This window comes from Oncorhynchus clarkii, chromosome 19 (assembly GCF_045791955.1).
Source record: "Oncorhynchus clarkii lewisi isolate Uvic-CL-2024 chromosome 19, UVic_Ocla_1.0, whole genome shotgun sequence".
In the NCBI taxonomy this organism is placed as follows: Eukaryota; Metazoa; Chordata; class Actinopteri; order Salmoniformes; family Salmonidae; genus Oncorhynchus; species Oncorhynchus clarkii.
In genome coordinates this window covers 35,338,766-35,464,542 of record NC_092165.1, presented here as the reverse complement: position 1 = coordinate 35,464,542, position 125,777 = coordinate 35,338,766, and the positions used below count along the sequence as shown (strand labels likewise).

General features: G+C 43.0%; 2 protein-coding genes across 2 annotated transcripts; both read left to right on the top strand.

Moving 5' to 3' along the window:
• Positions 1-9,961: 9,961 nt before the first annotated feature.
• LOC139375092 (protein Daple-like) lies at positions 9,962-94,507 on the top strand. Its single transcript, XM_071116532.1, has 32 exons — positions 9,962-10,542; positions 11,798-11,898; positions 18,684-18,792; positions 40,677-40,746; positions 49,804-49,862; positions 52,577-52,660; positions 53,168-53,308; positions 53,453-53,649; positions 53,871-53,952; positions 55,329-55,487; positions 58,491-58,637; positions 60,116-60,260; positions 62,744-62,925; positions 64,509-64,646; positions 64,759-65,043; positions 65,211-65,756; positions 65,833-66,072; positions 68,569-68,696; positions 70,401-70,542; positions 70,745-70,942; positions 71,169-71,330; positions 74,827-75,104; positions 81,531-81,674; positions 82,067-82,253; positions 82,362-82,507; positions 82,631-82,720; positions 82,993-83,270; positions 85,440-85,646; positions 87,515-87,589; positions 87,719-87,787; positions 88,042-88,289; positions 91,092-94,507. The coding sequence occupies exons 1-32, from the start codon at positions 10,483-10,485 to the stop codon at positions 92,097-92,099; spliced, it is 6,105 nt and encodes a 2,034-aa protein (XP_070972633.1). The 5' UTR covers positions 9,962-10,482; the 3' UTR covers positions 92,100-94,507.
• A 2,542-nt stretch (positions 94,508-97,049) lies between these two features.
• Positions 97,050-108,087, top strand: LOC139375093 (ovarian cancer G-protein coupled receptor 1-like). The gene is made up of 2 exons (XM_071116533.1): positions 97,050-97,210; positions 104,857-108,087. The coding sequence occupies exon 2, from the start codon at positions 104,963-104,965 to the stop codon at positions 106,052-106,054; it is 1,092 nt and encodes a 363-aa protein (XP_070972634.1). The 5' UTR covers positions 97,050-97,210; positions 104,857-104,962; the 3' UTR covers positions 106,055-108,087.
• Positions 108,088-125,777: the final 17,690 nt, after the last annotated feature.

Below are 125,777 nucleotides of genomic sequence, written 5' to 3'. Positions count from 1 at the left end.
CCATCATTCATTCATATATCTGTATGTACATATTCTTTATCCCTTTACACTTGTGTGTATAAGGTAGTAGTTGTGGAATTGTTAGGTTAGATTACTCGTTGGTTATTACTGCATTGTCGGAACTAGAAGCACAAGCATTTCGCTACACTCGCATTAACATCTGCTAACCATGTGTATGTGACAAATAAAATGTGATTTGTGTTTCCTGTCTCTCTGTGCCAGTTCGTCTTGTATGTTTAGTCAAGTCAACCAGCGTGGTTTTCCCGTACTCCTTTTGCTATTCTTTTTTCTAGTCCTCCTGGTTTGGATCCTTTCCTGTTTCTGGACTCTGTACCTGCCTGCCTGGCCATTCTGCCTGCCTTGACCATGAGCCTGTCTGCCACTCTGTACCTCCTGGACTCTGATCTGGTTTTGACCTTTTTGCCTATCCACGACCATTCTCTTGCCTACCCCGTTGGATTATTAAACATTGTAAGACTCCAACCATCTGCCTCCTGTGTCAGCATATGGGTCTCGCCTTGTGCATTGATAAAGTGCCTGGATGGGCTGATGAGACAGTGAATTGCGCAATCAGATGGAACAGAGTAAATAGGCATTTTAAAATCCTAGATTTAGCCAGTGGTAACTTGTTGGATAGACACCGGCTGGAATGCGTTTTTTAACCAATCAACATTCAGGATTAGACCCACCCATTGTATAATGGCTGACAACATTGTTATCCCTTGCTTGCTAGCTAGCTAGCCAACTATGGCTAATTTACAGTCACATCGAAAAGTACAGCCAGAATAACAGGAAAGTAGCTGCATTTGTTTAGGCGGTTTTCTAGTGACATTTATTTGGATACATCCATAACAATGAGCTAATGAGGTGTGATTTCACCTGGCATAGAAAATGTTCTCACTCATCAGGACACTATTGTCCAGAGGAGCTAAACAATCACTTCAATCTGGACCTGGAAAGACTGCAAACTAGATGCACTTTGTTACGTTTGACCTTTTTTCAATGTACATTTATTTTTATATATCCATAAAAATTATGCCAGCTGATTCAATATTTCGACTGGCTGAGAAAAGCTGCCTGTCCATCTGTCTCGTCCAGACTCCCGACACGTTCATTACTATTGGACAGCTGGAGATTGAATTTGAATATAGAAACAATGTTGCAAATGTTGGAGAGACAGACAATTAGGTTTATACAAATCTCCGCTGTCGAAAATGAAATGTTAGTCTAAAATAAATGTGAGATAATGTCTAGATGCTTTTTATAGTGGAGATCAAGTTTATAAATTGCATGGCCAGGCTGATGACAGTGGATTTCGCAGTCAGATGGAACAGAGTAAATAGGCATTTAACGTCATAGAGTTAGCATGTGGTAGCTTGTGGAATAGATACCGGCTGGAATGTGCTTTTAACCAATCAGCATTAAGGATTAGACCCGCCCGTCATACAGTGGGGCAAAAAAGTATTTAGTCAGCCACCAATTGTGCAAGTTCTCCCACTTAAAAATATGAGAGAGGCCTGTAATTTTCATCATAGGTACACTTCAACTATGACAGACAAAATGAGAAAAAAAATCCAGAAAATCACTTTGTAGGATTTTTAATGAATTTATTTGCAAATGATGGTGGACAATAAGTATTTGGTCACCTACAAACAAGCAATATTTCTGGCTCTCACAGACCTGTAGCTTCTTCTTTAAGAGGCTCCTCTGTCCTCCACTCATTACCTGTATTAATGGCACCTGTTTGAACTTGTTATCAGTATAAAAGACACCTGTCCACATCCTCAAACAGTCACACTCCAAACTCCACTATGGCCAAGACCAAAGAGCTTTCAGAACACCAGCTATCTGGATTTGGGAGAAGGAGAAATGGGGAAGGCTTGGGCAAGTTGCTGTGGGGGGTGCAGAGCTGTTGACCGGGGTAGGGGTAGCCAGGTGGAAAGCAAGGCCAGCCGTAGAAAAATGCTTACTGAAATTCTCGATAATCGTAGATTTATCGGTGGTGACAGTGTTTCCTAGTCTCAGTGCAGTGGACAGCTGGGAGGAGGTGCTCTTATTCTCCATGGACTTTACAGTGTCCCAGAACTTTTTGGAGTTTGTGCTACAGGATGCAAATTTCTGTTTGAAAAGCTAGCCTTTGCTTTCCTAACTGCCTGAGTATATTGGTTCCTAACTTCCCTGAAATGTGCATATCACAGGGGCTATTCGATGCTAATGCAGAATGCCACAGGATGTTTTTGTGCTGGTCAAGAGCAGTCAGGTCTGGAGTGAACCAAAGGCTATATCTGTTCCTGGTTCCACATTTTTTGAATGGGGCATGCTTATTTAAAATGGTGAGGAAAGCACTTTCAAAGAATAACCAGGCATCCTCTACTGACGGAATGAGGTCGATATCCTTCCAGGATACCTGGGCCAGGTCGATTAGAAAGGCCTGCTCGCTGAAGTGTTTTAGGGAGCATTTGACTTTTCTGAGGGGTAGTCGTTTGACCGCAGACCCATTACGGACGCATGCAAGGAGGCAGTACAGGTTGGTCAGGATGTTGTCTATGAGGGTGCCCGAGTTTACGGATTTGGGGTTGTACCTGGTAGGTTCCATGATAATTTGGGTGAGATTGAGGGCATATATCTTAGATTGTAGAATGGCCCGGGTGCTATGCATATCCCAGTTTAGGTCACCTAACCGTACAATCTCTGAAGATAAATGGGGGGCAATTAATTCACATATGGTGTCCAGGGCGCAGCTGGGGGCTGAGGGGGGTCTGTAACAAGCGGCAATAGTGAGAGACTTATTTCTGGAAAGGTGAATTTAAAAAAAAGTAGAAGCTCGAACTGTTTGGGCACAGACCTGGATAGTATAACAGAACTCTACAGGCTGTCTCTGGAGTAGAAATTTTAAATCTTGAAAAATGTATGTAAAAATGTGTGAGATGAAAATTAACAAACTAAATGGTATGTAATATAGAAGGGTAGCCAGTGGACATTCTGAACCTTGTTTGAAGTCACTAGGTCACATGATCAAGGAGCTATTGACATTTTGAAAAATTAATGTAAAAATGTGTGAGATGAAAATTGACAAACTAAAGGGTGTACAATGTGTAGGCCCACCGAGTGAACATTCTGAACCTTTTTTGAAGTCACTAGGTCACATGACCAAGGAGCTATTGAAATTCTAAATTTTGAAAAATGCATGTAAAATCATGTGTGATGAAAGTCGACAAAAAAAGTGTGTTGAATGTGTGTCTATGCCATCGGGTTAGCTACAACCAGTTTGGAAAGTTTCATGAGTAATGGTTAAAGAGCTATTGAAATTTGAACAATTTGATTTGTCACTATGTTGACGGTCCCTAACTGCTGTTGGTGGACTTAAGGAAAACTACAGGCGAATATCCGTTGAATATCCAACCTGAAACTGTCTTTATCTTGGTGAAACACATTGACACAGATTTCCACGAAGTTCCCACTTCAGAATTCCCACTTCAAGCCCAAAATATACTTTGAATTAAATGACAACTTATTGACTTAAATTGTTGTGCAACATCATGGGTAAGCTCTGGGCATCATCTTTCAGCTGAAAAAAGTGGATTTTCACTTTTGTGTTACTTTAACGATGCTCCTACGAAGATTCTAACGATGAACTTACCCTTTAAGATGCTTTTGAGTTTTGCCAATTGATTATACACTACCAGGGCCAACGTTATGAGCTGGCCTTAGGGGGCCTGGCCCACCCTACCGTCGCTCCTTTCCACTGTCCAAATAAAATATTGAAATATTGATAATTTATTTGACCGAGATGCGCGCCTACAGAAAGATGCACTAACCTCAGATAAAGCATCCGAGCGAGCGAAACAGTGTCCCTCTATCTGCATATGTGTAGACCATGCATCTGATTCTGTCTGGACAAAAGGAGTATGGCATGTCAAGCTTTCTCTGTCCAGAAAGCATCAGATACATGGGCTACATATAGTAAAACAGAGCGGCGCTGTTTCACACGCTAGTTTCAGCAGAGATGAAGAGGCGAAGCGAGAGGGCTCACTCTAGCTAAAATATGTCCTTAATAAGCCCAATGCATTTCGATTGGCATTATATGCATACCTAAGCTTGGTCGCCTGCATTCACGCTTTTGGTTCCCCTACATGCATTTCAGCCTGCCTCAGCCTCAACACTGAGCACCACATCACTGTCTGGCTCAGTAGTCTACTCTTTGTAAAGCAAAGTTATTATGAGAACTTAGTCGCACATTTTATTTGCTCTTGCTGAGGTAGGCTCCGTTTAACGTTAGCTTGTTACTTCATTCATCCTTCTAGCTGGCTATGTAATGCTAGCTCTTCAACATTACTGCAATAGAAGTCTCTGCTGGCAGCTAGCCATGGTACCTGACTGACATATCTATAAGCAACTATTTACCAATTGAGCAATAATTTTCTCCGAGCAGGGGTGGATTGGCCATCTGGCAGTTCTGGAAAATCCCAGATGGGTTGCAAATGGCTTGCATACAGACCAATTCTTTAATTTCTTCTTTAAGTAGCACTTTATGTATCTAGTCCCCCCATTTGAAGGTGTCATAAGTATTTGGACAAATTCCCTTACAGTGTATATATTTTTTATTTAACTTCTTTTTAACTAGGCAAGTCAGTTAAGAACAAATTCTTATTTACAATGACGGCCTACCCCGGCCAAACCGTAACGACGCTGAGGCAATTGTGTGCCGCCCTGTGGGACTCCCAATCACAGCAGGTTGTGATACAGCCTGGAATCGAACCAGGGTTTGTAGTGACACCTCTAGCACTGAGATGCAGTGCCTTAGACCGCTGCGCCACTCGGGAGCCCAAAGTCAACAAAAGTTTAGTATTTGGTCCCATATACCTAGCACGCCATGACTACATCAAGCGTGTGACTACAAACTTGTTGGATGCATTTTGACTTCAAAACATGCTAACCTCTCACCATTACCAATAAGGGGAGGTGATCATTTTCTGGGGGGAGGGTGATATTTATGCTTCTGTAACCTTCTCACTCATCATTGTTCAAGATTCATTCATGATTATCCATAATCATGGTAGCATCCACATTAATGTAGAGGTGTTCAAAAACATTATATTCTGATTTACAATAAACGTAACTCCAAAATGACACAATACAATATTTTCCGTTCACTTCTATTGGGCACAACATAATCCGAAGACCAAAACACAACCATAGCAAACTGCAAATGCATCCAACAAGTTGGTAGAGTCACAAGCTTGATGTAGTTACTGCATGCTAGGAATATGGGACCAAATACAACACTTCTGACTACTTTACTACACTATAAGTGAATTTGTCCAAATACTTATGACACCTTCAAATGGGGGGACTAAATACACAGTGCTTTCATTTCTAAACGGTAAAACAGATATGTATGAAAATACCCTCAAGTAAAACGTGACATTCTGTACTGCCAACTCATATCAAACATTTGATCTCAAATCCAAAATGCTGGAGTATAGAACCAAATTAAAAGTTTGCGGGTCACTGTCCAAATAAATATGCCTGACGACTCCAGCTGAATTCTTCCGCTACTCTATGTGCGCTACTTACTTCAGTCTGAGATTGTCATCACTGAAGTGGTTTGTGGTGATGTCAAAATTAGGGTTTTTGTATTGAACAAAGTCATCAGCGATTGGCTCATCTCTAAACAATCAGTGTCATTGTGAATTTCCAAAACGGCGCTTTACCCATTTGTGTTCTGGCTTTGGCCCAACCCATGGTTTCTGGGACTACTTAGATTGGTTAGAATGTGTTTATGTTCTAGATATCGTAGGGGAGGTAACCAGACTTACTGCGGAGAATAAACTAATGTCCGTTGGCGTGGCGTAGCATTTGGTTGGAGCAAGGAGTTTGGTTAGCCAGGCAAGAAATACAGTGCCTTTGGAAAGTATTCAGACCCCTTCACTTTTTCCACATTTTGTTATGTTACAGCCTTATTCTAAAATGGATTACAACATTTTTACTCATAAATCTACACACAATACACACAATGACAAAGCGAAAAACAGGGTTCTAGAAATGTCTGCTAATTTATTTAAAATAAAAATAGAAATACCTATTTACATAAGTATTCAGACCCTTTGCTATGAGACTCAAAATTCAGCTCAGGTGCATCCTGTTTCCATTGATCACCCTTGACATCTTTCTCAAATTTGATTGGAGTCCACCTCTGGTAAATTCAATTGATTGGACATGATTTGAAAAGCACACACCTGTCTATATAAGGTCCCACAGTTGACAGTGCATGTCAGAGCAAATACCAAGCCATGAGGTTGAAGGAATCGTCCGTAGAGCTCCAAGACAGGATTGTGTCCAGGCACAGATCTGGGGAAGAGTACCAAAAAATGTCTGCAGCATTGAAGATCCCCAAGAACACAGTGGCCTCCATCATTCTTAAATGGAAGACCTTTGGAACCACCAAGACTCTTACTAGAGCTGGCCGCCCGGCCAGAAGGAGCAATCGGGGGAGAAGGACCTCAGTAAGGAAGGTGACCAAGAACCATATGGTCACTCTGACAGAGCTCCAGAGTTCCTCTTTAGGGATGGGAGAACCTTCCAGAAGGATAACCATCTCTGCAGCACTCCACCAATCAGGCCTTTACGGTAGGGTGGCCAGACGGAAGCCAGTCCTCAGTAAAAGGCACATGACAGCCCGCTTAGTTTGCCAAAAGGCACATAAAGACTCTCAGACCATGAGAAACAAGATTCTCTGGTCTGATGAAGCCAAGACTGAACTCTTTGACCTGAATGCCAAGTGTCACGTCTGTAGGAAACCTGGCACCATCCCCACTGTTTACCAAGTGGCATACTTTTTGCTGTCGGGTTGTTTTATATGATTTGAATCACTTTCTGACAGCAGCCCTTTTGATTTGAACAAAACCTTCCATACATGTTTGTCCAACGTAGAAGTGGTCAGAAAGTGACTTTTCGGACTTGAATTTCATTCAGGAGATAGAGGTGCTCAAAGTTCTGCATTCCCATACTGCCCTGAGAATTCCATGTCTTCATCACTGACAAATATGAACTATTGAGTTTTATATCATGTGAAGCTTGCAAACAGGTTTGTCAAACTGTTTATGATTTATTGAGAAAACAAAAAATGTATGTCATTTTTTAAGCTTGAAGGTCAATTATCTAAAACATATCTGTATGTTGTACCTTAGACATTATTCTACATCATCTGAATTGTTTGTGTTGTGCCTGCCATGGATTGAGACACAGCTTACTCTTGAATGCAGGGTGGATATTAGAATAGCCATTCCAATTAAAGTTGGCATTCGACAGTGGGTGGACTGGCGGCCATCTTACTGGTAGTAATTGGAAGTTAAAGTTTCAATTCAATTGAAATGTCTATTGTGTACGAGATAAATTGCAGAGGTCTGAAGGGATAGGTCCATTCTATGAATTATATTTCTATGGTTGAAATGACACCCACTCTGTATTCAAGAGTATGCTGTGTCAATTGATGATGCGCACAACGCAAATTATTCAGATCATGAAAAATAGGTTCTAAGATACAACAGTTGTGAAAATGAAACAAATCTGAGTTTACCCGTTTTTAGATATTTTATTTCAATAAATCATACAACAGTTTGACAACCCTGCTTGTAAGCTTTCAAATGATATCAAACTCAACTGTTATCTTTTTTCAGTGATGAAAACATGGACGTCTTGGGTCAACTTTGGTCACCTCTATATCCTGAATGTTTTGCCATTCAGGTCCAAAAAGTCACTTTCTGACCACTTCCACAATGTGCAAGCGAGCATGTATGAACGGTTTCGTTCAAATCATAAGGGGTGTAGTCAGAAAGGGATTGAAATATTATGGAACGACCCTGTGTTCAAACTAGGTGACATTTTAACCTCTGGGCAGTAGGTGGTACAGTGAGCTGCATATTAGCACCACAGACAGTTTTGGACACCACAATAAAAGTACAGCAACGCTTCCTATTGGACTATAGTAGGGAGACTGTACTGAACTATGGTTTTATAGACACAATATATATTTATTTTTCTCCTAAAATATTATCTATTTGGAAAAGATTGAAAGATTTCAAAATGTGTTTTTTTGGAGACTGTTATGTAACTAAAATAATTGTGTCTCCTTAATTTGTGATCAGTGGTAAAAATATTTTAAAGTATTATATACTATTATATATCGTTTTGGGGGGTATCTGTACTTTATATTTTTGACATATTTTACTTTTACTCCACTACATTGAAAATAAAATACTCCCATACATTTTCCCTGACACCTAAAAGTACTGGTAATGTTTTGACTGCTTAGCAGGACAGGAAAATGATCTAATTCACACACCTATCAAGAGAACATGTTTGCCATCCCTACTGCTTCTGATCTGGTGGACTCACTAAACCCAAATGCTTCTTCTGAACATGATATCTGAATGTTTCAGTATAACCATGGCAACCCATTAATACATTATTTTTATGGTGTTGTCTTGTTTGCTTAAAGAATATGAAATTATTTACATATTTTACTTTTGATGCTTAAGTACACTACATGACCAAAAGTATGTGGACACCTGCTCGAACATCTCATTCCAGAAGCATGGGCATTAATGTGGAGTTGGTCCCACCTTTGCTGCTCTGCTATAACAGCCTCCACTCTTCCACTAGATGTTGGAACATTGCTGCGGGAACTTGCTTCCATTCAGCCACAAGATCTTTAGTGAGGTCAGGCACTGATGTTGGGCGATAAGTCTTGGCTCACAGTCGGTGTTCCAATTCATCCCAAAGGTATTTGATGGGGTTGAGTTAAGGGCTCTGTGCAGACCAGTCAAGTTCTTCCACACCGATCTCAACAAATAATTTCTCTATGGACCTCGCTTTGTGCACGGGGGCATTGTCATGCTGGAACAGGAAAGGGCCTTCCCCTTGCCACAAATTTGGAAGCACAGAATAATCTAGAATGACATTGTATGCTGTAGCGTTAAGATTTACCTTCAATGGAACTAAGGGGCCTAGTCCGAACCATGAAAAACAGCCCCAGACCATCATTGCTCCTCTCCCAAACTTTACAGTTGGCACTATGCATTCAGGCAGATAGCGTTCTCCTGGCATCATCCAAACACAGATTTGTCCGTCGGACTGCCAGATGGTGAGGAGTGATTCATCACTCCAGGGAACGTGTTTCCAATTCTCCGGAGTCCAATGGTGGTGAGCTTTACACCAATCCAGCCAGCGCTTGACATTACGCATGGTGGTCTTAGGCTTGTCTGCGGCTGCTCAGCCATGGAAACTCATTTCATGAAGCTCCCTATGAACAGACTGGGCAGATCTAGCAGGTAAGACATTTAACAAACTGACTTGTGGCACCGTCATAGGTGGTATCCTATGACGGTGCCACGTTGAAAGTCATTCTACTGCCAATGTTTGTCTATGGAGGTTGCATGGCTGTGTGTTGATTGTATACACCTGTCAGCAATGGGTATGGCTGAAATAGCCAAATCCAGTAATTTGAAGGGGTGTCCACATACTTTTATATATAGTGTATATTTAATAAAACCAGATACTTTTAGACTTTTACTCAAGTGGTATTTTACTGGGTGTTTTTCACTTTGACATTAGTCATTTTCTCTTAAAGTATGACAATTGGGTACTTTCCACCACTACTTGTGATGGTTGATGACACACCTACATTTTGGGTAAATGTGTGACCAATTCCCATAGGCAACAACTGCAGCTATTGGTTCTAGACAGTGGATGGTGTGTAATTTAAAATATTTAATTTGTATTTCATATTTTTTCCCCAATTACGTAAACTTGATTTAAACTCAGTTTTCTGGGGTCGTGCATTGGCTGTTCTTTGTTAGGTTTGAGGTCTGATATCAGATTTGATAGGCTATCCACACTGTCACTCAAGCGCGCTATTCAGGAGGTTACAGGTTGTATGATGCTGTGTGTGAAATAAATAATGTGCGGCAGAGGCAGGCCATGGAGGTGTACAGAACTTGTCGTCGCCGGAAGCATCTGTAACTTTTCTCTTCATGGCCGCGGCAACAATGTTTCTTTTTTGATTACTCTTCTTTTTCGATGTTCTTCCAGTCAGTTTACATGGGCAATGTAGCTTGAACATGTGAACGCGTTTACTTTGTTCTGCTCTTATGGAAGTTTTAGATTAATTTAGTCTAAAACTGGAGTCTGAACGCTATAATTACCCCCAAAAATTGAATTCCTGTGACCTGCACTGGATTTAAATTTTGTAAAATATAAAAGCCACTTTTTTTGCGTCTTCGGAATCTATATCGACGTGAAGATTTGTTTTCGCTAGATCCCCAACAACGTGCGGTTTATGTTCGATGCCTCACGGCATTGTTCTGTCTCGACCAGGCATGTAAGGTCCCTCGAGCTGAGGAATGAGTGGCCGCGAGCAATCGGGCGGTGAACACTATTTTCGGATTTAAGAACTGGGTGGAATATCTGAAGTTTCTGAACATGGATATTACAGTATCGGAGTTGATGGGAAACTTCATGGATACGCCGCTGGTGGTGTGGGTAAGTGAATGTGCACTCAGCAAGTGCCATGGCGGATAATAATGTAACTCGGTGTCCTGCTAACCTGCTCTTGGCCACTTTCATTTTTTTTTTTTTAAATATCCTTGTCCATCTCCTACTCCTAATGACATATTTAAAAAAACAACGTTTTTTTCTTTCAAACATGCTGTAGCAGACTGGTAGACCTGTTCGTTTACATTATTTATTTACTGTTTGGTGTTAATCTTTGCTGTAAAGCCATGATGTCTGACATTTTCCCAACAAGCCAACATCTTATTGTGTTTTATTCCTATGGTCTATGGGTTTTATTGGCGTGACCTACTATTATTCCCTAAAACTTGGAACTGACCTTTCATGAAACTGAGCAAGAGCCATGCCAGCTGTTAACACAACCTCTAGCCTGAATTTTGTATCTAGTCCATGAGGGTCAATATTGGTCAATATTGGTCTATCACAGAGCCATGCCTAGGTCATTGTACTTTGGCTCCATTTTTATCATCACACAAGTCAAGGGAACTCGATGTCGCTAGAGTAGAAAGATGAGGACTGTATGTAAGCTATGCCACAGGGGTTCAGAAGACTGTAGCCTGATGGTATAACTTTTGACAACAACTCTCTGTATGTTTATTGCCATACTATGAATGCAATGCATGGCTACATGGATATATGGCATGACAATGGTAAAAGTTGGCTACAGCACATAGCCTGGTGACACTGTATGAAGGCCTATGACTAAAGCACATACAGTATGGCATGAGGCAATGGCTAGAACATTGCACAGTGTGTCACCAGTCTATGGATACACTACACACCATGGTACCAGGCTATGCCTTAAGCACATACAGTATGGCACCAGGCTATGGTGGGGGGGGCTGATCCCCTCATCCTGCCCTGATGTCCTGTTTGGCCAGTCGGCTGGACCTCAGCCGCTGGCTGCTTGTTCCGCTCTAACAACTCTCTACCCTCCGGTCTTTGTTTCGCTCACTGGGATTCGTCCTCTCTACTCGCCCTGACTCACCTCTAGGAGGACCTCAGATATCTTGACATGCTCACAAAGTCATAGACAGTATTAATTGAGAGTGTAAAACTTGCATTGACATCTGTCAGAGCAGGAAACGTCTGTGTATTCTTGGAAACCGAAAGCACTAACACCCAGGTGTGGCCAATCTCTTCATAGGTGAGCTGAGCTCTTTAGAGTAATCCAATCCTGTCTGTCCATTTCTCCTCCCTTTTCTCCCTCTCCCCCTCTCTTCAGGTGAAGACCTTTGGACCCCTGGGCTCTGGCTCAGAGGACAAACTCTCCATGTTCATGGATCTGGTGGATGGTGTCTTCCTGCACAAGATCATGACACACATGTGAGTGGACATAAACGTGTGTGTGTGTGTGTGTGCGTGCGTGCATGTTAATCTGGCAGCTGTTTTGTGGCCTCAATCTATCTCCTTTCGTAACCACATCCTGGCATGGTTTCCCCTACTGGTATCCAACTGTGTTCAGACATCCTCCCCATGCCTTCGTGGCTCACTGATTGGACTCTCACTCACTCTTTCAGCTCATTTTCTGGCCCTCATGAGTCAATGTGATCTGACACAGAAAGTCTCTCTTGCTCCTTCCCTCTCACTCGCTTTTTCTCGCGCTCTCGCCTGCCTTTCATGAGTCAATGTGATCCTAAGGCTGCGATTATATCTGCACAATGTGGCTGTCTGTTTGGTTAGTACTGGGAGGCCTCTCAGAGCTCTTGAGCTCAGAGATGCATTCAGTCTGTCTACTGAAAACAGTGAACACAGCCATTATCTCACTGCTGAAAATTATGTATGTGAAAATATTAAAGAAGTGTGTATATATATATATTTTTTTCATAATGATTGTGATAGTTTGCTCTGACACAGAAAGGGCTGCTCGTCTCACAAAATTACTGCTCAGAAATCTGACATGGCTCAGGCTAGGTCTTTCTCTAAACCGTCTCAAGTTTCTGAACCATTTCCTGTGCTCTGTCACTTCAAAGGAAAATGATGTGCCCTGAATGGCAGGCAATGCAGTCGCAGTCAGTGACTTAGTTTAAGAAACTCCCTGTAATGCTGTGACTTGTTTCTGAAATCAGCTACCAGTTTTCTCTCTCATCTCTTGCACTCCTTCAATTACACTCTTCTCTCCCTCACTCTCTAACTGTGCCTAGCGTCTGTCCCTTTGTGTTGCCCCCAGCTGTGCTAACCATACAGTCCCCTCCCGCTCCCTCCTCCTTCCCCCTCCCTCTCCCAACCCCCTCCTAAGTCCTGTATTTTAACCTACTTCCCCCTGACTAGCTGCTCCTGCTTCCCCTGGCCTATCTGTCTTAATGAGGGGTTTAAATGCTGTATGCTCCTCCTCAAACAAAGACAATATTATTATGCACAGGACAAGGGGACAGAAAACAACCCCCACCAGGACAATGAGGGGTGTAACTCTGCCATGCAGGATTGAGCCATGTAAATAAGTCCATGTGACATCACTGGTATGTCTAGTAATTCTCATACGCAATATATAATAAAGTATGTAGACACCTCTTCACATTAGTGGATTTGGCTATTTCTGCCACACCCCTTTGCTGACAGGTGTATAAAATAGAGCACGCAGCCATGCAATCTCAACAGACAAACATTGGCATTAGAATGGCCTTACTGAAGAGCTCAGGTACTTTCAATGTCTCACCGTCATAGAATGCGGCGTTTAAAAATAAGTCAGTTCGTCAAATTTCTGCCCTGCTAGAGCTTCCCCGGTCAAGTGCTGTTATTATGAAGTGGAAAGGAGCAACAACGGAAGTGGTAGGTCACACAAGCTCACAGAACTGGACTGCCGTGTGCTGAAGCGTGTAAAGAATCTTCTGTCCTCGGTTGCAACGTCAGCACAAGAACTGTTCGTCGGGAGCTTCGTGAAATGGTTTTCCATGACTGAGCAGCCGCACACAAGCCTAAGATCACCATGCGCAATGTCAAGCGTCGGCTGACGAGGTGTAAAGCTCGCCGCCATTGGACTCTGGAGCAGTGGAAACACGTTCTCTGGAATGATGATTCCCACTTTACCATCTGGCAGTACGACGGAAGAATCTGGGTTTGGTGAGTGCCAGGAGAACGCTACCTGCCCGACTGCTTAGTGCCAAATGTGAAGTTAGGGAGAGGAGGAATAATGGCCTGGGGCTGTTTTTCATGGTATGGACCAGGCCCCTTAGTTCCATTGAAGGGAAATCGTAACGCTACAGCATACAATGGCATTCTAGACGATTCTGTGCTTCCAACTTTGTGACAGTTTGGGGAATGCCCTTTCCTGTTTCTGCATGATGACAATGCCCCCGTGCCCATGCAACGTCCATACAGAAATGGTTTGTTCCGACATCCAATGGAAAGCCTTCCCAGAAGAGTGGAGGCTATTATAGCTGCAAAGGTGGGACCAACTCCATGTTAATCTCCATGATTTTTGGAATGAAATGTTCGAACAGTTGTCCACATACTTTTGGTCATGTAGTGACACTGACATGGCATACATGTAGACTGGTGTCATTGTTTTGGCCTTCTTTCATGTAGCATAGTTTAAAGGTTATTCACTTTGTATTTTTCTTGTTGAGAAAATACACGGGTGGAAATCTTTTTGGTTACAATCATATAGCCTAGGTCCTCTATGGTCAACTTCTGGCACCCTTAGATACGCACACATGCACACGCACAGGTGTCTGAGCTGTTTATGTTAAACCTCTACCACAGATGAGTGGATGGCTGAAATCCTCCAGGCCATTAGTACCAGCAGCAGAAGTCTTTCTCTCTCTCTGTGTGTTTCTCTCTTTGCGGGTACACACTGTGGTTAGAGACCCCCCCCCCCCCCCCCTGCTGTTCTAGATACCCTTTATTATTTTCATGGAAATGTTTCTCTAATACTCTAGCCTGGGCCTGCTTTAGGCATGTATTCTAGTAGTTCTGATATAGGGTCAGGCTTTACCTTTTTAGATACAGTACATTTGGAAAGTACTCAAACTCCTTGACTTTTTCCCCATTTTGTTACGTTACAGCTAGAGGTCGACCGATTAATAGGAATGGACGATTAATTAGGGCCGATTTCGGAATTTTTGGTCACCAATTTGGCCTATTTATTTATGAAAAAAAAGAAGAAAAAAAAAAAGAATTTCACACCTTTATTTATCCTTTATTTAACTAGGCAAGTCAGTTAAGAACACATTCTTATTTTCAATGACGGCCTAGGAATGGTGGGTTAACTGCCTCATTCAGGGGCAGAACGACAGATTTTTACCTTGTCAGCTCGGGGGGATTCAATCTTGCAACCTTACTGTTAACTAGTCCAACGCTCTAACCACCTGATTACATTGCACTCCAGTCTGGAGACTGCCTGTTTTACCCGAATGCTAGCATTAAACTTATCTTATAAAAAACAATCAATCATAATCACTAGTTAACTACACATGGTTGATGATATTACTAGTTTATCTAGCGTGTCCTGCGTTGCATATAATCGATGCGGTGTGTATCGTTGCTCCAATGTGTACCTAACCACAAACATCAATGCCTTTTCTTAAAATCAATACACAGAAGTATATATTTTTAAACCTGCATATTTAGCTAAAATAAATCCAGGTTATCAGGCAATATTAACCATGTGACATTGTGTCACTTCTCTTGCGTTCATTGCACGCAGAGTCAGTGTATATGCAACAGTTTGGGCTGCCTAATTTGCCAGAATTTTAAGTAATTATGACAACATTGAAGGTTATGCAGTGTAACAGTAATATTTAGACTTAGGGATGCCACCCGTTAGATAAAATACGGAACGGTTCCGTATTTCACTGAAAGAATAAACATCTTGTTTTTGAGATGATAGTTTCCGGATTCGGCCATATTAATGACCCAAGGCTCGTATTTCTGTGTGTTATCATGTAATAACTAAGTATGATTCGATAGAGCAGTCTGACTGAGCGACGGTAGGCAGCAGCAGGCTCATAAGCATTCATTCAAATAGCACTTTCGTGCATTTGCCAGCAGCTGTTTATGACTTCAACCCTGTCAACTCCCGAGATTAGGCTGGTGTAACCCATGTAAAATGGCTAGCTAGTTAGCGCTTCAAATGTCACTCGCTCTGAGACTTGGAGTGGTTGTTTCCCTTGCTCTGCAAGGGCTGCGGCTTTTGTGGAGCGATGGGTAACGCTGCTTCGAGGGTGGCTGTTGTCGTTGTGTTCCTGGTTCGAGCTCAGGTAGGAGCGAGGAGAGGGACGGAAGCTATACTGTTACATTGGCAATACTAAAGTGCCTATAAGAACATCCAATAGTCAAAGGTTAATGAAATACAAATGGTATAGAGAGAAATAGTCCTATAATAACTACAACTTTAAAACTTATTGAAGATTCGTGTTTAAAGGAACCACCAGCTTTCATATGTTCTCATGTTCTGAGCAAGGAACTTAAACGTTAGCTTTCTTACATGGCACATATTGCACTTTTACTTTCTTCTCCAACACTTTGTTTTTGCATTATTTAAACCAAATTGAACATTTTTCATGATTTATTTGAGGCTAAATTGATTTTATTGATGTATTATATTAAGTTAAAATAAGTGTTCATTCAGTATTGTTGTAATTGTCATTATTACAAAAACAAAAAAATGCCCGATTTGAATCGGAATCTGCTTTTTTTGGTCCTACAATAATCGGTATCGGCGTTGAAAAATCATAATAGGTCAACCTCTAGTTACAGCCTTATTCTAAAATGGATTAAATAAATAATGTTCCTCATCAATCTACACACAATACCCCATAATGACAAAGTCGAGGTACAGATCTGGGGAAGGGTACCAAAAAAATGTCTGCAGCATTGAAGGTCCCCAAGAACAGTGGCCTTCATCATTCTTAAATGGAAGATGTTTTGGAACCATCAAGACTCTTCCTAAAGCTGGCTGCCCGGCCAAACTGAGCAATTGGGGGAGAAGGGCCTTGGTCAGGGAGATGACCAACAACCCGGTGGTCACTCTGACAGAGCTCCAGAGTTCCTCTAGAGATGGGAGAAACTTCTAGAATGGCAACCATCTCTGCAGCACTCCACCAATAAGGCCTTTATGTTAGTGGCCAGACTGAAGCCACTCCTTTGTAAAAGGCACATGACAGCCCGCTTGGAGTTTGCCAAAAGGCACTTAAAGGACTCTCAGACCATGAGAAACAAGATTCTCTAGTCTGAATAAACCAAGATTGAACTCTTTGGCCTGAATGCCAAGTGTCACATCTGGAGGAAACTAGGCACCATCCCTAAGTTAAAGCATGGTGGTGGCATCATCATGCTGTGGGGATGTTTTTCAGCGGGAGGGACTGGGAGACTAGTCAGGATCAAAGGAAAAATGAACGGAGCAAAGTACAGAGATAGGTACTTGATGAAAACCTGGTCCGTAGACTTGAACCCGATCAAACATTTCTGTAGAGATCTGACATTAGATGTGCAGCGACTCTCCCCATCCAACCTGACAGAGCTTGAGAGGATCTACATAGAAGAATGGGAGAAATGCCCCAAATACAGGTGTGCCAAGCTTGTGTCATACTCAAGAAGACTCAATGCTGTTATCGCTGCCAAAGGTGCTTCAACAAAGTACTGAGTGAAGGGTCTGAATACTGGAGTATTGTGTCTAGAGTGAATAAGGCTGTAATGTAACAAAATGTGATAAAGTCAAGGGGTCTGAATACATTCCGAATGCACTGTAATAATGTACACGGTTATATGGACAGGGCGAGCGGTGAACCTAGATCAGCCCTCCTACTCTGAAAGGCTTTTTGGATGCACTCTGCTTTATCAGCCAGCCAGTGAGAACTGGGAATGGCCATGTCAGAAAGCTGTACATTTAGAACTAAAGGCAGCTAGTACACAAGTTTACCTGAATAAAAAAAACTTTCCTTGTTTCTAAACTAAAGCCCTTTCACAGACTTACTGAAATACTGGCCCACGCTTGGCAGCATTTGCATGGTGTGCCCACAAAACATATGTAAATGAGGTTAGCACAAACAACACTTATCCAGACCAGGCCCTCAAAACAGCCAAGGTCTATTTTGAATTCTGGCTGTAACACAACAAAATGTGGACTAAGTCCGAGTATGGATACTTTCAGAAGGCAAATAGGGTGTCATTTCAGACGAAATTCCGGTCTCAATGCTAACACTCTGGACTCAAGTCAGACTATTGCTAGTCCAATGTCCACTGACTGTTTACCTAAGAAGTACAGCAGTTCTGTGACCAGCATATTTAAATGTCGTCCTGTTGATCAGCTCTATGTATTTCAAGCGTGTTTTCACATTTCTGGTTGGCTTTGTAGATTGAACCCTCTCCTGTGGAGACCTGTGTGTGTGTGTGTGTGTGTGCTTCCAGCTTGTGTAGGGGGACAATGCTGTTCCTGAAAGCCATGCGCATCCATAATAATACATCTGTCAACCAAACAATTGGGTTCTTGGCCTACTTGTTTCGAGGAAAGAAGGACATCACGTCTGTGTGTTCTGAATAAGCACCATATTATATATGCCGTTCCCCTCTAAAGTTTAGGCTAATCCCCAACAGTAATCCGTTTTTCCTTTTTTTGTGTGTGGATATTTGGTAAAAGCAACTCTTTCACTAGAGTTGGTGTACAGTACATCCAAATGTAGCCTAAAATAGGAATTTACAGGATTATGTACATTATAGTTGTACGTCTTGCATGCTGGAATAAACGCTTCCTAACTGAAACAGTTCCTTAGAGTTCATGCATATATTAGGTTATCATTTTGTGGTGTTTTGGACTTCGTTTAGTTTTTTTTTGTTGTTGTCTGTATTAGATTTAATTATTAGATGAATTCTGACTTATGAGGAATAGGCTACAAAGTCTCAGAATGGACAAACAGTACTATTGCTCCTTTTTTCCTCATTTTTCAAGCGACGGTCTTGTAAGGGAGTATGCAAGCACGCTCCTTCGGTCCGGCTAGCAGAGACTGGCTAGGCGCCAGCCGAACGGAAGCATGCTGACACCTTAAGCAGCTGTTCAAAGAAAATATAGTCAATATAATACTCAGTAAAGGAAAAGGCTGCTGTTTCTTCTTTTTTTGTAGTTTAGTACTTTACTACAAAAATATTTTTTTCATGTTATGTCTTTTCTTATCCAGAGACCCCAGCCCCACAAATCAGAGAGTGAATAAGAATGTGAACAATGATGTGAACCTACGAATCCAGAACCTCAACATTGTGATCAGGCACATCAAGAACTACTACCAGGTGAGCTCAGTTCTGTCTATCCACTTCCTGCTCACTCACCTCACGCACTTTTTATTTTTTAAATTTCCTAACCACTTTTAATGCTGCTCACCATATCAAATTATAGCTACTTACTAATGCACACCTCATACTCATTTATACCTCCTTCACTTGTAGAGCCAGGAGATGTGTGTAGTCTCTGATCTTGGTGATCAGACAGCAGCTGTTGTGTGTGAGCATCCAGAGCATCCTGGGGATTAGACCTGGCTGCTTGGGTGTGGTGGTTATCCCTGGAGGAATGTCTCATTGTTTTGTCTGCTGTCCTTACACTGACATCTCGATTATCAAACAATTACTAATACATGATGTCCTCTGTTTTAATGAGAAATGTTGTGGTGATAATTCTGTCACGATATTTTTGGTAGAGGTAGGTCAGTCATGAATGACAATTAGCCTATATCAGAAACCAACAGTAGTCTTATCTTTTCTAGGTTGCTGTAGGTTTCATCTCACAACCTGTAATTATAGTAATCTGGGAAAATGAATGCTTCCCCACAAAAACACTATCTTTAGATGGAGTAGGCTAGTAGTCTTTCATTATGAATCATGATCGCTAGTCCTCACGTGGAAAGCTTTAGGAGAAACTATGCCGACCTTGTTATTCCACTGTAATTGAGTTGGTGAAATCCACTACACACACGGTGAGACAGTGGAGAGCGACCCAACTGTTCTGGCTGACCTCTCTCAACACATTCCTTCTCTGTTTCCTCGGTTTCCCAACTACAGACGTCACACACTCCATTCAAATACCGCCCTTGGCTGTAACACACACACACACACACACACTCCATTCAAACACTTCCCGACCCTGCCACTGGCTGCCCCGCCAGGTCCAAAGTTTTAAATCTGTGCCCGCTTTGTATGTTTATGGTGTCGCCCGCTTCAGTTGATCACACCGAACTAAGCAGTGTTATCACCCCAAATACTGTATGGAAGTTAGCCTAGTCTCCCTCTTTCAGTTTTACTTTCACACTCTGAATGTAAGAGGCTTTTCCCATTGAAGAGCGTTCAATTCACATTAGCAATGGGAATGTCACGAGCTGAGAGACGGTCTGGGACGTTCTTGCTTCGCTGTTAAAATGTACTGTAAATGTCACACTAGCCACTAGCCAGTAGGCTAGCTAAGCATGCAAACTATTAAACTAGCTAATGTTATGCAAGCAACCTTTCATGCATCTACCGTATTCAACTCTTGATTAATGGGACAAAACCATATTACACTCTTCAATAATGCAACAATTCACAGGCATGTGCCAACATTTCAATGGATTATTTTCTCATCCATGCACATTTAATTTAGCTGCAAGGCAAATAGCCAATGGCACAACTGCTAGCTAGCTAACATCAAGTAGGCCTAACTTCAGCATAGCAAAAATGTACGTTTACATCTCTGATACGAATATAAAAGTACAGTAACTGTATCGGTGTCATTCATATTATACAGAGCTAGGTAGCAAGATTAACAAAATGTCTACATTCTCCTCACACACAGCTGTACTGTGTTATGCAAGACAGTTTATGTTTCCATACTCAATGTTACAGGGTAGCTTATACAAAACGCTACCATAGTTGAAAAATCCAACCTGCTCTTGGCTATCCTTTTTTTGTTCTCGATTTGTGTAAAAAGGTTAAATGTATGTGTTCAGTTGCAAGTGATGCAACAAATTTGAGGTGGGGTTTAAGATGTGAGAACTTTGCAAGTTTTAAACTAAGTTGATTTGAAAAGAGCCTCATTCTCTAATTCTTCTGTTTGAAAGTAGATTTTGTTAGCTTAGTGGTTGGTTATAGTTGATAAAGCAATGGGGAAACATAGATGATGCCTCCTGATGCAGTGTTTTTAATTAGTGTGTGTGTGTGTGTTGTGTGACTGAAGAAATTCTAGCCCTCGTGAAGTGCACACAGCCATGGCACTGGCAGGGAGGCCCCTTTCATTAGGTAGATAGGCTAGGTCTGAGCCTTGGATACACACAGGGCCGGGAGACGATGCCAATATCGCATTATTCATTAGTACCGTGGCAAGGAAACAAAACAAGAAGCGGATTTAACTTCTTTAGGGAAACGACCTTGATGTTGGAAACAAACATGTTTCCATCCAGAGTCTTATTTATTTTCCAAGCGAAAGCATGCACTATTTGACATACAGCAGGTTTGTAAATAACCAAAGAGTTTGGTCTGCTTCGTGTTTACATTTTTACACACACACTAGGCTAATGAGTAACAGATCTGTGTCTGTTCAGACCAGGGACTCCCCTTCAATGTGAGTAGACTCACCAAGCCACATGGCAACTCAAAGGTTTCCTGTGTAAAGTTTTGCCATTTTCAGTTAACTTTTTTTGCTTTGTATTGAACGTTTAGAGCCAAATCCACGTGGTTGAGTCAAAACTATAGGGCTTGATGGAGTAGGGTTCATATCTCTCTCCCCTGCTTTCTAGAGGTTTCTATCTGATCTAATAAATGATGGCCAGTGGAGGGGTAAAGAGATGTCTTCCCAGGTCCTGCTCCAACCCTGCTGTGGGAGTCGACAGAGATGGGAGAAAGAGGGAGGCGGGTGGGGAGTTTCACTCTTCACCCCTCCTCTCTCTCCCTTTCCTCCTGATCAAGAACAGATGTGTTGTCTTTGCCTGGCCTGCCCTGTGGTCATCTGCCTCCCCTGTAGCCTACATATGTATAGTGGGGGAGGGGAGGTGTTGGTGGTGTTTCATACTATAAAGCCCCTCCAGGCGCCTGCTCCCTGAAGGCCTGTTTTAAGATTTCCGGCCCGTGCTAACAGAAACGGATAGCTTTGGTAATGCATTAGGCCTCTCACTTTAGATTAGCCTCGTCTGGTGTTTTGTTTTCTAACTAAGTCACTCCAGTCCTGTCCTGGTTCACTAACCCCTCGGCCCTCTGACCGCTAATGTCTAATTTCCCCTCAATCAGGCAGTTCTTGTTTAACACAGATATCACTGTCTGTGTGTGTGTGCTCATAATGAATCTACTCTCCATTTGTTTCAGACGACTGATCGTATTAGTCCCAGCTGTGTTCTTTCCTTAACTCTGTGTGAAAGCAGTTAGCTAAAGAGTAAACTCACTTTGTCAAGCTGGATGGATGGTTGTGTTCTGTTCCTGCCCCCAGGCCAGTAGTGTTGTTGGTTGGTTGTCTTCTGATGCGTTATTATAGTTTGGTTGATTTGCTATGCAATATGCGGATTACCATTTATATTAATGTAGATTGATCAATGTCGTTGACATTTAACCTCCGGTTCCCATCAACCATTGCACAGATTGGTTTGTACTTTACCATGATTCAATTTTGGCCCTGACGTTTGATCTATATTAATCCATGGCAATCCGCATACTGCATAGCAAACCAACCAAACGCCCTTTAGCTACCATTGAATGATCACGCAGCTCTCTGGTTGTAGGTCTCTCCCTCCTTCCCTACCAACCGTTTACCCCCTCAGGGTGTGCATGTTAGTACAATAAGGGCTGGATGATGTGATATGATCACACAATTGACCATTGAAAATAAGTTATGAACACACAAACATGCTCAGAAGGCCTGGCTAGATAAGATATGGTGAGCGTTGCAGACTGGCCTGTTGTATGTGTGAGCCACCATCTGAGAGAAACACTATGTAGGGAATAGTGTGCCATTGAGGCAATGAAGTTGTAGTTAGATCAATCCTCAGCAGGATGTTGCTGTAGGAGGGCAGTATAGAGCACCCCACAGCTTGGGAACCACTAATCTAAGGCACCAATCGTGTGTGTGTGTGTTCGTCACACAGGAAATTAATTTGATATGGAGTTAAACTGAAAACAGTTTCACAACTTTGCTAAACACAGCTCAAAACTGACATGCTTACAGAAAGCATGGCCTAGAAGGCAGTGTTACAGTCCCCCACACCAACCCCCAACTATACAGTACAACCTGGCAACTGGACCAATAAGTCTTCTTTCCTTACCTTTCATCTGGACCCTATGCTGTTATAAAATATTTGAGTTTTGTACCTTAAGGATTGATAGTATGTTTAAAACACCAGTTTACAAGTGAAAAGACCAGCCATTTTGTGTGTGTGTTTGTAGAACGAATGTGGTGAGACTATTTCTGCGTGTCACAAGGGATGGGGTACTCCTGGTGGCATCCCAACCAGGATTAACAATAACTGCCAAATCTAATACTGGTTTAATACATATACCAGCTTAGCCTGGTTTTCAGTCTAAACCTAAAGCATGTCTCATATTTGCTTGCTTAAGCCACCCAAACTGTTCTGGCAGTGCCCCAATTTCATCCAGGAATGGGAGACGGACGTGACGATATTATGATGACTCGCATCCATCCCATTGAGCCCCAAACACAGTACTACACACTGTAGATCAGAGACAGCAGGCAGGGCCCCTATTCACTCACAGGGATCATCTCTGTGTCTGCATCCCCCGGCTCCCCCCTTATATACTCTCCCCAAATTAGATTAGCTCCCAAATAACAATCTCTGTGCGCTGCACCATAAAGCGCCCCACCAAAACGGGGACATGGGGGGGGGACATGGGGGGACATTTTTTGGTTACCTCCTCCTCACCCCAGCTATTGTCTGGAGAGTCAGGGCACTCCACCCCACCCCCACCTCACGGTAACATGACTCCTTCAGTCTCAGATGTGTTACAGGAGAACTGTGTTGTCAGTCAGGACTCAGCTCTCAGGTCCTGCTGTATTATGCCTCAAGTACCTTCTCTCCAGCACCTGTGCTTTGTGTAGTTTGGTGTATGTGTGATGCTCCTATCACCCTGCAATTGGACCTATATATGCCACAGGCATACATACATCTTTTGAATGCAGCCTAGTCTAGCTTGCAAAGGCATTAAGCAGATGGTTTTTGACTTGGGTCTGTCTGTAGTTTGTGCAGTGTGGAGTCTCTTGCACTGCATTGCAGCTGAGGCTGGGGTACTTTGATTTGGCCTCCTGGTGCTCCTCTTTTCTCAGAGGTGTTCAGTTTCTTCAAGGTTCACTGTTGGCTATGGTATTCAGCTGTAAAGCTCTAGAGACCAGCACAAGAGCCACAGGCATTCCCATTCTCCTTTCTTTTATGTTCTCATCTCTCCTTTCATCCTATTCCTTTTCCTACCTAGCACACTCGTTTCCTACGTAGCACACTTGTTTCCTATGTAGCACGCTCTCACTCTCCCTGTCCTCAAGTATTTTCTCTTTTGTTGTTACCTCTGAAGCCTGGATGTGTGTGGCTCCCCACCCCCCAGTACAGGAAACCCCCTCCTGAGACCGCTGCCATGGGAAACAAAAACAAGGCCTCTGACTTATTTAATTTTGAACTCTTGACATTCTCTCTCTGATGCCTGTGCCCTAGATGAGGAGCACCATTCCCAGTCCTAGTGTTTTGGCCATTCTGACCTTTGGCCTGCATGTCGTTTACCTGTATGTGGTGGTTGCCCTGTGGTTCAGTGGCTTATGAGCAGAGGAAAGGCTGACCCTTGTTTACGCTGACCCTCAACACAGAGGCCTCTCAGGGATGTGTGCTTGTTCCCTCCAGTACTCCCTGTTTACCCACGACTGCGTGGCTGAGCACGACTCCAACACCAACTTTGCTGATGACACGACGATGGTGGGCCTGATCACCAACTAGAACTGGCAGTGTGGTGCCAGGACAACATCTCCCTCAATGTGGGCAAGACAAATGAGCTTATCGCAGGCCACAGGAAACTGAGGGCCATTCACATCAACAGGGCTGTAGTGGAGCGGGTCGAGAGCTTCATGTTCCTCGGTGTCCACATCGCTAAGGACCAATAATGGTCCAAACACACCAAGACAGTTGTTAAGAGAGCACAACAGTGGAGAATCAGGGCACTCCACCTCACCCCCACCTCACTGTAACATGACTCCTTCAGTCTCAGATGTGTTACAGGAGAACTGTGTTGTCAGTCAGCTCTCAGGTCCTGCTGTATTATGCCTCAAGTACCTTCTATCCAGGAACTGTGCTTTGTGTAGTTTGGTGTATGTGTGATGCTCCTATCACCCTGCAAATGGACCCATATATGGCACAGGCATACATCTTTTGAATGCAGCCTAGTCTAGCTTGCAAAGGCATTAAGCAGATGGTTCTTGACTTGGGTCTGTCTGTAGATTGGGCAGCCCCCCCTTCAGGAGGCAAGAAAGATTTGGCATGGGCCCTCAGATCCTCAAAGTTCTACAGCTGTAACATTGAGAGCATCTTTACTGGCTGCATCACTGCTTGGTTTGGCAACTGCTCGGTGTCCAACCGCAAGGCGCTAAAGAGGGTAGTGCGTAGAGGTCGACCGATTAATCGGAATGGCCGATTTTTAATTAGGGACGATTTTCAAATTTTCATAACAATCGGTAATCTGCATTTTTGGACACCGATTATGGCAGATTAAATTGCACTTCACACGGAGACTGCGTGGCAGGCTGACTACCTGTTATGCAAGTGCAGCAAGGAGCCAAGGTAAGGTGCTCGCTAGCATTAAACTTATCTTGTATAAAAAAATAAAATCTTAACATAGTCACTAGTTAACTACACATGGTTGATGATATTGCTAGTTTATCCTCTTTGGGATAGGGGGCAGTATTTTCACATCCAGATGAAAAGCGTGCCCAAAGTAAACTACCTGCTACTCAGGCCCAGATGCTAGGATATGCATATAATTTGGTAGATTTGGATAGAAAACACTCAAGTTTCTAAAACTGTTAACATTATGTCTGTGAGTATAACATCTTATTGGGGCGGCAGGGTTTGAACTGACTTGCCTAGTTAAATAGAGGTAAAGTAAAGTAACATAAAATAAAATTTGGCATGCGAAACCCCGAGGGCCAACCATCCAGGGGAAAAAATGTTGAGAGGACTGTTTTCTATTGGTTTATTATAGGAATCTGCACCTGGTTGCAGTTCCTATGACTTCCACTAGATGTGAACAGTTTTTAGAAATTGGTTGATGTTTTTCCTTTGAGAAATGAAGAGGTACGGCTGTTCAGAATGAGTGTCAAGCCAAGTGTACTCTTTTGTTTGGTGCGCGCTCCAGGTTATGCGCTCCACGTTGATTTTTATCAGCTATTGAACACAGTATATTCTGTCTTAAATCTGATTGATTTATTTACGTTTTAGGATACCTAAGGATGGATTAGGAAAGTTGTTTGAAATGTTTGGACCAAGTTTACAGGTAACTTATTAGATAATTTGTAGTCAAGTTGGGTGAGTTGGAACCAGTGTTTTTCTGAAGCAAACACGCCAAATAAATGGACATTGTGGGGATATAAAAAGGAGTTTATCGAACAAAAGGACCATTTGTGATGTTTCTGGGACATATTGGAGTGCCAACAGAAGATCTTCAAAGGTAAGGCATTCATTATATCTGTTATTTCTGACTTTCATGTTGCACCTGCTTGGTTGAAATATGATTTTCATATTGTATGGTGGGATGCTGTCCTCAGATAATCACATGGTTTGCTTTCGCCGTAAAGCCAACAACGGTGTGCGTTACAGGGAAGACATCCTCATGTGGTACCTCATGTGGTACCCTTCCTGCAGGCTCATCCTGACATGACCCTCCAGCATGACAATGCCACCAGCCATACTGTTCGTTCTGTGCGTGATTTCCTGCAAGACAGGAATGTCAGTTCTCTGCCATGGCCAGCGACGAGCCCCGATCGCAATCCCATTGAGCACATCTGGGACCTGTTGGATCGGCGGGTGAGTGCTAGAGCCATTCCCCCCAGAAGTGTCCGGGAATTAACCCCCCTTTGTTCAGGGACACACAATTCCATATCTGTTTGTCACGTGTCTGTGGAACTTGTTCAGTTTGTTAAATGTCCGTACAAATATTTACACATGTTAAGTTAATAAAATAAATAAATGCAGTAAAATAAATACATGCAGTTGACAGTGAGAGGACGTTTTCTTTTGTTTTAATTTCTTTTTTTATTTACCCAAGACCCCCAGAGCACTGGGCCGTGTGCAACAGTGTGTCTCTAAAACACTAATATGATTTATTCGTGATGGCCTCCGTAAGGAGGCCCCAAGAGCGGTCTGAGACCTGATGTACCCTCTCTAATCTAGATAGTTATGGCTGGTTATGGCTGCCGGGGCGGCAGGGTAGCCTAGTGGTTAGAGCGTTGGACTAGTAACCGGAAGGTTGCAAGTTCAAACCCCCGAGCTGACAAGGTACAAATCTGTCGTTCTGCCCCTGAACAGGCAGTTAACCCACTGTTCCCAGGCCGTCATTGAAAATAAGAATTTGTTCTTAACTGACTTGCCTGGTTAAATAAAGGTAAAATAAAAAAATAAAAATAAAAATCTGAAATGTATGAAGAACCCCAGGTCTGACTGGCGAACCCTCTCTAGTCTAGATCCAGTCCACATCCTGATTGACTGAGTTATTTCAGGCCACAGGCAGCCAGTGTGTGTGGGTTTTCTGTTTTTGGTATTGATTTCAGATTACTAAAGGCGTCAGCATGCTTCCGTTCAGCTGGTGGCTAGCCAAACCGAACGCGTGTGCTCACACACACCCTTGAAAGACCTTCGCTTGAAAAAATTTGAGACGCTGTAGACTGCTTCAAATCAAATTTTATTTGTCACATACAAATGGTTAACAGATGTTAATGCGAGTGTAGCGAAATGCTTGTGCTTCTAGTTCCAACAATGCAGTAATAACCAACGAGTAATCTAACCTAACAATTCCACAACTACTACCTTATACACACAAGTGTAAAGGGATAAATAATATTTACATAAAGATATGAGTGATGGTACAGAATGGCATAGGCAAGATGGTATAGAGTACAGTGTGTGTGTGTGTGTGTGTGTGTGTGTGTGTGTGTGTATATATATGTATGTGTGTATATATATGTATGTATGTATGTGTGTGTGTGATGAGTAATGTAGGGTATATAAACATAAAGTGGCATAGTTTAAAGTGGCTAGTGATGCATGTATTAGATAAAGATGGCAAGATGCAGTAGATGAAATAGAGTACAGGAAATACCAATACATATGAGATGAGTAATGTAGGGTATGTAAACATTATATTAAGTGGCATTGTTTAAAGTGGCTAGTTATACATTTTTATATAAATGTCCATTATTAAAGTGGCTGTAGTTGAGTCAGTATGTTGGCAGCAGCCACTCAATGTTAGCGATGGCTGTTTAACAGTCTGATGGCCTTGAGATAAAAGCTATTTTTCAGTCTCTCGGACCCTGCTTTGATGCACCTGTACTGACCTCGCCTTCTGGATGATAGCGGGGTCAACAGGCAGTGGCTCGGGTGGTTGTTGTCCTTGATGATCTTTATGGCCTCCCTGTGACATCGGGTGGTGTAGGTGTCCTGGAGGGCAGGTAGTTTGCCCCTGGTGATGCGTTGTGCAGACCTCACTACCCTCTGGAGAGCCTTACGGTTGTGGGCGGAGCAGTTGCCGTACCAGGCGGTGATACAGCCCGACTGTGCATCTGTAGAAGTTTGTGAGCGCTTTTGGTGACAAGCCGAATTTCTTCAGCCTCCTGAGGTTGAAGAGGCGCTGCTGCTCCTTCTTGACAACGCTGTCTGTGTGGGCGGACCAATTCAGTTTGTCCGTGATGTGTACGCCGAGGAACTTAACTTACTACCCTCTCCACTACTGTCCCGTCGATGTGGATAGGGGGGTGCACCCTCTGCTGTTTCCTGAAGTCCACAATCATCTCCTTTGTTTTGTTGACGTTGTGTGTGAGGTTATTTTCCTGACACCACATGCCGAGGGCCCTCACCACCTCCCCTGTAGGCAGTCTCAGCATTGTGGGTAATCAAGCCTACCACTGTAGTGTCTGCAAACTTGATGAATGAGTTGGAGGCGTGCATGGCCACGCAGTCGTGGGTGAACAGGGAGTACAGGAGAGGGCTCAGAACGCACCCTTGTGGGTCCCCAGTGTTGAGGATCAGCGGAGTGGAGATGTTACTACCCTCACCACCTGGGTTTGCCCCGTCAGGAAGTCCAGTACCCATTTGCACCGGCCGGGGTCGATACCCAGGTTCTCCAGCTTGATGACAAGTTTGGAGGGTACTATGGTGTTAAATGCTGAGCTGTAGTTGATGAACAGCATTCTCATGTAGGTATTCCTCTTGTCCAGATGGGTTAGGGCAGTGTGCAGTGTGGTAGCGATTGCGTCGTCTGTGGGGCGGTAAGCAAATTGGAGTGGGTCTAGGGCGTCAGGTAGGGTGGAGGTGATATGGTCCTTGACTAGTCTCTCAAAGCACTTCATGATGACGGAAGTGAGTGCTACGGGGTAGTAGTCGTTTAGCTCAGTTACCTTAGCTGTCTTGGGAACAGGAACAATGGTGGCCCTCTTGAAGCATGTGGGAACTGTAGACTGGGATAAGTATTGATTGAATATGTCCGTAAACACACCAGCCAGCTGGTCTACGTATGCTCTGAGGACGCGTCTGGGGATGCCGTCTGGGCCTGCAGCCTTGCGAGGGTTAACACGTTTAAATGTTTTACTCACGTCGGCTGCAGTGAAGGAGAGCCCGCAGGTTTTGGTAGCGGGGCGTGTCAGTGGCACTGTATTGTCCTCAAAGCGAGAAAATAAGTTTAGTCTATCTGGGAGCATACTTCCTCAAAGTAGTCCCAATTTATCTGAACTTGAGTTCTGTCATTAATTTTGATGTTTTGTCGGAGATCTTAGTCGCACAATTTTTCATCTAAGATGTTTGATGCAGTATTTCTCCAAAGAATGTGCATGATAACGAGTCGAAGAATCCCTACTGCTGACCAATCTCCGACGAAGGGGTGTGAACTTTGGCTACTGATTTCGGCTTGCCTTAAAAAAAAAAATTGTTTGCCCGAAGAGCTGAGAAAACACTTACCAAAGTCCAAAATGTCACAAAATGATGTCATAATATTTGCTCGAACTGTTTTGGCTGGAAAGCATGTGGGCAATGTCTGTCTGCATTTAATTGCCATATGGGCCATTTCTGTCATGACTGTTTGTTAACTGTATTTTGATAGGCATCTGTTTTACTTTAACACAACATTTGCTGCCAACCTGTCCTCTGTGGCACTGGGCCCAAACATTAGAGCAACAAAATCAGGGTCATACACCCCATGGAGGGGTGACTTGGCTTCCTCTGTTCATAGCTTCAGGGATCTGCTGCCACTGGGCTATAGAAGCAACGATGCAGGCACTGACTGGTTTCCAGCAGCCAGGTTGCCCTAGGCTGTAGAGACGGGTGTATTGTACTCTGTAAAGGCACTAGACTAGCATCAGCTCCAGCCCTGCTTGTACCCCATAGGGGCTTGGTCATCAAGTCACCCCATCCCGGTCAACCCATGCCTTATCACACCGACACCCAGACCGCTACACTCTCCACTCATAGGGACAAGATCATGTCAACCAGCTCTGGCCCTCAGACCTTCACAGCACACTCAGCAGAGGAGAATGGAACAGCTGGGGAGGGTTCCACAAGACTGCGTCCCCTCAATGGACGCTGGGGGAGGGGGTAGGGTAGTTCAGGGGAGGTGTCATTGTACTCAGTTAATAAAGAAGAGGAGGAGTGGGGGGCAGGGTTATCATGGTGGCAGGAATGCCTCTTTCCAGCCTGCTGTTGCGGAGTTAGTAGGTGGGTGTATTGGCTCTGAGAGAGACGCACACAGTGGGATTTATCAAGTGTGGAGTCTCGGACATTGCTTCAGTCTTATTCTTTGTGTGTCTTTCTTTTCAACTGGGGTGTCCTTGTCCCAGGTCTTTTGGCAAGAAGCCTTAATGCAGTCTGGGCTATGAAATATGGCAGACAGCCCAAAATAATATTTTTATGTTTATGAATTCTCATTCATTTGTTACAGAGAAAAGTCTTTGAAATGTGAACAGCAGGGAACCTCCCAGTCAGCCTAGTGTTTGTTGCTGTCATGTGTCTGGGAGGCTGGGAAGACTAGGTACCCTATTTACTCACTCTGTCAAGTTTGAGCGTTTGTTTAATCCAGTGTTGAATAAGTTCTATACCAGCTCTGTTCCTTCTTATTTTAGCCCCTTTATCTTTTCAACTAATCACTCTGTCTGTTTTCTGTACAGTATATTTGTATCTGCACGGACAGTTATTTCCCATCTCTCCGCCTGTATGGTTTTACAAAGTGTATGTTATACTCTGTGGTTAGTGACTTAACTGTAGACTAGACGCCCAGGTGAGAAATAATTCACCACCCTGTGATTAGAATTCTGAAGCTCTGATTGCAGCCACTGAAGCTCGGCTGATGCAATCATCAGTGCAGAGAGAAGCTTTCTGTGTTATTTCAGAAGCATTCACAGAATGATAATGTTAAAATGTATAGATATGAGTGCTTACAGATGTGTAGTCAGTGCTGTGAGGAAGGCTGTCTTCCCCACAGGGAATATGGTGCAGGGGGTCAATTAGCAAGGGAGATGGGCTGCGTACATTGTGGGAATTTAATTGACAAGTTGTTTCTCTCTCACGTACACACACACACACGGGAGTGTGCTTAGCTGTGTTATTGATCATAGCCTGGGTCAGTGGTCAGACCAAGGGGGGGGCATAGGGTGTGCACTTTTTAAATGGGTTGCTGGTACATGATGAAATTCTCACTCACCAGGCTGTAATATTCAACAATGACTATTGATCCACTCTGGGATTTTTACTGCACATCCACTCAACCAAAATTGAGATGAAAAAAAGATTGACATAACATTCTTTATTTGGTATGGAAATGGCATACACATTACTGCACCTTTTTTATACACTATTACACATCCTTTAAAAGTACATCTGAATGATATTGAAGGACCTCGGCCTTTGAAAAATGCTTAAAAAAAAAAAATATATATATATATATATATATATTCACTGTAATGTGACAAAAACAACCAAGATAGCCCGTGTGTACCCTGTGACGGAGGCAGGTCCTAATCTGTTTCCGGTGCCGCCTGGTAATATCTTCAGTTATTTTGCTTTTTGTTTAGGTAGGTAGGGTGGCAGGTGGCAGCAGTTGGGTGCAGGGTGTTGGTTTGTCACACTGCCAGACTGTTCCTAGTTGTGGCATCCTCGAGGGACTCCAGCTAGTTGATTGTGTCCCTAGGCTATTGCAGAGTTCTGGTGCATAACATTACCAGTTAGCTGCTAGCATACACATAAAAGAAACGTCCCTTTTTCAGGACCCTGTATCAAAGATAATTTGTAAAAATCCAAATAACTTCACAGATCTTCACTGTAAAGTGTTTAAATACTGTTTCCCATTCCTTTTCAATGAACCATAAACAATTAATGAACATGCACCTGTGGAACGGTCGTTAAGACACTAACAGATTAGACGGTAGGCAATTAAGGTCACAGTTATGAAAACTTGGGACACTAAAGAGGCCTTTCTACTGACTGGAAAAATGCCAAAAGAAAGATGCCCAGGGTCCATGCTCATCTGCGTGAATGTGCCTTAGGCATGCTGCAAGGAGGCATGAGGACTGCAGATGTGGCCTGGGCAATAAATTGCAATGTCCGTACTGTGAGACGCTTAAGACAGCGCTACGGAGACAGGACGGACAGCTGATCGTGCTCGCAGTGACACATAATTCAATTTCTGTTTAGTCACATGCCTCTGGAATTTGTTCAGTTTGTCTGAATCTTATGTTCATACAAATATTTACACATTAAGTTTGCTGAAAATAAATGCAGTTGACAGTGAGAGGATGTTTATTTTTTTGCTGAGTTTATAATGTTCTTGTGCGGCCTCACCATAGTACAAGAGCTTCATACTTACTGTTTCCCTAACACAGCAGCAAGCAGCAGCAGCACTGTTTATAGACTAGTGTCGTCTTCTCCTCAGGAAAACTGTTTTGGGTGTGGTCCCTTCCTCTTATAGTAAACCTGGTCATGGAGCTCTGTCTATACAGCCCATTGTTTAGTGTACAAATAAAATACAATACATTGTTTACGGTGTACAACAAAAATACAGTACATTGGAATATAATGGGGGAAGGGAATTTCTTTATTTTAAGTGCTATACCTAAATGTCTCTTGGATGAGATTGCCTCTGCTTTCTCCCAGTTACACAGTACACACATTAGTATGTACAGTTAAAGTCAGAAGTTTACATACACTTAGGTTGGAGTCATTAAAACTGTTTTTTCAACCACTCCACAAATTTCTTGTTAACAAACTATAGTTTTGGGAAGTCGATTAGAACATCTACTTTGTGCATGACAAGTAATTTTTCCAACAATTGTTTTCAGACAGATTATTTCACTTAATTTACTGTCACAATTCCAGTGGGTCAGGAGTTTACATACACTAAGTTGACTGTGCCTTTTAAACAGCTTGGAAAATTCCAGAAAATGATGTCAAGCTTTAGAAGCTTCTGATAGGCTAATTGACATCATTTGAGTCAATTGGAGGTGTACCTGTGAATGTATTTCAAGGCCTACCTTCAAACTCCGTGCCTCTTTGCTTGACATCATGGGAAAATCAAAAGACATCAGCCAAGACCTCAGGAAAAAAAAATGTAGACCTCCACAAGTCTGGTTCATCCTTGGGAGCAATTTCCAAACGCCTGAAGGTACCATGTTCATCTGTACAAACAGTAGTACGCAAGTATAAACACCATGGTACCACTTAGCCGTCATTCTGCTCAGGAAGGAGATGCGTTCTGTCTCCTAGAGATGAACATACTTGGGGTGCGAAAAGTGCAAATCAATCCCAGGACAGGAGCATGTGACGATGCTGGAGGAAACGGGTACAAAAGTATCTATGTCCACAAAAATAGTCCTATATCGACATAACCTGAAAGTCCGCTCAGCAAGAAAGAAGCCACTGCTCCAAAACCGCCATAAAAAAAAAAGGCAGCCTACGGTTTGCAACTGCACATGGGGACAAAGATCATACTTTTTGGAGAAATGTTGTCTGGTCTGATAAAACAAAAATAGAACTGTGTGACCATCGTTATGTTTGTAGGAAAAAGGGGGAGGCTTGCAAGCCGAAGAACACCATTCCAACCGTGAAGCATGGGGGTGGCAGCATCATGTTGTGGGGGTGCTTTGCTGCAGGAGGGACTGGTGCACTTCACAAAATAGATGGCATCATGAGGTAGGAAAAGTATGTGGATATATTGAAGCAACATCTCAAGACATCAGTCAGAAAATTAAAGCTTGATCGCAAATGGTTCTTCCAAATGGACAATGACCCTAAGCATACTACCAACGTTGTGGCAAAATGGCTTAAGGATAACAAAGTCAAGGTATTGGAGTGGCCATCACAAAGCCCTGACCTCAATCCTATAGAAAATGTGTTGTCAGAACTGAAAAAGTGTGTGCGAGCATGGAGGCCTACAAACCTGACTCAGTTACACCAGCTCTGTCAGGAGGAATGGGCCAAAATTCACCCAACTTCTTGTGGGAAGCTTGTGGAAGGCTACCTTAAACGTTTGGCCCAAGTTAAACAATTTAAAGGCAATCCTACCAAATACTAATTGATTGTATGTAAACTTCTGACCCACTGGGAATGTGATGAAATAAAAGCTGAAATACATCACTCCACTATTATTCTGACATTCCACATTCTTAAAATAGTGGTGATCCTAAGACGGGGAATGTTTACTAGGATTAGATGTCAGGAATTGTGAAAAACTGAGTTTAAATGTATTCGGCTAAGGTGTATGTAAACTTCCGACTTCGACTATGTGCTTTGAAGCAGCCCTTGCAAAGTGGATGGATGCAGGAGTCCTGCTGTTCTTATGGGCTGTCTGTGCTTAGGGGGAGAGGCCTGGGGGAACATTCTCTGACTGACGTTACTGTGTCGAGCCCAGCACTGGTGCGGAGCTACCTAGCCTGCCTCTGCTGTCTCCTTGATCTTGGTTGGTTGGGGAGGAGGAGAGGAGGCTGAAGCGCTCTTCCTCTGCTTTTGTCTCAACCTTTCACTTGCTGACTCGTCTCACTCCTAATGATGTAGAATTTGAAACACTTGGCTTACAGCTCCTTCATCAGCTTTATGTGAACAGGTTAATCGGTCTCCAAATAACCATCACATTTATGTATAAAGCCCTTCTTACATCAGCTGATATCTCAAAGTGCTGTACAGAAACCCAGTCTAAAACCCTAAACAGCAAGCAATGCAAGTGTAGAAGCACCATCAAGCCAAAGGTCCAGAAAAACAAACAAACACGTGGCCTATGGATATCCTAGATTGCAGAGCTCTGTATTGTTCTGCATAGCAAAAGAGGAACAGGAAATAGGGCCCGGGCGTAGATTTTAAAAAATATATGTATTTATTTTTTTACCCCAAATTTCTGGCCGTTGATCTTTCTTTGACCCTCCCAATGATGGTTCCATAATGTTACTGAGCTGTAGATGATGATCATGAAGTCCTGAGGGCTGTTGTCAAGGGACACGTCTACCTATTGCACAATACACACCTGCGCACACGAAGGGATGAGGTCAGCCAAAAACTATTTTCGTTATTGTACTGAAGGAGTTATCATTGTTGGGTGGGTAATGGAGAGAGGGTAGGAGAGGAGAGATTTGACTCCAGTACCTGAACATGACCTCACCTGTTCCCGCAGGCTGAAATCAATCTGCACTTATCAATAATGTAAACCAGACCTCTTTTTGTTAGTGTGTCCCAGCCTGTTTTCCACTAGCATGGCTGATAAACCAGCTTTGTGTTCAGTTGGGCCTACCATAGCATCTCCATCACTTTTAAATGGTAAACATGAAAATATATATAAGTCCAGGTAGTCCCTCTCTCCCTATTTGTCATTTCAATTATATATTTTTTTTATTTGTGCCTAATGATTATGACCCAGTACTGGAAAAACAAGGCAAATATCTCCAATAAGGTCTAGTTAGAGCCTTGAAGGCACCATCTGCCTGGCTGTTGTCATGTTTAATTTACACTGGTTTGGTTTCTCTTATGCTGATTGAGATTTCAACTAGCTGACAGCAGGAGTTGACCAGGCAAACATGATACCCTAAATGATACCCTATTCTCTTTATAGTGCGCTACATTTGACCAGAGCCTCGTCAAAAGTAGTGCACTGTAAAGGGAATATGGTGCCATTTGGGTCGTAGACAGAGATAGCTAGGGAACTCTATTTAGCTATGCATCATAGCCAACACCTGCAGCTACTGTTAGTGTCCTCACTGGCCCGTCCTCCAGAGGGTAAACCGGTAGGCAGCAAGTCTCAGAGCTGCCGTTCTCCTTCAGGTTCCTCTCGATGATCACCTGCCTGCTGAAACATGATGGCTTGAGCCTGTAACACCCTGTAACACCTCTTCAAAGCCCCAGTGCTAGCCGTATTATACTAATCTTATAATGAGACATTGTTTAATGGTGTTGCTTCCCTAAATTGATCTATTTTAAGTAGCCATTCAATTAAGAGGTGTTTTATAAAAAGGCCTGGGGGTGTGTGACGGATAGAACGTAAGCCTGTTTGAATATTGATGAGGTGTAACAGAATAACAGACATATGGGGCCCTCTAGTCAGACAGTCTTGTGTTTTTATGGCCATAAGAGGCTCCAGTCCAGATGCACCATGCTTATTTACTAATGTTGCCCCCAAACCCAAGCATCTGTTAATAACAGAGAAGTAGTAAAGTCTTATTTAATCAACATCTTTATTGAGCAAGGTAGAGTTCCCACAGTTACGAAACATGCTAGAGTGATCCCTATCCACAAGAAGGGCAGAAACACCAACAAGGGCAATTATAGATGTGTCTATTTTGAGTGTGCTGTCTAAAGTGCTGGAAAAAGTCATTTATGAATAGAGCAAGACTAATATTCTTGTCTTGGTCCGGTTTTAGAAAGTCCCACTCCACTGACGCATCTATTGTTTTTAACATACTTTATTAGGGGAGGCGCAAGAGAGAGAGAGCGAGAGAGAGAGTGCAAGTGAGGGGGTCAGAACAGCAGGTCCTGGACAAGATAGCACGACCTGTGAACACCCAACCACTTTGGCAAAACACCAGAAACTGGAACAGCAGCACGAGAAGGTAGCACATCTGATGAACAGGTTAGGGTTCCATAGCTGCAGGCAAAACAGCAGAAACTGGATCGGCAGCATGACAAGGTAGCACGATCGGTGAACAGTTCAGGGTTCCATAGCTGCAGGCAAAACAGCAGAAACTGGATCGGCAGCACAACCAGATGGACTGGGGACAGGAACAGCCAGGAGTCATCAGGCCATGTTGTTCTGAGGCATGGTCCTAGGGCTCAGATCCTCCGGGAGGGGGGAAGAGGGGAAGTGAGAGATGGGAGAGTACCTAAGATTACACAGGACAGACAAGACATGAGAATTGCACCAGATATGACAGACTGATTCTAGCCCCCCGGCATATAGACTTGGAGCATAGATACTGGAGACTGAGACGGGAGATCGGGGAACACTGGCCCTGTCCAATGTTAGCCCCGGACAGGGCCAACCAGGCAAGATAAAAACCCAACCACTTTGCCAAATTACTTTCTCCACACCACTAAAGGGATATCAACAGACCACTAACTTACTACCCTGAGATGAGGCTGAGTATTGCCCACGTAGATCTCCCCCACTACATGAGGGCAGGAAGGGCAGGCCAATGACTGAGCCCCCGTAATAGGGTTTGAGGCAGAGAATCCCAGTAGGGAGAGGGGAGCTGGCCAGGCAGAGACAGCAAAGGTGGTTCGTCACTTCAGTGCCTTGCCATTCACCTTCACACCCCTGGGCCAGACTACACTCAATCATAGGACCTACTGAAGAGATGTCTTCAGTAAAGACTTAAAGGTTGAGACTGAGTCTGCGTCTCTCACGTGGATCGGCAGACCATTCCATAAAAATGTACCTCTATAGTCCAAATCTCTGCCTCCAGCTGTTTGCTTAGAAATTCTAGGAACAATAACGAGGCCTGTGTCTTGTGACCGTAACTTACGTGTAGCTATGTACTGCAGAACCAAATTGGTGAGATGGGTAGGAGCAAGTCCATAATTTATACTTTAGCAGTAAAACCTTAATCAGCCCTAGCCTTGTTAACAGGAAGCCAGTGTAGTGGCTAGCGCTGGAGTAATATGATAACATTTTGGGGTTCTAGTCAAGATTCTAGCAGCCATATTGAGCACTAGCTGAAGTTTGAGTGCCTTGTCTGGGTAGCCAGTTATCTAATCTTGATGTCACAAAATAATGGATTAGCTTTAAAAAAAAAAAAAAAAAAGTTAGATTTTTGTAATGTTAAAGATTTTAATATTTTTTGTTTGTCAAAAGGGAGATCAGGGTCCAGACTAATGCCTAGGTCCTTCAGTTTTATTAAAGATGACTGTACAACCATTGCGATTCATTGTCAGGTCTGACAGCAGATCTTTGTTTCTCGGGACCTATAACTAGCGTCACTGTTTTGTTTGAGTTTTACTTTTAAACATTTGCTGCCATCCACTTCCTTATGTCTGGAACACAGGGTAGGCAATTTTGGGTCTTCACCATGTTTGATCGAAATGCACTGCTTGTGTGTCATCTGCATAGCAGTGAATGTTGACATTGTGTTTCCGAATGACATTACCAAGCGGTAAGATGGAGAACAGTAGTGGTCTTAGAAGGGAACCTTGAGGAACACCGAATCATCCACAGAGACTAACTGATATATTTCTGACAGATCAGATCTGAACTTGTCTGCGTAAATCAAATGTGGTTTCCAATCCCCCCAAAATAATGTTGGGCTCGAATTGGTGTCGAATGCAGGACTAAGGTCAAGGAGCATGAAGATGCACACGTTAACGATATGAAATCAGCCTGCTCTCGTAATTGATTTTGTATGCAGATGACTCTGCTCTACTGGTATCCCAAAAGAACAAAGCCTCAGTTGAAAAGATCCTTAGTGCAGAGTTATCCAATATCAGTAAATTACTTTCAGAAAACCTTTCTCTACATATTGGAAAAAACAGAATCCAGAGAAAAGCTTGAAGGTCCCCTGGTTTTAGTGTCCGCGTGGGCAACTCAGTGGTTACACAAAAAGCCTCGGTCAGCTACCTCGGTCAGCTACCTTGGGTGTTAATTGAATGGGTACTTGACTGGTGACACTGGCATTTCTATCTCGGACCTCCAAATATCTTGATGGTGACAGCCTAAAGACTCTGGCAGGTGCGCTAGTGCACGTATAATCAAAGTGATACTAACATCATGGTTCACCGGCATCCCTAAACGGCTAAAAAATAAGCTACAGACCAGCCAAAACAAGCTGGTGGAAACTGTACTTAACTCCCTCCCCGTACTCATCGAAGGTCGAGCATTTTAAACAGCTAGTCTGGCTATCTGTAGAGTATCTGGTAAGATCACCTTTTTTTATATACTGGCAAGGTTGAGTGGAACAAACTACCAGAGCAACTCAAAGCCATGCCGAGCAGAACTTAATTTTAAAATAATGTAAAAATCTGGCTAATCAAGGAATAGAACAATTGTTTCATGTCTGGATCTATGTTTATGTATTTGTGCCATGGAATTTATGGACTACCAAGGGAACTAAGGACAAGCAACACCTGGTGACATTTTCACTGAGCTGCTGCTAGTGTAAGATGAGGAGCCTAGCAGGCAGTTAGACTCTGCTCTGTTCGGCTGTTTCTTAACCGATCTTGTGCTCTGGCTTTCTAGTTCAGTGCATTTGAAACAGAGAAGTGGGGGGTGTTTTTTGTGTTAGAGGTTTCTCAGGATGACATGGGTAACAAATAGAATGCCCAACGGTTTTTACCTGACAATAGAGCTGTAGCTAGGCTGGGGCCTCTGCCAAGGGTCTGCTGCAATAGAAGGGAGGGAGAGTGAAAGTGGTCATTACCCCACACCACCACCATCCAGCCCCTCTATACAGAAGGCCCCTCCCTTGTAGTGGCGGCAGGCCCTTTGATTCTCCCCCAGGCCGGTCTATTCTAATGCCTCGAGTCCAGTGAAACCTGTATGGGAAAGAAAAGGAGTAAAGATGTCATAGTAACTTCTGTGCCAATGCTCTCTTGCTATCGCTCTCACTCTTTTTCTCTCTCACAATGAGGCTAACCTGACCCTAATCTTTCAGTTTTCCCTTTTTACATATCCTGCAGTATTACCTGAAGACTGTTTAATTCAAGCAGACTTCAGTTAAATTCTCCAACAAGAGTCAAGTTGTTCACTTTACTACAATGAGTTGTTTGAAGCACGTGCCTGGGGTTTACAGCTATAACCATTACAGGTGACCTACCCGTGTTAAGTTGTGTGGGTGTAATGTTTTCTATCTAGGTGTGTGTTTGAACGAGGAGCTAAGGTCATTTGGACGTGTTGGGTCTGGTTTACTGTGTCTGTGTGTTGTGTTATAGCTTGTTACCAAGGTGTCCATTGTTCTTCTGGTCCATTCTCACACAGACCGACATTGAGCATTTCATTTGTTACCCATGTGAGTGTGACAAACGAGAGAACAAACAGTACGTACATGTATGTATGAGATTGTGTTCCTTCCTGATTCCCAACATGTACCGTTCTGTGATTTTTTTTTGTTGTTGTGTGTGTTATTACAACCCTGCCCATATTCTCTCTCACTAGGAGATTGTTACAGCTGGGCACTGCATTGGTTACTGTATGAACTCCCCTCCTCCCCAAACGTGTTCTCTACAAACTGAAAATGGTCCTTCTTTCCATCAATATTTCCTGTCTGTGTTTAATACGTTTCCCTTTCCCACCTTGCTGTGGGTCCCTGTTCAAGCTCTGTTAGCGACTTCGCCCTTCAAATTCATGCCGGTGGAAGCTTCCTGTTCTGTTCTAGCTGGAGTCTGTGGCTTTATTAGTTAGCCTAGTTAACCCCTGCACTGCGTTACAAGTCAATACAGGACTTCTGCTGCAATGTTTTCCTTCCTCTGGTCCTGCTCTGACTTAATCCGGTATGTTCTCCTCTGTGGTTTCAGGACAGTCTCCAGCAGCTCATCCTGATGACCCTGCCTAATGTGCTGACCATCGCGAAGGACCCCCTCTCAGGTACTGTGGTGCTCATTCTCTTGTTCACAAACTCACAACAATCCTCAGGTAGCTATGCCTCTAAATCCAGTTGGCCAGCTGGCTAGTGCAATATTTAAGGTAGGGGTCCCCATCTCTTGTTCACACTCACAGTAAGTGATTTACAAATGCCTTTAAGTATTCCCTTGTAATCTCGGTCCAGATACTGTACTGTATGAGGGCGTGTTGGGGTGGAAAGGATGCACATGTTGTGGCCTTTTACTGCGGTCAGTCAGGAAGTGGGAAAGGCAGGAAAAGTCCGTTGGAGCCCTTCTATCTGTAGGAGGCTAATCAGGCCATGGAGAGTGCTGAGTGTGTGGGCTCTCCGGTCTGGTGTCGACAACCTCGCCAGGATAGACCTGATATGGCTAGATGTGGCTATGGAGACAGTCAGACCTTTATATAGTGGTGTGGAAAGGTCAGATAGAGGCCTGCTGTCCGCAAGATACAGGTATAGCTGGGGATAGTTCACCTAAGGCTACTATGGTATATTGAGCCTTGATGGGACCAACTAATATTTTATGAGAAGGAACAGTTGTTTTTGTTTCCTCATCTAATTTTAATCTCTGAACCCAGAACCGTATATTGTGTACACTGCTGTCATGAGTTTAAATCTAGCTAGTGTGGTTCATGCCGTCTCTGTCCCTTATGACTTTTTTTGAAACTCTACCTAGCTAGATGACTCCATAAAGCTAATGTCCCGTAGTTCACACATAATGTATTATGTTACAGTAGCGCAGTGCGCTACTGTATGCATGAATGAATAAAAGGAATACCAGACCAGTTATTTCTATGGCTTTTGTAACTGCTGGCGTGAGAGTAGAGTATCTTCAGGATAATGACGTCATGTTTGAAGTGTTCAGCTTCACCGCCAGACATTGTTGTTCCTTCTCCTCCCGGTGGCTAGGCCTTTCATGGGTTGGGCCACTACCATGCCGCTCGCACGCTTGTTTTGCATGTTGGTTCCTGCAACTGTCTGTCAGACACACAAATAACTTATCAGGACCCATGTGGCTTGTTTTTAAAATTTTCCTGCCGGGAGCCAAGTTATCTAGATCTAGGCCTCTTGATTGGTTCCGTATGAAAACGTGTTTAGCAATCAAGGACAATAGTGATCTAACATTGAGTGGTGGAGTTGTTGGGAGGCTTTAGCTGTAAGCCAGCCTTGGTATGTGAACTGAATCTCAATATTGGTTAATGGGGTATGTGTTCATATTATTGTGTGGATTGATGCGTTAGTTTTTCCGTGACTTCCTAACTTCCTGAGGCCATTCCATACAAAGATATGTTAAGTGTAGATTAGAAACAGTGAAAAGCTCCTCTCAGGGTTATACCACTGCCTGCCCTGTGTACCTCTTTTGTCTTTTTAGTTGGTCTCAATGGAATAAGGGCAGAGCTGGGTCGCAGACAGGGTCTCCATGGCAACCGTTTTGCACTTTCCCCAGAGTGTTGATCAAGCTTTTTTGAAGTCCCTTCCAGGCCCAAGGGGACACACACACACACACACACACACACACACTCACAGCTGATCCCAGACAAACCCTGCACAAAACGACATGGTAAATAGTTTTTTTACAATCATATGCGTCTTTTAAAAAGGAAGGGCTTGCTACAACCACAAAAACACCCAAACCTAATCCTGAGCTGTGGCAGATTTTAATGATTGACCCACTAACTGATGGCTCCTAACCATCAGTGATGGGAGAGATCTTCCAGCCCACTGGTGTAAGAACTGGGGGGATGGGAGAGGTCCACAAAACTGTCACTTGGGATTTGCTGCCTGCCTGGCAGGTTAACATTTATTGGGATGACGCTTGTGTCATTTCCCTTATGATTGATGAGGACCTTCATATTGCAAATGGACAGTCCCTTACTGGACGTCTGCGAGTGTTATTAAAATACCAAATGGCCACAACACTCTGAGTTAATGCACATTTTGTGGGATTAAATATTGAAAACAGTAATACAGTGCTAATTTGACCGCTTCACGTCAAAGTATATAAACCTACGGTGTAAGGAAAAAATACAGTTGAAGTTGGAAGTTTACATACACCTTAGCCAAATATATTTTAACTCAGTTTTTCACAATCCTGACATTTAATCCTTGTAAAAAATCCCTGTTTTAGGTCAGATAGGATCACCACTTTATTTTAAGAATGTGAAATGTCAGAATAATAGTGGAGTGATGTATTTCAGCTTTTATTTCTTTCATCACATTCCCAGTGGGTCAGAAGTTTACATACACTCAATTAGTATTTGATAGGATTGCCTTTAAATTGTTTAACTTGGGTCAAAGGTTTTGGGTAGCCTTCCACAAGCTTCCCACAAGAAGTTGGGTGAATTTTGGCCCATTCCTCCTGACAGAGCTGGTGTAACTGAGTCAGGTTGGTAGGCTTCCTTGGTCGCACACGATTTTTCTGTTCTGCCCACACATTTTCTATAGGATTGAGGTCAGGGCTTTGTGATGGCCACTCCAATACCTTGACTGTGTTGTCCTTAAGCCATTTTGCCACAACTTTGGAAGTATGCTTGGGGTCATTGTCCATTTGGAAGACCCATTTGCGACCAAGCTTTAACTTTCTGACTGATGTCTTGGGATGTTGCTTCAATATATCCACAGAATTTTCCTACCTCATGATGCCATCTATTTTGTGAAGTGCACCAGTCCCTCCTGCAGCAAAGCACACCCACAGCATGATGCTGCCACTCCCGTGCTTCACGGTTGGGATGGTGTTCATCGGCTTGCAAGCCTCCCTCTTTTTCCTCCAAACATAACGATGGTCATTATGGCCAAACAGTTCTATTTTTGTTTCATCAGACCAGAGGACATTTCTCCAAAGTACGGTCTTTGTCCCCATGTGCAGTTGCAAACCGTAGTCCGTCTTTTTTATGGCGGTTTTGGAGCAGTGTCTTCTTCCTTGCTGAGTCGCCTTTCAGGTTTTGTTGATATAGGACTTGTTTTACTGTCGATATAGATACTTTTGTACCTGTTTCCTCCAGCATCTTCACAAGGTCCTTTGCTGCTGTTCTGTGATTGATTTGTACTTTTTCACACCAAGTACGTTCATCTCTAGGAAACAGAACGCGTCTCCTTCCTGAACGTATGACGGCTAAGTGGTCCCATGGTGTTTATACTTGCGTACTATTGTTTGTACAGATTAACGAGGTACCTTCAACCATTTGGAAATTGCTCCCAAGGATGAACCAGACTTGTGGAGGTCTCCTATTTATTTATTCTGAGGTCTTGGCTGATGTCTTTTGATTTTCGCATGATGTCAAGCGAAGAGGCACTGAGTTTGAAGGTAGGCCTTGAAATACATCCACAGGTACACCTCCAGTTGACTCAAATGATGTCAATTAGCCTATCAGAAGCTTCTAAAGCCATGGCATCATTTTCTGGAATTTTCTGAGCTGTTTAAAGGCACAGTCAACTTAGTGTATGTAAACATCTGACCCACTGGAATTGTGATACAGTGAATAAGTGAAATAATCTGTCTAAACAATTGTTGGAAAAATTACTTGTCATGCACAAAGTAGATGTGCTAACCGACTTGCCAAAACTATAGTTTGTTAACAAGAAATTTGTGGAGTTGTTGAAAAACGAGTTTTAATGACTCCAACCTAAGTGTTTGTAAACTTCCAACTTCAACTGTGTAACCAGCCATTTATCTATCGTAGTTTACAAGAATTCATACAAAGTCCATTTCATGATGCTTAAATAAGTGTTGTTTTTAAGTTGAAGATCCAGTCGAGGCGTGTTCTGGCGAATCCATTAATGCAGGTTTTTGGGCTCCATGTGATTTTCTGAACTCTCTCTCACACACACACAGTCAATATGGTGTGACATAGTGTGGGGCTTACAGACACACACACAGCCTGCAATTGTTACCTGCGTTCGAACCATCAAAGAACCGTTAGATCTAGAGCTCTGAAACTTTAGAACCCTGTTCTAGAGCATTATTCGGTAGTGCACGGTGAGTTGTGTGTGTCTAGAAGGTTCTCAGGCTGAGAAACAGCCTCGTCCATTTGCAATGTCTTCAATTAATTTAATGTCGCAGAAATGACGACATTTCGAGAAGTCCCAGAATCACAAGACTAGGTACATTGAAACCGCCTTGGTCCATAGAGTCCATCCCTACAGGTTTCTGTCCGAAAGTTTGTTCAGGGACCCCGTAGCAACCCCTGAAAAAATGTGAATTTTCAGCACTAATTAAGGGCGCTGCTCTGGCTCCGAATGACCTATCGAGATGAATTCGGGGTCGCCTAAGCTAGGCCTACACAATGTCAGAACTGGACCCGCAGCTCCAATTTGGTTTTTTAATGGTTTTAACAGAAGGCGCTATGAATTGTGGGCCGGCTTTGAAATATGCGATTGTTGGTTTCTAAAAGAGTTGGACAAAGTATGTTTGTCAGTATGTATGAGTGTGGTGTCAGTATGATATCTTATTGACTGACGGCTGACTTGATGACAGTATAAATATATTGGTATTGTACGTTTTACATTGTGAATGGACAATGTACATTTCCATTGTATTTAATGAGGGATTTACCATCATCAAATAGACAGGCTGAAATCAACACCAACGAGTGATGGAGAGGAACCACTATCACTGCTCGGCCATCCCGAGTTCAACAAGCCAGTCAATGGGGCATTTCTGCAGTATATTAGAGCATATCCAATTTGTGATGCTAAATGCCCATTGTAATACATTGCAAATGGACAGTGTACAATTGTACATTTCCAATGTATTTAATGATGGATTTACCTACACCAAATGGACAGGCCGAAATCAACACCAACAAGCGATTGGACAGTGTCCAATTCCACACATGCTATATTGTCAGTGTGAACATGCTCGTCTGCAAGTTGCCAATGTATATCCATAAGATCTCCCCGTTACGAAATGGACATGCTGAATCATCACCAATGAGAAATTCTGCCTTCCTGTGATTAAATAGATCTTCTAGGTTGATTCAGGGCTTAACATAGTGATGTATATCATTTGGTCAGTATATAGGCCATCTCAACATTTATATATGCCATTTGCCCATGGTTCACTGTTCGAAAGCTCACTTCCTATGATCATATATGGCAAATGGACATAACAGCCTGATTTAGTACATACACCATTTGGACATGGTTCACTGATTTTTGGGCTCTGGCTAATGTCCCATGATCGTATATGGCAAATGGACAAATGGTCCCTCAGTCGAGCAGTGAATTTCAAACACAGATTCAACCACAAAGACCTGGTAGGTTTTCTAATTGAATGTTCCCATGTCTAGTTAGTCTTGACTTAAATTGGCTTTAAAATAAATTACAAGACTTGAAAATGGTTGTTTAGCAATGATCAACCACCAACTTGACAGTGCTTGAAGAATTTTGAAAAGAATCTGCAAATATTGTACAATCCAGGTGTGCAAAGCTCTAAGAGACTTACCCAGGCAGGCTCACAGCTATAAGTGATGCAAAATGTGATTCTAACATGTATTGACTCAGGGGTGTGAATACTTATGTCGGTTTGATATTTCTCTTTCATTTTAAATACATTTGTAAACATTTCTCTAAACATGTTTTCACTTTGTCATTATGTGGTGATGGGTGGGATGTATTTAATCCATTTTGAATTGAGGCTGTAACAACAATGTTGAATAAGTCGAGGGGTATGAATTCTTTCTAAAGGCACTGTATATCGCTAAAAAAAATCTAACAAAAATGTCTTAATTTCAAGATGTCCTCCCATAGATGTTTTTGCTTGTACTGTTGAAAAGCGCCATACACGACTTGAAGGAGTAGGGCATTCAAGGAGTTGGTCTGATCGGATTCCGTGAGGTCATTGGTCTCCCCCTTGCTTGAGGAGCAAATAGAGAACAAAAGGGGAAAGCCCCCCACCATCTCCACCTACTCACTCACTTGTGCAATGACTTGCTTGGACCACCTAATTCAATGTGCCTTTTTGTTAAGTAAATCAAATTATATTTTATTTGTCACATGCACTGAATACAACAGGTGTAGACCTCCCAGTGAAATGCTTACTTACAAGCCCTTAACCAACAATGCTTTAAATAAGTTTTGAGAAAAATAGGTGTAAAGTAAAAAATGACAAAGCAACAAATAATTAAACAGCAGCAGTAAAATAACAGTAGCGAGGCTATATACAGGGGGTACCGGTACAGAGTCAATGTGTGGGTGTAACAGTTTCTTCCTTCCCTCTCCTCGCCCCTACCTGGGCTCAAACCAGGGACCCTCTGCACACATCAACAGTCACCCTCGAAGCATTGTTACCTATCGCTCCACAAAAGCTGCGGCCCTTGCAGAGCAAGGGAAACAACTACTTCAAGGACTCCGCAAGTGATGTCACTGATTTTAAATGTTATTAGCGCGCACCCCGCTAACTAGCTAGCCATTTCAAACCGGTTACAAGGGGGCACCGGTTAGTCGAGGTAATGGTTAGTCGAGGTAATATGTACATAAAGGTAGAGTTAAAGAGACTATGCATAGATTAGCAGTAGCGTAAAAGTAGGGTCTGGGTAGCCCTTTGATTAACTGTTCAGGAGTCTTATGGCTTGGGAGTAGAAGCTGCCTTTGGACGTAGACTTGGTGCTCCGGATACCGGTTACCGTGCGGTAGGAGAGAGAACAGTCTATGACTAGGGTAGCTGGAGTCTGACAATTTTTAGGGCCTTCCTCTGACACCGCCTGGTATAGAGGTCCTGGATGGCAGGAAGCTTAACCACAGTGATGTACTGGGCCATATGCACTACCCTCTAGAGCCTTGCTGTCGGAGTCCGAGCAGTTGCCATACCAGGCAGTGATACAACCTGTCAGGATGCTCTCGACGGTGCAGCTGTAAAACCTTTTGAGGATCTGAGGACCCATGCCGAGTCTCCTGAGGAGGAATAGGCTTTGTCTTTCCCGCTTCAGGACTTTCTTAGTGTGTTTGGACCATGATGGTTGGTGATGTGGACGCCAAGGAACTTGAAGCTCTCAACCTGCTCCGCTACAGCCCTTTCGATGAGAATGGGGGCGGTCCTCCTTTTCCTGTAGTCCACAATAATTTCCTTTGTCTTTGAGGGAGAGGTTGTTATCCTGGTACCACACGGCAAGGTCCCCGACCTCCTCCCTACAGGCTGTCTCGTCGGTGATCAGACATTGGCAGACTTGATGGTGTTGGAGTCGTGCCTGGCAATGCAGTCATGAGTGAACAGGGAGTACAGTCGTACGCACCCCTGAGGGGCCCTTGTTTTGAGGATCAGTGTGGCAGATGTGTTGTTGCCTAGCCTTACCACCTGGGGGTGGCCCGTAAGGAAGTCCAGGATCCAGTAGCATTGGGAGGTGTTTAGTCCCAGGGTCCTTAGCTTCATGATGAGCTTTGAGGGCACAATGGTGTTGAACGCTGAGCTGTAGTCAATGAATAGCATTCTTGCTATTCTTGTTCCTTGTGTCCAGGTGGGAAAGAGCAGTGTGGAGTACAATAGATTGCATCATCTGTGGATCTGTTGGGGTGGTATGCAAATTGGAGTGGGAATAGGGTTTCTGGGATAATGGTGTTGATGTGAGCCATGACCAGCCTTTCAAAGCATTTCATGGCCACAGACATGAGTGCTATGGGTTGGTAGTCATTTAGGCAGGTTACCTTAGTCTTCTTGGGCACAGGGACTATGGTGGTCTGCTTGAAACATGTTGGTATTACAGACTCCGTCAGGGACAGGTTGAAAATGTCAGTGAAGACATTTGCCAGTTGGTCAGCGCATGCTCGGAGCACACGTCCTGGTAATCCATCTGGTTGGGGTTTGTACGTACGGTGACATCATCTTTGCACTTATTGATGAAGTCAGTGACTGATGTGGTGTACTTCTTGTTCTTCATGATGCTCTCTGCGCTTTTAACGGACCTCTGAGACTATCACAGTGCAGGTGCATTTATACGGAGACTTGATTACACACAGGTGGATTGTATTTATCATCATTAGTCATTTAGGTCAACATTGGATCATTCAGAGATCCTCACTGAACTTCTGGAGAGTTTGCTGCACTGAAAGTAAAGGGGCTGAATAATTTTGCACGCCCAATTTTTCAGTTTTTGATTTGTTAAAAAAGTTTGAAATATCCAATAAATGTTGTTCCACTTCATGATTGTGTCCCACTTGTTGTTGATTCTTCACAAAAAAATACAGTTTTATATCTTTATGTTTGAAGCCTGAAATGTGGCAAAAGGTCGCAAAGTTCAAGGGGGCCGAATACTTTCGCAAGGCACTGTACGTGATCGTAGTAAGTCGATTTTATTTGCCATTGGTTGTACGTTGGCTAATAGGGCGTTGTACGTTGGGGCGGCAGGTAGCCTAGTGGTTAGTGTTGAACTAGAAACCGAAATGTTGCAAGATCGAATCCCCGAGCCAACAAAGTAAACATCTGTCGTTCTGCCCCTGCACAAGGCCGTCATTGAAAATAAGGATTTGTTCTTAACGAACTTGCCTAGTTAAATGAAGGTAAAAAAATGTAATACAAATGGGACCTATGGTAAAGGGAGATTACCCACTTGCCGTCGGATCCTTACAAGGCACCCAGACCTTCGCCTTCGATGTCTCTTTCTCCTGCAAATGACTGGGATGAGGGGCCTTGTCGGGCATCTGAAATAAATCCTTTCCGTCCGACTCGTTAAAGAAAAAGTATTCCTCCAGTACGGGGTGAGTAATCGCTGTCTTGTTATCTAGAAGCTATTTTCGGTCATACGATATTGTACAAAATAAGTTACAAATAACGTGAAAAAACACACACAATAGCACTTGGTGAGGGGATCGTAAAACGCCAGCCATCTCCTCCGGCTCCATCGTAGTGTTAAATTAGATAAATTAGACTGGGGTGCCACTAAGGTTAGGGAAAGGGTTAGATTTAAAATGATATTTTATGGCTGTGTCAGATAGTGACTGCCCTGCAGAGTTGTGGGATTTAAACCAAAATCGAATCTGAGCTCAAAATCAATTGGCTATAAGGAAAGGATGTTTTAATCAGTTATATCTTCATCTTTCATCTTCAACAGGCAAGGGCATGGAGGAGGTGAAGAGACTGCTGCTGTTGATCCTAGGCTGTGCTGTACAGGTAACATTGCCTTTTCTAACATATTAAACAGATTTTAAACAGATTTTCTTTCTTGCAAAATTGATTTGATCTCAATGATAATCTGAATGAATAAAGTTAAAATTGCAAAACATTAACAAACCCTTTTAATTGAGCCAATCAGGTAGGCCTACTTTAGAATTAGATTCCCATTTGAAGACTGAGTCGGTGTAGAAGCAGTCAGTCATATCCTTTTATTATACTGTAAACTATCGGCTTTGGCAAACTTTATACATATTGTGTGTGTTCAGTACCAGTCAAAAGTTTGGACACAACTACTCATTCAAGGGTTTTTCTTTATTTTTTACTATTTTCTACATTGTAGAATAATAGTGAAGACATCAAAACTACACATGGAATCATTGTTGTAACCAAAAAAAGTGTTAAACAAATCAAAATATATATGAGATTTTTCAAAGTAGCCACCCTTTGCCACGATGACAGCTTTGCACACTCTTGGTATTCTCTCAACCAGCTTCATGAGGAATGCTTTTCTAATGGTCTTGAAGGAATTCTCACATATGCTGAGCACTTGTTGGCTGATTTTCCTTCACTCTGCGGTCTAACTCATCCCAAACCATCTCATTTGGGTTGAGGTCGGGGGTTTGAGGCCAGGTCATCTGATGCAGCACTCATCACTCTCCTTTTTGGTCAAATTGCCCTTACATAACCTGGAGATGTGTTTTGGGTCATTGTTCTGTTGAAAAATAAATTATAGTCCCACTAAGCGCAAACCAGATGGGATGGCGTATATCTGCAGAATGCTGTGGTAGCCATGCTGGTTAAGTGTGCCTTGAATTCTAAATAAATCAGTGTCAACAGCAAAGAACCATCACACCACTTCCTCCATGCTTCAGACCAAAGGACATATTTCAACCGGTCTAATGTGTTTCTTGGCTCGTGTTTCTTGGCCCAAGCAAGTCTCTTCTTATTGGTGTCCTTTTTAGTGTTTTCTTTGCAGCAATTCGACCATGAAGGCCTGAATCACGCAGTCTCATCTGAATAGTTGATGTTGAATTGTGTCTGTTACTTGAACTCTGATGCATTTATTTGGGCTACAATTTCTGAAGCTGGTAACTCTAATGAACTTATCCTCTGCAGCAGAGGTAACTCTGGGTCTTTCTTTCCTGTGGTGGTCCTCATGCGAGCCAGTTTCATAATAGCACTTGATGATTTTTGCAAATGCACTTGAAGAAACTGTCAAAGTTCTTGAAATGTTCCAGATTGACTGACCTTCATATCTTAAAGTAATGATGGACTGTTGTTTCTCTTTGCTTTTTTTGAGCTGTTCTTGCCATAATATGGACTTGGTCTTTTACCAAATAGAGCTATCTTCTGAATACTACCTCTATCTTGTCACAACACAACTCATGGTCTCAAACGCATTAAGAAAGAAAATCCACAATTTAACTTATAACACTGCACACCTGTTAATTGAAAAGCATTCCAGGTAACTACCCCATGAAGCTGGTTGAGAGAATGCCAAGAGTGTGCAAAGGGTGGCTACTTTGAAGAATTTCAAATTTCAAATCAATTTTGATTTGCTGAACACTTTGTTTGGTTACTACATGATTCCATGTGTTATTTCATAGTTTTGATGTCTTCACTATTATTCTACAATGTAGAAAATAGTAAAAATAAAGAAACCCTGGAATGAGCAGGTGTCCAAACTTTTGACTGGTACTGAATGTGTATAAATGTATACGTTTTGTCACATATACCGGATGTGAAATGTGCTGTTTTACAGGGTCAGCCATAGTAGTATGGTGCCCCATCAGGCAAATTAGGGTTAAGTGCCTATATTTATTTTCACGTTGTTGACTCAGGTATTTGAACCAGCTACATTTCGGTTGGCCCAGCGCTCTAACTGCTAGTCTACCTGGCGCCCCACCTTGCACCTGATCACACCAGGAAGTAAAGCTGCATTGGCATAACTTTACATGTTAGAACGCATCCCTGTATTAACTGAAACAGATAACATTAAACATTAGTGCAGCAGCAACAGCCTGTTATCTTATCAGCATTTTAGAAATCAATTCAAAATGGCCCTCAAGTTTTGAGATGAATTTCTCTTTTGAAGTCAACATGTCCAATGTAGCACCAGTATAACAGAGCATGTAAGAGGCTCATAGAGATAAAGGGTTAAATAGTGCAGGGCCCACCCACCTGTACCTATACCAGAGGCTGTACTGTTCCATTCCCTTGGCTCTATCTCTCTAGCTTCAGCTCTGTGCACTATTGTTTTCATTCCCTCCAATCACCTGGCCTCTCCCCCAGCTTTTTTTTCTCTTTGTTACACTGCCCTGGTTTTTCTTGTTCCTGGGGAAAAAGCAGGATAGAGATGAAGTGTTGAATAGTTGTTGACTTTTCCTCAGTTATTTTTCCGATACCCCCCCAAAAAAATGCATAGATGTAATACATTTTCAAAGTTGATGCATTATCTATACCTCTTAATTGTTTTCTCCCCTTTGAATTGGTAATTACTCAAGTCTGTTCTTCCTCAAGTCCTCCACATTACCCTTAACCGTATTTCTATAAGATTTAGAACATTCTTTTCAAATGGCTTATTCATATTTATGACCATTCAAACACCCAGTCCTTTGTGTTCAATAGAGAATGTGAAAACCTGATTTAGTTTATAGTCGCGACCTATAGGTATCTAATAGAAATGCCTGCCATTATTACTTCCTCTGCAGTGTGAGAGGAAAGAAGAGATCATTGAGAAAATCAAACTGCTCGACATCGAGAAGCAGGCAGCCATCGTCTCCCACATTCAAGAGGTGAGTAGTGCAGGTGTTCACGTCAAAGCAGGCACACATGTTCATGCGAATCAGCCCTTCCTTTTTTTGTAGTGCATTTTTTTTCTCATGTTATCTTCAGGTACGCATCTGGCTAAATCTGGCACATTTACAGAAACCTTGATTGATGTGCACTGTCCCTGTCAAATAAATCTAATGATGTAAAGACATATTCAGGTTTTACTCCTAGACCTACACTTTAACAGTATGGCATTTCCATTGACATTTAGGCGATCATGTTCATGCGTGTCTGTCAATTTGTGTATTGAGAATATTTTATCACATGTACTTTGCATCTTCACATAGACACATTAAAGTTTTATTCCCAGGCCTACAGTAATATATTTATTTTGACAATATTGTTATTTTTTGCTTCACAGACACAGAAATACAAGGGAGGGGGCACTGTTACTACACATGGATTGGGTTTCAATGTAGAACTTATGGCATTCCTGTTGACATGGTTATATTGTCTGTCTACCCCTTCAGGTGACCCATAACCAGGAGAATGTGTTGGACATGCAGTGGCTGGAGCTGCCAGACATGCCCCCTGAGGAGCTCAACCCCCTGTCCCGTAACATGGCCCTGCACCTCCGCAAACTCATAGATGAACGAGATGAATGTGCAGAGGTTGGCATCTAAGACGGAACAAGTCTGAAACGCGTGCAAATCAACTGTATTACCCACAATAAATGTACTGTCATTCAGACTTGATTTGTGCCCTTTCTATACACAGTCAATAGACTGACAGAATTCTTCTCCACCATCCTCCAGGTGATCGTGGAGCTGACCCAGGAGAAGGACTACCTCCAGTCCCAGCAGCCCTCCAATCACATGGGTTACCCCTGTCCTGAGAGGAATGTGTTGGGCCTGGACGGACCCGTCTCACTGCTGTCCAAAGAGGACCGCCAGCACCTGGCTGTGGAGCTGGCCGACACTAAAGCCAAACTGAGACGCTCACGGCAGGAACTGTGAGTCAGAATAGGGGAGAGGTTAGAGTCGGGGGTAACATTTTAGCATTTAGTACATTTTATTAAGACAAATAATTCCCTAAGATGTTAACTTCAGAAACACTGCAAGCCCTCAGAAAATATATTGACTCTAAATAAACTACACTTAACATGATTACAAAAATGTATATATGTCTGAATAAATTTATTTGCCAACCTACTGTGTGCTGTCTCTCTCCCAGGGAGGAGAAGACTGAGCATCTGATGGATACCAAACATGAGGTGGAGAGGCTGGACCTGGAGATGCAGAAACTCAAGCAAGAGGTGTGAATTTCCTCTTTAATTTAGAAAGATTTCCTCCAAATCTTGACCACAAATGACATGTTAGCCTGTTGCGACGACCAAACCCGGATCCGGGATTCTATTTATAGACCTAAGCTCATTACCATAACGCAACATTAACTATTCATGAAAATCGCAAATGAAATGAAATAAATATGCTATCTCTCAAGCTTAGCCTTTTGTTAACAACACTGTCATCTCAGATTTTCAAAATATGCTTTTCAACCATAGGAAAACAATCATTTGTGTAACAGTAGCTAGCTAGCGTAGCATTTAGCGTTAGCATTAGCGTTAGCATTTAGCAGGCAACTATCATAAAAACAAGTAAAGCTTTCAAATAAAATAACTTACATTTGAAGAACTTCTGATGTTTTCAATGAGGAGACTCAGTTAGATAGCAGATGCTCAGTTTTTCCAAAAAGATTCTTTGTGTATTAGAAATAGCTCCGTTTTGTACATCACATTTGGCTACCTAAAAAAATAACCAAAATTCAGCCCTCAAAACGCAAACTTTTTTCCAAATTAACTCCATAATATCGACTGAAACATGGCAAACGTGGTTTAGAATCAATCCTCAAGGTGTTTTTCCACATATCTCTTCAATGATATATCCTTCGTGGAAGCCTGGTTTCTCCTTGCTCTCAAATGGAAAAATAATTGCACCTGGCTTTACGCTCCAATTTCGACACCAGGCGGACACTTGGAAAATGTAGTCTCTTATGGTCAATCTTCCAATGATATGCCTACAAATACGTCACAATGCTGCTAAGACCTTGGGGGAACGACAGAAAGTGAAGGCTCATTCCTTGCGCAATCACAGCCATATAAGGAGACAATGGAAAACAGAGCTTCAGAAATTCTGCTCATTTCCTGGTTGACGCATCATCTTGGTTTCGCCTGTAGAATGAGTTCTGGGGCACTTACAGACAATATCTTTGCAGATTCTGAAACTTCAGAGTGTTTTCTTTCAAAAACTGTTAAGAATATGCATAGTCGAGCATCTTTTCGTGACAAAATATCGCGCTTAAAACGGGAACGTTTTTTATCCAAAAATGAAATAGTGCCCCTAGAGATCAGAGGTTAGAAAAGCTTTGAAATTCCATCTTCAGAAGTTTCACAGTAGTGAACATTTTAGTTGATGTCACATTCTCAAAGCCATTACAATTTTTGGATATTCATATGAGACTAGGAAATTCTGAAATGGAAAGATCTGTTATTTTGCCGTAACCTCCAGTACATCTAGTTTGTTGTATAATTCATGTGCCTTTACTTTGCAACAACCAAACAGAGGCAGTATACAATTTCTGCAATTATAACCTCCAGACCAGATCCATAGTGTGCTTTTATGCCCTGTGCAGAACATGCAGGTGCTGGCGGAGGCACGGTCGGTGCGTGCCTACAGGGATGAGGTGGATGCTCTGAGGGAGAAGGCAGCCAGGGTGGACAGACTGGACACAGAGCTGTCACGCTGCAAGGAGAGGCTACACGACGTCCACTTCTACAAGACACGAGTCGAGGTGAGAGACACTGAGCATTGAATTTAATTGATTTAAACTCACCAACATCAATTTCATGAAAGCTAGAATAAAATACAATACTGTACATTAACAACACATGTAAAGGGAAAATACTTTTGTTTTCTCACTGAAAGTGAGGTAGGGACAGCATTTTATTTTTCTCATTATCAACACACAGCATGTATAGCCTATCTCATCTGTCAAGACGAATTAATATTGGTTGTGCATATTAAGACCCATAATCCTTAGCAGCACGTCTTTCATGTCTCTGGGTCAAATCAGTTCCACTTCATTGACTAGAACCCCTGCTGTCTCTGTCACAGGGGAACAATGGCACCTCCTGATCAGCAGAATTGAGTTTGTCCAGGAAGGGAGCTCCACAGCTGTTAGTGGCAGGCCTTTGAATCACTATATTTCCTATTGTCTCCATCTATGCCTCATTTATATTTCACTGTCTCCTTACTGAGATTAACAAAGTCTATGGATATATTCGCTACATTGCAGTCCGACTGAACGGAATTACAAATCACCTTGATTCCCAAATAACTACTCATTATGTGATCATGATTAGAAAACCTGCACAGCGTCTCAGGCCAATCCCCTTCAACACGCTGTATATGTCCCTCTGTTTTAGGGCTGTCCCTAAAATCTCCATCGACCTATCAGTTGGTCAAAAATTGTAAACATGTATTTTCCATATATATAGACAACCCTATCTGTTTTTAATAAAATCAACTATATCTACTGAACTTGTTTGATGCTTTAAGCATGCTGTTTGATTAAATCATTAAGACACACAAATGACTTGAGGGAGCCAGAGATAAAGATGGCTTACCTGGAAGAAGAAAAAAAACTGTTCCTGACTCTCTTCCTCCCACTGCTGCTGGCCTTCGCAAATTCTGCCATTAACCTCTCTGGGATATGTGGGACGGTAGCGTCCCACCTCAACAACAGCCAGTGAAATTGCAGGGCGCCAAATTAAAACCGACAGAAATTCCATAATTAAAATTCCTCAAACATACAAAGTATTTTACACCATTTTAAAGATACACTTGTTGTAAATCCAGCCACAGTGTCCGATTTCAAAAAGGCTTTACGACGAAAGCACACCAAATTATTGTTAGGTCAGTACCTTGTCACAGAAAAACACAGCCACAAAAAGCAGAAATGGAGATAAAAAGGAATCACTAACCTTTGATCTTCATCAGATGACACTCAAAGGGCTTCATGTTACACAATACATGTATGTTTTGTTCGATAAAGTTCATATTTATATCCAAAAATCTCAGTTTACATTGGCGTATTATGTTCAGTAGTTCCAAAACATCCTGTGATTTTGCAGAGAGCCACATCAATTTACAGAAATACTCATAATAAACATTGATAAAAGATGCAACTTATGCATGGAATTTTAGATCCACTTCTCCTTAATGCAACCGCTGTGACAGATTTCAAAATAACTTCACGGAAAAAGCACAGCATGCAATAATCTGAGTACAGCGCTCAGACAACAACAAAACAAGCATACAGATATCCACAATGTTGTGGAGTCAACAGAAGTAAGAAATAGCATTATAAATATTCACTTACCTTTTGATCTTCATCAGAATGCACTCCCAGGAATCCCAGTTCCACAATAAATGTTTGTTTTGTTCGATAAAGTCCATAATTTATGTCCAAATACCACCTTTTTGTTCGCGTACACAATCCAAATTCACGAGGCGCGGGCAAGGCCAGGCGAAAGTTCAGACGAAAAGTCATATTACAGTTCGTAGAAACATGTCAAACGAAGTATAGAATCAATCTTTAGGATGTTTTTATCAATAATCTTCAATAATGTTACTGGTAATAATAGGGTACGTTAGCGGTCGGCAACCTTTTCAATTTGGAGTACCAATTTACTCTTACCATTTCTACCGATCTGCTTGCCAGTTATGATTTTCGTATGCACATTTTTGTGTAACGGTTTCATTTAATTTATAATAGTCTCAATCATTGTCATGTGTTTAATCTGAATTATATCAAAATTAAAATTATACAAATCTAAAAGCAGGTAGAAAATATCCTGATTAAAAATGTATATAAATCACATTGACTATCATGGCCTGTCTGCAATGAACTTGTATCAACTATCGACTGTGTCCGGCCCGACGCTCACGCTAGTAAACATCCAACATTGTATCAAATATTCTGGGCCCTCAGTTTCCTGCGCAAGTGAGCTCAGGACAGACAGCTGTAGGCTATTTGTGCAAGGAATAAGAAGTAATTGGGTGTTTATGTTTTCACTGGATCTGAGCATTACATCTTTCCCATTCATGCCGAGTGGTTATCGATAGGGAGAGAGCTGGAAAATGTTTCAAATAGTTTGAGGAACTCATTCTCATTGGATAATAAAAATACTTTGTTTACTTGCTGTTTGAGGTGAAGAAAAAAATGCTTTATATGCCTAATTCTATGCGTAATCAGCTGTGCTCAACGTTGACAGGAGGGCTCCAAACGAGGCGATTAATAAATTGGCAAAACTCGTAAATGGGATGAAATAAACCAAAACTTGTTTCTCACAAGTGTAGCATGCGTTGTGAGCATTTCAAACATCTCCATGGTGATATAAGTAATGGGGAATTGATAGACACTAACAATCAAAGGGCAAACAATTCACACAATTAAGTTATGAAACCATGAATTCGCAGGAGAGAGCACATTCTGGAGAGATACTGTGCCTTTTGCATCTTAGCCACACACCCCTTTTTCTTGGACCGTGGCATCTCTGCGACCTCAATGGATTAGTCCACTGAGATGGTCGTGAATCAGACAGGTGTCTCGTGTGCCATTAAGGAAAAAAAAGTTAAAAAATGTAGATATTTGCGATGCTCAACAAAAAAAATCTTGGTCAACCAACAGCCTATCGACAACAAACAATCGACCAGTCGACTAAATGGGGTTAACCCTACTTTGTTTCCATCTGACAGTTTGTCTGTGTTTCTTCTGTGTGTGTATTTCCAGGAGCTGAGAGAGGACAACGTGACTCTGATTGATACCAAAGCCATGTTGGAAGAGCAGCTGGGGGCAGCCAGGGGGCGCTGTGACAAACTACATGAGTTGGAGAAAGAGAACCTGCAGCTGCGCTCCAAACTCCATGACATGGAGATGGTAAGAAATGCAGTAGGGATTGGTCCATCTGTCTGTTTGCCTGTCGATCTGTGTGTGCTATATGTCAGTGTATGTTATGTCAATGCAGTGTTTGTGTATACAGTGCATCCGGAAAGTATTCAGACCCCTTAACTTTTTCCACATTTTATGTTAGCCTTTTTCTATTTAAAAAAAATAATCCCTCATCAATCTACACACAATGCCCAATAATGACAAAGCAAAAACAGGTTTTTAGACATTTCTGCAAATATATTTGGAGTTTCTCCCATTTTTCTCTGCAGATCCTCTCAAGCTCTGTCAGGTTGGATGGGAAGTGTCGTTGCACAGCTGTTTTCAGGTCTCTCCAGTTCAAGTCCAGGCTCTGGCTGGGCCACTCAAGGATATTCAGAGACTTGTCCCAAGCCTCTCCTGCATTGTCTTGGCTGTGTGCTTAAGGTCATTGTCCTGTTGGAAGGTGAACCTTCGCCCCAGTCTGAGGTCTTGATCTCTGGAGCAGGTTTTCATCAAGCATCAGGTTTCCTCCAGACATGACGCTTGGTATTCAGGCCAAAGATATCAGTCTTGGTTTCATCAGACCAGAGAATCTTGTGTCTCATTGGCTGAAGTGTCCTTTAGGTGCCTTTTGGCAAACTCCAAGCGGGCTGTCATGTGTATTTTATTGAGGATAAGCTTTCGTCTGGCCACTCTACAATAAAGGCCTGATTGGTGGAGTGCTGCAGAGACTGTTGTCCTTCCGGTACAATAAAGGCATGATTGGTGGAGTGCTGCAGAGATGGTTGTCCTTCTGGAAGGTTCTTCCATCTCCACAGAGGAACTCTGGAGCTCTCTGAGTGACCATGTGGTTGTTGGTCACCTCCCCGACCAAGGCCCTTCTCCCACGATTGCTCCGTTTGGCTGGACGGTCAGCTCTAGGAATAGTCTTAGTGGTTCCAAACGTCTTCCATTTAAGAATGATGGAGGCCAATATGTTCTTGGGGACATTCAATGCTGCAGACATTTTTTGGTACCCTTCCCCAGATCTGTACCTCGACACTATCCTGCCTCGGAGCTCTACAGACATTCCTTTGACCTCATTGCTTGGTTTTTGCTCTTACATGCAATGTCAACTGTGGGACCTTTATATAGACAAGTGTGTGCCTTTCCAAATCATGTCCAATCAATTGAATTTACCACACGTGGACTATAATCAAGTTGTGGAAACATCTCAAGGATGATCAATGGAAACAGGATGCACATGAGCTACATTTTGAGTCTCATAGCAAATAAATGTGATACAATTTCTAAACCTGTTTTAGCTTTGTTATTATGGGGTATTGTGTGTAGATTGACGAGGGGAACAAATTAATTGAATCCGTTTTAGAATAAGGCTGTAACGTAACAAAATGTGGAAAAAATCAAGGGGTCTGAATACTTTCCGAATGCTCTGTTAACTGTGTATATGTTGGTGTGTGTCTGACTCACCCTGCTGTCCCTCTCAGGACCGGGTCACAGATAAGAAGCGCCTGGAGGAGTTGATAGAGGAGAACATGCTGCTGGAGATCTCTCAGAAACAGAGCATGAATGAGTCTACCCACCTTGGCTGGGAGCTGGAGCAGCTTGCTAAGAACAATGACAACAGCGACAGTAAAGGCGCACACACATGCATATTCTCTCTCTCACTTCACTCACTCACTCACTCACTCACACTAAACATGTGTAGGTTTTTCCCCAGCTACATCACTTTGAGTAGTGGGCCTGTACTGTTCAGTTCATAGGTTTGTTTTCCGGGGCCACCCATACGTAACATGTCTGCACGCATGTAGTCACTGTAGGGTCTGCTAAATGGCACATATATTATTCTGCTGACAGCCAACGTGTATAAATCATCTTTGATTAGTTGCTGATGGAGATTTTGGTTGAAAAATGCTGAAAATCAAAGATTCTCAGTGAATCCTGACAGAACTTGTGGCGCAACCTAAAATAATTAAGTTCAAGCACTATGCTGTTGATACTTGAATTAGGCAATTGAATTGTATCATAATTTCAGTTTTTTTATTAGAGAGGTTGAACATCACTGTAGATTTACACGACATGTCTTTGCAGTGGTGTGTGTGAGGGGTTATATTTTGGCCTCTGTGTTGAAGTTAATATTTAACTCTGTATTGTCAGAAAGGTAATGTAGTAACTCAGCGGCTGGCTCAGCTGTTTCCCTCGGCCCCACATGTATCACTGTGCCTGGTCCTCTAACTGTCAACACATACAGATGTGCTCATATTTGTTGGTATCCCGCCACAAAAAATGAAGAATGCACACTTTTCTCTGAAATAACTTGAAACTGACAAGCAATTGGCATCCACCATTGTTTATTCCATATTTAATAGAAATTAGTCTTTGCTTTAGATTTTTATTCAACATAATATTGTGAATAAGAAAACAAATGAAAATGGCATGGACAAAAATTATGGGACCCGTAACCTAATATTTTATTGCACAACCTTTTAGAGGCAATCAAATGTTTTCTGTAGTTCTCAATGAGACTTCTGCACCTGTTAACAGGTAGCTTGGCCCACACTTCCTGAGAGAACTGCTCTAGCTGTCTCAGGTTTGATGGGTGCCTTCTACAGACTGTAAGTTTCATCTCTTTCCATAGATGTTCGATAGGATTCAGATCAGGACTCATAGAAGGCCACTTCAGAATTGTCCTATGTTTTGTTCTTATCTGTTCTTGGGTGCTTTTAGCTGTGTGTTTTGGGTCATTATCCTGTTGGAGGACCCATGACCTGCGACTGAGACTGAGCTTTCTGACACTGGGCAGAACATTTCTCTCCAGAATGCCTTGATAGTCCTGATTTCATTGTGCCCTACACAGATTCAAGGCACCCTGTGTCAGGCATAGCAAAGCAGCCCCAAAACAGAACCGAGCCTCCTCCATGTTTCACTGTCAGTATGGTGTTCTTTTCTTAAAAAGCTTCATTTTTTTGTCTGTGAACAGAGAGCTGATGTGACTTGCCAAAAAGCTCCAGTTTTGACTCATCTGTCCGAAAGGCATACTCCCAGAAGGATTGTGGCTTGTCAATGTGCAGTTTAGCAAATTCCTTTCTGGCTTTTATGTTTTTCTTTCAAAAGTGGAGTCCTCTTGGGTCTTCTTCCATGGAGCCCACTTTCGCTCAAAACGCGACAGATGGTGCGATCAGAAACTGACGTACCTTCACCTTGGAGTTCAGCTTGGATCTCTTTGGGAGTTATCCTTGGTTCTTTTTCAACCATTTGCACTCTCCTTCTGTTCAATCTGGGGTCGATTTTCCTCTTGCGGCCGCACCCAGGGAGGTTGGCTACAGTTCCATGGACCTTAAACTTCTTAATAATATTTTCAACTGTTGTCACAGCAACATCAAGCTGCTAGGAGATGGTCTTGTAGCCTTTACCATTACCATGCTTGTCTATTATTGTCTTTCTGATCTCCTCAGACAAATCTCTCCTATGCTTTCTCTGGTCCATGTTCAGTGTGGTGCACACAATGATCCCAAACAGCTCAGGGATTACTTTACTCTATTTAAATAGGCTGAATGACTGATTACAAGATTGGAGACGTGTGATACTAATTCAAGAAACAAATTAGGTTGAAATATCACTATAATCCAATGATTTATTATCTTTTCTAGGGGGTACCAACAAATGTGTCCAGGACATTTTAGAATATCTTTGTAGAATATGCAATAAATAATCTTTTCACAGCTTCTTTGCTTTATTCTATGACATACCTAAGGCATGCAAGTATACATGATAAAATAGCTTTTAATTTCATCACTTCTTTCAGGAGGAATGAAGCATTATTTCAATGAGCTGTGAGGGTACCAACAAATTTGAGCACGACTGTATGTATTATGTAAATCTACACACAATACTTACAATATAGAAATCTACAGTGTGCTATAAATGTGGCTGACTCAAACTTTCCACACCGATTCAGTCAAAACGAAAAATATCCATTATGCAAGCAACCAAAGCTGCTCTCAATCACTTCCACACACTATTCTAAATAAATAGACATACTTCTGATCCCAATGTCATACTGTACAGTACACAAATGCATTGGATTAATCAAGCCCCCACCCCCCCCTGTGCAGCGCGCAAGTCGTTTGTGTTTGAGCTGAATGAGTCTACGTCGAGCCGTCTGCTGAAGCTGGAGAAAGAGAACCAGGTTCTGCAGACCACCATACAGGAGCTCAGAGAGGCTTCCCTAAGTCTAGAGGAGGGCCAGCTACATACCTTGGAGCTGGAGAGTGAGAACCAGGGCCTCTGCAAGAAGGTACTGTACAGACACACACAGATTGCGCAAAGACACACACATACTAGAGACAGACTTGCGTACATGCACGTTCAGCCACTCTGATGCACAGGGATGGGGGCCACACACCTTGAATACAGAAAAGAAGCATGCAGAAGGTACTGTATGCGGGTCCCACATTCTTTTATAGATTGACAGTCTGTATGTTGTGGGATACTATATGCTGGTCCCACATGTCCTATAAAGTTGGTCTGCAGTATGCATTGCAGTATGTTTTGTGGTGCAGTTAAAGCATGCGGGTGGGAGCAGAGCAGCATGTACCGGATTAATGCAATATTTCTTATTTGGCATTGGCCCAGCACCGGTGTGGATGTTTTTAATGTACAGTGCATTCGGGAAAGTATTCGGACCCCTTGACTTTTTCCATGTGTTGTCCCTGTCACGTTAGACTTATTTTCTAAAATGGATTCAATTGTTTTTTTCCCCCCTCATCAGTCTACACCCAATACCCCACATAATAACAAAGTGAAATATCACAATTACACAAGTATTCAGATCCTTTTACTCAGTACTTTGTTGAAGATTATTTGGCAGATATTACAGCCTCAAGTCTTCTTGGGTATGACGCTACAAGCTTGAAACACCTGTATTTGGCGAGTTTCTCCCTTTCTTCTCTGCAGATCCTCTCAATCTCTGTCAGGTTGGATGGGGATTGTTGCTGCACAGCTATTTCCAGGTCTCTCCGTAGATGTTAGATTCAAGGGTTCAAGTCCAGGCTCTGGCTGGGCCACTCAAGGACATTGAGACTTGTCCCGAAGCCACTCCTGCGTTGTCTTGGCTGTGTGCTTAGGGTCATTGTCCTGTTGGAAGGTGAACATTCGCCACAGTCTGAGGTCCTGAGCACTCTGGAGCATGTTTTCTTCAAGGATTTCTCTGTACTTTTCTCTGTTCATCTTTCCCTCAGTCCTGACTGATCTCCCAGTCCCTGCCGCTGAAAAACATCCCCAAAACATGATGCTACCACCACCATGCTTCACCATAGGGATGGTGCCAGGTTTCCTCCAGACGTGTGACACTTGGCATTCGGGCCAAAGAGTTTAATCTTGGTTTCATCAGACCAGAGAATCTTGTTTCTCATGGTCCTTTAGGTGCCATTTGGCAAACTCCAAGCGGGCTGTCATGTGCCTTTTACTACCGTTAAGGCCTGATTTGTGAGGTGCTGAAGAGATGGTTGTCCTTCTGGAAGGTTCTTCCATCTCCACAGACAACTCTGGAGCTCTGTCAGTGACCATTGGGTTCTTGGTCACGTCTCAGACCAAGGCCCTTCTCCCACGATAGCTCATTTTGGCCGGGCGGCCAGCTCTAGGAAGAGTCTTGGTGGTTCCAAACTTCTTCCATTTAAGAATGGAGTTGACTGTGTTCTTGGGCATCTTCAATAGATAGATTTTGGTACCCTTCCCCAGATCTGTGCCTCGAAACAATCCTGTCTCGGATCTCTACAGACAATTGCTTTGACCTCATTGCTATGACCTCTCTGCTCTGGCTTGATGAATTTGTTTGTGCTTTCAATCATGATTGTCATCCATCATCCATTCCTTCCCTAGCTGGAGCATCTGCAGACCCTGCTGGACCAGGAGAAGCAGACAACCCAGGACATGGAGGGTCTTGGGGAAGATCTACTCAAAGACAAGCAGAAACTGAATAAGGCTCTGGAGACACTGCAGGAAGACAAGGACAGACAGGTACACACTACTTCTAACCTTGCGCATGCTAAATGCACCACTGATTGTGTATGTCATCTGGTCCCGCTTATGTCACTGTTGTCCCACCTGACTGTCTTTGTGTGTTCTCCAGATCTCTGAGCTGGCGCAGGAGAAGGAGCACCTGAGCCAGGCGGTGAGCTCCCTGCGTCAGCGTGCCCAAGCCAACAGTGAGGCTCGGGTCAGGGAGGTGGAGACGGAGAACCGCGTCCTCCACCAGACCATCACGGACACAGGGTCCAAGCTGGCCCGGCTAGAGGCCCAGGGCAAGCAGTCGACTAAGGAGCTGGAGACACTGAGGGAGAGGGGGGAGCGCTGTGAGGAGCTGGAGAGGGAGACTGCACATCTTGGGAGGAGCAAAGAGCAGCTTCAGAGGGAGGTGAGGGAGGTCATTCTTGCGCTCACACTTGTTTTGCCAAATCTGCAGAGGTCTTTGAAGAATGCGATCCACAATCACTGCAAGTAAAACAATCAGTGTATTCAACTTAGGTAAAACAATCACATATCACAATGATTTCAACATGACTACTGTAACTGTAAACATAGGTGGCGTCGCTGATGATTACGTGTGACCGGGCCGAGGCCCTGGAGAGAGACAACGCCAGCCTGGAGCAGGACAACCGGAGGCTGAAGAAGCAGGCGGACACGGCCCAGAACACCAGCCTGCGCCTGACTACTCTGGAGAAGGACCACAGCCTCCTGGACCAGGAGAACCTGGAGCTCCGCCGCACTGTGGAATCTCTTCGGCCGGCCGCCGTGCGCCTGGCCCAGCTCCAGCAGGAGAATGGGGAGCTAGAGCGGGACAGGGAGGAGCTGGCCCGGTCTGTGGAGGAGCTGAGGTCCCAGGGGAAAAGGGCAGAGAGGCTGGAGATGAGCATCAGCAGCTTGGGTCAGGAGAACCAGAGGCTCCAGCAGAGCCTGGACAACAGCTCCACAAAGATCCAGGGGCTGGAAAGGGAGCTAAGGCAGGCCGAGGCCGAGACAGGGGGGCTAAGAAGGGAGCTGGAGGAGGTGTGCCTGGTGGCGAAACGCCTGGAGGCAGTGGAGAAGGAGAAGAGGGGGCTGGAGCAAGAACTGGGCCAGTCAGAGAAGGTATGTCTGTGTGTTATGTGTAAACTGTAGTTGCTTTGTCTTAAGTACTCCTGATTTCAATTAAATTAAATTGCAGGAGAGTAAGCAGCTGGAGAAGGAGGCACGGAGGCTGTGGCAGCAGCTGGAGGTGAAGGAGAGGGTGCTGGAGGAGAGTGCTCTGAGGCTGGCCTCCCTGGAGAAGGAGGGCATCACCAAGGAGAAAGAGCTGGAGAGGTTAAAGGAGGCGACTGGGAAGGTCAAAGAGCTAGAGAGGGAGAACAAGGACCTGCAGAAACAGGCCACGATTGACAAGAGGACCCTGGCCACACTCCGAGAGGTATGTCTGGGGAAGGTCTGAGGATAAAATAGGCTACAGTAGATTGTAGAGAAGTACGTGTACTATGCAGTATATACAGTGCCTTCGGAAAGTATTCAGACCCCTTGACTTTTTCCACATTCTGTTACGTTACAGCCTTATTATAAAATTGATTAAAGCGAAAACATATTTTAGAAATCTTTGCAAATGTATTAAAAATAAAAAACAGATTCCATTGATCATCCTTGATGTTACTACAACTTGATTGAAGGCCACCTGTGGTGAATTCATTGGACATGATTTGGAAAGGCACACACCTGTCTATGTAAGGTCTCACAGTTGACAGTGCCAGAGCAAAAACCATGCTATGAGGTCGAAGGAATTGTCCGTAGAGCTCCGAGACAGGATTGTGTCGAATCACAGACCTAGGAAGGGTACCAAAAAAATTCTGCAGCATTGAATGTCCCCAAGAACACAGTGGCCTCATCATTCTTAAATGGAAGAAGTTTGGGACCACCAAGACTCTTCCTAGAGCTGGCCAAACGGCGCAATCGTGGGAGAAGGGCCTTGGTCAGGGAGGTGACCAGGAACCCGATGGTCACTCTGACAGAGCTCCAGAGTTCCTCTGTGTAGATAGGAGAACCTTCCAGAAAGACAACCATCTCTGTAGCACTCCACCAATCAGGCCTTTATGGTAGAGTGGCTAGACTGAAGCCACTCCTCAATAAAAGGCATATAACAGCCCGCTTGGAGTTTGCCAAAAGGCACCTAAAGACCCTCAGCCTGAATGCCAAGTGTCACGTCTGGAGGAATCCTGGCACCATCCCTACAGTGAAGTATAGTGGTGGCATTATCATGCTGTGGGGATGTTTTTCAGCTGCAGGGACTGGGAGACTAGTCAGGATCGAGGCAAAGATCAACGGTGCAATGTACATAGAAATCCTTGATGAAAACCTGCTCCCGAGCGTTCAGGACCTGACTGGGGGGAAGGTTCACCTTCCAACAGTACAACGACTCTAAAAACACAGCCAAGACAACGCAGGAGTGGCTTTGGGACATATCTCTGAATGTCCTTGAGTAGCCCAGCCAGAGCCCCGACTGGAACCTGATCGAACATCTCTGGAGAAAAAGAATAGCTGTGTAGCTCCCCATCCAATGTGACAGAGCTTGAGAGATCTGCAGAGAAGAATGTGAGAAACTCCCCAAATACAGGTGTGCCAAGCTTGTAGCGTCATACCCAAGAAGACTCGAGACTGTAATCGCTGCCAAAGGTGCTTCAGCAAAGTACAGAGTAAAGGGTCTGAATACTTATGTAAATGTAATATTTCAGTTTTTTTATTTTATAAATTATCAAAAATGTCTAAACCAGTTTTTGCTTTGTCATTATGGGGTACTGTGTGTAAATTGATGATAGGGGGAAAAAATTATGTAATCAATTTTAGAATAAGGCTGTAATGTAACAAAAGGTGGAAAAAGTCAAAGGGTCTACTGTATACTGAACACAAATCTAAACGCAACATGTAAAGTTTTGGTCCCATGTTTCATGAGCTGAAATAACAGGAGACACTGAGTCATGAGCTGGAGAAGATCGGCCTGAACAGAAATGGTCATTCTGCACAAAATGCTTATTTCTCTCAAATCCTGCTCACAAATTTGTTTACATCCCTGTTAGTGATAATTTTTCCTTTGTCAAGATAATCCATCCACCTGACATGTGTGGCAAATCAAGAAGCTGATTAAACAGCATAATCATTAGAGGTGCACCTACTCAGGGCAATAAAAGGCCACTCTAACATGTGCAGTCTTCACACAACACAATGCCACAGATGTCTGAAGTGATGAGGAGTGTTAAATTGCTGACTGCAAGAATGTCCACCAAAGGTGTTTCCAGATAATTGAATGTTAATTTCTCTACTATATGCCGCATCCAATGTCGTTTTAGAAAATGTGGCAGTACGTCCAACCGGCCTCACATGAGGCAAATGGTGGTCACACCAGATACTGACTGGCTTTCTGATCCACGCCCCTACCTTTTCTTGTAAGGTATTAGTGACCAACCGATGCATATCTGTATTCCAAGCCATGTGAAATCCATAGATTAGGGCCTAATGAATTCATTTCAATTGACTGAATTTCTTATATGAACTGTAACTCAGTAAAATCTTTGAAATTGTTAAATGTTGCGTTTCATATTTTTGTTCGGTGTAGATGTACCATACAGCACATAGAGTTCAAGTAGAAAAAGAAATGCAGGGTGCCGATGAATGGATAAAGATTTAGTTTTTTATATATAAATTATGGATCACACCATGAGAGATTAGTATTCTGTGCATACTCTGCTTATGTCAATGCGCCTCTAAAACTGCAGTAAGGGTTACAGTAGCCTATCCGTATACTGAATGTGCAGCGTGTTTCAAGTCTGTTTCTAGATCTGCATTTCTGCTACAACTGCCTCTCTAAAACTGTTTGGTGGACAGCTCAGTAGAATCAGCGTTATATTGTGTGTGTTCTGTCCAGGACCTGGTGAATGAGAAGCTAAAGGTGCAGCAGCAATGGAACGAGTTGGAGACACTGAGCCATGAGCTGGAGAAGATCGGCCTGAACAGAGAGAAACTACTGCAGGAGGAGCACAGCTGTGAAGACAAGTAAGAGGCTTTTCACTGTCTACCAGCATGCATTACACTAACTACATCTACACTGTACCAGCATGCCATCACACTACCGGTGTCTCAGACGCATGTCTCAGACTCAATACCTTACCTTCATCATACTGCAGCCATTTTTTGTATAAAAAAAGGGAGTGTACTAATATTTTGTAACGGGTATTTATAGCATTTGTGTGTGCTGAAGTGCTTGTGAAAATGTGTGCCCAATGTCCACTTTGGATGAGGCACAGGGGACATGTTGGTTTTGAGTTGTAAAGGGGCTTTTCATGTTTAACAAGTTATTTGCTTTAATGGATTCTGCCCTACCTCCTGTGCCAGGTATAGTGGGTGAGTCCTGGTTTCTGTTCAAACCTGTGTTGAAAGCGTTTAATCTCTTTCTCTACAGATTTAATGTGACATTTTGTTTAGGCTCTTTTTTTCAAATTGTTTGGTGCAGTTGGTGGCATGTGTATGTGTTTGAGTGATCTCCAGCAGCAGGTGTGCAATGTTCTATTACAACCAATTTCAAAAGACTGTATGGGAAAATTACAGGGGAAAGATCATTTCCTTTCCTCTGTCTTGCAACAGTTTAATTTTCTCTGGAATTTTCCCTGGAGAGCGAAGGCGTTCTAGAATCTAGTCCTGCTGGGTGAGGTAATGTACAGTGACCGGGAGCACCTTACCTGGGTTCAAATATTTTCAAATATTTCCTTCAAATATTTTGAGCATTTGAGCCTGCCTGCCTGGGTTGCCAGATGAGTGAGGTTTTGGGACAATTCCATTGGTTCAATTGTATCAGACAAGTAAAAAAAACAAGTATTTGAAAGAAAAAACGAATACTATTTGAACCCCAGGTCCGGTGAGGCAAGCAGCAGGACAGCGCTGTGGGAATAGCTGAACTGTACACTCCTGAACTCCAGCCTTTCTGAAGGGATAATATATGAAATAAGACACTTTGGAAAAACTTGTATTGCCTGAAAGGGGAGGGCCTCTTCTTGAGGGGTTTTTCGTCAGTCTCTGAGGATGTGTTAAGAGGCACCTCTCAAGGTAAGACTTAGAGACCCAGCTGGGTGTCACCCAGGGAGATTGGATTAAAAACAAAGACATTCCTTCTCCAGCTATTTGTGCTCAATGAAACCCAAGCTGCCACTAATCAGTTCATGTCAAATAAATTCACCACCCCGAGTTACATTTCTACAGCACTTAGTAATCTCGTGTGCTCTGCACTCTTATATTTATTTTTATTTAACTATTAGGTTCAACTGCTTGTGGCTAGGGTTTTTCATATGTTTCCGTCATAGTTGTCTTAGTGCAAAGCTAGTACAGTGACTCCTTAGTACAGATGACAGTCATATGGTTGTAAAACATTTCAGATGACCTCAGCAAGCAAACCTCTGTCTCAAACTTGATCTCCCGTAGTATTACTCTAGTCTGTCCTAAGTGAAGGCTTGATATCTGCCACACATGCGGTCTCCCTCTTGGTATTACAAATAAGGTACAATAAATAGTACATTCAGCCTCAAACATAGATAAGTAAATGCACATCGTTCTACAGGAATTTCCATTGCTTGCTCATCATCGGACTTAAATAAAAGCCCCACGTGGCTGATAAATTTGAATCACAATGAATTCATTCGTCTGGGACTTTCTATTGGCCTTCATGACATTTAGACATACTGTTTGCCTGTCTCTTTGCCCCCTCAGTAAGTTCAAGATCTTGGAGAGTAAGATCGAGTCAACACTGAAGAAGACTCTGGAGATCCGTGAGGAGAAGATTCAGGGGCTGGAGTCCCGACTGGAGGAGTCTAGTAGTCTCAACCAGCAGCTACGCACTGAACTCAGCACCGTACGTACCTACGTACATATGCCTCTCTCATTCACTCACACACACAGACGTGTGTACACACACAGTCTACTAATCATACTCTTGCACGTACTCAATCTTTCTCACACAAACACTTTCACTCTTATTTCTACTCTCTTATGTAACTTATTCACTTACAATCCTTGTTACTCACACTGTTGCCCTCTTGTGTTGCGGTGATTAGGTGAAGAAGACTCTAGAGGCTCTGCGACAGAGGCAGGAGGAAGAGGAGGCCCACTCCCAGACCCAGAGCTCCACACTGCAGGCTGTAGGTCAGGGCCAGGGCAGGCCTGGCCAGAAGGAGAAGTGGGAGACGGAGACTAGAGAGGCCACCGCGGAGCTCCTCAAACTAAAGGACCGCCTCATCGACATAGAGAAGAATGTGAGTGGGGATGGAATTTTAAAAGGGTTGAATGTTTAGTTGACCATTGACAAGGACTTCTTCCTGTAGATCCCTCAACCCTTGCTGTGAATGCTTAGAACATATGTCGCAAAACGGCTACTACAGTAACGGTCACAACATACTGGCCAATACAAGCATCAGGCAAATTGTTATACAAATGGTATATTGTGCATGTTTAATCTTACCTGGATGCCTTTCCCTTCAGAATGCAACCCTGCAGACAGAGAAGCACCTTCTGAAGGAGCAGCTGAGACAGCTGGACACCCAGAACAGTCAGCTGAATGCCCAGACTGTGGCCGTACAGAGGCAGTCTGCTGTACTGCAAGAGCACAACACGGCCCTGCACACACAGACAGCCAAGCTACAGGTACGACAATACATACTACAGGGGCTCTGCTCCACCATGTTCGCACAGCTACTGTGCTTCTCTCGCTCTCTCGCTCTCTCGCTGAGCTTGGTTGTGTGTCGGTCTGGCAGTTGTTACTCACCCCCTTGTTTGCATTCCTAGTAGGGCTGTCCCTGACTAAAAAAGATATTGGTCAACCGAGAGTCCTCTGTTCTTTCGTCCAATCAATTAAACATGTATTTTTCCATATATAGACACACCCTATGCCCCCCCCCCCCCCCCCCCCCCCCCCCCCCCCCCGCTGCTGGCCTTTAATAGGCTACACCAGGGGTGGGACATTTTTATGTTGAGTGCCAATTTACTATTTATCTTACCATTTCTACCGATCCAGTTAGGATTTTCACATGCACATTTTTGTGGAACAGTGTTATTTAATTATAGTATCTCAAAATCATTGTCATGTGGTTAATCTCAATTCTATCTGTATTGAAAATTATACACATCTAAAAGTTACTTCTATAGAAGTAAGCATATAGCCTACATAAAACCAACAAATAAAAACATTGCAGGTAGAAAATATCCTGATTTAAAAAATAAATATCTTATACATCACATTGGCTACGCATGGCCTGTCTGCAATGAATTTGAAACATTGTATCAACTGGGTCTGGTCCAAAGCTCATGCTACTAACTTACAACAAAGCTAGAAAGAATTTTCAAATACATTGAGAAACTATTGTCATTCTCAGTGGATGTAAAAACATACTTTGTGGAGGCTGTGGGGATGGCACTGTACATCAGTCTAAGACGTACTACTGAAATTGTATATGGTTATATTACATAAGAACAACGGTGCAACACTAATAAAAATGATATTTTATAACAAATACGCTTTCTCCCTCTTTCGATAGTGATCGCTGTCCACGGTTCTGAAACACATCGGTGTGCTGTTGAATTGGCTCCTTTTCCTAGACCATGTTGCTATGTGCATAATAGCAAAGTTAACCAGTTGAGAACAATGCAGCAGCAGAATGAGGAGATGCGAAAACACCCCTTGCCTCATTGTCTAAGAAAAGTCAGGAGAGGGGAAATCCAAACTTAATTAGATCTATAATCAATAGTTTAACTGTTAAATGTGCCTGACTTTATAAGTCATCAATATATCTACAGAAATAAGATACTTCAGTTGCCTGTTTGAGTGTGTGTTTAATAGCCTACTGATTCCTCGAGCACCAAGCCAAATTCAGCTGTTTTTAATCTTTGCTGTAAAGGCTTTACACTTTTTTCATTAGAACAGCCTCTCTGGTATTATAATTTATTTAGTGTTTACACTGTTCCAAATTGTCTGAGACATTATATTTAATGTATATTTATATTTAAAATGTATTTATATAGCCCTTCTTACATCAGCTGATATCTTAAAGTGCTGTATAGAAACCCAGTCTAAAACCCCAAACAGCAAGCAATGCAGGTGTAGACGCACGGTGGCTAGGAAGAACTGCCTAGAAAGGCCAGAACCTAGGAAGAAACCTAGAGGAACCAGGCTATGAGGGGTGGCCAGTACTCTGGCTGTGCCGGGTGGAGATTATAACAGAACATGGCCAAGATGTTAAAATGTTCATAGATGACCAGCATGGTCAAATAATAATAATCACAGTAGTTGTCGAGGGTGCAACAAGTCAGCACCTCAGGAGTAAATGTCAGTTGGCTTTTCATAGCCGATCATAAAGAGTATCTCTACCGCTCCTGCTGTCTCTAGAGAGTTGAACAGCAGGTCAGGGACAGGTAGCACGTCCGGTGAACAGGTCAGGGTTCCATAGCCGCAGGCAGAACAGTTGAAACTGGAGTAGCAGCAAGGCCAGGTGGACTGGGGACAGCAAGGAGTCATCATGCCAGGTCCTCCAAGAGAGAATTAGAGAGAGCATACTTAAATTCACACAGGACACCGGATAAGACCGGAGAAGTACTCCAGATATAACCGACTGACCCTAGCCCCCGACACACAAACTACTGCAGCATAAATACTGGAGGCGGAGACAGGAGGGGTCAGGATAATGCTCATTTTTCTTGATCTCCTTCTTATTGGTGTTGTTATTATTATGATCATAAGTAATGTCATTTTCATTAGTAGGCTTAGTATAGCAGCCTGGTATAACCACCATTTTGAGATTCAGGCATAAAAGCACATCTGTTTTACTTTGGCCTATAGGTCAATACTTTTTTTAGGCTACTGTATCAATCAATTGTTCATGTCATCACACAGCATTCATGATTTGAAATGCAATCAAGCATTTTAGTTTTAAAAATATATATAAAATTAAGCAAGCCTTAAACAATAAATAAACCGGTGTAATTTTTGGTCTCACCTGTGCCGGCAGAAAGGCGAAGACCGACCCTGTCTATAGGTCAGGCCCTATTCGGACAGTATTAGTTTTACTGGGGAGGTCGGGGAAATGTAATTATGTGCATGAGCACAAAACACCACATCTGTAATATTAGTCCTGGCCTGTCAGTCATTTTTACATTGCAGGAGAGTAACAATTCCAGCCAGAATAACACTACTGTTTTTTGGCAAACTCTCCTCTGATAATTCTAGTCCTGTGTGAAATCGACATCCCTGTGTTTTGAGAGAAATGTCTGTGTTTGACCTTCATAACTGTGTAAATGTATATAAAATAAAATTACAGGGGGCAGTTCGGGGGAAAAAATTATCCCATCCAAATCGTCCTCTGGAATAACGGGCATTCTGGAGTTATAATTACATCACATAACCAACGTTCTCCAGTAATACTTGTCCTGTGCGAACAGGTCTTTGCTCATGTGCATGCGGTGCATACATGTGTCACGTAAAGAGAGCAAGGGTTGAGGGAATAGGAGGTTTTTCCTAAAGAAATGATGGATTCCGGTAACAGATCTTTTCAGTCAGAAATGGCTGTAATTATGTTGCAGCTTCAGCAACACAGACCGCTCGATAAACACTTTGATGTTCTGTGGTAGACGATGCAGCCGGGAGGAGAGACAGACAACGGGTGCTAGTCAGTCCCTCGCTGTCTTTTTTTTGTTATTAACACAGAGCAGCAAGTCTGAGTCGGCCCCGGCACAATCAAATCAATTGCTGGTCGGACTCCCTCTAGTCATTTCTGTGTCCTAATTATTTCATCAGACTGTGTGCTTAAAGCATCAGACAAGCTAATATAGTTGATTTGATTAAAACACATAGGATGTGTCAATATATGGAAAAATACACATTTAAAAATGTCTACTAATTGATTGGTTGAAAGAACAGACAACTTTTTTTTGTTTTTGTCTGTCAGCCCTACACATGTGCCATGGAAAAAATATATGTGTATTTGTGACCTCTCAACAACAAAAAATCTCTGTCGACCAACAGCCTATCGACCAAACAATAGACCAATCGACAAAATGGGGTCAGCCCTAATTCCTAGTTAGACTAGCTGTGTCAGTCGTTGCCAACATATAGATGTTGTAAAATGAAAGAAATGTCTCCCTCTTTTAGGTGGAGAACTCCACCCTCAACTCCCAGAGTGCATCTCTCATGGCCCAGAATGCTGTGCTGCAGGGCCAGGTGGGGGCGCTGGAGAGTGAGTCAGAGGCGTGGCAGCGGCAGCGGGAGGAGGCGCGGGTGGGTAGGGAGAGCGTGCTGCAGGATCACGAGCGCCTGCTGAGTGTGCATGAGAGACAGGCAGTGGAGTACGAGCAGCTCATCGCCCAACACGCCACCCTGAAGGGCAACCAGAGAGCTCTGGAGCAAGAGCACCGCACACTGGAGAACAAGTGGGTCACACACATGGGGCACACGCACAGGGGTTACACAAACCACCTGGCACACACACACCAAGTGGTAATACCCTAAGGCAGGTGGTAATACCCTAAGGCAGGGCTATGTAAAAAATGTTTAAAAAATCAAATAAAAAAAAAGGTTCATTGCAGGGGTGCTGGATATTTTCAACATTATTCTTCAGAAGAACTGACTCACTCCAGCACAACAATAAATCACTTTTCTTAAAATGGTATGTTGCTTAAAGTAATTATGAAAGAAGTGGAGTGCACTCAACTTGCGTGAGTCAAGGTGCAAGCAAAAAATGTTAGCATTGTTGAAAAGGCTCAACGCTATTGAAATCACACCATTTCCTGGTTGCTAAAATTAGAATAGTTTGCCTAATTTCAGTTTGACAAAACAAGCAAGTATAGTGTAGTCATTGTAATCCAATCAAATCACATTTTATTTGTCACGTGCCGAATACAACAGGTGCCGAATACAACATGCTTACTTACAAGCCCTTAACCAACAATGCAGTTTTAAGAAAAATAAGAGTTGAGAAAATATTTACTAAGTCAACAAAAGGTTTAAAAAATAAGAGCAACAATAAAATAACAATAAGGCTATTTCTATGTGAATTTGGTTGGGTTGCCCAAAAAGTTACATATTGCATCTTTAAAAGAAATTAGGTATTTTTTAAAATCGTCTGAACTAGGCATCTCAATAAATGACGATCAACTAATGCCAAATTCCAGTCTGAAGGAGATATGCTTTGAATTAATTTCCCTCAGTCATTAGGTGTGTTTTTTGTCACACACAATGAGTCCATGTGAGTATCAGAGAGGGAAACAGGAGGCATGTACTTGTTCCTTGGTCTTAACTTTCAGGAATGGGGTCATAATATTTTGTGGCTTAAACGCTAGAGCCAAATTCATAGGAAGAAAAAAAAATCAACATGGTGCTAGAAATCACACTATAGACAACCACCATAGTACTTGTCATTTTGGCTGGGATTTTTTTACAGACCTTTTTATCAATGTTCAGAAATCATCAAAGGGCGCGGGATAAATAAAGTGACTATGGTCACACATACATGTCATAATCCACAGGTTCACACCTCTCTCTCAATCACACACACACACACACACACACCAAGTGATTGAACACGCATGGAAGAGTCCACAATGGGTCATACACACCAAGCAGTCAACTACCATGGTCACAAATACACTCACCAAGATGTTACACTGAGAAGGTGTAATAGAAAAAGGTCAGATTTGTTTTAAATAAATGTATATTATCACAGAGTGGTCATATTACATGGTTGTTCATGTCATGTGTATTGACCTCGGTGTGAGTCTGTATCAATTGGTTACATGTCATCAAGAGAACTGTGTTAATATATTTCTCTGAAGTTAATTTTCCAATAACAGACTTCCTCATTTGATAAGCCACATCTAAACAGCCATAGGCTTGTGAAAGTATGTCCTTCCAGACTGGCTTGGCACTGGGACATTGAGAGACCGCCCTAAGGAAGTGACCTAGGGGATGTGTTGCGTACCCTTCCTGCCTCTCTCCTGACCACTCCATGCCACGGGGCTGGAACAGTACAGCAGTAACAGACTGGGTGTGATTTCACTCACACCCTGGCTGGAGCTGGGAGAAACTGCTGACACCGCAACGGTCGGGTTGGGTGGAGACAGGTAGCCTATCACTAGGGCTAGGGAGGGACAGGACAACAGAAGTTAACATCAGGCCAGAACTGTGACTGTTCAATAACTCTGGGAGACTAATTTCATTCAGTTGGTGTTCAGATAGGGTTTTTGGATGTCAGTGGAACTCTTCTAGTCTGCTGCTTTTATTGTTTTACAGTGGAACCTTATAACCTGTACTGCTTCAGGCAGGCCACTCCTGAGGGGAGGGCCGGAGGGCGACATCACTCCTCTAACTATTGCGACAGTGTTCTTTGTTTTTTTGCTGTGGTTATATTTGGACTTGGTTATATTATGTTATCTCATAGGGCTGAGCGGTATACCTTATTTTATGACATACAGGTATTGATGCAGGGACCGTTTTGGTTTTTACTTTTATACCAGTAATTTAATGTTTGGTTTGTTAAATGTGATATGCCATCTGTAATGTTAATTTTTACTTTGCTACTTGACTCATCTCTGTCCACTCTCTCTCTCGTGCCACTTTTCACACAGACCTAGCCACGCCCCCTGTCACTCAAGGAGCTCATTTGATGTTCCTCAACCACGAGACACTTGCGTTCAGTCTGCATGGTCAATGCAGCGCAGCACATGCAACAATGTTGATGACACCGATGCTGTTTTCACTTTTCTTCTTAATATAAACCCACCAGCGTTCTTAATATAAACCCGCCAGCGTTCTATAATGACACTATTAGTTTGTCTTTTCTTAGCAAGTTGCCCTAAATCTTGATGCTAATCGTTAGCCGCTAATGTTAATAGCTAGCTAATAAATGTACTGAGTAAGAGAACGTAACTAGCTAATACCAGTGATGGTGTAGACCTAAATCAGCATGTTGTTTGTGCAACATTATCTTCTAAATCAAAGAGAAATATGCCAAGCAAAAATATATTAACTACATGAAGTAGCTACGAGAGAACATGCAATGTAGCCAAAGCTTATAGGGTCCCCTAGGAAACACGTATCAACACTTTAGTTCCTACCTTGTCACAATAACTCTTTCCTGACATTTTAATTCGTTGTCATCTCAAACACTGTTCTATTCTAACTATTGAATTATAATAGTCATTCTATTCCCATGATTCCAACAGTTTTTCTCTAATTCGCAAGTCAAATCGCAATTGCAACATTTGGTTAAAAATAAGTCCTAGATTATTTGCCCATATCTGCATCCCTAGTAGTGTGCAGCAGTGTGCAGCTCTGTGGCAGTGTGGAAATTCTCAATTGAGCAGTGGTGTAAAGTACTTAAGTAAAAATACTTTTGGTTACTACTTACAGTGCCTTGCGAAAGTATTCGGCCCCCTTGAACTTTGCGACCTTTTTCCACATTTCAGGCTTCAAACATAAAGATATAAAACTGTATTTTTTTGTGAAGAATCAACAACAAGTTGGACACAATCATGAAGAGGAACGACATTTATTGGATATTTCAAACTTTTTTAACAAATCAAAAACTGAAAAATTGGGCGTGCAAAATTATTCAGCCCCCTTAAGTTAATACTTTGTAGCGCCACCTTTTGCTGCGATTACAGCTGTAAGTCGCTTGGGGTATGTCTCTATCAGTTTTGCACATCGAGAGACTGAAATTTTTTCCCATTCCTCCTTGCAAAACAGCTCGAGCTCAGTGAGGTTGGATGGAGAGCATTTGTGAACAGCAGTTTTCAGTTCTTTCCACAGATTCTCGATTGGATTCAGGTCTGGACTTTGACTTGGCCATTCTAACACCTGGATATGTTTATTTTTGAACCATTCCATTGTAGATTTTGCTTTATGTTTTGGATCATTGTCTTGTTGGAAGACAAATCTCCGTCCCAGTCTCAGGTCTTTTGCAGACTCCATCAGGTTTTCTTCCAGAATGGTCCTGTATTTGGCTCCATCCATCTTCCCATCAATTTTAACACTCTTCCCTGTCCCTGCTGAAGAAAAGCAGGCCCAAACCATGATGCTGCCACCACCATGTTTGACAGTGGGGATGGTGTGTTCAGCTGTGTTGCATTTACGCCAAACATAACGTTTTGCATTGTTGCCAAAAAGTTCAATTTTGGTTTCATCTGACCAGAGCACCTTCTTCCACATGTTTGGTGTGTCTCCCAGGTGGCTTGTGGCAAACTTTAAACAACACTTTTTATGGATATCTTTAAGAAATGGCTTTCTTCTTGCCACTCTTCCATAAAGGCCAGATTTGTGCAATATACAACTGATTGTTGTCCTATGGACAGAGTCTCCCACCTCAGCTGTAGATCTCTGCAGTTCATCCAGAGTGATCATGGGCCTCTTGGCTGCATCTCTGATCAGTCTTCTCCTTGTATGAGCTGAAAGTTTAGAGGGACGGCCAGGTCTTGGTAGATTTGCAGTGGTCTGATACTCCTTCCATTTCAATATTATCGCTTGCACAGTGCTCCTTGGGATGTTTAAAGCTTGGGAAATCTTTTTGTATCCAAATCCGGCTTTAAACTTCTTCACAACAGTATCTCGGACCTGCCTGGTGTGTTCCTTGTTCTTCATGATGCTCTCTGCGCTTTTAACGGACCTCTGAGACTATCACAGTGCAGGTGCATTTATACGGAGACTTGATTACACACAGGTGGATTGTATTTATCATCATTAGTCATTTAGGTCAACATTGGATCATTCAGAGATCCTCACTGAACTTCTGGAGAGAGTTTGCTGCACTGAAAGTAAAGGGGCTGAATAATTTTGCACGCCCAATTTTTCAGTTTTTGATTTGTTAAAAAAGTTTGAAATATCCAATAAATGTCGTTCCACTTCATGATTGTGTCCCACTTGTTGTTGATTCTTCACAAAAAAATACAGTTTTATATCTTTATGTTTGAAGCCTGAAATGTGGCAAAAGGTCGCAAAGTTCAAGGGGGCCGAATACTTTCGCAAGGCACTGTAAGTTGTTTTTTGGTATCTGTACTTTACTATTTTTTTCTTTTTGAAAACTTTTGCTTCACTACATTCCTAAAGAAAATACTGTACTCTTTACTCCATACATTTTCCCTGACACCTAAAAGTACTCGTTACATTTTGAATGCTTAGCAGGACAGGAAAATGGTCCAATTCACGCACTTGCCAAGAGAACATCTCTGGTTATCTATTGCCTCTGATCTGGAGGACTCACGAAACATAAATGCTTTGTTTGTAAATTGTGCTGGAGTGTGACCCTGGCTATCCGTTAATATATATTTTTTTAAATTGTGCCATCTGGTTTGTGTAATATAAGTAATTTTAAATTATTTTTACTTCTATACTTGAATTTATACTTAAAATACTGTGATAATTTTTTGGACATATCGCCCAGCCCTAATATCACATACACACACACACACACACACACACACAGAGACATGATGAGAACCCACACACTGTCCTGTACTGGAAAAATGGTCCTATTGGGAAGCTTACTATCACATCAGTCTAAATGGAGTAATGTGAGATGTGACGTGGCTGAGCTGGCTAACTAAAAATCTCTCCTTATCTACTTTTTTGAATAATGGAGCAGGGTCCCTTGGGGCCCGGGTTGAGGCCCAGGGATTAGAAGAGTCTGCCTGCTGTGCCGTCAAGGACCTAATCAGCCTGAATATCAGATGGTCCATATATGCCTCAAAGGCCTGGGTTGTGTTCATTAGGGTACACCGTAGAAAAACATTTAAAAAATATTTTTCAACACAACTAAAATGAGAGGTTCTTATTGGACAGGCTGAGGTAGTCCCTCCCTTTTCCAGTCTTTAATTTTTTGGAAATTATGAAAGAATCAAGACAAACCTGATGGGATTTTAGCAGCTCTTTGAACACACCACCACATATATCATGGATGCTCAATACTTCATGACTTTTCCATCCAGCTCTTGTCGGACCCAGTATCGTTGTTGTTCTTTCGGTGGTAATAGGAATCTATATGGGATGGGATTGCCATGGCCTATTTTTAGATGTAACACAATACAAAACCTGGGGACAGTTAATTAGGCACCATAGAGTGCCTTGCAAAAGTATTCAGACCCCTTGGATTTTCCCCCACATTTTGTTACAAAGTGGGATTAAAATGTATTTGTCATTTAACTGCCTCCTTATTTTCAAGCATGGTGGTGGCTGCATCATGGTATGAGTGTGCTTGACATAAGCAAATACTGAGGAGTTTTTCAGAATGAAAAGAAAAGGGATAGTGCTAAGCACAGGAAAATCCTGGCGCAAAACCTGCTTTACACCAGACACTGGGAGAGGACACCTTTCAGCAGTACAATAACCTACAATACATGGCCACATCAACACTTGAGTTGCTTACCAAGAAGACTGTGAATGTTCCTAAATGGCCAAGTTACACTTTTGACTTAAATTCGCTTGAAATACTATAGAAATTACTGTCATGATCCCCAACCTCTTGAAGAATTTTGAAAAGAATAATGGCCAAATATTTCACAATCCAGGTGAGCAAAGCTCTAGAGACTTACCCAAGAAGACTCACTGCTGGAATTGCTGCCAAACGTGTTTCTAACATGTATGGACTCAGGGAGCTGAATACTCATGCAATGACTATTTTATTTATGAGAATGTTCTTCCACTGTGACAATAGCGTATAGATTGTTGACAAAAAATGACAATTAAATCCATTTTAATCCCACAATAAAAATGAAATCCAAGGGGTCGGAATACTTTGACCTCTGAGGAAAAATTGTCTTTTAACCCAGTCTTTGTTTCTGTTTTTCTGTCTGGGTCTCTGTGTGCAGGTACATGGTGCTCCTGAAGCAGAAAGATGCCATGCAGGCGCTGGAGTCCACCCTCCAGAAGGAGAGGGAGAGTCTAGGAGAGGAGATCCACAAAAACGCCCTGATCCTGGGGGAGAACCAGAGCCTGAGGGGGGAAGTGGACAGGTGAGCTCAGTCAGCACAGCAGCACCTGAATACAGCACCAACAACCAACTCCAGCTTTTCAAAGCACCACATAGAGAATAGCCCAAGAACAGCCTGACCCTGGCACCCTCTGGTGGTTACATACTGTAATGGCTGTTTCTAACTATCTTTCTCCAGCTACACACACTTGGCCATGTTTTTTTAACACTACAGTTAGATTAAACTGGCTTTTGTTGCCAAGTTGGCAGAAAAAATAAGTATGGCTAAACTCACCTCTCAACAAAAATCTAACAAAATTAACTAACTACAACACTGACTAGCTGACCCTACAATTGGTATTTTGAAGATGAATTTGTTTTGCAAAGCACCAGGAACTCATCTCTCTCCATACGGTCTCTCCACACCCCCTGAAGGTTGACCCAGACACATACCCAGCTACGTGCGGAGTATGATGGGCTGCAGGTGCAGACCAAGGAGCTGAAGACTAGTCTGAATGGAGCTCAGCTGGAGGTGAACCGCTGGCAGGCCAGATACGACTCAATGAAGGAGCAGCACCAGGGCCTGGACATCTCCATGACCAAGCTGGACAACCACTGTGAGGTACAGAGACGACTGAAAGACCACACCGGGACCTCAATGAGCTACTGCACAAGGGACTGTCTATGTCTAAGATAAAACAGCTCATCTCTATTGTGTGTTCTGTCCCAGTTGCTGACGCGTCTGAAGGGGAACCTGGAGGAGGAGAACCACCACCTTTTGAGTCAGATCCAAATGTTGAGCCAACAGAACCAGACCCTTCTGGAGAGAACCATGGAAAGCAAGGAGCTTTACCACGAAGAGCAAAAACAGTACATGTGAGTAGGGTGTGTGTGTGTGTGTGTGTGTGTGCACGTGCGGGTATATAGAGGGAGATATTTTCTACTGGAATTTGATTTGTTTAATGTCATAAATAAATCGAACAAATCCTGTGTTTCCAGTGACAAGTTGAACTCACTCCGGAGGCAGAAAGAGAAGCTGGAGGAGAAGATCATGGATCAGTACAAGTTTTATGATCCAACCCCTAAAAAGTAAGTTTTGTTACAGTTTGACTTGCTAATCTAAGTCAATGGAATAGGATGACAAATGGATGCATTTAGCAAGCCCTAGGTCCCTGAGTTGTTCCTGGTCAGGTCACATGGTCTGTAAACCCTCCTGACCCTAGCTATGCCACTTGTGGAGAGCTTACTTTGTGGGCCCTAGAGCATACATAGACAGGAAAGAAATATGACGCAAGTGAAGATGACCTATGGCCTGAGGATAGATGGATGTCTGAGTGAAACTGTGATTTCCTGTCTGTCAGGAAGAACCACTGGGCCGGGGCAAAGGCCTTGGCCAAACTCATCAAGCCCAAGAACAGACAGGACAGCTCGAGGGAGAGGGTGCGGAGCGCCCCAGACATCCCCCTGCCTGAACCTCCCACCCTGGACTTCCCTGACATACCTCCCCCCCTGCCTCCCCCTCCTCTACCCCCCCGCCAGTCCCGCCTCAGCCTGGACTCTGTGGGGAACCACTCTCAGGAGGAGAACCACCACGGACAGGGGCACTCCCCTACCCTCACCCCCACCCACTCCAGCAGAGGTAAGACTGACACGGGGGGTGGGGGGTGGGTTGGGGAACTAAAGGGAAATGCAGTGTATTTTCGTCTACTCATCCAGGATTGTTCTTAACTGAATAAGGAAAGGTGTCAAGGCCATACAGTTCTTTTTACCACAAGAGGGAGCTCTAGCTACACACAATCTCACATTTCCTCCCCCTCCAACTCATCTTGCATGTTCTTCATTATCTACTACTTCATTGAGGATCTATTGCATGCCTAAACATTTTAATACTTTAACTCTTCATCTTCTCTGTTGGACTATTTTGGACTCTGTTCATTAATATAATGCATGTAGTTAACTACTTTCTTTCACTCACTCATCTCTCTTTCTCCCCCTTCTCTTTGTCGTTGTGTGTATAACATAATCCCCTATCATTCAGCACCCCCAGCCCTGCCAGCGGTACTCCCCGTCACAGCAGCCAAGCGGTTTGGTTTTCTGAGGAGTAAGAGCCAGGAGAAAATGAAGGTTCCCAAGATGCCTCTCTCACGGCATTCTCTCTCTAGACAACTTCGCTTCTGGTCCTCCTCTGACATCTCCACCTGTACCACAGAGCCTCTCTTGCCCATCATTGGACAGTTCTAATACCACCACCACCATCTTTGTCATCTTCATGTTCACCCCCCCCCCCCCCCCCCCCCCCCCCCCCTTTAAAAAAAAAATCTGCAACATCTTAACTTTTTGGCCCTCTGTCATAATTTACTTACAGAAAACTGACCTCTTAATGCACATGTTCCTCCCATCACAACATACACTTATCACACATACCAACACACACAAACTGAACTCTGAACTGAACCTTTTGAGGCCTCTAGCCTCATACCCTGCACACTCTACTCTGGACTCTGGCTTGACCCTGCAGTAAGTAGCCCTGTTTTGGATTAGAGCCCGCCCCTACTGCAGCCATCCCTTACTGCAGCCAGCAGCTTTGCCTCGCTCTGTGAAAATGAGATCTGTGTGTCTGTCAACTGATGTTTAATCATGTAAAGTGGGCAACTGAAGAGCGATGACACCAGCCCAATGAAGGCAATTACTCTGTCTGCTGTGTCTCTTAGTCTGGCAGCTGGTATAAATCTCATGTTGCACATGGCTGGAGGGGTGATGAGAGGAGAACTTGTTACAGGGGCAATCTGCAATATTTACTGCTGTTTAAAGGGTTGTGCTTTTAATCCCAGTGCAAAGAAAATGCGACATTGGGGAGTGATGTGTGCACATGCTGTCTGTGCTGCGTTGTGTTAGCCTGTGTCACGTTGCTGATAATACGAATGCCTCCAGCTAGCATCATACTCTGACTCTCCACAGTCTAACATCATCCTATCCTTTATTCCATGTCCTGTACTCATATCTGTCTGTCACTCTCTGCCATGCGTTTTAGCCTCACTCTCTGTCCACTTCGTTTCCCTCCACACCATTCGCGTTATCCCTTTGCAAAAATACAGAATAGCTGATCTATTGATATCTGAGACTACTAACACAGTGATGTTTGCATAAATGACCAATCCAATGCTGGACTGAGAGAGGGAGCAGGGAATGCAATAAGACTAAGGTATAGAACCAGACCCTCCCGGAGCCAGTAGCCTACCAGACACCCTGCTGTCTGAGACACCACTGTCTTGTAGGCTACCCACACACTCTTTCGCTCTCACTTTCTTCCTTTCTTGAGAGTTAGAATCAGACAGGAAACTGCCAAAGCCTTCACTTCCTATAGAATAGTAGAACTGCCAGTGTTCTATTCTGTCTCAGCAGTCCAGGGTTCAGTCTGACTTACTATAAAGGGATTTAGCTTTTTATTCTTTGGTAAAAAAAAAAGACTGATCAGATAGAAACATTGGTAGGTCCAAAATGCATCTAAAAACCATTGATGTGCGTACAGTATCTTGCCATTTGGAAAGTGGTCTGACTGAAGAAATGCTAGTTGAGACTATTGTATATCATTGTGTACAGTAGCAAATGGAGTCAACTTGTATCCTTTGAAAGCTTTTGCTTACACTTACGCTTCACTGCTCTAGCACGCACTTGTCTACCTGCCCTAACTGTCCACTGTCCAGCAGCCTCCAGCTCACCTGCCTCTGCTGTGTGGATAATGGGGTTGTTTGTTTGGACGGATGTGGTACCATCATGGATACTAACTGCTCTGTTATTGTTCCCCTAGCACTAAACGACAGTGGAGTGTCCCGAGGCAGGGAGCTGTACCGAATTCCAGGGGGTAGCAGTGAGAGTGTCAATGGCACAGAAGAGCTCTACGCCAGAAGAAGAGGTGTGGAGCTAGGGGGTGCTGCTCACTCCACCATCGCCAACCACACCTCCACTTCAGGCCTGACACCCAACTCAAGCTCCAGGCCTGGACGCAGACCCAAAGGTACGGTAGGCCCCAATGCCCATTTACTGACTAGCTGCCATCTTCAATGTTAAGATGTAGTGTAGATCTGCAGTATGTTCTTTCTATGAAACTACACGTTTGCTTATGTCTCTTCTTAAAGTCAGTAATTAAGTTTCCATTCACAGTTAAGTAAAGTCATTCCGTTAAATAAATCAAGACGGGTGTAATGGAAACACGATGTCTGTACAATTTCATAAATGTTGACAGACAATTTGTTTGTTTGACATGGTGTGATGTTTTTGAGTCTGTAAAATGTATTATGCGGTGGAAAGTCCTTTATGCCCATGATATGGAGTCACGTATGTTATGTTGTACTACCACACCAATGTGGAAAAGCGTTGTGTTTGTAGGCAGATTAAATAAGTTCAACTTCATGGTGGTTAACTGATGGGTGGTGATGAGCTTGATGCAAATTTACAATAAATATCAAGGGTATTATTTGAATGCTTGGTGACATGATGATCGATGCTTGGCTGCAAATGATCAAATACATTATATTGCTCTTATCCATATCTCTTCATAACCTATCCTGTCCACTTTATTAGCGACCTGTTGTCTAGAGAGAATGCTCCAAAACCAGATTGGGCAAGCTTGCAATTTATAGCAACAGTTTTTGTGACAAAGCCATCGGTAGAGTTTAAAATGTGATGGAACCCCATTCAATCAATCAAATGTGTTCATAAAGCCCTATTTACATCACCAGTTGTCACAAAGTGCTTATACAGAAACCCAGCCTAATACCCCAAAGAGTGAGCTATGCAGATGTAGAAGCACGGTGGCTAGGAAAAACTCATTAAAAAGGCAGGAACCTAGGAAGAAACCTAGAGGAACTAGGCTATGAGGGGTGGCCAGTCCTCTTCTGGCTGTGCCTGGTGGAGATAAGAGTACATGGCCATTAAAGCCAGATCGTTCTTCAAGATGTTCAAACGTTCATAGATGACCAGCAGGGTCAAATAATAATCAGTGGTTGTAGAGGTTGCAACAGGTCAGAAGTTAATGTCAGTTGGCTTTTCATAGCCAAGCATTCATTCAGAGTTTGAGGCGGCATGTGCGGTAGAGAGGGTCGAAACGGCATTGAACTTCTGCTTTAAATTCGGTGCCTGAAAACTTCACCGCCAAAGTGATTTTTATGTGCACTGCGTTATCACACACAGCATTTTATCCAAAAGAAATCAGTTTGATGGAAGCGTACCTCCAGTTAGAGAACATGCATTTGCAGATTTTAGAATATTTGCATGAAAATCTGTCGCCAATTGGATGGAAACCTATCAAGTGTTTAAGAATAACACCAAACGGGTGACTTAAATCCCTAATCTCCCAGAGCGCAGTGCTGAAAATTGACACGTCACTTAGTCTACCAAGAGGTCAGTTATCAGTGTTTTGGAATAATTCTGCCATCCTTAGTCTAATCACAGTCGGAACATTTGTTTACTTTCCTTGAAACCTTGTGGTCCAATCTCAGAACTTTGTCCCATCAACTGGAGAATAGATACACAAACACTTACAGGAAGGAGCCTTGTGGCTCAAGGCGACATCATCGTACAGAGCCAGTTGTTACAATATGTTAATCAGTAGCAACATTTTAATTCAGTATGTAGAAGTGAAGTGGGTTATCTATAGTTGATCTACTGTGTATAAACATGAGGTTTTCCTATATCCCCTTAATTATCCTTAAACACTACTGCCCTTTTAGTGTGCACAGTTTTAATTGTAAAGTGGGACAGTATCAGCATGTGTGGTTGGTTACCCGTCTGTTGGGACAAATGACTCGTAACACACATACCTTCATCTCTCTATCAATATGTGATGACGTGGTGGAGTAACTCACTTCCCTCTGTGCTCTGCAGGTTTTATCCACGAGGACGACCCTCGGGTTCACTCCCCCGACGCCCTGTTTGGGAGCAGTATCCATGGAAACGCAGGTAAAAGACCAGGCTGATCAATACAAGTTCAGACGGCTGCTGGACCCTTGGGCTCCCTTTCACTCTCTGTCCCGCTCTCTGTTTCATTCTTTCTTGCTCTCTTTCCCGCCTCCGTCTCTTTCTCTGCAGGTTATCGACCAGGCTCTGCTGAGCTCAGCCGCAACACCTCCAGCAGCAACTCCCCTGTTAACTTCAAAGGTACAACCAACATTATGCCTATCTGCAAACCCTGCAAATTACTTCAATAGATGCCATTTTATATTTAACTGATTTCTATACCAGATTTGTCATTATATTGGGCATGTCTCAGGCCATTGTTTTAGCCTGCTTTCTAGTACTATCCCCCACTGTGGACTTAAGTCGTTTTCAGCGTTTAGTTGACTAAAAAGCAATACTGTATCTCTTATCCTGATGGTTTATCTTTACCTCTCTACCTCCCTCTGTCCATCTAGATTCCCTGGAGCGCCTACAGGGCCGTTCTGCCAGCTTGTCCAGTGATGACGTAGTGGGTGTTAGTCACGACGTCTCCCACTCCCTGTCTCTCCCCCGGAGCTCCACGGTTCCCTACGACACCCATACACACACCCCGACCAAGAGGAGTGCACCCCGGCCGGGCCGCCACCGAACCTCCTCCCCTGGCAGCGATATGGTCACCTTGGAAGAGTTCCTGGAGGAGAGCAACACCCTCTCACCACCGACTGTAAGAATAGAGGGATAATGTGTCATAGGGAGATGGATGAATGGTTTGGGATGTGGATGTTTTTTCTCTCTATATACACACACAATACCCCATAATGATGAAGTAAAACTTTTTTTATATATATTTTTTTTAATGTATAAAAAATAAACTGATTACATTTAGGTATTCAGACCCTTTTCTCAGTACTTTGTTGATTCTGTAATTGCTGCCAAAGGTGCTTCGAGTCTTCTTGGGTGTGACGCTACAAGTTTGGCACACCTGTATTTGGGGAGTTTCTCCCATTCTTCTCTGCAGATCCTCTCAAGCACTGTCCGGTTGGATGAGGAGTGTTGCTGCACAGCTATTTTCAGGTCTCTCCAGAGATGGTAGATCGGGTACAAGTCCGGGCTGTGGCTGGGCCACTCAAGGACGTAGATACTTGTCCCGAAGCCACTCCTGCATTGTCTTGGTTGTGTTCTTAGGGTCGTTGTCTGTTGGAAGATGAACCGTCACCCCAGTCTGAGGCCCTGAATGCTCTGGAGCAGGTTTTCATCAAGGATCTCTCTGTACTTTGCTCCATTCATCTTTCCCTCGATCCTGACTGGTCTCCCAGTCCCTGCTGCTGAAAAACATCCCTACAGCATGATGCTGTCACCACCATGCTTCACTGTAGGGATGGTGCCAGGTTTCCTCCAGACATGATGCTTGGCATTCAGGCTAAAGATTTCAATCAAACCAGAGAATCTTGTTTCTCACGGTCAGAGTCATTTAGGTGCCTTTTGGCAAACTCCAAGTGGGCGGTCATGTGCCTTTACGGAGGAGTGGCTTCCACCTGGCCACTCTACTATAAAGGCCTGATTGGTGGAGTGCTGAAGAGATGGTTGTCCCTCTGGAAAGTTATTTTATCTCCACAGAGGAACTCTGGAGCACTGTCAGATTAACCATTGGGTTCTTGGTCACCTCCCTGACCAAGGCCCTTCTCCCCCAATTGCTCCATTTGGCTGGACGGCCAGCTCTAGGGAGAGTCTTGGTGGTTCCAAACTTCTTCCATTTAAGAATGATGGCGGCCACTGTGTTCTTGGGGACCTTCAATGCTGCAGACATTTTTTGGTACCCTTCCCCAGATCTGTGCCTCTACACATTCCTGCCTTGGAGCTCTACGGACAGTTCCGGATTGGTTTTTGCTCTGACATGCACTGTCAACTGTGGAACCTTATATAGACAGGTGTGTGCCTTTCCAAATCATGTCCAATCAATTGAATTGACCACAGGTGGACTCCAATCAAGTTGTAGAAACATCTCAAGGATGATCAATGGAAACAGGATACACCTGAGCTCAGTTCGAGTCTCATAGCAAAGGGTCTGAATACTTATGTAAATAAGGTATTTCTGTTTTTTTATTTTTAATACATTTGCAAAGATAATCTAAAACCGGTTTTCGCTTTGTCATTATGGGGTGTTGTGTGTAGATTGATGAAACAAATACAGATATTTCATTGATTGTAGAAGAAGGCTGTAATGTTACAAAATGTGGAAAAAGTCAAGGGGCTTGAATCATTTCTGAATGCACTGTACATCAACCACTGTACGAACTTGCACGTTCTATGCCATAAAGTGATGTATGGTGGTTTGGCATGGATGGAATCGTGGATATAGCTTCTAGTTTAATATGACACATTCTGAGTTAATTTTCCCAACCAGCTATAAGCATATAGTGTCATAGAGAAATGGATGAAAGGTTTGGGAAGGCGTTGTGGCTTCAATTGAAGTGATGCTACATAAAGCACAGCTTCCCTCTCTCCAGCCCCTCTGCAGGAGAACTCCTCTCCACCAACAGCTCCTCTGACTGAGGCTCTGTTTTTGGTACCACCAGGCCAGGGTGATGGATGGGTGGCACTGTTAGTTTTTGGTCATTCACCTCACTTGACAGGCTTTTGTCGATGAAATGTTAGGACGTGCACATCTACACACTCTCCATTCACCTCACTTCCTAACTCGCACAGTAAATAAAATGGTCATCACTTAGCGGGCATACTGTGGCAACAGGGGGGTTCAACACCACACAATGTACATTTTTCTTTTTCGCCATGTCTCTTGTTCTCTTCCTACCTCTGTTTTAAAGAATGTAGAGATCAATCTGATTCTCGCTTCCCTGACTAACCACCTAAATCAGTGTAAAATGGGTTAACACACCTAAAGTCTTTGCCTACAAACCTGACTAAATATGATTGAGACGTGTTCATGCCTAAACACACTCACATTTACCTGCATCCCATAGTACTGTATCAATCAACATCTGAGCAGTGCTGTTACCTCCCATAGTCCCTCTATTTTTAATAGTGCAAGTAGATGAGACCAAATCAATACTTCTCTTTGTTTATAAAGGCATTTCTTGTTCCTCATTAGATTAGCTTTGTTTTCTCATGTCGTTGGCTGTTAGCCTTGCGAGCAGCGGGCCGCTCTGCTTGTCTTTCCATTAATGTAATATCATTTATATAGTGCTGCAGTGAGATGTGTATGGTCCCTGGTGTTGTAAACACATTCCCTAATGAATCTGCATCATAGAGGCATAGGCAGACAGACCCATGGGCCATATTTCCAGGAATCTTTATACTGTTTAACAATAGACAACCTAAACAAGCACTTCACTGATTGGATCAGTCCTGAGTCCCATGTTGTGTCTGTACAGTAATCCAGATAGTTGAACATGGACAATAATAGCTTTGGATGGATTCCCTCTGTGTGATAAGGGTTTGGTGTTGAAGTCTACTTCCTTGATTCATCTAAGTGCTGTGTGTCCGTCTCCCTCATCCCTCTCCTCAGGTGCAGACAGGCAGTCAGGAGGACCTGATGGAGGACTACTTCAGCAGAACAGGAGAGCGGGAGAGATCCACCTCCGGCCGGCCCGCTCTGAGAGATGGAGCCAAGACTCCAACCAGCTATGTCACGCCCACCGTGAAGAGAGACACAGACCTCCAACGGGCCGGCGAGGTGCCAGGCAGGAACTCCAAACCAGGCCAGAGCGTCAGGCCCATCGTCCGGCTCCCTGAGGGATCCACCTCCACACCCCAGTCCCAGACCCTACCCAACCGGGCCAGCAACGGGTTAGGGACAGGGGGGCGGCCCTCACCCCTGGGACCTCCTGCACCCCGTGGAAGTGGTCTGGGCAGCAGCAGTCTGTCTCGGACCTTCAGCCTGGCCTCTGCTGACCTGCTGCGCTCAAACGGTCCAGATAGCTACCGGACAGACAGGGAGGCAGGTGGCTCACCCAGCCAGAGTGGAGGTGGTGGAAGTGTGGACGTGGTGGTCAGGAGGCCTGGGGCTGGAGCCATGGCCAGGGAGCGCCCCCACTCTGCCAGGCTAGCAGGACCCTCGGACATAGACCCCCGCAGGCTGCCTCTGGCTCCACCCAAAGAGGAACCACTCAGCCTGACCCTTCCCCAGCACCACTCCTCCTCCCTATCCTTGCAGCCCGAGCGATACGGAGGAAGAACAACACCAGGCTCCACCCCCAGGAACAACGGACCCAGCACCGGACAACAACAGGGACGACCCAACCCCCAGCAGAATCAGAAGAACCATCGTGGGGAGGTTGCCATGGTGACGCCAGTCAGGGCAGTGCCAGCTCTGAGACTGGAGGAGGCACAGGAGGAAGAGGTGCAGCGCAGGGAGGCGCAGCTACAGGCGGACTCCCCGTTACTGAAGAAACCGGAGGTGGGAGGAGGAGGGGGGCTGAGCTGTGGCACAGAGGAGCCCCCCACGAGCACCCCTGCCTCCCCAGACCCTAATAACGACCCCCAGACTGTGTGGTATGAATATGGCTGTGTCTAGGAGCCGTTAGTGTAGTTACAGACCACAGCCTCAGTACTGTACAAACACTGTTCTTCCTGCTAAACCACAGGATGTCTGGCCTGGTCTTGTCTGGCACTCCTAGGCTGGTCCTTACTGTACTGGATATATCCTTTATGATTCGGACTGTTTGAAAATTCCTAACTGTAATCTTTAATGGTGAAACAGCCAACAACAAAGAAGTTACTGCACACAACGAACACTGTTTTTCCCCTCAGACATCATTACACGCACGACAGGAGAGCAAAATATGTACTGCTTGTTTGTTTTTTTACCATGCTGCGCAACGTCTTCTCAGCTCGGCATCAAAAACAATAACAGCGGTGGTGTAGCGGCCAGTGGCGCTGTTTCCCCCTACTGCGGATTCTATCTTTAAAGCTTCATAAAGGAGATGCTGCCACAGAGACCACCTCAATCAACACACAACAGGGGCCTGTACCCAGCTGGCAAAACATATGGTTGATTTGATTTGCATGACCAAGGGACCACCAGTACCGCAGTTACATTAGCACATGAATGCTTTGAGGAAGACAAAAGGCACTAGGGAGCAACAAATATATTTTAATATTTTTCTATTGGACACCACTGATTCCCCTCAGCTCTCTGTGCACTGTATATACAACCATGGCCTTGTCCAAGAAGTTATATTCTGAATCTGAAAAACAAACATTTTGGGGAAGGAGAAAAGAACCACTCCCAGAGTAATTGCATGGTAATTTCTGTCCTCCATCTTTAGGAGCTTAAGGACAGACAGTGTTTGATTGTCTCAACACAGCCTCGGAGTGACACATTACTGGAAAAAGGTCTGCTCCAACTTCGAACATACTGTTTTCTGTTGTGGTCTGTGGGTGACCAAACTATGGGCTTTGTGAAACTGGCTTGTGGGGAGCATGTAATTCATCCCATATCTGTCCTTGTGCACGCGAGGCAGGACGAGAAAGTAGAGGGAGAGAGCACCGCACTGACCAACTTCCGAAAAGAGAAAAAGCAGGGATTTTGTAGCAAGAGAGGGGCTACTTTTTAAATGAAAGGAGTGAAGGAGGATTGAGAAAGTGATGGAGATGGAGCGAAAGTGAGTTTAAAAAAAAAATATGGACAAAGATGGAAATGGTGACATGATTAAAACAGATGAAGATGCGAGTTAGAGATTGGTCAGGTTGAGAAATAAAACAGTGAAATATTTCATACTGTCCATTACTGACCACCGTGAATGCCCCCAGAAACTAGTGTCTATACCAGAGCTCTCCAACCCTGTTCCCGGAGAGATACCCTCATGTAGGTTTTCACTCCAGCCCCAGTTGTAACTAACCTGATTCAGCTAATTATTAGAATCTGGTGCACTAGATTGGTGTTGAAGTGAAAACGTACAGGACGGTTGGAGAGCCCTGCTATATACAGTAGAACACTGTCAGTTTTGATGTTTTCTATATGCATATGATGAATATTATTTTCCAAATTCATTCCAAAAAGCACTATACAATGAAGTAGATAATGAGTCTGAACACTGGATACATTTTTACTGCAGAAAACGAGTACATTGTCGACCAAGGGTTTGTCTTTTTCATTTTGAGTTCTTGATCGTGTTAAAAAATTGTAGATACTGTCTGCTACCCAGCTCTAAAATGGCAATAAGACTCAATGTATTTATGTTCCCCTCGATGATAAAACTACAGTTTGTCTGCATGTTTTTTTCTGCTTTTTTTTCTCACCTAAATGTGTTTGTTGTGAAGTGAACAGTGTGTGTTTCATTGTAAGGGTGGTGGTGTTTGAATTGTGCACAACCTCATTAATTCAAAAAGTATCAATGCGTTTTCTGTATTAGTAAAAAGTCAGTGGATAAAATTCTAATTAGACTCCTGTATTAGGTGGATGATTAGTCTGCCTGTTACAGAGTAACAATGCATCAGATGACTATATAGAGCATGAAAATTGACCATATTTGACACTTTCTCTACTAAATCAAATTTCCCTTCCACAGCTGTTCTCTTCAGATTGATGAAAGGTTGGTATGGTTGGCATTCCCAAGAGAAATATCATCTGTTTTGCATTGAATCTCACACGTGTGTGTGTGTGTGTGTGTGTGTGTGCGCACACACACACACACACACCTATGCACAATATGTGTGCCATCACCATGTGTACAAGTGTCTAAGGTCTTGTCTAACTGGTGCACAGTTCCTGTGTGTAATGTACAGTAGGTTAGAGATTTGATTTTGATAATCATGACCAAACACTACTAAAAAATGACTGGAGTTCTAAAAGACACACCTACCAACGTGCACAGATACTGAAATGAAAATATTGCAAATGTTTTCATAGCTTAATGTAGATACATAGACCTTTTCTGTCCAAAAACAATGGAAACCTTTTTAAATAAAGATTTGTAAAATGACGTTTCTGCTGACTCTCTTTGTAGGGCTACACTACATATACAAAAGTATGTGGACACCCCTTGAAATTAGTGTATTTGCCTGTTTTAGCCACACCTGTTTCTGACAGATGTAAAATTTAGCACACATGCAGTCTCCATAGACAAACATTGGCAGTAGAATGGCCTTACTGAAGAGCTCAGTGACTTTCAACATGGCACTGTCATAGGATGCCACCTTTCCAAGTCAGTCAAATTTCTGCCCTGCTAGAGCTGCCTCGGTCAACTGTAAGAGCTGTTACTTTGAAGTGGAAAAGTCTAGGAGCAACAGCAGCTCCGTCGCAAGGTGATAGGTCGCACAATCTCACATAACGGGACCGGCGAGTACTGAAGAACGTAAAAATCACCGGCCCTCGGTTGCAACACTCACTACAGAGTTCCAAACTGCCTTTGGAAGCAACGTTAGCACAATAACTGTTTGTCGGGAGCTTCATGAAATGGGTTTCCATGGCCAAGCAGCCGCACACAAGCCTCAGATCATCATGCACCATGTCAAGCATCTGCTGGAGTGGTGTAAAGCTCGCCGCCATTGGACTCTGGAGCAGTGGAAACGCGTTCTCTGGAGTGATGAATCACGCTTCACCATCTTCAGTCCGACAGACAAATCTGGGATTGGCGGATGCCAGGAGAACACTACCTGCCTGAGTGCATAGTGCCAACGTTCGGTGGAGGGGGAATAATGGTCTGGGGCTGTTTTTCATGGTTCGGGCTAGGCCCCTTAGTTCTAGTGAAGGGAAATCTTAACTCTACAGCATACAATGACATTCTAGACGCTTCTGTGCTTCCAACTTTGTGGCAACAGTTTGGGGAAAGCCCTTTCCTGTTTCAGCATGACTATGCCCCTGTGCATAAAGTGAGATCCATACATAAATGGCTTGTTGAGATTGATGTGGAAGAACTTGACAGGCCTGCACAGAGCCTTGACCTCAACCCCATCAAACACCATTGGGATGATTTGGAATGTCGACTGCGAGCAAGGCCTAATCGCCCAACATCAGTGCCCAACCTCATTAATGGTCTTGTGGCTAAATGGAAGCAAGTCCCCTCAGCAATGTTCATTCATCTAGTGGAAAGCCTTCCAAGAAGAGTGGAGGCTGTCATAGCAGCAAATGCGGAGACCGACTCCATATTAATGCCCATGCTTTTGGAATGAGATGTTCGACGAGCAGGTGTCCACATACTTCTGGTCATGTAGTGCATTTCTGTTACTGTGTTACTATGGTTTGACCATTGTCAAGGTAATATGTCACCATCAGGTTAAGAGATGACTGTCATGTCATTGTATTATGGGCAGTTACACTTTGCAATCAAATGGCTCTTGCTTGGCATACATTCTAAAGGGAAAAAGTGATTATTACCGTGTATCAAACTATACACTATATGCAGAAGGCTAACAATGAAATTGTTACTAAAACACATTTTACTTGAGTAACAGTGCAGATGCAACGTTTCATAACAGAATGACAGTAAAACCCGGTAACGGGACATCATGGGTCGTTGATCTGTACTCTAGAAATTAATAATTATGAATGTCTCTCCCTTCGTTATTTAAATGTTTGGGTATTATTCTACACACAAGCTATTATTATAATGAGCTCGATCTCCAAACAAGACCAAATTTGGTTGGTCCAAGCCAGACTAAATCTGTACCAATCATAGATGTCTATATTTCACAAGTTTGGACATCACAGAACAGCACAGTACATTACAGTAGAGTTCAGTACAGTAGAGCACAGTAAAGAGTGTAGTTCAGTTGAATATTACATACTGTACACTACTCATGTGTGTTCTACTGTACTGAGCTGTAATGCACTGAGCTATACTCTACTGTGCTGGACTATGCTCTACTGCAACGTGGTTTGTGACTATTATGAAGGCAAATCATTAATGCAAAATTAAATATAAATGTTAATATTAGTTTTCAGGGGCCTTTAGTTAAACATTGTGTTTTGATGCATTTCTAATACTTTTAAATACTTTTTCTAGTCGTTTTTTTTTACCCCTTTTCCATCGGTGTGCCCAGAAATCAAAGCCTTTGTCAACCATTTTTCATCCTAAATATTAAGAATAAGCAAACGTATCTATGCCTTCATTTCACAAAAATAGACACTTCGCTTTCATTTGACACCAAATGTGATATACTCATATAAACTTGGTGCTCTTTGGTACCTTTACATGAAAATTACCTTCTCCTTTAACCATACAGCCACTGCTGAATAAGAGCTAGACCCACCCATACTGTGCAACTGACTCAAGTTTAAATATTACCAGAGGGTCGTTTCTAACATTAATCACATGAATAGACACACAGGCTAGGGTTGTAATGTACTGGGAAGGAAATTACTCTGAATGATGATATAGTTCAAGAAGATATGCTGACAAAATAAGGCACTAGCGAAACCAGCATTCTTATAATGAAAGTAGGGTTTCTCAGAATCTGTTGGTCTGTGGCACTGAGCCCTATAAAGCCCGTAACCACCGTGCCCTCCCGTCTTTAACGCCAGATGTGAGCAGTGCCTCTTTCGCGCTACAGCAGCCTTACTTTCGGATTGGTCAGTAACCAAGCGCTTGGTTCTTCAAAGCACTGAGAGAGTTACTGCCGAGAAACCTAGCGACTCTCACCATCAAAGACCGCGAACAGCCTATTTCAAGGGGCGTGGATAAGGTAAAATCATATCTTTAGTATATCGCTAATTATTGGCGTTGTGGCTTAATTAGTCTACTATATAGTGCAATATAGCCTGTTCATTGCGGCACTACCAATGCATTTCGAGTTTTTGAATAATAAAGCCTTGGTGGATCTAATTGTTTTTTTAAAGTATTGTTTGAAATGCACTATTATATTTTCTCAGTGCGCTTATTTATCTTTGCAAATAATTCCTAAATGTTGTGCTGTTTGCAATTGTACAATAGGCTTTCCTGTGTTTGGTGTCTGAGGGAAGTAGCCTAGATTGTATGTATCCTAAGTAGCCTGCATTTGTATGTATCCTATTAACGCCTTCTAAATACAGTTATCCTATTGAACATCTTTACAGTAGCTTACTTAATGGGAAGTGCATGGTGCTGTGGTGTGGACCGTAGGTTAGCCAGTGGACAAGAGTTCTGCATGGAGACCAATGCGATTAACAGGTGCAAGATTTTGGAAAGGATTTTGCATATTGTTGAGTGAGTAATATCAATAACGGTAATGTCTTTTCTAGCTTAAAAAAATTATAAACATAGGCTACTATCCTCGTTGGGGACATTATTCTAACGTATTTTGGGCGGTATTAGGCTATATTTTTATGATTGTCCGATATTGGAGTATGCATCAAATTCTGCTCAACTGGTGGTGGAATAAGTATTGTTTGGGAGTTTAGCACAAGAGTACTACGTAGGTTAAGAAGTCAAACAAAGAGGAAAATAAAATATGCCGATGCATATTGGAGCTTCTCAGTGGGCCAAACCATGTCCTCAGTCTCTCTTAGTGGACCAAGCAATGCCCTCCGGTGACAAAAGTTGGGTACCACAGAGCTGCCAGTCTTCATCTCCTGTGGCATTAGTCTATGAATGAATAGCTTGGCTGGCATTGAGCTATGAATTGATTCAGACTTTGTCTCCTACACACACAATCCCCAAATGACTATTTAGAAAGGAAAGTAGAGACTGCTGAAATTAACCAGACATTAAGTGGATCTCAATACTCATTGGCCACTTACAGTAGTGCTTTTGTAACAGACTTAAGAACGCACCGTAAACTCACTCCACAGCTTGCTTGAAATGTCACCGACGGAGCTATCCTATTTGGATAACTCGAACGGTTGGTACGTTGTCAAGGAGGGTGGTAACTTGTGTTAGCGAAGCAGAGGTCCTAGGTTCAAGCGTCGGTGTGCGCCGAATCGGGAGGAAGCAGTGCTCTCTAAGTAAGTAATGTGCGGTCATTTATTTACAGTGGTGCTGTGACCTAGATATACAGTTGCACTCAGTTCGACGCTGGGGTCACTGTTAAGGAAGTTTGAGGGATGAATGTAGCACATGGGGATGTGTGAAACTTAATCGTCAGCCTGAAGTGTCCTCACCCGCTCCAGCGAATAGCTAGCTTTTCGTGAGACCCAGACTGGTAAGAAGCTTCAGGAGAGCGGTCACTTGTTTTAGCAAGGCAGAGGGCCTGGGTTGGAGCTTCGATGTTAGAGTCAGGAGGAAGTGGGACTTCCTAAGCAAGCAGCGTGACATCCTTTAAACGTTCAGTAAGATATTAGCTCAAGGTATGATTGTGTTGTGATGTTTGTATTCTGCTGATTTATTGCTCAGTCTTTATTGGTCTGGTGCTGGTAGAGAAAGTTATGGTATGCACTTACAGACTCCTCTTTATGACCATAATGTCAGCCACATCCTGCAGAAAGGACAGGGAATGTTGTTATTGATCTAAAATATTAATACTAGAAATCATCCTAATACAATATCAATCAGTAGCTAATGTCCTCGTAAACCAATTATGATTTGGTACTGTACTTTTGCCCAATGGGATCACACAACAAATGTGAGTGCACATTATGATTATAATGAGGATGTGGTGGTTATAATGACCAACTTGCTGCCTGGTACACCTGTTGCTCTCTCTGCTTCTCCTCCACGGCTCTGTAATTGCCCCTGATGGGATATATAAATCTGTATTTAATTGAACTGAATAGAACCAGACAAGGACATAAGCCTGTGGAGCAGGCATGTTCCAATATCCACACCTGCATAACACTTCAAATGACCAGTACATTGCTTTTTTCAAGTGGTATGCTGGTGTGGGTATTGGAAGAACTGTTTTTGGTTCCGGGTAGAACCCTTTTGGGTTCCACGTAGAACCATTTCCACAGATGGCTCTACATGAAACCCAAAATGGTTCTACCTGGAACCAAAAAGGGTTATCCTATGGGGACAGCCGAATAACCCTTTTGGAAATATTTTTTCTCAGTGTATAGTCTTGCTTGTGACAATACAGAATGACCACATGTTGATGCGTTACTTGAGTTCTCATGGTTTGTGTCTGAAATGGGACCCAATAGGACTCTGGTGAAAAGAATTGCCCTATAGATGGAATAAGGCAATATATATGAAATATGGTACATTATATAGGGAATAAGGTGCTATTTCAGACACGTACATAATTCCATGTCAGACGTGATTAGACTGAATTAGCCCAGATAGGACAGATTTGTTATTCTAGGCTTGTCTTTATTGGAAAGAGATGCTCATTACATGCTGAGGGTCCACTGGGAATTCCAGGACTTGCTGTGAGATGGACCTGCCTGTCAACAACATCATCAGCCTCAGCCTGAGCACCTCTAGGGGTTGGCTGTTCCTCGACTATAGAGATCTGCTGTGTGAAATAGGGGACACAATTTAAACAAATATTTGTTGTGTTCAGCACAACGTAGTTAAGCGTTTTTGCAACCAAATGTGTGTTCTAAATGGTTTCACATTTCCTGCCTACTGAACACGCCCGTGGCTACACTTCAGTTTCAGTGGTGATGGTTTATGGCTTTGTGTTGATCCAAATCTCCATCTGCACATGGGCATATTTAGACAGGTTATATGAGGACAGAAGTTAGCGCAGAGTAACTGATGGACGTGTTCATTTTGGAATAATATCACAGTGTAGGAAGGACCTGAGGCTAATGATGCGTTTTAATATTTCATCACTTCATTCTTGAAAAGTAATGTTGATTTGAGACAAACTCCTTGTTCTTCAGCAGCACGTGTTACTACTCCAGGCATGAGTACAGTACATCTTGGTCACAGGGGGAACTTTTATCAAATGTTGGTCATGTGACATACACTATCTTGCTTGTCCTGTTTCCATGGTTACCACGATGTCCTCCCTCTGTGTTGACTATCTTGTATTTCTGATATAAAGCCACAGTAATTCCAATTTAGTTTGCCAAGGTAACACGCTTAGGGCTGTTGGCAGACTCACTAATCACCTGGTAGCAAGGCCTGGCCAATCAATACATGTAGTTCAGGCCAGCTAGTAGAGTGCAGACCTCACTGATCTCTGCCTGTGTGATAAAGCAGAGGATCATTTCACATAGAACAGCAAAAGCTCTTGGGAAATCACACCAGCTAGTGTGTGTAATTTATCATGCCTGAACAGAGCAATGCCCTGTATTTTAATGCTCACACACTGAATGTTTGAGTGTTGTTACAAGTGTAATAAACTGTTACTACACAGGCATAATATACATTTTCATTAGGTTTGTCATTCATGTGTTCATGGCTTACAAAAGAGCATATGGCTTCCCTGAGAAGCTGTGAAGTTTTGACTGGGTCTAAGTTATGATGAGATCTTCTCTCTGTCCTGCAGGCCTTTTTGTGGAGAGCTAATCTGAGATAAAGTTGGGCAAACTGTTCCCTGTACTCTCCTCTGTCCTCCTGAGGTCACTCACAGCAGCACAGAAGAATCACTCCAATTGGAGGTCTGGAGTTATTAAGTAAAGCTTGCAAATAGTTTCATCTGTAACAGGATACTGGTATGCTATTTGTGACCGACCGCCTTGATTCGGTCTTATGTAGCAACATTTTAAATTGTGTTTTTTACATTGGATAAAATCAGAGACACAGCTATAAAATGGTATATCATACACTACAGTTGAGGAACAATGGGGAAAGTATTTTTTTTAGAAAATGTCCCTTGAATGCTGTGGTACCTAGTGGAGAGCTCTTCTTTGTCTACACCAATTCAGCATTGTTCACATCCCCTTAAACCAGCCCCACCCATCTCTTTAAGGATTCACATGTGAGGTCATGTGCTAAACAGTGAGTAGTGTAGTAAAGATTACGACCAAAAGTGGTAAAAGTAGAAGCCTAAAATAAGGTAAACAGAAAGTGTCCAAATATTAGATAACACACACCCAGACTCTTGCTAAGTGGGTGTGTCTCTACAGCGAAATGATTACTTGCATACTAGCAATATCAAAAATAGATGGTGTCAATTCTAGAGAGAGAACAACATAATATACTGTATATACAAGAACAATATCAATATCAATGATACTGGTGATGGGGTAGTTACAGTTGAAGTCGGAAGTTTACATACACTTTAGCCCAATTCATTTAAACTCAGTTTTTCATAATCCTGACATTTAATCCTAGTAAAAATGCCCTGTCTTAGGTCAGTTAGGATCACCAATTTATTTTAAGAATGTGAAATGTCAGAACAATAGTAGAGTGAATTATTTATTTAAGCTTTTATTTCTTTCATCACATTCCCAGTGGGTCAGAAGTTTACATACACTCAATTAGTATTTGGTAGCATTGCCTTTAAATTGCTTAACTTGGGTCAAACGTTTCGGGTAGCCTTCCACAAGCTTCCCACAATAAATTGGGGGAATTTTGGCCCTTTCCTCCTGACAGAGCTGGTGTAACTGAGTCAGGTTTGTAGGCCTCCTTGCTCGCACATGCTTTATCAGTTCTGCCCACAAGTTTTCTATAGGATTGAGGTCAGAGCTTTGTGATGGCCACTCCAATACCTTGACTTTGTTGTCCTTAAGCCATTTTGCCACAACTTTGAAAGTATGCTTGGGGTCATTGTTCATTTGGAAGACCCATTTGTGACCAAGCTTTAACTTTCTGACGGATGTCTTGAGATGTTGCTTCAATATATCCATATAATTTTCCTACCTCATGATGCCATCTATTTTGTGAAGTGCACCAGTCCCTCCTGCAGCAAAGCACCCCCACAACATGATGCTGCCACCCCATGTGCTTCATGGTTGGGATGGTGTTCTTCGGCTTGCAAGCCCCCCCCCCCCCCTTTATTCTCCAAACATAATGAGGGTCATTATGGCCAAACATTTCCATTTTTGTTTCATCAGACCAGAGGACATTTCTCCAAAAAGTATGATCTTTGTCCCCATGTGCAGTTGCAAACCGTAGTCTGCCTTTTTTTATAGAGGTTTTGGAGCAGTGTCTTCTTCCTTGCTGAGCGGCCTTTCAGGTTATGTCGATATAGGACTCGTTATACTGTGGATATAGATACTTTTGTACCTGTTTCCTCCAGCATCTTCACATGGTCCTTTGCTGATGTTCTGGGATTGATTTGCACTTTTCGCACCAAAGTACATCTCTAGGAGACAGAACGCGTCTCCTTCCTGAGCGGTATGATGGCTGCGTGGTCCCATGGTGTTTATACTTGCGTACTATTGTTTGTACAGATGAACGTGGTACCTTCAGGCGTTTAGAAATTGCTCACAAGGATGAACCAGACTTGTGGAGGTCTACAATTCTTTTCCTGAGGTCTTGGCTGATTTATTTTGATTTCCCCATGATGTCAAGCAAAGAGGCACTGATGACTGAACTCACCACCAGTGATGAACTGGTCTGTCCGAACCACGCATGAACAAGGAAATCTATTCGGAGAGCCTGTTTCTGTCCTGCCCTTGACTTTGGTGTAGGTCATGTGATGTCCATAGTCTCTTCGTCGCAAAGCTCCCTGATCTTCTCAAAAAGAGAAGTTTGTCTAGCTGTGTCCAGTCCAAGTGGTGCTTGTACAGGCAGACCATCTATGGGAGGAAGAATGTCAGCCTTGCTCAGCAGCTGAAATCTGGTCCCAACTGAGTCCGAATGCTCCTTGGCGACCACACCAGGCTCCAGTGCATCTTTATTAGGGTTTGGCTGGGGTAGGACGTCATTGTAAATAAGAATTTGTTCTTAACTAAAATTATGAAATAAAAATGAACACTTCACGGCAGATCCTTTTCATTAAATAAGACGTCGTTTGAGTTTTGTTTGTACAGCTTACTTGGTCCGTTGTGTCAAGTCACTCTGGTTCACACTGACCGTGTGCAAATGGCATAAGAATCGTCCTCCTGAAAGTAGTTCATCACAACTCTTTCCCACTGACCTTTGTCGATAGCGCCTGATAAATTCAGGGGATCAATGTTATTGGGTGCAGTAGCAACACATTTGCAGTTCTCCATGGCTAACGTTATATCTTTAGAAAAAAAACTGCAGTAGAAAGGATTGCACATAGCGAGCAGCTCATTTTATAGACAGAAGATGCTACACAGCAGACCAATCTGAAACTCATCTCCCAGGATGTCCAGCCCATTCATTATCTCAGCCAATCACGGCTAGCGGGAAGGTTCCTGTCTTTTTTTCTGTGGCTAAACCAACTAGGCTTGTAATTTAACTTTAACTTTATTCGTATTTACACATGACATACAACTTTGTTATTAAGGCACATGGTTAAATAAAACACGAAAGCTCAAATGTTCCAGAAGGCATTTCTGCCAAAAAAACGCATACAAAACAAATATAAAAAAGAAACTTTCGAATGCCTCTCCTGTGAAGTTGTGACTTGCGATATACGCCTAGTTTCCTGAAACTAGTCACATTTTAAGATGTGAGTAGCTATCTCAGATTGTCCCAGTCTGCTGCTAAAGCCTTGTTCTTAGTCCGTGCATTATTATATTACTCTATCAAAGGACTCTCATTGTATCGTTTTGATTTCAGGAACTCAATGACAAAACAAAAATCCTTGTGACATTTTGTTGTTTCTTCTTCCAGACACTATGGTGTCCCCATACCGGGACGGTTGTTGCTCACGTGCGCTAATGTGACTATAATGACGTCTCTGGATCCGCACCCACAGCGCCCAGCCATCTAGATGTGTGAAAGTTCATGTATAAGCTAATGATCCATCATGTATGACATTCCTGGGAGTGTATAAGCTTCAATTTTGTATTACCATATCATTTTTGTATGTTTCTGTAGTTATGTACTTGAAAATGTATCAATTGACCAGTTCGGCACATTTGGGCAGACTTAATACAAAATACTGTGCAGTATTGCAATGCTTCACTGGGTCAGTCTGAAACTTTGCACATGCACTGCTGCCATCTAATGGACAAAATCTAAATTGCTCCTAAACCCCTATATTAAATTATGGCCTTTCTCTTGCATTTCAAAGATGAGGGAACAATTTATTTTATAGAAAATGCATGTATTTTTTTTGTATCATCTTTTACCAGATCTAATGTGTTACATTCTCCTACATTCATTTCACATTTCCACAAACTTCAACGTGTTTCCTTTCAAATGGTATCAAGAATATGCATATCCTTCCTTTCTGTCCTGAGCTACAGGCAGTTAGTCATTTTGGGTGAAAATTGGAAAAAAATGTCAGATTGTCCCAGTCTGCTGCTAAAGCCTTGTTCTTAGTCCGTGCATTATTATATTACTCTATCAAAGGACTCTCATTGTATCATTTTCATTTCAGGAACTCAATGACAAAACAAAAATCCTTTCCTCGTGACATTTTGTTGTTTCTTCTTCTTCCAGAGCTGAGTGAGTGGAATGGCCGGGACTGTCGTTGTTTTGAGTCAAACTCACTGTGCTGGGCCCCACAGCCTGGTACTGTGTGGGTGCTAACAGAGAGGAACAAAGCATGTGGACCACGTCTGCTATGACAGTTAACATGTCTGAGGCTGAGCCAGACCACATTAACTGCACCATCAGCCATGAGATCCACCAGTACCTGTTCTCTGTGGCCTACATCCTGGTTCTTTTGATTGGCGTTCCCACCAACGCCTACTCCCTCTACCATGCCTGGCTTCAGCTGAGAGACAAGAACGAGCTGGGGATCTACCTGCTCAACCTGACTGTGTCAGACCTCCTCTACCTGGCCTCTCTGCCTCTCTGGCTGCAGTACATCTTCCAGGGAGATGACTGGAGACAAACTGAGTGGCTTTGCCAGCTGTGTGGCTTCCTGCTCTATGAAAACATTTATGTTAGTATCGGATTCTTATGTTGTATCTCTATAGACCGTTACCTGGCCGTAGTGTACCCATTCCGCTTCACAGCTTTTCGAAGTATGCGGGCAGCCACTTTGGCCAGCGCCTTCATCTGGCTGAAAGAGATTGCTGTGGGTGTTGTCTTTTTCAGACACAAGGAGCTAAGCAGGGACAGCACCAACCAATCGGTGTGCTTTGAGCACTACCCCATGCAGCCGTGGGAGTACCCAATCAACTACTACCGTTTCGCCGTTGGCTTCCTGTTCCCACTAGGCATCCTGTCCGTGTCGTATCTCCGCGTCCTGCGGGCGGTCGGAAAAAGTGTAGGCACGCAAAGCACCCAGAAAACGCGCATCAAGAACCTGGTGACCAGCACCATTGTCATTTTCCTGGTGTGTTTCTCTCCATACCACGTGTTCCTGCTGGTGCGTACCATCTTAGAAAGAGACTGCCCCTTCATAATCAACATCTTCAACTACTACCACGTCTCCCTGCTGCTCACCAGCTTCAACTGCGTGGCCGACCCAGCGCTGTACTGTTTCGTCAGTGAGAGGGCCCAGCAGGGGATCCAACAAGCTCAGGAGGCCTGTAGGCAGGCCCTCTGCTGCTGCTGCCACAGGGGACAGCACAGCCCCGTCACAACCACAGGTACAGACTCCGAGGTGGCCACCTCCAACGAGAACAGAAAAGTCTCAGTCACACTGCTGACGTCTAGTAGTAATATTAATAATACATGGGTTTTATGAAGCTCTTTTGAAGGACCTAAAGACACTTGAATAGTAGACTAGGAGCTAGGGTTGGATTTGGATGAGAGAGAAGGTCGGGGAAAAAATACATACAGTGACAGGACATTGGACATGAGACATTGGACAATGATATGATTATGGGCAGTCCCATGTGAACTTCATAGGAGCCCATCAAATTCGCTGTCAAATGAAAGTTAAGAGTCTATATTTTTGAGAAATTAACGCATATATACACTTTTCAACCATTTCCAATGCAAAACATGTGGAATAAGCAAAGGCTTTGATTTCTGTTCAACCAGATAGAAAAGGGGTCTTATAAAACATCTACCAGAAAAAGTCTTAAAGGTATTAGAAATACATCAAAACCCAGTAATGTTGAAGTAAAGACCCTTCCAAGTAATATCTATATATTTATATTTAGTTTTGCAGAAATGTTTTGACATCTGTAAGTTTAAAGAGTATTGCCTAGTGTCTTGTCATTCTCTTACCAGAAACATATCTTTAAGATATTTTCTCATTTCTCTCCCTCATGAGGAGGGAGGATAATGAAAGTTCACATAAGTAACAATTAAAGGTAGACCTACCGATTTGAGTGTTTTTACTGATAACAATTTGGTTTATGATTTATTAAGTGATTTAAAACGTGCCATTTTGTTACCAAATTGGTAACGGAATGACTTCTCCAGTTGAAGTCACTTCTCCTGGTTCTTATTGCCACCTAGCCATGACTCTCATGAGCCCTCTCTATTTCCATTTACTGTAACCAGCCCTCTCACCCACTGAGCACCGACGGAGACCGCGCGTCCTTGGACGTGGAAAAGTAGTTTACATTTTGTCAGTCTAAATCTAAACCAATCATAGATGTCTGTTTCTACTGTACTGTACTGACCTTTACTATGCTGAACTATACTGTGCTGTACTGACATTTACTTTTCTGAACTATACTGTACTGTACTGACCTTTACTGTACTCTGCTCTACTGTGCTGTATTTTGGTGCTGTACTTTGTTGTCCAAACGTGTGAAACAATGACGTCTATGATTGGTACAGATTTGGTCCGAACCGGACCAACCAAATTTGGTCTTGTTTGGGGCCGGAGCTCATTAGAATAATAGCCATTGTGTAGAATAATGCATTACATTTGTTCTACCTTTTGTGTACCTTTTCAGGATACATCACAATGAGGAGAAGGACATTCATAATGATGCACTTCTGTATAGTACAGATCATGGTCTCATGATGTGACCATCTGTTTCCGGGTGTTAATCCACTTCACTTACTGTATGTAGTTCAATAACCCAAGTATATTTTTCTTTTCAAACTCAAGTTGTCATATCACTGCTGACACCGATTCTTTCTGCAAACATTTAGAATCTTAATTTGGAGTAAAACGTGGTCCAAAAAAACTGAGGGAGATTATATTGGCATTCTGTTACCAAACTTTACATCTGCACTGTTCTTCGAGTCAATGTTTTTGTAAAATATTCAGTGGAAATTGTTAAAAGTGGTCCTTGTGCATAGAGCTGTATGCTTTGTTGAACTTTGCAATCAATGGTTTTTGTCTGGCATACAGTCTGTGTCATTCTGTTACAGTGGCCTTGGACATATGACATAGTAAAAGTGTTATAATTAAGGTAATAACATATGAATATTATGCTTTTTGTTTTTTAAATGAATGTTTTATACTTTCTTTAACATGTGCAGGACACTTGCACAGGTGATGCTGCCTTGTGTATAAGCCTGAGTTGAAAACTATCTTCAATACCAAGTTCTTTCTGCAACATTGTCAGGTTTTAATCTTTCATCACATTATGTAATATTCATTGTGTGTTTATGGTTTTGAGAGTGACTCTGAATTCATATGTCATATCAGCACAGATTCGACATATCAGCACAGATACGACATATCAACATAGCCTCTTGACCAAACTTATCTCTATTTCCTGTTTGTTTCTTTTTAAGTACACTGAACAAAAATATATAAAGTGTTGGTTTCATGAGCTGAAATAAAATATCCCAGAAATGTTTCATACACACAATAGCTTATTTCTCTTAAATGTTGTGCACACATTTGTTTACATCCCTGTTGGTGAGCATTTCTCCTTTGCCAAGATAATAATTCACCTGACAGGTATGGCATAACAAGAAGCTGATTTACACCTTGTGCTGGGGACAATAAAAAGTCACTCTAAAATGTGCAGTTTTGTCACACAACACAATGCCACAGATGTCTCAAGTTTTGAGGGAGCGTGCAATTGGCATGCTGACTGCAGGAATGTCAACCAGAGCTGTCATTTTAGAGAATTTGGCATTACTTCCAACCGGCCTCACAACTGCAGACCACGTGTAACCATGCCAGTCCAGGATCTCCAGTACCGGCTTCTTCACCTGCGGTGTTGTCTGAGACCAGCCATTCGGACAGTTGATGAAACTGTGGCTTTGCACAACCAAAGAATTTCTGCACAAACTGTCAGAAACCATCTCAGGGCAGCTCATTTGTGTGCTCTGCGTCCTCACTAGGGTATTGACCTGACTGCAGTTCTGCGTCGTAATCGACTTCACTAACACGCTGGAGAAGTTTGCTCTTCACGGATGACTCCCAGTTTCAACTGTACCGGGCACATGGCAGACAGCGTTTATGGCGTTGTATGGGTGAACGGTTTGCTGATGTCAACGTTGTGAACAGAGTTCCCCATGGTGGCAGTGGGGTTATGATCTGGGCAGGCATAAGCTACGAGCAACGAACACAATTGTATTTTATCGATGGCAATTTAAATGCACAGAGATACCGTGACGAGATCCTGAGGTCCATTGTCGTGCCATTCATCCGCCGCCATCACCTCATGTTTCAGCATGGCAATGCACGGCCCCTTGTCGCAAGGATCTATACACAATTCCTGGAGTTGTGAAAATGTCCCAGTCCTTCCATGGCCTGCATACTCACCACAAGTCATCGATTTGAGCATGTTTGGGATGCTCTGGGTCAACGTGTACGACAGTTTTTCTGATCGACACCCCTACCTTTTTCTTTTTAAGGTATTTGTGACCAACACATGCATATCTGTATTCCCAGTCATTTAAAGATTAGGGCCAATTTAATTTATTTCAATTGACTGAATTCCTTATATATAATGTAACTCAGTAAAATGTTTGAAATTGTTGCATGTTTATGTTCAATGTACAAGCAGTTATTATCTTAATAGGTCCTCTGGGATTCTTGCTACTCAATATATGTGAATTGCTCCCAGTTTCAGGGGCACGTAAGGATTCCTTAGCTCAGATTCATAACTGAAGGTGTGTGGAGAGCATAGACATACTGTATATACATACATCATTGGTTGAGAGCCTTCAGGGAAGCATCAGCACCGGGTCAAGCTCAGTAGTAACCCAGAGGTCTTGACTTACTTGACTTCTGTGTTTAGCATAAGTTGTTCACAGTGTTCTCTACTGCACTCTCTTTCCCAGGGGTTTGCCCTGCCCATCTTAAGGATGTCTTAGTTGGAACTGCCCCATGATGCCCCCATCCCTTTTCCCGTTCCCATGTCTTCCCAGGCCATGTCCTGGCCACACAGCCTGAGTATTTCCAGGTTAAACGACCCACATGAGAACTAACGTATCTGACCTTTCACACTCTGCACAGATTATTTTCTGCTGCATGTTTTCTCTCCTTACATTAGGAGTTTGAATTTAAAGTACCACATCTCCCCAGAACAGAGCGATAGAGAGAGAGAGAAATAGGCTTTTCTATTGTGAATCATGCAGTTGTAAATCAATGAAAGATGGACTGGTTGTTCTAAGCGGTCAAACATTGAGACATTCAGAGTTCATAAATCAAAGTATTTCAAAGCAGAACAAGAACCCAGGGGTCAATCCATTCACACCAAAGGAGCCAGTGTAACAATACTGTTGACTCTTTATATAACATTTCACAGGGGCTCTAATGGGATCAAATGCAATTTGTTTAAATGTTTTATGTTTAACCACATCATGAAAATATGAACATAAATCTGTAGAGCAAGTACTGTAACCAATTCATTGGTGTAATGTTATTTTCTCTTGCTGTTTGGGAGATTAGCTTTGTGACCATGCAGTCATGGCTGACGTTAGCAGTGACACACTGTACTCAGTGATGCATGAAATGCCTTCTCGCTGCGTGTTTTTCTTCTTCTGCTGAAGTTATGACCTCTTGCTGTTTCCTTTCATATCAGTTTGGTCTAATCGGAAATGTTTTCTTCACATCTGTCTCATATATCCGGCAATATCTCTGGTAACCCGGCACATAGTGGTTAGCTCGACAAGGTGAAGGAAGTAGAGACGCTGTTGCACCCTCTTGCCAAGGGTGGTGATGGTGTTGGTTCATGACAATGTGGACACCGAGGAACTCTCTGATAAAGTCCCATTGATGTGGATCGGGGCATGTTCCCTCCAATGCTTCCTGAAGTCAACAATCAACTCCTTTGTTTTCTGACGATGGGGGAGAGGGTTTTGTCATGATGCCACAATGCCAGTTCACTTACCTCCTCACTATAGGCTGACTTGTCGTGGTTGGTTATCAGGCCTACAACCGTGGTGTCGTCAGCAAACTTGATGGAGTTGGTGTCGTGCAAAGCCACGCAGTCGTGGGGTGAACAGGGAGTACTGATGACACACCGCTGTGTTGAGTCAGTGTGGAGGAGGTGTTGTTGCCAATCCTCACAGCTTGCGGTCTGCCTGTCAGGAAGTCCAGGATCCAGTTGCAGAGGGTGTCCAGACTCAGGGCTCTGAGCTTGGTGTCGAGCTTGGAGGGAACAATAGTGTTGATTGCTGAACTGCATTCTCACATAGGTGTTCCTCGTGTCCAGATGTGTTATGGCTGTGTGAATAGTGATAGAAATGGCATCTTCAGTGGATCTGTTGTGGCTGTAGGCAAATTGGAGTGGGTCCAGTGTGCCTGGCATGCGGGCCTTGATATGGACCATGACCAGCCTCTCGAAGCACTTCAGGATCACATAGGTGAGCACGATGGGACAATAGTCATTTGCACATGTCACGTAGTTATTTTTGGGCACTGGGACGATGGGGGTCTCCTTAAAGCAAGTAGGGACTACAGCCTGGGACAGGAACAGGTAAAAGATTTCAGAGAAGACGCCCGCTAGCTGGTCAGCACACACTCTGAGGACACAGCCTGGGAGACCATCTGGGCCGGCTGCTTTGTGAGTGTTTACTCTATTGAGAGTTTTCCTCACGTCAGGCTCAGAGAGCAAAAGCACCTGGTGGGCGATAGGTTCAGTACGCATCACTGTATTTTGTATCAGAACGTAGGCTTGCACTCTTTGAAGTATCGTAGATTGATGCATTGCACTCTTTGTTTATAAATACCTCCTGCATAAGCTTCCACCGTATCTTACGTCATTGTTAACAGATGTACGAGATGCCAGACCCTGTCTCATGGATGGTTAACTCTGGAGATCCCTTCAGTTGGGTTGATCTGCTTTTAGTTTTTATGGAAGAATTAAGTATTTTTACCTAAGTTCTACTTGAGTCGTTTTTGGGGATACCTGTACTTTACTATTTATATTTTTAACAACTTTCACTTTTACTACACTATATTCCTAAAGAAAATGTACAATAGGTGTGTGTACTGAACAAATTTGCCTCAAAGACCGATAAGGGCCATCAGAATAGATTGTCTTCCAACATTTTGGAAAACCATATAATACCAAATTCAGTATGTTTGCCCAAGCTACATATCTTAACTTAGTTTGAGAAAAACTAAAGGATTTGTTAAGAGATGGCTGAGTTAGTGATAAAGCAGGAAATCAGATGTTATGTGTCCATTTAAATCCTTTGTGAATCCACTTCACAATGGCATAACAGCTTCAAACTGTTTAGGGTTACCGAAGACATTATGAACCATGTTAAGTTTGGCATTGACATCTTAAAAAATAAGGAAACTATTAATAGTTTACTTTTGACGATGTAACGCTAATACTTCAAATAATCATATCATCTTGTCATGGTCTAAAAGTCTGATTCACTCTGAATTTAATCTTTGTCAATAGTCCCTAAAGAGTTTGAGAAAATAACATTGATGCATTCAAAGATGCTAAAAAATACTAAAGAAATCTTCTTCTCATGAACCATAGGACCAAATGACACCACATTTGGAATGTAGGCCTATCGTATGTCTTAACTTAGCTAAGGAATTGGTCAGATTTTACGTGTCCATTTTAAACCACTGTAAATCCACTCTGATCTTGTCCTTTCTGTCATCCTGTGAACCCCATTCATTGCTGCTTCCAGCTATATTTTATGACTGTGTTTTGCTTTTCATTTATTGTTGTGTATTATAACCTGCATTTTAATGTGTATGTGGATGTGTTGTTAATGTGTATGTTGTATTTTGATGTGTATTGTTGTGCTAAACAGGACTCATCTGGAAAAGAGTCCTTGGTCTCAGCATTGACTCCCTGTCAAAATAAAGCGGGAAAACATTTGTCATGATGGTTGATGTATGGAGTTGTGTGGATTCCTCTGTAGAGTTGTTCTCTGGAAGAAAGGGCTTTCATGTCATTTTATCTTATTCAGATCTAGGGTTGCAAAGGAAGGGTATATCACTTGAAACTTTCTAAGTTTACTAGTAAAATACCCAAATGTTTTACTTTTTTAAGGATTTAAGACATCTAGTGGCCCTTTTGGGTACTTCAGATTATCTCTGTCCCTCTGTGTGGTCTTATCACATGTAAAAATGTATTAAATAATTCAATACGATTTTCCAAAAAACAAAACAATGTTAAATATAAACCATCAACTTAGTGAATACCGTTGTTTAGTGTTAGGGTTTCAGCATGAAATATCTGTATTTTACACACCTGTTTATTTTACGATGTCAGTATGTATTTGTTGTCAATGTTTTGGAGTCAAAATGGTGGCAGTTTTGAAAAACATAAATAGTTGGAAAAGTTGCAGAGTTAATTGAAAATAATGCCGTTGTTGATTACAAAAACGAGTTGAATCCACTTTGTTTCCATGTAATTTCAACCCCAAAATACTTCTGGACTTGCCAAAAGTTATCAAAATAAGCAAATTTTGTATTTTTTTTCACCCAACTTTTAACCTAAATCCAATGATAGGGTTACATTTTTGGTCGATTCCACGTTGCATTCACGTTAGTTGACATCTCAACCAAATGTAAATCAAAACTAAACTTTGAACTGACGTCTGTGCCCAGTAGGGAGATGTTTTATTAGTTAGGCTATTTTCTCTTATGAACTCGGTGGTTCAAGCCCTGAATACCGATTGGCTGACAGCCATGGTATATCAGACCGTACCACGGGTATGACAAAACATTTTATTTTTACTGCTCTAATTACATTGGTAACCAGTTTATAATAGCAATAGGTTTGTGGTATATGGCCAATAAACCACGGCTAAGGGCTGTGTCCAGACACTCTGCGTTGCTTCGTGCATAAGAACAGCCCTTGGCTGTGGTATATTGGCCATATACCACACCTCCTAGGGCCTTATTACTAATTGAACCATATGGTCTATCTACTAGACACTCATGGACAATGTGGAGACCGATATAAAAAAGTGATACTCTCTCTCATATATACGTTATTCAAGTATTAATTACCAAAATTACTGAAGATTCCGGTAACTTTGATAAACTACCGGTAGCTTTTTCAACCCTATTCAGATCTCTGCTCTGGCATATTTTAAGAGTAAAACAAACCGTCTTGTATGTTCTCATATTTCACCCTTTCTATCTCTTTCACCTGTGAAGGAGTGGTGCCTTGGCAGTTTGGATTTGATTCAAAATACAACTACACACTTCAAAACACATTTCAACAGACTAATGCATCTCACTCCAAACACACTTGTTAGGGTATGACGGACAGAGACCGAATCAGAAATGCACGCACACGCATGGCTCGGTGGAACTAGAGTTACATTCACACTGTAATTTGATCAACTAAGCAACTAATTCCATCATCGAATGATACTTAACATTCTCAGGTGTAGCCAGTAGCTAACTAGCTAATGAATATCCTGGGTTTATTTATTTCCCTAGTAACAGAAGCTTCCTTTGACGATATCATCTTGACTTTGAGTGAACCTAAAGGAAAGGACTTCATTTGGAAAGGTCACACCTAATGTCTTCGCTTTCTATTAATCCTTGTTAGCTAAGAGAATAACAGATGAACTAACTGTGTGACTGAGTGTGAGCATAATGTTGGAAGTCATTTTTTGGGCTGTAGAATACAGTATGTCCACTCTCTTTGCAAGGTTGCCTGAAACCATACCATGTGTTGACTGTATGAAGTGTGTGTGGAAGATTGCTTTAGACAGATCTGTGTCTGACTTGGCTCAGTTGGCTGGGGAGATGAGGGATGGAAAGTCAGGGAGGGTGGCCCTAGCATGGCACACACTGACACTGGTATTGACAGTTGATGAGATCATGTTAGAGTTCAGGCAGTGGGGCTCTGATTCATGTATTAAAATACACTGCATCAGCTGTTACATCATAAACAAAAATCAGTATTACAACAGTCAATCGCATACACGTGAGTTATGATTTCCAATACAACATTTCATATTTACACCATTAATATGACTAAGGAAATGTGTGTTTAAAAAAATCTAGATACAGTTGAAGTCGGAAGTTTACATACACCTTAGCCAAATACATTTAAACTCAGGTTTTCACAATTCCTGACATTTAATCCTAATAAACATTCCCTGTCTTAGGTCAGTTACAATCACCACTTTATTTTAGAAAATGTAAAATGTCAGAATAATAGTAGAGAGAATTATTTATTTCAGCTTTAATTTCTTTCATCACATTCCCAGTGGATCAGAAGTTTACTACAATCAATTAGTATTTGGTAGCATTGCATTTAAATTGTTTGACTTGGGTCAAACGTTTCAGGTAGCCTTCCACAAGCATCCCACAATAAGTTGGGTGAATTTTGGCCCATTCCTCCTGACAGAGCTGGTGTAACTGTGTCAGGTTTGTAGGCCTCCTTGCTCGCACATGATTTTTCAGTTCTGCCCACAGATTTTCTATAGGATTGAGGTCAGGGCTTTGTGATGGCCACTCCAATACCTTGACTTTGTTGTCCTTAAGCCATTTTGCCACAATTTTGAAAGTATGCTTGGGGTCATTGTCCATTTGGAAGACCCATTTAACCCAACCTTTAACTTCCTGACTGATGTCTTGAGATGTTGCTTCAATATATCCACATAATTTTTCCCCCTCATGATGCCATATATTTCGTGAAGTGCACCACTTCCTGATGCAGCAAAGCACCCCCACAACATGATGCTGCCACCCCCGTGCTTCACGGTTGGGATGGTGTTCTTCGGCTTTTTTTAAATGTATTTTATTTCACCTTTATTTAACCAGGTAGGCAAGTTGAGAAAAGTTCTCATTTACAATTGCGACCTGGCCAAGATAAAGCAAAGCAGTTCGACACATACAACGACACAGAGTTACACACAAAACAAACATACAGTCAATAATACAGTATAAACAAGTCTATATACGATGTGAGCAAATGAGGTGAGATAAGGGAAGTAAAGGCAAAAAAAGGCCATGGTGGCAAAGTAAATACAATATAGCAAGTAAAACACTGGAATAGTAGATTTGCAGTGGAAGAATGTGCAAAGTAGAAATAAAAATAATGGGGAGCAAAATAAATAAAATAAATACAGTAGGGAAAGAGGTAGTTGTTTGGGCTAAATTATAGGTGGGCTATGTACAGGTGTAGTAATCTGTGAGCTGCTCTGACAGTTGGTGCTTAAAGCTAGTGAGGGAGATAAGTGTTTCCAGTTTCAGAGATATTTGTAGTTCGTTCCAGTCATTGGCAGCAGAGAACTGGAAGGAGAGGCGGCCAAAGAAAGAATTGGTTTTGGGGGTGACCAGAGAGATATACCTGCTGGAGCGCGTGCTACAGGTGGGTGATGCTATGGTGACCAGCGAGCTGAGATAAGGGGGGACTTTACCCAGCAGGGTCTTGTAGATGACATGGAGCCAGTGGGTTTGGCGACGAGTATGAAGCGAGGCCCAGCCAACGAGAGCGTACAGGTCGCAATGGTGGGTAGTATATGGGGCTTTGGTGACAAAACGGATTGCACTGTGATAGACTGCATCCAATTTGTTGAGTAGGGTATTGGAGGCTATTTTGTAAATGACATCGCCGAAGTCGAGGATTGGTAGGATGATCAGTTTGACAAGGGTATGTTTGGCAGCATGAGTGAAGGATGCTTTGTTGCGAAATAAGAAGCCAATTCTAGATTTAACTTTGGATTGGATATGTTTGATGTGGGTCTGGAAGGAGAGTTTACAGTCTAACCAGACACCTAGGTATTTGTAGTTGTCCACGTATTCTAAGTCAGAGCCGTCCAGAGTAGTGATGTTGGACAGGCGGGCACGTGCAGGCAGCGATCAGTTGAAGAGCATGCATTTAGTTTTACTTGTATTTAAGAGCAATTGGAGGCCACGGAAGGAGAGTTGTATGGCATTGAAGCTTGCCTGGAGGGTTGTTAACACAGTGTCCAAAGAAGGGCCAGAAGTAGACAGAATGGTGTCGTCTGTGTAGAGGTGGATCAGAGACTCACCAGCAGCAAGAGCGACATCATTGATGTATACAGAGAAGAGAGTCGGTCCAAGAATTGAACCCTGTGTCACCCCCATAGAGACTGCCAGAGGTCCGAACAGTAGACCCTCCAATTTGACACACTGAACTCTATCAGAGAAGTAGTTAGTGAACCAGGCGAGGCAATCATTTGAGAAACCAAGGCTGTCGAGTATGCCGATGAGGATGTGGTGATTGACAGAGTCGAAAGCCTTGGCCAGATCAATGAATACGGCTGCACAGTAATGTTTCTTATCAATGGCGGTTAAGAAATCGTTTAGGACCTTGAGCGTGGCTGAGGTGCACCCATGACCAGCTCTGAAACCAGATTTTATAGCAGAGAAGGTATGGTGAGATTCGAAATGTTCGGTAATCTGTTTGTTGACTTGGCTTTCGAAGACCTTAGAAAGGCAGGGTAGGATAGATATAGGTCTGTAGCAGTTTGGGTCAAGAGTGTCCCCCCCTTTGAAGAGGGGGATGAACGCAGCTGCTTTCCAATCTTTGGGAATCTCAGACGACATGAAAGAGAGGTTGAACAGGCTAGTAATAGGGGTGGCAACAATTTCGGAAGATAATTTTAGAAAGAAAGGGTCCAGATTGTCTAGCCCGGCTGATTTGTAGGGGTCCAGATTTTGCAGCTCTTTCAGAACATCAGCTGACTGGATTTGGGAGAAGGATACATGGGGAAGGCTTGGGCGAGTTGCTGTGGGGGGTGCAGTGCTGTTGACCGGGGTAGGAGTAGCCAGGTGGAAAGCATGGCCAGCCGTAGAAAAATGCTTATTGAAATTCTCAATTATAGTGGATGTATCAGTGGTGACAGTGTTTCCTATCTTCAGTGCAGTGGGCAGCTGGGAGGAGGTGTTCTTATTCTCCATGGACTTTACAGTGTCCCAGAACTTTTTTGAGTTAGTGTTGCAGGAAGCAAATTTCTGCTTGAAAAAGCTAGCCTTGGCTTTTCTAACTGCCTGTGTATATTGGTTTCTAGCTTCCCTGAACAGCTGCATATCACGGGGGCTGTTCGATGCTAATGCAGTACGCCATAGGATGTTTTTGTGTTGGTTAAGGGCAGTCAGGTCTGGGGAGAACCAGGGGCTATATCTGTTCCTGGTTCTACATTTCTTGAATGGGGCATGCTTAAAAAATAACCAGGCATCCTCTACTGACGGGATGAGATCAATATCCTTCCAGGATACCCCGGCCAGGTCGATTAGAAAGGCCTGCTCGCTGAAGTGTTTCAGGGAGCGTTTGACAGTGATGAGTGGAGGTCGTTTGACCGCTGACCCATTACGGATGCAGGCAATGAGGCAGTGATTGCTGAGATCTTCGTTGAAGACAGCAGAGGTGTATTTAGAGGGCAAGTTGGTTAGGATGATATCTATGAGGGTTCATTGATCATTTGTGTGAGATTGAGGGCATCAAGCTTAGATTGTAGGATGGCTGGGGTGTTAAGCATGTTCCAATTTAGGTCGCCTAGCAGCACGAGCTCTGAAGATAGATGGGGGGCAATCAGTTCACATATGGTGTCCAGAGCACAGCTGGGGGCAATGGTGAGAGACTTGTTTTTAGAGAAGTGGATTTTTAAAAGTAGAAGTTCAAATTGTTTGGGTACAGACCTGGGTAGTAGGACAGAACTCTGCAGGCTATCTTTGCAGTAGATTGCAACACCGCCCCCTTTGGCAGTTCTATCTTGTCTGAAAATGTTGTAGTTTGGGATGAAAATTTCAGAATTTTTGGTGGTCTTCCTAAGCCAGGATTCAGACACAGCTAGAACATCCGGGTTGGCAGAGTATGCTAAAGCAGTGAATAAAACAAACTTAGGGAGGAGGCTTCTAATTTTAACATGCATGAAACCAAGGCTATTACGGTTACAGAAGTCATCAAAAGAGAGTGCCTGGGGAATAGGAGTGGAGCTAGGCACTGCAGGGCCTGGATTCACCTCTACATCGCCAGAGGAACAGAGGAGGAGTAGGATAAGTGTACGGCTAAAAGCAATAAGAATTGGTCGTCTAGAACGTCTGGAACAGAGAGCAAAAGGAGGTTTATGGGGGAAATAAAATAGCTTCAAGGTATAATGTACAGACAAAGGTATGGTAGGATGTGAATACAGTGGAGGTAAACCTAGGTATTGAGTGATGATGAGAGAGATATTGTCTCTAGAAACATCATTGAAACCAAGAGATGTCATCGCATGTGTGGGTGGTGGAACTAATAGGTTGGATAAGGTATAGTGAGCAGGACTAGAGGCTCTACAGTGAAATAAGCCAATAAACACTAACCAGAACAGCAATGGACAAGGCATATTGACATTAAGGAGAGGCATGCGTAGTCGAGTGATCAAAAGGGTCCAGTAAGTAGTGAGGTTGGTTGGGGTCACGGCGATTCAGACAGCTAGCCGGGCCATCGGCAGCAAGCTAGCATAGGATGGAGGTCTGTTTTTAGCCACCTCGTGCGCCTCTGTCGGCACGATTAATGGGGTTCCGTGTGGTAGAGGGGATCAATCCAATTCGCAAAAAAACAAACAATAGATATAGTTATAGAGGCCCAAGATAATAAAAAAAAAAATAGTCTGATAGGTCTATTCAGATAGCAGCCGATAAGACAGCTAACGATTAGCGGACCGCAGATGAGCGTTCAGGTAACGACGGAGGAGCCAGCCGGATAACTCCCTCGGATAGATAACGTCGGTAGTCCAGTTGTGAAGGCCCGGTGGGGCTCCGCGTTGCAAGCAAAATGGGTCCGGATAGGTGATTGTAGCCCAGGAGTGACCGATGGAACTCTTCAGCTGGCTAGCTCCGGAACAATTTATGTTTGCTCCGGAATCGACGTAAACTGATAGTCACACGGATAGCAGCTAGCTAGCTGTGAGATCCAGGTATAAATGTCCAGAGTTAGCGGTTGAAATCCGGGGACATGGAGAGAAAAATAGGTCCGGTATGTTCCGAGCCGCGCCGTACAAAACTGGCGATAGATTTTCGAGCTAAAGGATAGCTGATGACCACAAACCGTGGTTAGCTGAATACTAACAATTAGCCAGTAAAGAAGCTAACTAGCTTCTGGTTAACTTCTGATTAGCTTCTGGTTAGCTTCAGGCTAGCTTCTGGCTAGCTTCTGGCTAGCTTCTATGGAGGATTACAGATTTGAGGTAAATAATACTATATATTTTTTTAATATAAATTGGTGAGGCGGGTTGCAAGAGAGTGTTTTGAAGATGAGTTTATGGAAAATAAAAAAATATATATAAAAATGTATGCGAGGAAAGTTGTAAATATATATATATATATATATATATACGGGACACGACAAGACGAGGACAAAGACGTCTGACTGCTATGCCATCTTGGAGCAAAAACTTGACAAGCCTCCCCCTTTTTCCTTCAAGCATAACGATGGTCATTATGGCCAAACAGTTCTATTTTTGTTTCATCAGACCAGAGGACATTTCTCCAAAAAGTATGTTCTTTGTCCACATGTACATTTGCAAACCATAGTCTGGCTTTTTGGTTTTGGAGCAGTTGCTTCTTCCTTGCTGAGCGGCCTTTCAGGTTATGTCGCTATAGAACTCGTTTTACTGTGGATGTAGATACTTTTGTACCTGTTTTCTCCAGCATCTTCACAAGGTCCTTTGCTGTTGTTCTGAGATTGATTTGCACTTTTCGCACCAAAGTACGTTCATCTCTAGGAGACAGAACGCGTCTCCTTTCTGAGCAGAAGGACGGCTGCATGGTCCCATGGTGTTTATACTTGCGTACTATTGTTTGTACAGATGAATGTGGTGCCTTCAGGCATTTGGAATTTGCTCACAAGGATGAACCAGACTTGTGGAGGTCTACAATTTTTTTTCTGAGGTCTTGGCTAAATTCTTTTGATTTTCCCATGATGTCAAGCAAAGAGGCACTGAGTTTGATTGTAGGCCTTGAAATACATACACAGGTACACCTCCAATTGACTCAAATGATGTCAATTAGCCTATCAGAAGCTTCTAAAGCCATGGCATAATTTTCTGGAATTTTCCAAACTGTTTAAAGGCACAGTCAACTTAGTGTATGTAATCTTCTGACCCACTGGAATTGTGATACAGTGAATTATAAATGAATGAATCCCTCTGTAAACAATTGTTGGAAACATTACTTGTGTCATGCACAAAGTAGATGTCCTATCCGACTTGCCAAAACTATAGTTTGTTAACAATACATTTGTGGAGTTGTTGAAAAACAAGTTTTAATGACTCCAACCTAAGTGTTTGTAAACTTCCGACTTCAACTGTATATGATGAATTACAGAAGAGGGTTTTAGGACACTGACTCTGACACTGACACTGATAGCTAAGGAAGACTCATAAAATATTACCAAGGCAGCGTTTGTGGTTTGAAACGCATGTACACATTCACATACACACACTCCCCTTTCTGGTTTGTTTTTATCTAGAAGAAGAGTGGTAGTGGCAGGAGCAGAGCTCAGTCGGCAGCTTGCCACAAAGGCAGTTAACTGTCCCTCAGAGCACTCTGCCTTCTGTGTGTGTGTGTGTGTGTGTGTGTGTGTGTGTGTGTGTGTGTCCTTGTGTGTTTGTCTGCCAATTGTGCATGACTGATTCTTTATTTGGTCCTACTAACTGAAGATGAGACATGAAATGTCCGTTGGGAGTTCTTAAGATTGGGGGAATTTGATTCGCTTTTCGAATGTAAGAAAACATATTGAGGCAGGTTTTTGCTCTAACCCTCCCCTCCCCCTCACTTCGTGCCACACTTCAGTCTGGGGTTAGAAACTGAATCTACCAGGAGGCTGATGCAACAGTGTACTCTGACCTCAAGTCTCAATATTATCCTAATACAAGTAAAAACTAAATAATTTTACCTAAGAAGTAAACCAAAACTTTTCATATTGAGTAATTAGGGATTGGGATGTTCAATGTCTATCACAAACTAAAACCAGTTTGTATTTTGTTCTATTTGAGTGCCTTGTTTATTCTAGATGAGATCACAGAGCTACATAAACAACTTGATTTATGGCATTTTTCATATCAGGCTTTAGCTTCAATCATGGGATAATGGTTTATAATCTATTACATTTCTAATAAACACGCATTCGGGAGGAAAATTGAGAGCAATTAAATGCACAGCTGCAGATAACTGCACCTTCTCACAACATGTACATCCACCACATATCTCAGTTCTTGGTTTGATCCAAGCATGACAGTCTACAGTGCATTCTAAAAGTATTCAGACCCCTTCACTTTTTCCACATTTTGTTACGTTACAGCCTTATTCTAAAATGTATTCCAAATTTGTTTCCCTCATCAATCTACACACAATATCCTGTAATGACAAAGCAAAAACATCCTCTCAAGCTCTTTCAGGTTAGATGGGGAGCAACACTGCACAGGTGTTTTCAGGTCTCTCCAGAGATGTTCAATCGTGTTCAAGTTCGGGCTCTGGCTGGGCCACTCAAGGATATTCAATGACTTGTCTCGAAGCCAGTCCTACATTGTCCTGGATGTGTGCTTAGGGTCGTTGTCCTGCTGGAAGGTGAACTTTGCCCCAGTCTGAGGTCCTGAGCACTCTGCAGCAGGTTTTCATCAAGGATGTTGCTCCATTCATCTTTCCCACGATTCTGACTAGTCTCCCAGTCTCTGCCCCACAGCATGATGTTTCCACCACCATATTTCACCGTAGGGATGGTGCCAGGTTTCATCCAGATGTGACGCTTGCATTCAGGCCAAAGAGTTCAATCTTGGTTTCATCAGAACATAGATTATTGTTTCTCATGGTCTGAGAGGCTTTAGGTGCCTTTTGGCTAACTCCAAGCACAAGCAGGCTGTCATGTGCCTTTTACTGAAGAGTGGCTTCCGTCTGGTCACAGAGATGGTTGTCCTTCTGGAAGGTTCTCCCATCTCAAAAGAGGAACTCTGGAGCTCTATCAGAGTGACCATCATGTTCTCCTCCCTGACCAAGGCCCTTCTCCCCTGATTGCTCAGTTAGACTGGGCTGCCAGCTCTATGAATAGTCTTGGTGGTTCCAAACTTCTTCCATTTAAGAATGAAGGAGGCCACTGTGTTCTTGGGGACCTTCAATGCTGCAGAAACATTTTGGTACCCTTCCCCAGAGCTGTGCTTCGACACAATCCTGTCCCGAAGCTCTACTGACAATTCCTTCGACCTCAAGGCTTGGTTTTTGCTCAGACATGCATTGTCAACTGTGGGACCTTATATAGACAGGTGTGTGCCTTTCTAAATCATGACCAATCAATTGAATTTACCACAGGTGGACTCCAATCAAGGATGATCAATGGAAACAGGATGCACCTGAGCTCAATTTTGAGTCTCATATCAAAGGGTCTGAATACTTATGTAAATATGGTATTTCTGTTTATTTTTAATACATTTGCAGAAATGGGGTATTGTGTGTAGATATGATGAGGATTTTTTTTTAAATTTAATACATTTTAGAATTTTGTTATGCTTTAATGTAACAAAATGTGGAAAAAGTGAAGTGGTCTGAATACTTTCCTAATGCACTGTATATAGAGCTCAATCCTTAAAGAGCGACTGCCACTAAAAAGCAACTTCTGGTTTTGAAAATGGCCTATGTGGCATCGATATGAGCCAGAAGCATTTATTCTAGTGTCAAAATTGACTACAAAGTGTAAAAAGTATAATTTTGGTCATAAAGTCAGTCTCATCCAAAACCTGAGATTTGCGAGATGATAGGACAAAATGGTATGACATGGAATGAAAGGCACCGTAACAATTTTCGATGGGTTGGGTTTCAAATGTTTAATCGTGCTCACATCCTGTCTGTGCCTCCCTATAGTATCCTGTCTTACTGTAACAGTGGAGGGCCTCAGCTCTGGCCCCATGCCTAAGATCTGCATGTGGTGAAGCATAGACATACACATAAAACTAGTGTAGTCTAAGGCTGGGGCCTAGACATTCTTACCTTTGCTACATTCCTGGCCCAGGCCTTTGTGGAGGTACCTACAGTACCGCTAGTGGATGGGACCGAGACTGAGGATGTACAGAGCACAGGCTACACTGTAGCCTCCCCAGTTAGACACTTCTACAGCACAGAGAGAGACCGGGGTAAAGAGGATGAGTAGGATGAGATTCAAAACACTATTTACTACAATGTTTCTCACAGTCTCCCTCATACACTCTTTCAGTAATGCGATCTCATGATCTAATTCGATTTTCGAAGATGACAAAACACAAATGGTAATAGGCTGGGACCATGAGGTAATTAAACCTGCTTCTGTCTTTGCTGTGAGAGTAAACCAATATCCCGTAAACCTGGGTCACTGTATCACGTTTCCAGTTCAAGTTTCAGGAACCAGCTTTGAGATCTCTTTCTGTTATGAAAAGCGCTATACAAGTTAAATTATTATTATTATTATTAAGTATCATGCGTAATGAATTCATTGGAAATCTCACTCGAACTGTGTGTACGGAGGACAGGGTGTCAGGACAGCGGCGGTGTGCGGTCACAGATATGGTCAGGGGTCACATAATGATCAAACAGAGGAGAGGACACAAAACACATATGGAAACTACTTCTGCTCTGGTCTCAATTAATCATGGTGAGAGGATGTCTGACTCTGCTTCAGCGAGCAACACACTTCCTGGCTATATGGAATGCAGTTAGTAATACACAACCCTTGCGTCAAACCTGAGTCAACCACCCTTCTGCCTGTAAAGGGCACTGGAGAATGTGAGCGCTCCAATCTGCTCATAGGAAATCTAAAAGCGGTATCTAATAATATAATATAGTAATCATGTAAGAATGGATCGCTAAAGGCGACTTCACATGTAAATACATGTTTAAATGAATACATTCATCCCCAACCTGCTGTGAAGGTGAAGTCAGCAGCCATGTCACAGGTTATCAGGCTCCCGTTGGGCATGTGTTCCCTCACTGCCTCCTTCAACTTGCCCACGTCCACCTCGTTCCCTCCATCCCCTATCCCTGTTCACACACACACACACACACACACACACACACACACACACACACACACACACACACACACACACATACACATACATACACACACACACACACACACATTTAAGTCTATATTGAGACAGGCATATTCTCGTAAAGATCTGTGTGCATACTTGGTGGACCTGTCGGTAACTGAATACCGGACTCCATAACATCTGTGCTGATGCCCTGGATGGTGCTGGCTGTGGTGAACAGGTCATATAGGCTCCACCAGGTGCTTGATGTTCACTCCTTTCATGCAGTTTCCCATTGATGCTCTGCCACTGCTTTCTATCGCCACCAAGTGGTCAAACCTGAGCATAAAAGACTAAATTGACCCTCATGAATAGGACGGTGTGAGAGGTTGGCTGATATGGGTTTGGGTGTTGTTAAGAATGTGTGTGTGTGTGTTGAAAGCTGAGCTTCTTAGGGTCTCCATCATGAAACAGGCAGTGCTGTGTCTGGGCTGTTGCCTTGGTAACTGAGCAGTGGTACGACTGTTTTTATCTTACCTTGTAACACACAGGTCAGACTTTAGAGGTCAGCCAAACATACTGTTTCCATTGTTTCTACAACTTGATTGGAGTCCACCTGTGGTAAATTCAATTGATTGGACATAATTCTGGAAAGGCACACACCTGTTTATATAAGGTCCCACAGTTGACTGTGCATGTCAGAGCAAAAACCAAGCCATGAGGTCGAAGGAATTGTCAGTAGAGATTCGAGACAGGATTGTGTCGAGGCCTAGATCTGGAGAAGGGAACCAAAACGTTTCTGCAGCATTGAAGGTCCCCAAGAACACAGTGGCTTCCATCCTTCTTAAATGGAAGAAGTTTGGAACCACCAAGACTATTTCATAGAAATGGCCTCCCGGCCAAACTGAGCAATCGGGGAGAAAGGCCTTGGTCAGGGAAGTGACCAAGAACCCGATAGTCACTCTGACAGAACTCAAGAGTTCCTCTTTGGAGATGGGAGAACCTTCCAGAAGGACAACCATCTCTGCAGCACTCCAACAATCAGGCCTTTATGGTAGAGGGACCAGACGGAAGCCACTCCTCAGTAAAAGGTACATGACAGCCTGCTTGGAGTTTGCCAAAAGGCACCTAAAGATTCTCAGACCATGAGAAACAAA

Bases quoted from the DNA above. Each gene is read 5' to 3' on its own strand.
- LOC139375093 (XM_071116533.1), top strand. From the start codon at position 104,963: ATGTGGACCACGTCTGCTATGACAGTTAACATGTCTGAGGCTGAGCCA.
- LOC139375092 (XM_071116532.1), top strand. From the start codon at position 10,483: ATGGATATTACAGTATCGGAGTTGATGGGAAACTTCATGGATACGCCG. The intron at 82,721-82,992 runs GTAAGTTTTGTT...CCTGTCTGTCAG, and splicing joins TATGATCCAACCCCTAAAAA to GAAGAACCACTGGGCCGGGG. The intron at 83,271-85,439 runs GTAAGACTGACA...TTGTTCCCCTAG, and splicing joins CCCCACCCACTCCAGCAGAG to CACTAAACGACAGTGGAGTG.